This window comes from Uloborus diversus, chromosome 9 (genome assembly GCF_026930045.1).
Source record: "Uloborus diversus isolate 005 chromosome 9, Udiv.v.3.1, whole genome shotgun sequence".
Taxonomy (NCBI): Eukaryota; Metazoa; Arthropoda; class Arachnida; order Araneae; family Uloboridae; genus Uloborus; species Uloborus diversus.
In genome coordinates, this window is record NC_072739.1 from 74,772,577 (window position 1) to 74,895,521 (window position 122,945).

The 122,945-nt window shown below is 34.6% G+C and overlaps 3 protein-coding genes across 3 annotated transcripts; 2 read left to right on the forward strand and 1 right to left on the reverse strand.

The window, feature by feature from the left end:
• Positions 1 to 4,892: 4,892 nt before the first annotated feature.
• LOC129230704 (uncharacterized) lies at positions 4,893 to 63,469 on the forward strand. Its single transcript, XM_054865123.1, has 2 exons — positions 4,893 to 5,120; positions 61,782 to 63,469. The coding sequence occupies exons 1-2, from the start codon at positions 5,013 to 5,015 to the stop codon at positions 62,748 to 62,750; spliced, it is 1,077 nt and encodes a 358-aa protein (XP_054721098.1). The 5' UTR covers positions 4,893 to 5,012; the 3' UTR covers positions 62,751 to 63,469.
• Positions 63,470 to 70,227: 6,758 nt separating this feature from the next.
• On the reverse strand, positions 70,228 to 87,318 carry LOC129230322 (1-acyl-sn-glycerol-3-phosphate acyltransferase beta-like). The gene is made up of 7 exons (XM_054864721.1): positions 87,134 to 87,318; positions 84,769 to 84,905; positions 83,847 to 84,028; positions 79,597 to 79,692; positions 79,216 to 79,288; positions 76,292 to 76,420; positions 70,228 to 70,235 (listed from the first exon to the last, which is right to left on the reverse strand). The coding sequence occupies exons 1-7, from the start codon at positions 87,316 to 87,318 to the stop codon at positions 70,228 to 70,230; spliced, it is 810 nt and encodes a 269-aa protein (XP_054720696.1).
• A 361-nt stretch (positions 87,319 to 87,679) lies between these two features.
• LOC129230705 (dynein light chain roadblock-type 1-like) lies at positions 87,680 to 92,928 on the forward strand. Its single transcript, XM_054865124.1, has 4 exons — positions 87,680 to 87,786; positions 89,272 to 89,347; positions 91,623 to 91,790; positions 92,630 to 92,928. The coding sequence occupies exons 1-4, from the start codon at positions 87,781 to 87,783 to the stop codon at positions 92,671 to 92,673; spliced, it is 294 nt and encodes a 97-aa protein (XP_054721099.1). The 5' UTR covers positions 87,680 to 87,780; the 3' UTR covers positions 92,674 to 92,928.
• The last annotated feature ends 30,017 nt before the right edge of the window (positions 92,929 to 122,945 follow it).

The following is a 122,945-nucleotide window of genomic DNA, read 5'->3' on the forward strand; positions in this document are numbered from 1 at the left end:
TGCCAGAGCCCCCCCCCCCCCCGCCACCTATCTTAGGGTCCCAAACAGGAATTAACAAATAGACAAAGGGGCCCTTAAAAATGCATTTGGATAAGCCCCCAAACATGTAAATCAGCTACTGAATTCTGCCACAGAGTCTTCAGTGGGAGGGGCTCCAAATTATTGCGGGCTTTGGGCCTCACTTTCAGTTAGTCGGGCCTTGGTTTTAGGTGATGCGGTTGTAAACTTCTGTTCCTGAACTTCGTTGTTTTTAGAAGGCTCCTCGCTTCGACACAGGGGTTTTACTAGTAGATAAAAACCAGACACACCACTTAAGGGGGTGTGGGTATCTCAGGATAGTGGCCCTGATAACAACCCACCAGTTATCTCGCGTTAACCCACGATTGTGAATAGCAGTGTAAAAGTGCCTTCATCCCAGCAGCTGATTTGGGATTGTGCCCAATAAACCAAGAGCACGGTTTATTGGTCACAATCGGAATGGATCAACCGCAGCTTCCGATACTTTTCCTTCGCCCAAGATAAAGCGAATTAATGGCAAAGGGGTTGTCCACAAATGATGTCACGCTTTTGTAATTTTAAAACACAAAACATTAATTTAGACAATTTTCGTAAAAAAGCTACGTTTTTACTGAACTAATTGCATTCCATCAGTTATGGAAATTGGGAAGTTACAAGTAGATGTCATGGAATATCATGGGTGGTCATGGATATGACCTACATCAGATACCCTGAAAGCAAAACGGTCTGGTGTGGTAAAAATGTTGGGGGGGGGGGGGACGTGCCTTTTTATAAAACGGTTACTTTATATTACTTTAATTCAAAAAGAAAACTTTAATCTCAAAATAAGAAATGAGGATTTGAAATCAATTTACCTTGCATAATTTCTAGAATAATAAACGAAACATCTCGTGCAACGGTGTTTCCCTCCTTCCCTCGAACTACAGCACGGCCTATAGGAATTAATCAGGGGCGATTAGGTGCCGGAACGCCAATTCGGTATGTACTTCTTTTCTGGAAAAATAAATTTCCCTTCACATTAAATTGATCACGACTCAGGCTTCGATTGGCGAAATTTACGAATTCCCCTTTGGTTTTTATGTACATATTTGTGGGAGGGGAGCAGGCGCGCTCCGATGGGAAGTCGCGGGAGGTCACTGTGACCTCTCCAAAATGTACTTATTCGGCAATTTTTGTCTGCCGATTCAGCAAAATTTGGAGTTCCATTCGGCAAAATTACAATCATTCGGCGAAATATGGAGTTCCATTCAGGGCTTGATTACTGAATAGACCGACGTGGCCGTGGTTTTGGGCCCCCACGGCTTAAGGTCCACCAAATGGCAAAAATTGTTCTAAGTCTATGGCAGAAAGTGTTTTATCCATTGACTAAAATTGTCAAATTTGAATACATGGAGCCCAAAAAAACTATTTGACTTTGGGCCTCCTGATGTCTTAATCGGGGTCTGATTCAGGGGAGGGTTAAATGGTCAGATGACCCCCCTGTGACAGGAATTTTACCAAGATTATTATCAAACTTCAAATTTTCAGATCAGAAAAAAACAGTACATGGAATCAATGTTGATCTGTTTTTTTGCTTGCTTTTGTAAGGTATTTCTACTCAGCGCGTCATAATTCAAAGGATTAACTGGGTTTGTTTACTGGGCTATTGCTATTTTGATTTTTTGTTCATTTTCACTAAACCAAAATGAGCTCAACGTTTTTTCAGAGCACTGATATAGCGCTCGCCATTGAAACTTGACCCCCCTTACGAAAATTTCTGGATCCGCCCCTGGCCTGGTTCCATTCGGCAAAATTTTAATCATTCGCACAGACCCCGAAGAGTTCCTATTTTTACTACTTTTTCCTACCTTTTGGAGCTCTCTCCTTATTTTCCTACTTTTTCCTTTTTTTCCCTACTTTTTCTTTCTTTAGTATAGCACTTGTAATTGTGCATTGATTTTTATTTTTACAATGCCACATCGATAATTTTCTGCATGTTTCAATTTTGAAAAGCAAAAGAAACAAGCGGATCCTGAGCTTTTCATTGACCTACTACAGTAATTTCTGGAAGGAACGCCGCGTCGCGGCGTTTACGTGTTTAAAGTTAAATTTTCTTAAGTGACTTTTTTGCCGTTCCGGCGTTTATGATCGACTTCTCTTTTTATCTCCCCGACTTCAGTCCTACTGTTTTAACGAAACAATAAAGAAATAGATACTGGCACATTCTGATGCAACTATATATTATTCACCCGTCAATTAGAAGCTTTAATTAAGGTAAACGGCCGACTTCAAAAAGTGCGGGAAAAGCCGAAAATTTCCTATTCACCAATTTTTTGTATAGTTGATTACAAGTGAAATGGAGCTCTATTTACACAGAAAGGCAATGTAAAACCTTAAAAGGAACGTAAGGAAGCAAAAAATTAAAAACCTGTACACTGTACATATTTTATTGATGTTAGTAAAAAAAAAAACCTATAGATAACAGAAATCCGCAAAAACGGACTACTTCAAAAATAATCGAGGAAACTAACTTTTTTCACGCATAAACATGATTATAGTTCATTCTAAATCGCAAATATGATTATAAAATTTATAATATTTCATTTTTTCCCTTACAAAAGTCCTTTGCAAAAAAAAAAAAAAAGAGAGAGAGAGAGAGAGAGAGAGAAAGCTACTGCAAAACCTAGATGGGCAAAAGGTTCCCCATTTTTGGAGAAAAACTGGAAATCAATTTAAATGCGAGATTCCGTTTTTATTTTTTCACTTTTTTTTAAAAGTTGGGGGATAGAGGCGCAAGCAAATATTTACTGATTTTTTTTCTTTTTTGATTGGTATTTTCTACTCTGATATATCATCAATATCGACGTGTTGCTCATCATTTTTATGTGCTGATGGGTTTATGGCAATGCGGCATTCTGCACATTTTATTTAAAAAAAAAATTGACACTTTTATTCTTTTCTGGGTGCGGCAATTATACCGATGCGGCGTACCTACTGTAAGTTATTGTACTCAGGGCGCCTTATCAAAGGGAGGGGGGAGAAAGAGATATATGCAGGCATTTGATGCTAGGTGCTCCCCCTCACTCTCAATTTCGTAAACAATTTCCGATTGAATATTTTTGTTGTATGATGAGGATTGAGAGAAACTACATGCCTTCCCTTTTATATATGCACAGAGAAACATTAGTAACTGACCTTTGTCTTTGATAAAAATGTTATGTTTACCATCATGATTTTTTCCTTTTTTTTCCCGTGACAAAAATTTTGGAACAAGAAGGGGGTAAAAATCATCAAACCAATAAAACAATATTCGTTTTTATTGCTTGTTTAAAATTAAGACTGGCCAATCATTTTGATTTTTCCCCGTGGGTGGCTACCGAAGGATGTATACGGTGAAAGAAAATTTTATCTGAAAACAACAAAAACTGCACAAACTCGTGTATAGTTAAGCATTAATTTTCCAAAGCCAGGGTGGGGAAAAATTGACCCCACTGACCCCCATAAATGACGTGCCTGAAACAAAAATTTATGTTGAATGCTAAAAAATATATAACATAATACAAACCCTTCAGTTTACTTATTTCGTTATTTATTTAGTTTTATTATTTTGTTATAAACTTTATGTTTCATATTTAAGAACAAATTTATTTTAGTTCAACACTTTTAGTCTGTTTCCTTTTTTTTTTTTTTTTCCAAATTCAAGCATCTGCCCCTGCTTATGCAAAAATGCATGTCAGCTGCTGATTATTTTTAACTAAAACTAATTTAATGTTTGATTTGCTTTTTGTATCATAGTTTATGACAACAGGAGCTGAAAGTGTTAGTATTTTCAAATGATAAATGGATGCTCTCGAAGGAATGTTTTCGTTTTTGACAAAACAAATCTTTAACAAAAATGATTTTATTGCACCAAAATATAAATTTTATTATTATTATTTTGCGGTCGCTATATTGCATTTTATTCTTTAACTATTAAAAATTTTATTACTGTATTGTTGAAAGGTGTTTCTTTGTTTGGATTTTTTTTTTCAAATTTTTGTAATTAATATCTTTGTTTCCCCCAGTTTATTTTTCATACTAGTGATTGTCAGCTTGTTTCTTTGGTTTTGTTTTTGCGACTCGATCTTGTATTAAATTCCTTTGATACTTCAAAAGTACTGTTGGTTTATTTTTAGGACAGTTTTAAATCAAAAATACTATTTGTTTATTTTACATTAGAAATAAAATTTACGCTAAATTTGTTTTCTCTTGACGTGTGTGTAGTTCTATCTCTTCCTATTTTTTCCTACTTTTTTAAGTGATTTTTTTGCTACTTTTCCTACTTTTTAAATTTTTGATTCCTTATTTCCTACTTTTTTCCCCTCCAAAAAACCACTTCGGGATCTGTTTGCAGGTCTGACAAGAGGCCATGGTAGCCTTGTCGGAAACTAGGGTCCTGTCCCTTGAGGAGAGCATGGATTCAAAGTACTCTACATTTGGCAAGTTTCAGGGGCGGAGGAGGGGGGGGCTGTTAGCGACCAAACTGATATGGAGTCCGCTTTGGTTCTCGGCGACCCTGATCATTCGGCAAAATTTGGAGTTCCATTCGGCAAATTGAGAATTTCTACTCTCCCAAAATTTTATGTTCGGGGCTCTCTCATGGATGGGAAGGGATGTAACATATTTCGTTGTCGTAAAAAACGTTCTCAACTGAAAAGGGCTGGGACCGTGTTCGAAGCTCTTTTCAAAATAAAAATAAAAACAAGAACTTCATCCCATTCGTGATAAGACTCGCAAGCGAAGAAAACAAAAAATCCTTGGCAATCACTTGGCAACTTGGCGACAGCGGAGGAAGTGCAACAACCCTATCAGGAGGGTGCACCTGTTGATCGAGCCAAACATAAAACACGCCGAACTCGTCCGGTGCGGCTGAATGAACGTGTCCTTTCTTTTGTGCGCGTAAAGTGATGGTGGGATGAATGAGAAAGCCCTTGTGGATTTTAGAGCAGCGTTGACAACTTCTTGAGTTCGTGGGGATGCTGACGGAGAGCGTGTCCGATCCGCGTCGGGCCAACTGGCTGACCATCAGCATGGCCGAAGACCTCTACTGGCCGGAGGATGGGAACGCCAGGCCTGCTTGGGAGGTGAGTCTCTTCTGTTTCTTCACTCAATCAGTCCCTCGCACGATTTCTTGATTTTTTTTTTTTTTGGTTGAGTTTCTTGTTGCTAATCTTGTTATTTTCAGTCCCGGTTAAAATGCACGTTTACGCACGCAAGACACGAAAGGTACAGTAGGCCCGTCATTTGGATGATCATGGGGGGAGGGGGGAATCCGTTGACTCCCTGGGTTTTAGAAACAGAATGTAACTGTGCATTTTGATATGTATTTTGTTGTTTTTTCCCTGGAAAATGTTTTGCCCCCCCCTCCCCCCGGAATCTTTTGAAATGACGAACCTTGGTACAGGGATGCCCCGATCTTAAATTTTTGGAAGGGGGGGAATTCTCAATTTGCCGAAAGGAACTTCGAATTTTGCTAAGGTTTTAAAATAAAGGTTCGCCCACATACATACAGATAATGAAAAAGGACGTTCAGACCTTAAAATTTTGCAATTATGTCTCTAAATTTGTCGAATCGTCAGACAAAATTTGCCGAAGGGCGCCCATATGCAAAATTTTAAGACGGGGGCTCAAAAAATTTCCCCTGGGTTTAGCAGAATATTTCCCCCATGGAAACCGACTTCAGTACAGATTAGAGATATTAAAATTTGACATTTTTAATAACTTATTCATTAATGGGTGGAAAAGAAATTTTTATACATTTTTGCAAAGAAAAAAGCACTTAAAGCAAGGTGTTCTCATTTATAGGGGGGGGGGCTTGAGTCCCCACTTGACCCCCTATATGGGCGTTCTTGAATTTGCCGGATAATGAGTTTTTGGCATGATGGGAGGTCTCAGTGACCTCCGATCGTGGTGTCCCTAGAAAAGTAGGACACTATAGCGAAGCCAGAAAAAAAGTTCGGGGGGGGGGGGGGTTACGGTCAAATTTCGTGAAGAAGGGGGATTAGTTTTAATCATCCTTTCTACGATGGAAAAAACAACTGTTTTTTTATGGTGACGGGGAAGGGAGGGGGAGGAATAGCACCCAGAAAAATTTCTAACTACAAGTTTTAAAAACGTAGCCTTAATCAATCTTTAGTGGTGTAATCGAAAGAGGTTTGGGATCGGGATCATGTATAGTTGGGCAAACCTCACCTGGCAGCGTCGTAAAACAACCAAATCAAGTCGCTCGTCTGGATCTGCGTAGTCTTCACAATGCTACCAGTTTATGTTGCCCAGATTTTTTTTTTTTTTTAACTGACGTCAAAATAGTCGATATTTGTTGGCGTTCGCGGGAAAGGAGGAGTTTGGGTTTCCTCACGAATATTTTTTAAATTGAAGTTAATTTTGGGTTATCTTTGGTGATATGGGTTGGAGGTTTCACAAAGAAATTTTCCGAAAGTCAAATTGTAAAAACTCAATTTTTTGCTATCTTTGGTGACGTTAAGAGAATTAGAAGTTCTCCCCAGAAAATTTTTAACATCGAACTCAGAAAAGGCACTATTTGAAATAGGTTATCTTTGGTGATATATGTGGAAGAGGGGGTGCGGCGATCTCCTTTGGGTCATCATTAATTTCATTTCATATCAAATCAATTAAAAAAAAAAAAAACACCATCTCAGATTTTTATGAAACTTTCGGGAATTTTACTCGTCGTTTGTAATTCAGATATCATTTTTTTCAAGATCTATCATTCATAATTGATGAGTAATTAGTTGTTGAAATTTGTGAAAACCTTTTTTAAACTTGCCGGCTGTGCTTTAAAATGTTATAGCTTAAGTTCTATGGGAGCTAGTATTAGACCTCATTTTAAAGACACTTAAATGCACTTTTAATTTAATATATTTGTTTAAATAAGTTACGAGAAAACCTTTTTTTTTTCACAATTTAAAAATTCAAAAATTTTAAGGATAGTGTCTTCGAAAAATTTTGAAAGAAATGCATGACTTTTAATATATTTTAATGAATAGTACATCGAAAAAATACAGCAAGTAATGTGGGTGAATGTTTGCAGTTTTTGTTAAAATTTGCTTCAAAATACGGTAACTCTGCAGAGTCAAAATTTTTAAGGACATTAGCTTTATTATTTTTTTAATTTTTAAACTTTGAATTCTGGTAATTTATTTCCTTCAAAATTATTCAAGTGATGTATCAAATTAAAATACACTCAAACCTCTTTTTGTGGGGGTTTTTTTTCTTTCTGCGACTTTTTTATGCGATAATTTTTGTGCGAACTTTTTTTGTGCGGTGCATGAAAATTTCAATCAGATTGACTCAATTGACATAGTATTTATAAAACGGACGAAGTCATTTACAAAACAAACTTTTTTTTTTTTTTTTAATGCGATTTTTTTTTTTTTTTTTTTTTTTTTTTTAAATGCGGTTTCTACCCACCGCACTTAAAGAGATTTGGATGAACAAATAATTGAGGCCTTTACATGAGGAAAAGAGTAAGTTTAAAAAAAAAGAACTGTAGTCTACTTAATTGATCCATCTAAATATCAGTTGTATCCAAGTCTTCAAGTTCATAAAAATTGTATAGTGACAAAATTCATCCTTTTTTATGAAATAATTTATTAGAGTATTTTTGTTTTCAAAAACGTTACAGAAAGATAGCTTTGAATAGTTTTTACGTCTTCTGAAATATTCAGCGTTTCTGACCAGAGGCGGACTGGGTCCCGCAAGAGGGTGCCAACCTTGGCCTCCCAAGAGTGCAAAAAAAAAAAAAAAAAAAAGGAAGAAAAAACACCGATGGGTACACAGGTGGTTACGGGTTTAAAGGAAAGGAAAAAAAAAAGCGAAGTGAAATCGCACAGGTTTGTTAGCTCAAAAGAAAAAAAAAGGTATTGCACCAAAAAATAAAATGAATAAAAAAAAGATGTTCGGACTTGAAAGGCGCATAGGCGGGAGGGCGCATCGGCCCGCAGGCTAGTCCGCCCCTGTTTCTGACTTATTCCCTTTCCCATATCAACGGCTCAATTTAAATAAAACCTATTATCTTCATGCTCAATACGTTTATATTTCAACAAACCCCTTTTCTTTTCTTTTTTTAAAAATTTATTTATTTTTTTAACCGATAGGTAACGGGTAAATCTTGACCACGGAGAGATGGCAGATGACCTTGAAGCAGAAACATCATTTGTAATAGGTTGTCTGTTATATTTTGTACTAGACAGGATCAGCGAGAACGCATCTCTTGCAACAGCTAATTGCACCTATTACAAATGATACAAATGGTGTTTCCATTTCAAGGTCATCCGTCATCGCTCCGTGGTCATGCTTCAAATGTGTTTTAAATTTCAAAAAGGTTTTCACCTCAAACAAATTTTAAATCGGAAAAACTTGAAAGCAAAATATGGAATTTCTTTTCTCTTTAAATCTCAAAATTTTCAATAAGCTTGTTTCGCACTAAAATGTACGAAATAAAATAAGTATATGATTTCTTGATTACAACATTCAAAAATTGCAGTTAATCTTAGTACATATGAGGCAATGAGAAGCAAGGGATGTAAGTGGACATTTTCAAGTTTTGAGCAAAACGCGTTTAAAGATAACATCCTAGATAGGCTTTCATTGTATCTTTTTTCCAAGTCATGCTGTATAGCAGCAACTACCAGGGCTCTTACCCCAAGACGGAGGAGAGGTTCACCTACCATGAGTACAGGTTATCTCCAAATTTTTTAATTTTGTCACTTACATCCCTTTGCTTCTCACTGCCTGATATAAAAGTGAATTCTAAAGCAGACTTAGAGGGAATAAATAGGCAGAATACAGCTTTGTACGAATAGCTTTTACCTTTTACTGTACCGCCTATATTTCGAGCTCTCTTATTTTTAATATAAAATTTTATTGGCTACTTTAGAATTTACCTTTATATTCAGATATTTAGATGAATTGCAATTTTTGAGGATTGTAATCAAGAAAACATATTATTTTATTTCATTCTTTTTAGTGCGAACCATGTAGGAAAACCTTTTTATATTTTCTTTTTAGCTTAGTTATATTTTGCTTCGCTTCGATACACAATACAAAATTTTAAATTTTGAATAGGTATAACTAAGCTTGGTTATAACAACATTTATTTAGTTCTTCGCTTCACTGCACCTGCATTTACGTCGCCAATTTCGTATCATTGGGATAAATGTATGCGTATACCGACTTTTTCGTGACATCGGTGGGGAGGAGGGGGGGAATAAATGTATTCATGTGCCATGCTTTTAAGAAATATTTTCATGACAGCTGTTAATATCACGCATGTAAGTTCTCCGAAATATATTCTTGCCAATTAACAGAGTTCACGTATTTAATGCTATTAACCTGCACCTGCAACAGCTTCTTATCTATGCAAAAATTGATGGATAGAAAGTACCTGCAATGAATCCTACCATAAAACGTAACGTAACCATCCCGAACTAAGTTTTAGGTAGAAAAAAAAATTCTCAATTTACGGAATGAAATTCCAATTTTACCGAATGATAAAATACGACCATGCACACCTGTCATATATTATATGACATCTAATGAGAAGGAATACTACGCATCATTTAAAAACAATTTTAAAAAATGAAAAAAAAAAAAAAGAAAGCTGAATATTGTCTCCAAATTTGAAGAATCGTTAGCTCCTATTCGCCGAAAGAGGAATTTTCGGGCGGTCACAGACGACTTCCCGTGACCTCCCATCGGGGTGACTCTGAACTTAGATGAAACACCTCCGTCCCAAATTAGTTCCTACATTTGAATACTTTTGTGCTGATGACTTGATTTTGTTTCAGCATTTTTAAGAAATTTAAGGGCGCTATGCTATCAATAAAAGATTACACACATTTACCAAGCATTTCCTTCTTAAATCAGCACCAACCCTCCCTGCTTTGACCACTGATATAAGCTTACATCCCCCCCCCCCATGTGGTCTCGGAATTTGAAACTTAAGTTAATTAGGAAACCTGAAACTGGTTACTGAATTAAAATGCAGGTAATTTCGTGCACAAAATTTACCCTTGAACCTAGAATAATTTGAATTCATGTATGCTGAAGCTGAAATTCCAGAACAAAAGTTTTGTGGATGGAAACTGCACTGAAAACCTTAAAAAATGGCAGTAATGTCGAAAAAACATTACGTGTGAGTAAAACATTGAGTAATTTGTAGTTAAGAGTTGAGCAAATAGTATACCTTTGGCACTTGAAAAGTAAAACAAGGAATAACAACGTTTAATGGCACAGAATTGCAGACACGTGTTTCGACATTTCAAGGAACGCCTTTTTCAAGGCAAAAGAATTGAGCTCATGTATGAAAAGACATCACGCCGAAACACATGTCTGTTTTTTCCTATTTTACTTTTCAATTATAGTTAGTTTTACAGTTTTGTTTAGTTATTTTATACATTCACGCCTTCCTTGAAATCGTTCTAAGCCCTCTTAGGAGCCGACCCCCCCCCCCCCCGATTGAGAACCTCTGAGCTAGAAGATAGTTACATGCGAATACTATTGGAAGTGTCCAAACAAATGGGGTGTGTTTCAAAAGTGTGCGAACCATAGCTCAACGGTGCGAACCCTGGATTTTTGAAACGAGTTAGGCACTCAGTTAAGGAGGGAAAGGAAAGGGAGGATGCTTAGCAAAAAAAAAAAGATTTTAACCATGAAATCACTGTAAAATGCCTAAATAAAATCATCAGTTTCAATATTTAGTACAGTGATCGCCGCTTATTAAAATCACATTCGTTCTCAGGACATTTGATTTCATAAAGCGGCTGATTTTATTAACCGGCCTACATACATTTAAAAAAAATAAAAGATTTTAAAGTTTAAATACTTTAAAAAACGAAATGCATTACGTCATTTATTTTTGTTTTAAGTATTTCAAAATACAGAGTTGTCATTTTTACTGAACATTGGGGGTTTTTTTTTTCTTTAACACAAGGGTCTTAAAATATTGGCGTATTGCAGTTTGATTAACAGAATTGGAGAGCAAAGGTTCAATATCGTTTACGAGTTTACTAATCCTTTTGTAACGTTCAACATTATATTTTCTTCTTTGCCCTAAAGTGCATTGTATGTCATCAAGTGCTTTTTTGACATCCATTGAAGATGCAAATTTGGCACTGAGATTTCCTCATCTTCTGAGACCAATTCATTCACTTTTTGGTTCTTCTTTACAATTTTTTACGTACGATGTCCAAAATTTTGATTTTATAAAACGGCGATAGTGATTTTATTAAAGGATGGTTTTAACATGTTTTGGTGTTGCAATGATTCTGTTCTTCTAGATTTGATTTTAAAAAGCGGCTGATTTCATAATCCAGTGATTTATTAGTGGCGGATACTGTACAAAACTTTTCAAATGTAGCAACTAGTTTGGGACGCAAATTTCGACTTCAATCTAGCGAACAATTTGGGACGGATGGAGTGCTTAAACTGAAATTATTATAACAAAACACGGTGTGATGGGGAGGGGGGAGGGAGGCGGGGGCGCATTTTGAAACAGTAAATTCACTTAGTTGGGAAGAAAAATGACTTGACGTTACACGTTACTAAAAAGTTTAATGAAAGAGAGAGAGAAAAAAAAAAAAGATGACAAATGACTTCACAGAGAAAACACCTGCACTTCGCAATTTATGGTTAACGTGCATTAAAATTGGATTGGTTAAACCTGGGAAATAATGCACAATGATGTACGCCTACGCCTACTTAAATGCTAATATACTTTTTTTTGTATGTGTTTCATGCATGATATATCGCCTAGTAAGAATAATGACTGACACGGTTGTGGGGCAGAATTTTGGACTTCTCTGTTTTGTATTTTAACAATTCACTGTGCATTTTTTTTTTTTTTTTTTTGTTGCTCATTTTTAAAAAATACTTTTACTTTTATTTTTAACTAGTGTTACCCGCGCGGCTTTGCCCGTAGTTGAAAATTAAAAGGTCATTCGGTTCGCCTGTATATTTACAAATAATGGATGATGAATTTCTCGCCTATTGACAATGTTCATTCGCTCCCCCATTCCTCGTCATGATAATTTCGTAATTTACTCGTCCATCTTTTGATAATTTTGCTCCGGAAAATGTTCTTAAAATTGAAAAGAAAGAGAATAAAATCGAATTTTCGAAAAATCGCTTCGAGGTGCACACCCCCATGCTACAAACTAACTTTGTGTCAAATATGAAAATCGGCAGAACTGTCTAGGCGCTATGCGCGTCATAGACATCCAGACACAGATATTTTCCGCTTTATTATTAGTAAAGAAATACATTATATCACATCGCTTCATTCTTTTTATTTCAAAAACTTTTTCTAGGAAAGAGTGTCAGTGGAAATAAGAAATAATGAAAGGATTCGGTTTGAGAAACACTTTATTAGTGAAATACACCGCCAGCTCATTCATTTCCAGCCGAGGACTGCAGTTTCGTGCTTATTTAAAGTGTTTGTTTAATTGCGTCTATTATTCAAGTTGTCATAATGAGGGGGGGGGGATCGCCCGCTCATTATTTCTTTCGAGGTGACATTTGCATTTTAAAAATTCACCACTTCTCGGCAATAATTAGGCGTTTTCGGGTACATTACTTTCTACTAGTTCTCTAAATTAATTTACACGGGCGTGATTCGTGCTCGGGGCATGAGTAGAATCCGGTTTCATTATTATTTGTGCGTTCTATAGAAAGGGTTACAGAAACCACGCGTTTGTCATCCATTAGTAACAGTTTGCATTAAAAAATCTTTTACAATTGAAATCAGCTTAATTAATCTTGCAGACTAGTTTCCGTGTGCATTTATCAACTATGTTGTTACACCGGTTGTTATTCGATGCAAAAAATGTCAACGTAGGGGTGGATGACATATAATTCCGGCATTTATTACAGAATAATTGATTTTTCCCCCCTAACAATTGAACACCTCGCTTATCAACATCCGCGTTGATTGGCTGGCCGATACTGTCAATGCTGGTTGTCTCGCATTGTCTTTGAATCTAAAAACATCGCAACTAATAAGCCTTTGTGAGTGATGAATGCCTGTTTTGCGTGTTTCTCTGCAACTTGTTCTTGTTGTATCATTAGATTTGGAAAATTTATATTGTGTACAACGGATTTCTGTGATATAATCCGTACCGAGGATTTTGGAGCAGAAGGATTGATTGTAGAGTTCCAGATGACAGAATACGGTACTTTTTGTGGAAATGATTTTTCTGAAAATCAAAATAGGGGGCGCATGCACTTTTTCACGCGTGTAAGCAGTTGTATAGTTTGTCCACGAAAAGAAGGCAGATGACCTCAAAGCAAAAACATCATTTGTTTTGTGATATGTTTTTTTTTTAATTATTATTTTGGAATAGATCGGATTAGCGAGACCGTGCCTCTTACTACAGTAGGCGCTGCTTAATGTGATCACTTTGGGATAAATACAATTTGATAACAATAACCGACTGATAACAATAACCGAAAATAATCCAGGAGACACAAAATAATGATTTTTTTTCCCAATTAAGGTGCATTTATTTTGGCAACCTCAAATTAAAATCACAATGTCTCAACTGAACGCAGTTTTAAATTATAAATTATTAAATTAACAGAATGGAAATATCTGAATTATAAAAAGTTAAAGCTAAATTATGCAATTTTTTATCACATAGTAATAGGTGAAGTAAAATATGACCGTTTTCCCTGACATTCGTGAACCAGTTTTAAAGCACATTCTGCTTTTTTATCTTTTCCAGCATGGTTTTGCATGTTGTTGAAATTTTAATTTAACTTCGCTTTTTTTTTCAATCTCGACACAATTCTTTAATAGTTCACAAAGTAATGGCAACAATGGAGGTCCTACATCAATGCCTGCAACATGTCCAGCGACTGAATTTTTTTAGGTGCAAAAGAAAGTTTTCTTAGGGAGAGTCTGTGGTCACTGGGGGGTAAACTTTCTGTAGCTTAGTTCCTAGAAAAATTTTGAACTGCTATTGAAAACCACAAAATGCTACAAAAAAAGTTAGTCTCATCAAGGTTTGCCTACGTCTTTCTGTTAATTGAGAAACAAAAACGTGAAAAAAATTTAAAGTTTATGAAAAAGTGATAACAATAAACGAAGACTCCGATTACAATATCCGACTTTTTTAACGTGTGTTAACATACAAGTGTTCCGGGACTTCGTGATTCTGATAACATTAAGCGAATGATAACATTAACCGTTCGGTACTTTCTGGCAGTCTACCCATTACGAATGGTACACTGATGTTTCCCTTCAAGGTCATCCGCCATCTATCCGTGGTCAAGCTTTACCTTTAGCATTCTTCTTTCGTCTCTGAAGTTTTGATATTAGCTCTGTCCGATCATTTTTGAAACATGTTTATTTCATTTTCCTTCATTTAAAAGCTTTTATTCCGAAAAGTTGCAGTAAAACCTTATCGATTTTTCTTTGAACTTCTTTAATTTTTGCCTGCTGCTAAGAATGTTAATTTTCATTTATGAGAAAAGAGAAACTAGGACTTCTTTTAAAACATTTTTTCAAACCTAAAAATTGTAGTTTTTTAAAAATAAAACTTCAAAAAGTAAAAATAGTAATATCAATTTCCTAATTTCGGGTCTTATTCAGACTAAATTCAAGAAATTCTTACTTATATTAAAAAAAAAAAAAATCTTTCATCGTGAAACTTTTGTCGCTAAATTTATTTATAAAGTCTCCCTAATTTTCATCTTCCGATGTCGGCAGTTACGGTACATGATCATGTGCTATCAAGACTTAATTCCTAGCGTAAGAAGTGCGGGAGCTCTTTTGTCTTAGAAAGCGTTCCGTACGTAAAAATATCCTAAATTCCGTCTAATATGTAAAAATTCAAATCTCAATTTAAAAAAAAAAAAAAAAAAACTGATCTCCCCTGAGCTTCCATGCAATTTTAACCCTGACTACGAGAATAACGAACTTTCATTGCAAAACCACGGAAGAATACGAGAATGAAAATAATGACGCTGTGAATTATCATTCAAATGAAAGCTTAATTTCAATTTAACCAATTAACTATCTTTTGAATTGAGTAGAAATAAACTGTTTAAGAGTGAAAATTAATCTGCTCTGTGGGGCTGCTGCGAACCTCTGCAGGAAAGACAGTTTTACAGAGATTACCGATAGAGATTGCGAAACTCATATGGGATTCTAGGCCAAAAGGACTTCGTTTTTGTCGCCGTATCTGAGGACAACTTTACAATACATCGCGAACTTGTTGCCAATTAATAACGTTACTTCCGTTTCCATTCTGTTTCATTACTTTCGTTTAACAGGGTTGCCCACCAGGGGGGGGGGGATTACTTAGATTTTTTTGACATCATTTGGTTGACGCTCTCGTCCTGGGCGGTTACTCCACAGTATTTGATGGGGGGGGGGGCACCCCTGCGTTTAATTTGAGGTTTTACCGTCATCATATCGGAAGAAGTACTTTAATTAAAATAACAATAATGAAAATAAATAAATCTGTCGGGAGGGGGGTAGGAGGCACGAAATGCTGATACAAATGGTTCGATAGAATTCTCCCTTGTTGTATGATCCCTTGTTGTTGTATTATCCCAGATTTTCAAATTGCCCCCCTGTGGGGCGTGGGCCGTTGGGAAACACTGGTTTATGGTTTAATTTGCCCACTAGAAGGAAGGTTCTTGCTTTGCTGTGGTGATTCAACGGGCGCGGTCTGTATGCATACTCTGATATGTGTACCTTCCTTCAAGGTTATGTTTGATTTGAAAAGCCGTGACTTTTGTTGCCACGTGCTTTTCACGACGATAGCAATTCTCGTAGAAAGGGCGGACGGAGAGAAATGCTGATGTAAATGCAAAGGGAAAAAAATGCAGATACTGAATTTGCAAGAATTGCAGGCTTTGTGCAAATAAAGTGCCGTTTGAATTTTAGGAAAAAATCGAAAAATATTTTCGTCAGATTTTTTTTTCCTGCGAAGAAAAAAATCTTTGGTAAGAAAATAATTCGGACATGATAAATAATATTGAAATTAATATTCTCTCTTTGGTTTCAACGGCTCATGGTTTTATATTGAGATTTGATTTAGAAGGCAATTCGTTTGATTTATCGGCGAACTTTTGCTTTATTTTTTAACGGGTTAAAAAAAGTTTCTGCGGTTATTCATGGCCCATAAGATGGTTTTGCAATTTGATGAATGGCTTCCAGTTGTAGATTCCGTCGAGTACTTTTTCTTTTCACAGGAAAGAAGTGGGGAAGTGAAAAGAGAGAAAGAAAAGGCGTAAGTCGCATAAATCACTCATTTCATTCTTGTTTTAAATATTCTAAATCTCTCCATGTGGTTTGAAAGCGCCTGTACTTCCTTCCTGCAAATGCGAAGTTCATTGAATACTCTTTTTTTTTTTCAAATGTGGTTTGATGTAGATTTTTACGCAAGAATTGAGGCTCATGAGTATTTTTTTTTTTTCTCCTTAAATTTTAGCATAACAGTAAGTCATTGAGTCTCTCATACGTTTTGTATTGCTGGGGGGAAAAATTGTACGGTTTTTGATTTTGTTTCGTGTTGTTTTTCTATACTTGTTTTGTATAAGCTGTGAAATAATGGGAAAATGTCATTGTTATTGTCTCGAATTTGATGTCATTTTGGATGAATTTTGGAAAGGAAGTACTTGTACTGTTTTTCAATCCATTCTGACAGTGACAGATTTGAACATCGAATTGCGATGTGAGCGAACCAGAATTAAGACAAAAAGATATAAAATTCAATGGAACTGTGGGTGATTCCCCCGGAACGTGTGACATTTGAGTCAGTGAGAAACAAAGGGATGTAAGTGGAATTTTTCAAGGTTTGAGTAAAACGCGTTTAAAAATAACATCCTCGGTAGGCTTTCATTGAATTTTTTTTTCTAAATCATGATGTATAGCAGCAACTACCAAGGCTACTAGTACCATCTCTTGCCCCAAGACAGAGGAGAGGTTCACCTAATATATGTACTGGTTATCTCCAAATTTTTAGTTTTGCCATTTGTTTCTCACTGCATCATTTGTAAACTGTTTTATCTTCGCGAAGTTTTCTCTGTTTCTTTACAAAGTTTTTTTTTCATTAGCTCATCATCAAAACTGCATGTATTATAGTTTTATAAAAAGATTGTTAAAGTAGATAATATAAACCTAAGATTGATTTTTTGATGCTGAGCAATGAAAAAGAACTGTGAAAAGAAAAAGTTTTGTAAAAATGTCACGCACCTTACGGTGAAATCGCCCTAAGATTTAGGTAAAACCAGCAGTAGTTGATGCTGATACTTGCACTAGCAGTTGATACTGCACTATTGATTGACGCTTATGAAGAAAAAATAAATTTAACAAGAAATTAAAAAATTGACAAAAAATACAAAATTATAAGATGGTGTTAACATATTAACGATGCTTACTGTTCAGCTCTTTTTCTAGACTGATTTTTTTTTCCTTTTTTTTTTTTTTTTTTGAGCAATCAAGAATTGCTCATTGTTTTCTCTTGACCGTTGAATGACGTCCACGTCCTTTGATTTTTATTTATTTATTTATTTATTTATTTTTTTACGCTTATAATGCAGACGTTCATGTGCCTCGAAATCGAATTATATTTATAAACGACCTTCTCGACTTTACACAATCCTTTTCACGCGAAAACAGTGCCCTGTGCGAGACATTCAGCAGCTAGCTAGCGCATAACATCCAGCCCCTGGCATTCATTTGAATTTTGACGTCTTGAAATCAAATGATGGTTGCGATAAAAGCCATTAGTAGAAACATGAAACTCAACGAGTAGGTTCCTATCGCAATTTGATAATGCGAGTAATTTGAATTCAAAATTTCAAATTGAAACAAATTTTTCCTTTTTTGACCCTGTGTTTCTCCTTTATTAATTGATTTTTTCTTTATAAGTGTCAAGTGCTATGGAACAGTGTCGTTTGAATCTCATGTGACTGCTAATGGCTGTTGATGCTCCCCCCCCCCAGATGACACTACTTACCCCACCTCCGGCAAACCATCTTACGCCTTCTTATGCTTTTGTGAGAATTAATTCTCCGCATTACTAATAAGAGCAAAAGCAACAAATTGATCGAATTCATATAACGACGATGTAACGATGGTTCAGTGGCAGAAGCTTTCTCCCGTGAATTTGCGGTTGTCGTGGAAACATGCGGCAATAAATCACATGGAAAGAAGCCAATCGAGCACATGGTATCTTCGTAAGCTTATTTGTTGCTTTAGATTATTTAACTTTTGATACGGGCCCTAGGTCCCCTAACATGTTTAGGGAAATAATTTCCATTGAAAAATAATTCCAACACAAAAAGTTTGAAAATAGTACGACCAATATTCACCGACGTATGAAACGCAGCGTTTTTGTGACTTACACCACTTTTCACTCTCCGTCAATACACCTTTTGGGGGAAAATATAGTGGTTGACAAGTCTTTAAAATTACATGTGTGCATAGAGTGCGGTTTTTCAAATTATTCGAGGTTTTATAATGTGTTTTTGCGTATCACGGCATAACACTTGCATTTATTTTTGAACAGCAATGAAAAATATAAATACCTCGTTTTTCTTACTTTGACGACCTGTCACTCTTCTGAAAGAGCGATAAGTTCCAATCTCATCTTCTGTATGGTCCCATAAAACTCTAAACTGGAATATCTCCTTGAGTTTTGGTCTCACAAATGTCAAGTTTTTTGTGTTAGTAATAGTTTTCAATGAAGATTATTTCTCTAAATATTAGTTAGGAGACCTAGGGCCCGTATAAAAAGTTAAATTTCGTATTTTTTGACTCATTTTTATTTTTGCTTTAAACTTTCAATATCTTAACCCTGCACCTGGTTCTGAACATTTTTGCAATTGAAAGTATACATCTAGGACGTTACGGTTGCGAAAATAAAGATCTTGCAAGTTAAAACGGAACAATCTCACTCCGGCAAGGAATGACACAACTCAAAAAAGCAGTATTAGAGAAAATCAAAGTTTTATGCAATAGTAGTTTTAACTGATTTTGCCTCAAAAATACAAAACGCTCACAACCATTATGACGTGATGCTTAAGGGCCATTCATTAATTACGTAATGAGGATGGTTTTGGAAATTTTTGACCCCCCCCCCACCTCATGTAAAGGGTACGTAAAATTTTTCATACCCCTCCTCCTTATTCTTACGTAAGACTAACCTTTTTGTACAAAGAAATATTTACTTAAAAGTTGGAATCTAGACCAGGGGTTCTCAAACTTTTTCGACTCTCCGCACCCTTTGAAGATTTAGAATTTTCTCACGGCACTCTAGTCCACCTCTATTATGTAAACAACTAATAAGCCGAGTTTTTTTAGGTATTTTCCCCACACCTGCGCAAAGTTCTTACACATATGTGCAGCATATGCAGCACACAAGGGCGCCCTTATGCAAAATTTTAAAGGGGGCTCAAATATTTTCCCCATGGTTTAGCAGGATATTTTCCCCATATAAACCAATTTCAGTATAGATTAGAGATATTAAAGTTTGACATTTTTGATTAATTATTCATTAATGGCTGGGGAAGAAATGTTTTTACCTTTTTGCAAAGAAAAAAGTACGAAAAGCAAGGAAGTTCTAATTTCTAAGAGGGGCTTGAGCCCCCCTAGCCCCCCTATATGGGCGCCCTTGGCAGCACAGGATCACAAACTCCTCCCAAATACTCCGGTGTTATTTGTTATATTATAAGCGCATTCAGTGGGGCCATGCACTGAGATATCTATAACTGTTGCTCTGAGGCGAAGATATGGCTTTATATGTACTATTTACATTACTTACGGTGCTGTTCAAATTTTATTTATGAACTAGTGGTACCTGCACGGCTTTGCCCTTGGTTGAAAATTAAAAGGTCATTCGGTTCGCCTGTATATTTACAAATAATGGATGACGAATTTCTCGCCCATTGACTATGTTCATTCGCTCTCCCATTCCACGTCATGATCATTTCGTAATTTACTCGTCCATCTTATGATAATTTTGCTCCGGAAAATGTTCTTAAAATTAAAATAAAAACAGAATAAAATCGAATCGTCGAAAAATCGCTTCAAGGTGCACACCCCCATGCTACAAATTAACTTTGTGCCAAATTTCATGAAAATCGGCCGAACGGTCTAAGCGCTATGCGCGTCACAAACATCCTACAGACATCCAGACAGAGAGACTTTCCGCTTTATTAATAGTAAAGAAAGATAAATAAAACAAAAATCATTGGAAGTTTCCTACTTTAATTTGCTTAAGTTTGTAGACTGAACAAGAAATATGATGTTGGGGTTACATTCACCCCACCGCACCAGAGGGTTCAAGTGACTCATGTGTAAAGTAAAGAGTAAAAGTAATCCACGTCTTGGGAACCGATGTTCTAAAAATAATAGATAAAAATAGAACGTTTCATATTAAAAGTAAGAAAGCAAAAGTGTATTTTGAAGTAATATTTTTCCGGAGCTGGGGCAACGACACCTTTTGAAAATGTCCAAAGGATCATGTTGAGTGCTCTGTTGACCCTTTGCTGTCGGTGCACATGTGAAGAAATAAGAAAAGAACTTACATGAACGAAAAAACTAGCTCACTGCAACTAGTTTTGATGCGATGGTTTCTATGGTGACGACTGGTTGACAACTGTGCTTGTGTCCTGAAATGACGGCCTTGGAACAGACGGGGCAGTGACACTTGGCCACTGAGTGATCGCTTCGGGTCTGATTGTCGGCGGATGCTTTTTTTTATTTTTATTTCCCTTGGAAAAACCCAACATCATTCTGAAGACCTTGATTGCTGCCTTGGAGTACATCTTTAATCTTCAGCTTTTTCAAGAACGGTGGATTCTGGTATTTCTTCATTTGCAGGGGTGCCCACCAAAGGGGTTATAGTGCAGACTGCGCCTTTAAAATTTTTAGGGCAGAATCCAGCAAAAATAGACCAATAAAATGTTGCGAGAGAAAAAGAAAGCACTTTCGAAAGCCGATCATTGAGCAATCGTTCTGTCAGAGTGATTAGGGACATAATTCAGCGTAGGCAGTCAGTCAAAGACCACAAATTTTCTGCCAAAATTCTGAAGATAGCTTCGTATTAAAGAATTTGTGCATATTTCTTCAAATTAGAACTTTTGGCAACACCATATCGTCTCCTCAGAGCTTGGCTTAGAGCAACAGTAAGACATCTAAACCTAGAAACAGCAGTAAGATATCCTACTATTATTCTGAGGACGATATCCTTGAACTATTATTGATTTTGTGCAAGGCAACGAGAGGCCATGTCAGCCTAGTCAAAAACTAAAGGTCCGGACGTTTGGGGGGGGGGGGTCTCAGAATCAGAGCAGTATAAATCTTTTAAGTTTTATGGGGGAAGGAGAACCCAGCGATCAAACTAATAAAGGGCCCGCCCGCCTTGGCTCTCGGCTGACCTGATTTTGTATAACAATTACTTTTTCTTTTCCTTTTCGTGTGAAAATGGTGAGTTTTGAGCCCCGATTTCATTCAAATCTAAAGTAATCTTCAGAAGAAATTACCTCTTAAGTATGCAGATCTGCAGAATGTGTGACATTCCGACTGCTCACGTGAACCGATCACTCAGTCACATCAGCAATATGCATACCTGTACCTTGTTTCCTTGTACCTTATGACTAAGGTGGCCATACACCCCTTTATGAACAGACAGTCCCGTTTTCAAGTACAGTATACCCTGGTTAATTGAATCAATGGTTAATTGAATGAACCGCTTTAATGAATCAAATTGTCAAAAACAGAACAAAATCCAATTGTATTGAAGTAGCCGCTTTATGAAATCAAAGCTGTTTAGAACAAACGTGATTCGTATAAGCGGCGGCCACTACTGTATCCTGTCCATATGTCTCCGCACGTACTGAAATGTCCCGTTCGGAGCACTGGATGTTTCAATCAAAACACACTGGGTACAGTTGTTAATGCATTTTCATACCAATAATTTAAATCATGCATTATTATTTAATGTATTTTATGCTTTCGCTTGCCTAATACAGTTATAGAAAGGATATTTTCGCTTGTGACTAATTTGTCGGCAAGCAAAAAAGTTACAAATCGCAATTTTCAAAGCAAAGTCGATTTTAACACTGTCTGACCATGGATTGTATGGGAAATGGACGCATCTATTGGTTTTTCGGGATGTCAGCTTTTGCAGATGTAGTCTCATTCAAATGAGCAGAACAAGGGCATCAAATTTTTACTTTTCCCTCTTGTTCAGATAGACTCGTCTTAACTGGACATTGGCCAATTCCATACAATCCGTGGTTGGACTGTAGTTGATTGTATGAAAATTTCCCAAAAATTTTATCCTTATTTAAAATTGGCACCTAATGCTCAATTTGGACATTTAAAACAGACATCAATTCTTCTCTTTTTAATGTACATTTCTGTTTTTGTGAGTCATGAACTATATTTAAAAAAAAAACCTTCAAAAAGCTATATGTACTGTTCAGATGCCTAAAATTAGTAAATGTTCCGTTTTGGGGGAAAAAAATAATCACCTTGATCAAAATTTTTGTGTAGAGCTTCAACTCTTGGTCTGCACTTCTTTCTCAAGGTTCTGAAATTATGGTGAAGAATTTCGCTCGTGGTCTGATCTGATTGAGATCTCAATTCTCTGGAGTTTTAAAAATTCCAAATTGGTTGCTCTTCCTGAAAACGGTACATTCACAATAACGGAAAATTTTCCCAATGTCGAGTTGAGGAAATCCATCCGCATACTCTATCTGCCCATTGTGTGTGGTTGAGGGCGTGATCTTAGACTATATTTCGCGTGGGATTTCGAACGGAATTTCTTACAGGGTGAAGAGTTCCCGCCTTTTCCCAACGGCATTGTTGCTGGGAGATCAACAAACACATGGATGAATTGTGTTTTCGGGCACGAATATTCCATCTCTTTTCCCGCCTGATAACAATAGACGAAACTCGTTCATCATTAAAACAGGTCAATCAGAACTTTTCACGAAGGGCGTATTCCAGAATTGAATTTTTTCAATTTGATTTTTCATCAAGGGTGGGCCCAAGTGGCTCAATGTGACATTATTGCAAATTGAAAACAAAGTAAATGATACAGTAAAAGAATCCAGAGGGAAAATATTCGCCATTTTAAACTATTAACTGGTCAAAATATTTAGAACTTAAAAAATTTCATTAATAAGAATAAAAATGAACGATAGAGAATGAGTAGCGCTTGTACCTCAAGCTGTTCTGACTCTGATGTTATTTGTTAGGTTTGATCGGTTTGGACTCTTATTTGTGCGATCAAATTTCGTAGGCGGGAGAAAAAAAAAAAAAACTGACGGGACAAATTGTTTCTAGGATTGCAGCTGCACGTATTTTGGTGTAACAAACTTTGGTTTAAGTGCACATTAATACTTTGCCGTGGGAAGATGAAATGCAGTATCTGCAGAATTGAGGTTTTGAGATGTTTGAACTAACGCATTTTGGATTCCATACTAGTAACAGGGAAATGTTGAAATTTGCAGTTATTGCGCTTTATATTACCTTCTGCTTCTCACGGCAGTACTGCCCTTTCCCTCGCATTTGGCTAAACAGGCAAAGAACGAAGTGCCCTTTAGATCTCTGGCTACCATTTAGATCTACAGCTTAAAATGGGATCCGAACCACAAGGACATCATTGGAAGAAAGGCTATATAAATACATAACATCTATCCATCCATGTCTTTCCTCGATGCGACTGGGTGGCAAATTAGAGCCGCTTACGGGGATTAGAGATCAACTTAATACATTCTAAGTAAGATAGCAAAAACTTAACAAAGGGGCTCACGCTAAAAAAAAAAAAAAATCTTAACGAGTGACCTTTACCATTGCTTACATCTATGGGCGTAGCCAGAGGGGGATAGGGAGGGGCAACCGCCCCTCCCTAGAAGAGAACCTTTGACTCTCACGCTCTTTCTAAGTATATCACCAAAGATAATTTAAAATTGCAATTTTAGGACTTCAATTTAGAAAAGTTTCCTAGGGAGAGCCACATAACTGCTTTTTCTGCCCTCATCTGACCAAAATTAGCATAATGTTTTGTTTTTTTTTTAGGGGGAGAGGAGGACTATAATTTCCAGCAATTTCCGAGGTCCGCACTAGGGCAACTAACAACAGCTATCTTGTTGCGCCTCTATACTTGCCTCTCCCTAACGGGAATCCTGGCTACGTCCATGCTTGCATCTTTTACTCATTGACAAAATATGTACATATATAGTACCAAAACGCGCACCTGCAATATATTTTTGCAATTTATGCTTAATAGCGTTAATTTTTTTATTTGTGGTGTGGTTATCGCACAAATGTAAGCGTTTTAACTTGTAGTGGAGAATCAGACATAGTTTTCTAATAGTTTGGAAAGAAACAGGCGATATTCTTTGAAAGCATTTCACGAATATTTAAAGTTTTACCATGACATTAGTCAAAATCCGTGGTCGACAACCTTTGACCTGCGAATCACCTAGTGACCACTTGAAAGATTTTAGTGACTAACAATTCTTAATTACGACAGTCAAAATGTTTCGCCCAAGAATTAAAATGGAGGACTTTCTCCAACATCAAAAAACCAATAAAACGATGAAAGTACACCGGTATATTTGTTTTGGAATATCCTGTCTATTTAATATTTTCATTTTCTATGACCTACCAGCAAAACATTTTATGAAAAAATAGAGAACTAGCCCACTTGAAGAAAAATGTTGACGACTATGACCATCGATTACATGGAAAGACTAATATCCGGTTTATAGGCGGAAATGGACGTATGTATAGATTATAGGGCTGTTAGTTGGTTTGTTTCAGATGTGCACTTTTGCCTCTCTATTGTTTAGCCTTAGTTTTGTAAGAATGAAAATTTGCACACAGCAGCATTTTTTAAATCTAATGTATATTCCATCTATATTCGCACGGCAAAAATTAATTGATTTATTTATTCACAACAAAATTTTGAGCTTGCCATTTTGCTTTTAAGTTCCTGAACGAAATGAAAATACTATCTTATTTTCTTTTTGTTGTTTTCATGGTAACTATTTTTGTTTCCCCTTATTTTATTTTTGTGAATGCAATAAATGAATAAGGCACTAGTGACTTTATAAAACGCGTGCATCAAAACCCGTTCGTTATTTTCCCTTCTCCCCTGCTAGATTCATTCAGATGGAATCGTCTTTACTTGGCAGATTGCCAAATTACATACAATCCGTGGTCAAACAGTACTGGTCTATGAAATTTGCTTATACTACCAAAAAAAGAAAATTTTCATCTTTCTTCACGTGACGCGCAAAATAATCTTTTGCTCGTAAACGTGTATAAAACTTCCAATTTCTTTTCAGATTGTAAAAATATTGATAGCAAAATACGTGTGACATTAATAAAATACAATTACAATTGTTCTTAGAGAATTTTGCTTTAATTAAGAACTAGATTGTTTTGAGGAATTAAAACTAAATTCAATATGTCCTCATTTTTGTTTCTGTTCCATGGCAATGGCGCATTTCATTAGTGGCCAGGCTCTTAAAATTCTTCGTACGCTTGAAACGATTTCGAAATATTGTCCCTTTTCAATTTCAACATTTTATAATCGATTCTGCTCTGCATTCTTCCGTATGACCTTCCCCTGACCTTTCCTGCAATGCAAGTTCATAAACTGCTATCCCTAATTGTGTTCGAAGGCGCAACATTCATTACCTGCGATTACTCAAGAGCGCCATTTTGCACGGCAGCTAATCCGCCGTTAAAGACAATGTACACCGTGCTGCATTCGGAATTCAATCTGCGGGAAGAAAACCATTATTCTTTGAACCTTTGCTCTCAGAAGAGATAAGTCATCCGTTGAGAATTAATTCTGTAACTGTTCTTTTTCTTAAAAATCCTCTTTCACAAATTCGTTTGAAATTCGTTGTTTATGCGTTTTCCATGTTTTCTTTGTGGATATTACTCCGTCTGGATGATTTCTTTCATTGTTTAAGCTTTTAAAATTCTTTCAGAACGAATTCGTCGGAAACAGCAGCATTTAAATTTTTATTTTCATCTTATTCGAGTGATTGAACTATTTTTTCTTCGAAAGTAGCATTGTTTTGTTATGGAAGCTGCTTTCTCTGTCATTGTAAAAAATAAATAAACATTAAAATAAAATAAATAAATGCCATGTGTATAATAAAATGTTTACACTACGTCAGCATTCTTTCTCCATTACAGCATCGTTGCAGTCGCGCGGAACGAATGAAAATTGGGTTTGTTTTTCCTCTCGAGTACTACTGAAACAAAACCTCAAAATAATTGGTTTTCGTTTAAATTTCGATGTTTTTCAGAAATGTTATAAGAGTCATTGTTGATCATTGATGTTGTCGACCTTTGCACATTAAAAATTAAAAAAATCTAACATCCTTAAACTTTTTAAGGAAGGATGATATGAAAGGAATGTGTGAGTCTAGCTGCATAGAGAGCACAATTAATTCATTTGTATGGGATTAAAAAAAAAAAAAAGAGAGAGAGAGAAAAGAAAGAAGATTGTTAAGGGCTTAGACAAGAAGTGGAGTTTATGTCAGGATCATAAACTTTACAAAAAAAAAAAAAAAGATTTTTTGACTTAAAATTGTTAAAAAGCGACGTATATAACATGCCAAGTTTCGTGGAAAATATTTCGGTAGATTTTGCGCAAATTGTGGTTTTCGGTCCCTATATAGTCCACTGGTTGCTAAACGTGGCACCCTTTTAAGAAATGGAATTTTCTGACGGCCAACCCTAGTTAGTTATTGGGTGTATGTTTGTTTGATATAGAGATAGATAAATAAGTATCATACTTGCTTATATGGATAATTTTGTGGAAAAAAAACCAGTAAATATGTAGGTATCGAGTTTCCACATATTATTTACTAATTGAAAAAAGGCTTTTTAATGCTCCTAGTATAGAGAAATGGTGCCACTCTCATTTGTTATTATTTCTATTGAAGCAAAATATCTGAAATCGGGTAAGATTTTATAAGAATCATTGCATCTTTTTGTTTCATTAACGTCCAGGCGTGACAGGTAAGACAAAGGTGTCCATCCCCACTCAAGAGCAAGCGCCCACCTTCTAAATTGGGAGTCCCCTCCCAAGAAAATAAAAAATTACGCTTTAACCATCCCCCTAAAAATTTCAATGCCACAGTCTGCGCGATGACCCCCCCCCCCCTCCCCAGAAGGGCACTCCTGTCTAAGACACTTTCAAAGACTTCATGGAAACTTTGCGGCACCCCTCGCCTCTCCCTGCGGCACCCTCGTTAGAAACCCCTGATAATGTCCATAAGAGATGCAAAGCTGCAACTATTTTCCAAAATTTTATTAATTTACTAGCTGCGTCACCCGGCTTTGCATGGTCTACTTCAAAAATAAAAGTTTTGTCAAGTGACGCGTGTTCAACAATCAGGCTTGAAAAAAAAAAAAACAGTTAAATTTTGCAGCAGATTGCGGGAAAATTACCAAAACGGAAACATTTTAAATCCCCCGATTACAGGAAAAGGCTTTAAAACAAAAGCCAGAATTTTATTTGTTCATATTCGAGAAAAAAAATGGCAACACATCTTTCGTTTCAATGATTTCTTCACACTACAAATTGTAATAAAAGCATTGTTACGGAAAGTTGAGATGAAGCACTGAAAAATAATTTGAATGGAGGAAAGCCTTCGAAAAATAGGGATTTTATGTCGAAATCTAAGTATTATAGTTAATATTTTTTAATTCATCTCTGCTAATTATTATGGGAGGATTATGTTAAATAGCCAAACGTAAAGACGGGAAAATTACAAATCTATCGATACCTGGTTCGATGGTCAACTCACTGGCGTTCGGGGGAAGTAACTTGGACATAGGTACATACATACATAAATACATACTCTCAGTTTTTAATTATATAAGATTGTGGAATTAGGAAATATTTGGATATTAAATGGACATTACCTACATTTAGTTTTCAATTCAAAAGTAATGTTGAGTAAAAGTAGGCGTGTAACAGTATGAATAGAGACAAATATATTTTATTTGCGGTGCTTTCAAAATAAAATTGCAGTATAAGTTGTCGTTTATTTATTTTTAATGCTAATGATTCTGATATCTCAATAACATAAGATTTTTTTTTTAAAATTATTTGTATTCATTCATTGATAAAATATATTTTAAACTTAGGCGACACTTATGTCCGAAGATACTTAAAGGGTTAAGGGTAAAATTTAACGTTTGAGGCTAAGGTTTTGCGTTGTGGAAACCTTAAATCTTTTATTTTACCTAATAAGTTAATTTTTGACACAAAAACGGGTCTTAGGTTCACAAACCCTCTGCCTCGACCATATTTTTTAATTGTCTCTTTTCCCCAGACACATCTTTTGAACGTGGACTGCTTCTGTCTGCAGCATTCGGAACCATAAATGGGCGAAAAGAAATCGCTAGAGAATTTCAGATTTTTTTCTTTTTCTGAGCGTTTGGTATACGCGGAGGAACGAGTGGGCCATGTGGGCCAACTTTACGAGTTGGTGTTTTTTGGAATGAAATCGGCCATCCGTGGGTGGGTATTTTATGGAGTTGAATTTGTTGGTGTGGGAGGGGCTGGTAAGGAGCACGCCCACTCCATCAGCGTGTGATTGTAATTTATCTGACAGCCCTTCCAATGTGTAGTAGAAATTCGTTTGTTATTGTTTTTGCAGTAAATATGTTTTTGATAACAAATAAAATTATTAAATGATAAAAAATAAAATAAAAAGCAGCAGATATATTTCGACTAAAAAAATCCCAGTTCTGTTTTTTTTTTCTTCTGAGTTTCTAATTGTTTTTGTAAGAAGTAAAACTGAAACAAATTTTATGAAAAGAAGTCATTTGAAAAAAAATGACTTGTTATGAAGTCAAAAAGTGAAAAAAATAGTACCACACTACGCCCGGGTCTTAGGCTTTAGTTTGACAGTAATGGAAACCTTTAGATCTTTAAAACTTGGGTTTTTTCTACGCTAATGATAATTAATGGCAAATTTGAAACGAGCCTTTTTAACTTCTCCCACCCCCAGAAGAGTCGATTCTGACTGCGCTAGTGGACATTATTACCAAACTACAATCGACAATATGGCTTAAAAATCAAAGTTTATGGGGGGGGGATGCACAGGAGGGGAGAAGGGACACCTGTTGGCCCGAGCCTGAAGGGGGGCGCGATATTTTTTGGTGAAATATATGTTGAGACGTAAGGGTAAACGGGGTCCGCTGAAGTCATTTGTGACGTGCCCCAAAATTTCTGTGCACGGCCGTGGTCACCCCCAAACTCGCTCCTTCCATCCTCTGGAACAGTGATTTGAACCACTTCAGAGTGGACAGGGGAGAGAATGATCAGTTCTTTGATCTGGTTGCCTTTCTGACGGCCGACAATTTGAAATGGAGCTGACAGCTTCGGAGGAGAGTGATGAGGGGAACGATTTTCTGATTGACTTCGGAATCGAATTCATATTTTGGTCGAGGTCAGGAGGCGGCCAACCCTTTGGTGTCGCTCTCCAGAGCAGTCGCGGAAGTGCGGAGACGACCCCTCGGGCCAGAGTCTGTGAGTCACCAAACGAACGAGTTGGAAAACGATCCCGAAGATAAAGATCTTGTACATTTTTCCAAGATTGCTGATGCTGACCCGAAGGCTGTGGTCTCTAGCACCATCCATCAAAGATGGCGCCGTTGCTTTTGGTAGTGCATAGATGAAAGTTGTCGTGTGTTGGCTTTCCAGAAATTCACAAGCATTTAGTTCCAAGAGTGTATTTAAAGAAGGGGGGGGGGGGTTGTCGAAGTGGCGCGGGACCTTTCCCATAACCAGGGGTGCCCAGAAGGGGGGTGGGTCATGGCGCAGACTGCGCTAGTAAAACTTTTAGGGGGGTGTTTTGAGGGGCATTTTTTCTTTTTTATGGGGATCCTTGCTTTTAGGGGAGGGGTCTTCGCGATTTTTAGGAGAGGTGCGCCCTTGCTCGAAGGGGGATGGCACCCCTGCCAAAACAAATGTAAAACTACGTGTTACCGTCTCGTAACACATTTTTCAAGTTTGTGAGCAAACTGTCTAAACAGTTATATTAATATTGAAGTTGGTGATGCTCTTGAAAGAGAAAGCTCGTATCAAAGCGCATTTAGAGATACTATTTACGTTTATCTAAGAAAAATTCTTCCAAACGAGCTGATGTGTGCATCACATGACTTCCTTTTACTCCAATTTGATGTCATTTTCTCATTATGGGCAGTTTTAATGTGATTCAATAGTTTATTCTCTAAATATCACCAACAGTGGCCAAATCGAAACCAGATTTAAAAAAAAAAACCGCCAAATTTGTCTCCAAGTTGGCGACCAAAAGACTGGTGATATATCGCCAAGTGTCCGCCAAATTATAACACCACTTGAGTTTACATCAAAATTAGCAATGAATCCCCCCCCAAAAAGGGGGTAAAAGACCCCCTTTGGAGCATTTGAATGCAACCAAAAAGGGAGGTGCACAACTAGACCCCACTAGGAGTCTAAATACCAAATTTCAACTTTCTAGGGCATTCCGTTCTGAAGTTATGCGACATACGTACATACAGACGTCACGAGAAAACTTGTTGTAATTTACTCGAGGTTCGTCAAAATGGATATTTCGGGTGTCTGTACGTTCCTAGACATATATCCGCATGTGATCGGGTTAAAAAATAAACTCAACATTCATTCGGGGGTGAGCAAAATGGAAATTAAAGCCGATTTTTGACTGAAATTTTTTTCGCGAATACAATACTTCCTTTTTTGTAAAAGGAAGTAAAAAAATTACCAAACTTTTAACAGGTCGACTTCATCTTAATGTTCAAAAATCTGATTCTATTTTTACATTGTTGCCAAAAGTCAATTGTTGTTCCTCGAGAAAGGGTGATCATTCTTGTCTTCACGGCTCATCTTCATCACTACGCATCATGAATAAGGATTTTGGTCGTCAAATGGCGTACTTCTGTATTTACATCTATCTTTTCCTTGAACGCAGTATAGTTAGTTTTTTTTATAAATCTGATATGTAGAAGAAAGTATTGAATTCGTGAAAGTTTTCGAATTTCGACGGATTCACGCGTTTTTAAATCCATTCTCGAAAATGTCTTTCGCTGTGTCTGTCTGTGCGTGACCGATTATTTGTTGCCGCTCTAGGTTCACTACTGTTTATATTCTCTCTACAACTTCATGTGCGAAATAGATTTTCACTTACAAACACATGACAAAAGACACAGACAAAAACTGAGGAATCGTTGACAACAAAGTTAATGCTACGCTTGGACATTTTGACGCGCTCTATGCCCTCTGCGGTTACAGTTTGAAACGGCACGAAATGCTTTTGAAAAATTATTTTTTTTGTCAAGTGTGACGAGGGCGCTTCAATCTATATTTACCGGCTACTTCATCCAGAGACTGGTTTCTCGACGGGTCAAGGGAATGACCTCCCCTCTTTTCAAAAACCACTTTTCGCCCCAAGACTTCCGAGCCCGCATTTCGCTATTTCTGCTTGCGGCGTCGATTAAATAGTTACACCTCTTTTTAATGAAGTCACAAAAATTCGCAGAACGAGTACTATATTGAATGACGTTTTTACTCTTGTTCTTATGCGACGACCCTGAATGTCAACCTCAAAGTACAAAAATAGTCACGTGTTTAATTCCAGGTTTCGTAAATGAGTATAACATTTTCAAGATTCCTATGTGTAAAAATGCAGAAGAAACAGCCAGAAACAGGCTTTGGGTCTAACGAAACTGGTTCTGAAGACTTAGGGGAAGAGATTTAGGGGATCAGGAGGGGCATTTTACCCCTCCTGGCTATGAGAAATTGATGTATTATAAAGCATAAGAGTGGGTGTGGTTTTTGTTGTTTTACGGTAAAATTTGCATCGAGTAATGCCCTTTAACCCTCCCCCACCTCCCTGAAATATTCTAAATGACGGGCCTGCCTATAGATCGGGCAAACTTGCAGCTTAGTTCGCTGTTCCAGAGCTTAGACATGCTACCTTGATTTAATAATTTAGCCAAAAAGGTAAAACATTTCAATTCGACGCGGACAAGGCAGATGTCTGACGACTGGACAGATGTTATGTGTGTGTCTTTGTTTTACCTCTTTCAGCCGCTATTGACCAGAGATTGCAGGACCTTCAATGTAATTGCGAATGGTGTGCTCAGACTCTTGCAGCCTTCATAATACTGCCAATTGCAAAAAATGTAGTACTAATTATGCTTGTTTGCAAATTTTCTTGACTGACGCCACAACGTGTGGCAGACGAACCGAGCGAACATATAAAACGTCACACTCACTAGCTTCCTACTTCGCGAATCAGTGGAGATCGTTAACTGCCTGTGAGCCGTTATTGGCTGGCGCGTTCGATTCGAATGGGTGTACTACTCTGCGCTGCACCGCTCATAAGAATGAAAATATTTAACAACTTACAGAATTTATGGAAAAAAAAGACTACATATGCGTGAGTTTAACAAACTAATCCGGTTTGTAAAGCAAAGTATCCATTTTCAGCTAAAATTTGGAACATCGCGCAGAAGCATCTAGCATTGGGTCTCGTCCTATTTCCCCATTGCCAAGTAAGGTTGCAGCTGAGTATAGTCGATACCCCGGTTTAAGATCAAGAACTTTCTTAAAACTATACAATACTTACATGCAGTTTAGAAACTCAACGAGAAAGGGGTTTTAGTATTAAATCCGCCTCCCTCTCTAGAACTCTTGACCTCGAACCATGTAGCCCAGCGTTTCTTAATTTCTTTGATCAGTGTAACCCTTTTAAATGCTCACTTTTTTCGTGGAACCCTTAATTTTTTTGTCAGTACTTTGCAGTGTTGTACACTGTTAAAAAAATTTCCTGAAAATAACGGAGAAAGTACCAAAGTTGCCGTAAATATTACGTTTACGTTCAATGACTTTCCGTGACTTAACAGAAGTTCCATTTCTTATTTCTCCGTAGTTGTAGTTTTCCGTTTATAAATTTCCCGTGACTGAACGAAAATTCCATTTCTTATTTTTCCGTTCATTTACGATCTTTCTGTGTTTTAACAGAATTTACGTTCCTTATTTTTTCATTGCGATATTATTTCCATTTCTCACTTTCCCGTATTTAAGTAAAAAGATTTTATTTTCAAAAAATATTTAAAAAGTTATGTCAAGTATTGACTTTTCGTTTCATTAAAAATTTAGTTCTTTAAAATGATATATAATACAGATATAGCTAACTGTTCTAAAATTATTACTTTTTTTTTATTTGCATTTGTTACTCAAAGATTTTTTTAATTAACATCTGGAGAGAGAACTTACCTAACATAATCTCTACTCCGAGCATCCATGACTGACCAAAACTTTTTATATCAACTTCAGATGAATCAAATTAATCAAATAGTACCAGCAGAAAAATTGATGGATTTGAATATGACACCAATTATGCCTGCTGATACTGTTCGATATTCCCTTCCTCGTACAGTGTCTGGGGTGGCATGGAAAAACATACATGAAAAATGTGATATATTTATTTGCAGAATATGTCAAATAAAATACTATTAAAAACAGGTTGACGTTATCATTTAATACTATACCTGATAGAGAGTACCGCATATCTATTGTATTTAAAAACAGAATCATTGACGTGCACGTGAAGAATTTTTGATTCAGATGCAGCATGCCTCCCCCCCCCCCCCTCCAACGATATCCCAATTTTTCACTCATTGGAATCGCAACATAGATTTTTAGTACATAATGATCATACTAAAGCATATCAATATCAATCAGTTCGTTTTGCCCGAACTGTTTTTCCAAGAAACTTGCAATAATCTCAAACAAGTTGTTGGATAAGAGCCTAACAAATTAAATTGAGTACTTATTGTTGCCAAAACTTTCATTGTATTTTCAAAGATCATTAATACACCTTTATTTAGAGATTTAAAATAGTTATTTTCAGTATTCCAAACTGTGAAGCGAAAAAAACCCCCCAAAAAAAACTAAGTGATTTTTCCTATCTTGCTTGCACACCTCTCCGGTAGATACGAAATGTTGGCATTTAGCGTTAATGACTTTAGAGCAATAAAAAATAACTTTATAATAGTTTTATAAATTCTAAATAAACTAACATCAGAATTCTATCAAATGCATATTAATAAGGAAAATACATTTGTATATTAACACGGACAAAGGTATTCAACATACTTACATGTGACCAGCGGTGCTGAATGTATCTCCAATGCATCTGGATACAACTAATCCAATAGGCTTCATTTTAAATTGATAACACGAGATCCTAAAACAATTCTCACTGATAGAGCACACTATATGACTAACGAATAGAATTGTTCAAAGTATTGAGCAAAATATTAAAACCACAAGAATATTCTTATACTGACTCAGTAAAACCCACATCAAATCACCAGGGCGATCAAAACACATCTGCCAGTCTAAAAATGGTGCTAACATTTTTCCAAACCTACAAAGCTCAAAGGCACATAAACAATTTCGACATACGAGTACTATTACTCTCCAGACATGAAATAGCAAGCTATCTGTTTTGTCTACAGCATCTGAGTTGTTATTCTAAATATGCCTTTAATTAGCAAAATGTAACAGTGCGAATTATAAGCACTATCAAAAGTGATGTTTATCATGACTTGAAGGCTAATCAGAGCGAAGTACAGCTCAGCGGCAACCTTAGAAATAGAATAATTCTGTTTTCGTTATTTCCTTTCGTGATGTTTCTGTTATTGTAAGGAAAAAAAATACGTTTTGAAGCATTATGGAAATATTCTGTTTAAAATCAGTCGGAAAACCACCTGAATTTTCAGTTTTTTTTTTTAACAGTGTAGCCAAGGTTCTGTTCAAGAGCGTGTCCAGCTTCTTATTTCAAAGAGACTATCACATTAACTATTTACCGTTAAATTGATAATTCAATAGACTTTATTATTGGCCATGGTAATTATTGCTAACTGCTAATCATCTTTTATTATCATAAACCACCAATAACTCCTATTTACATAGGCGGTTGGTGCCCCCAAAAAAGGGGGGATCGAAGGAGGTGCGGGGAGGGGGGCAAGTTTGGTGAGAGACACACCCTTAAAGCTAAAATTTTTCTTCAAAAATTGGGCAGTTGAATTTTTCGTCATTATTAATGAATTGACCTTCTTCCGAAAATTCGAGAAACGTACTCAAAAAGCTGATGGCCACAGAAGATTCCCTCCTACAAAATCAAAGTTCCATTTTATTTTTTACGAAATAATAACATGAAAAAAGCATACATCAAGCACTTAATAAGTCAGTTGTTTCTTTAAACACGTAAACAGATCATCACTATAGAGTAGACCAGTTCACGTTTACGCAGCGCCCTTTTTTCCAAAACGAATTATAATTGGAGAGCCAACAGTCATAACAGATTGATGCTGCTCCCTAGCAAATATCCTCACAAGTTTTTGAGCATCAGTCGAGCTTCGGTCCAGCATGCAGAAAGAATAATCTGTTTCTTACCAAGTCGAGTAAATTTTGAGTTGAACGTTTCGAAGCTTATTGTGAATAAATAATACTTAGTTTAAAAAGAACAAATATATAAAAATTAACAGAATTTTATCCCTTTTTTTGGGAATTGCATTTGTATGAACGGAAATGTTGTTAAAAATTTTTGCACTTTATTTACGCAAGCGCTTTTTTCGCTCCGAACTGTCTCAAAAACTTTTAAGTATTTTCAAGCTATTTAGTTTTTAAAATTACCATTTGATTTTTAATTGAGTTACAAATTCGTATCTTATAGATTATTTTTTTGATGGTTAAAAACACAAACTGAGCAACAACTGTATATACCAATTTTGACTCAATTAACTGCTTCTTAAAACCGCAATTCTTAAAATTTCCGAAGTTAAAACATAAAATTTAGAACATTCATTGAAAAAAAATTCGCGTAAACGTGCCCCGTCTACCCTAATTTTGCGTTCGACCTTTGGTTTTGAACTTAGAAAAGTGAGAGGGTGAAGTCCCTTTACTGTTGAAAGTGGCAATTGCTCCCCTTGCCCCCTCGTGCAAGCCGCCTATGCCTATTTGTGAGTCTGAGTATTTTTAAAAGGGATAAATAACCTCAGAATTTAATGCACAAGTTGTATAATTAAAATATTTTTTAGGAAAAGAAATACTAAAGTTTTTACCTACAATAGTGTTAATAATTCACTAAAATTTACAGAGAAAAAGTTTTTAAAACTTAAAAACTAAAATGCCTCTTATTTTACAACAATTTTTAAAGTTATTTATAAATCAGAGACTTTGATGCCACTGTATGTTATATTGACTTAAATTGGTCCTTATTCGTTAAATGTTAAAATTGTGCTTTCAACTGCTGCCATAGATACTGGGAGAGTGGCTAGTATTAATAGTAGAATATTAGGAAATTTACGTCAGAAATTGTAATTTTGGGCAATATTTGGTAATGATGCAGGAAAAGGAATTTGGGGTGTCCTTCCATAACTTTTTCGACCATTGAAGTCACTTTTAAACAATCTTTGGTGATATTAGGAGGCAGTAGCTTCTTCCGGATTTTGTTTGAAATAGATGTGTTTAAAAGTGAAAAAGAGATGCTTTGAATTTAAAAAGGCACAATTTCAGGTGACAAATAAAATTATTCCTCTAGTGGCTAACCCTACGAAAGTAAAAGTAAATTTAATTTTAATTTTGGGAAAGCGTTTTTATCTATTTTTTAAGTGACAAATTTGAAAGAAGTGGAATGAAAAACATGCAAGTTTCACTGAACCCCTGAGAGAACTTCGTGGAACCCTGGGGTTCCGCGGAACACAATTTAAGAAACGCTGATGTAGCCAATCCTTGTATGTTAATGCACGTACGTACCGTACGAGGATTTGATTGCTACCAGGACTTCCCTCTGCATGGAATCTCATCTTCTGTACTCATTTTTCAACTTTATGAGAATTTTTACATTTTTGGTGGAATTCAGACTGTTTACATATGAAAATATGTTCTGAAGACAAAACGGCTGCCACACTTCTTTTAGAAACTAAGCCCTGCTTGCTGTAAAGTAAGTTATTAAACTTCGATATTTTTCTACAAGTATGGAAAGAAAAAATAGGAGGAAGGGACTTAGCCCCAAACGGTTTCATAGAATTTTTTAGTAGAATAGAGTTCTCAAGTTTAGTTCTACCATTTTGTTGTTAATGATGATTCAATTCATTGCTGTGATCTGCTAGATGAAATGTAGCATTATAATTAAAGTGAAAAACTAGCGTAAATAAAGCACAAATGCTCAGGAAATTTCCTGAGACTTTGTTTTATTTACGTTGGTTTTTCACTTTATTCATACTGTAGCACAAAGCTTATTGGATCATTTTTCTACTTTAAAAGGTAACAACTGATATTTTCCCGGTATTTAAGAATTCACAGTAACTGTTTTGACATCCTCCCCCCTCCCTTTTATATAGAAAGAATAAAACTAACCCACTTTGATTTTTTCTTCTTTCTTTTTTACAAAAACAATTTAAATGTTCTCGGGAAAGCATTCTGGCAAAGTAACGCAGTTTGCGTGTTCAAATCTCCGCCAGATATTTAAGCCTGCACTGACTGGATCGAAAAGGTTTCGGTCCATTCCGAAGAAACGTTATTACTTCGCATTTGATTGGCTCTGATCTGATACTTGAGCGTGATAATCGGAACGGGTGCGCACGCTCCATCGTCGCTGCGCGTGCTCCCATTGTTGCCAGATGCAAATGAGGCAATTTGACACAAAGGAATAATCATTTCTTCTCCATCTGCGGAGAATTTCCGGAAAGGAACGTGTCATTGGACCTCCGTTTCCAGCGAAATAGCAGATTTGATACAAATGGATTCGACAGAGATCCAGAAAAGTGTCCCTCTCAACCCTCACGAAAAGCGTTCGAATCGCTTCTCTGGAAGACATCCACATGCCACCAGAGTTTCTCCTGTTTTGATTTGAATCCCCCTGTATAGTTTAACACTCAAAAAACTCGGATCTTGATAGCAGCAATAAGTCAGGGAAATATACATAACTTTAAAGCTAGAATGTTCAGAAACTGCCAAAAATAATCTATTCCTGTAAAAGTTACTAAATTTGATATTTTTTATTGGGAGGAGGAACAACGGGAAAATTGTCAAGCGGCCATTTGTTAATCTCTCTACTTGTGTAAAATTCGGACTCAAGGTGAAAAAGTCACTTAAAATTCCATTTGTTTTGTATGGCAAAAGTTCTGTGTGTGACGCTTGCTGCCCCCCCCCCCCACCCGAGCGTATGTGCATAAGCCAATAATTAGGTAGTATTTTCAATTTTGGAGATTGCTCTTTATCCCCCCCCCCCCCACCACCCCGGTTGCTCCTCGTCATGAGACAAAAGAAAAGAAATAAATATCTCTGCTTAGAACACTTCTCTAAACAAGCTAACGAGCAAAATATCAGAGGATTAGTTGGTTAATTCTTTAAGGTTTTTTGGGGGCGCAAGAGCCTTAATGGGTTATACTGTGCCAAACGATTGTTAAAAAGTAGAAAAAGGTTCCAGAAAAAGTGAGTTTGATTTATTAAGGAGTGAAGGACATAAAACTTCTATAATTTTGACAAATTTGCCGAAATAAACACACAAACGAAGTTACAAATTTTGAATGACGAGCCAAAAGACTCAACTGAGAAACAATTTTGAGAAATATAAAAAATGTTAACAACAAAACAAAGACAAGACAAAAACAAGGACCTATGAACGAACACTAAATTAGAGACAAAAAGCCAATCTCCTAAAACAACTCTAATTATTTCTTTATGCGTAGTTTAATATCTTTCGCACTGGCGATGTGTGGAGACATACGGGTCACAAAATAAACTGCACATTTTTATATTTCTGAGTTTGCTTTTAAGTAAGTAAACTTGCGTTGTAGCTAGGAAAATTATGTAAGGTATTTTCCAAACTACGTTTCTTGATGAAATATATTTCATTCAATTTTTATAGTAAAATCCAACAAAAAATTTCGCACCCTTTAACACCCCCGTAAATCCGCCTATGAATGAGGAGTTCTATTCCGCAAAATGAGAAGTTCTGCCCTCTGCCCTCCCAAAAATTTATGATCGGGGTGCCGCTGATCACTCTGTCGACAATTGTGCACTCTAGCATTTGAATCTTGGTAGGGGAGATTGGGGATACTTGATCCCTGGGGATACATGATCCCACAGCCAAAAATGTACTAAAATCATTAAGTAGAGATTTGAAACCTGACAATTATGTTGAAATTATACTTGTACAGAAAACCTGATAACACTTTGTTTTTTCAGCCACTTTGTTTTAGTTCAAAAAATGATTGAATGTGTCAAGGGAAACTTTTTTTTTAAGAAAAGCATTCTGAAGTTTTCGTTATCGTTATATACAACTTAAAAAAATACTGAAGTGTAATGTTAAAGTATAGACTGACGAGACATATTTTTCATAAATTTCCACTGATTGATAACACTAGAACAAGTATGTTGGTAAAAATCGCATATCAGGGATACTTGATCCCTTCATTTAGAGGGATACATGATCCCGGGGTTCAAGTATCCATATGACAATGTAAACACAATGAAAACAATACAACTGTTTAATTAGTTGACATTAACTTTAAACATTCAAAACCATGATAACATGCTAAAATTTATCTTAGTATGAGTGATAGATTTAAACAATCACTGCAGTAAATATGCCAAACAATTAAAACATCAGTTCGCACTTGTAACCCACATGACGCCTCAAACATCTAAACATAAACTAACTCTACTGATAAATTATGTTCTGATCAGCCAAATGAGCTCGAACAAGTTGAAATAGATGTCAAATCTTTGTTTGAAAGGAAAAAAATGGATTTTGCTATAGTTAGATTTACAACAAAAAAGTGAGTTGCCCATTGTGTGGACCCATTAGCGGATAGAATGAAAAGTTTGATTTCTAAAGTTTGAAACAAGTTTTCTAAAGCGAAATGGTAATATGCTTAATCAATATATTTTTCTTGAAAAATTGACAAAATTTGTTAAGCTGCACACATTCAGTTGGGTTGAGCGGAACTTCAAGAACTACAACAAACAAATTGTTTGCATTTGACTTTTCAGGTTTTGAAAACATATGCTAGGCTTTCTCTTCTTTTTTTATAAGGACACTGATACTTACATTTTTCTCCCTCTTTTTAAAAATTAATTCAATTGATAAAACTCTTAATTTTATTATTGCAAGACAAGAAGCAAATAAGTTGATTTTTGTGCTTGTCATCCTATTTTTTTTATTTGTTGTAACTTTAGCTTCATTACGCTACTTTAAAAGAAAAATTGTTAATTTTATATATAAAATATACTGTTCACAACTGACTTGGAGAATAAGTAACTGATCAAAAGCATCATAAGTTCATTTGCGTTGTGTACTTTTTTTTTTTTACAAATGTCCTAGTGGAGTTTAAAACAATGTTATTTTGTCTTCACATTATTATCTATATATCGTCGCCTCAGAGCAACAGTAGGATATCTTAGTGTTATTTCTGGGATTAGATAAGAACCCGCCCCTAATAAAATCACTGGATTATAAAATCAGCCGCTTTTTAAAATTAAATCTGAAATAACAGAATCATTGCAGTATCAAAACATGTTAAAACCATCCGTTAATAAAATCACTATCGCCGTTTTATAAAATCAAACTTTTGGACATCATACGTAAAAAAAATGATCAAGAAGCACCAATTGAAGGAATCGGTCTCAGAAGATTAGGACAAATCTGCCTTCAGAGACAAATTTGCTTTCTTCAATAGATGTCAGAAAAATGCTTGATTTACACTTTAGAGTAGAGAAAAATACAATGTTGAGAGAAATTTAAAAAAAAAAAAAAAAAAATTTGCAAACTTTCAAACAATATTGAATCTTTAGTCCAATTCTGTTAAAATATTGGCTTATTGTAGCTTGATTAACACTATCGTGTATGAAAATGTACCTCATGTGTAAAATGTCAACTGTATTTTGAAGCACTCAAAAATAAATTAAGTAGTTTATTTCGTTTTTAGAGTATATTTAAACTTCAACCCCTTTTATTTTTATGTGAGTGCAGGTGCAGGCATGCCGGTTTATAAAATCAGCCGCTTTATAAAATCAAATGTCCTCAGAGCGAATGTGATTTTAATAAACGGCGGTCACTGTATCTTAATGTTGATCTGAGGCGACGATATATAGTAATCTAATAAAGAAAATTAGAAATAGTGTTATTTTTTAGAATCATTATGTAGAGAAATAAAATCCATAAATAAATTGCTGATCTAATGAAAAGTCTATGTATTTTCTCAGTGGGATCAAGTATCCCAAATGAAGGGACATGATCCCTTTATGAAATCATTGAGGAAAAAAATTGTTTAATTTAAACTTAAAAAAAATACTGCCAGATAGAGGAAAATATTACCTTTGTTCACGTACTTCATAAAAAAAAAAGTTTCTATATATATTGCTTTTTACTAGAGCCGTTTATAAGCCGCCTTACAGAGCTTTTATATCGCATGATAGAGGCAAGAAAACACTACGGAAAGACTCCGCTAACGTTACGAACTCTCGTGAAGACTGATATTCGGCTTGTTTGAAAAGTTAAAATATAGGTACGTTACCGACCCTTTGTGATCTTACGTTTTTTTTTTTCTAAATACCTAACAACAAGCTCTTGAGTGATGTCGATAATATTCATCTCGTTATCTGAGTTTCAGGAAAAAACTTTTTATCTGCCGCCTGCTTTTATCGTTCGCAAATAGACTCGTGCTTTGATATTTAAATTCTTTCCACTGCCAGAAAACATTTTGATAGTGGTATCGTCATTTTCTTTTAAGATTATTGTCTTCAGAGTTACGTGTAAGAAGTGGAGAACGTGTTTCAAATGTTCCCTTTTGCAAAATCCGCGATGTTAGTGCTCCATTTTTATTTTTCCGGATGCGGAAGAGAAGGATGTATTATTTTACAAAAACTTCGTTTTCTCAGATTAATGTTAGATTGAGTGCAAAATTTAAAAAATATATATTATGAAGAAAATAGCAAAGAAAAAAAAAAGAAAATTTCGAACAAATTTTCATTTGATTGCCGCATTATGGCAACTGCGAACCCAGCGAATGAAATGAAACTCAGATATATTGTCAAGTGAGGGGGGGGGGGGACAAAACAAAAAGCATTCTGTAGCAACTATCCAACCGTTATATTTTTCACAGCAAACATTACTCAGTCAAGTTTTAATTGCTGTAAAAATATTTATGTATTATTAACATTAATGCATTTATTATATCATGAAATTCGCTAAATGTTCCGATGTTCCTTCCCCCATTCCGTGTTAGCTGGAAAAAAACTTAATCATATTTAAATTTTACGCGTGTTTTGGCTAGCGGGATTCATCTTATATACAGGTGCGGCCCTCGGGGTTTAAAAAAAAAAGGGATTTCGCACCAATGGTGTGAAGTACATTTGATCATTCTTTCATGGAAGCAGCTTTCATTTAATTTGAAACAAACTTTTTAGGCCTTTACTTTTTTTAAATAAGAAAATAATGATAATAATTAAAAAAACACACAAACTTTTGGGCAAAAAATACGTTTGAATTTCATGAACGCAATTAATTCAAAGAATGTAAAGTTCGTTGTAACACTATCTATTCATATTTCATTACTGAAAGCTCCAAGTTGTCTATTTTGTATTAAATTGAGCATTATATTAGGATAACAGCAACAGTATTCAAAACACCAATGATAATCACCAATAGTTCTTCTCAACCAGGATAGACGGGATGGCTGGAGTCGCCCATCTCAGTTCATGTGATATTCAACTACAAATGGGGCAGTGAGAAGCAAATTGGTGCAAGTGCCAAAACTGAAAATTTCGAGATAACTAGTTCAAATGGTAGGTGAACTTCTACTCTGTCTTGAGGAAAGAGACTACTAGTCCTGGTAGGTGCTGTTGTACAGCATGATTTAGAAAAACTTTTCAATGAAAGCATACTTAAGGACCTTTCAAAACTTGAAAATGTCCACTTACATCCCTTTGCTTCTCACTGCCTCAAATAATCTTCTTTATAATCTCCCCAACAACTCCGTCTGTTGATGGAAGCAATTGCATGATTAATTAACTGAAGTTTTATTGCTTAAAATACCACTTGAAGATTTGAGATAATAAACTGCAAAAGGACTCGGGTGTCTTTCCTTCGCTTGAAGAAGTTGAAGTCCACTACTTTAAGTTAGTGTCATGTGAACTCTGATTATGCTCAATGCGATGCCTACGTCTCAACGTCACGTTCCAACAGTTTTGACACGGAAGGAGGGGGGGGGGAGTTGGATAAATCAAGAATCATTTAGCCTGGACGGTCTGTTGCATTTATCGTGCATATAATCTCTTTCGATTCAGATTGTTTTAGTGATGCGTAGCACGCGAGGAAATTCTTTTTAGGTAAGAACATTCCTTAAATGTTTGGAGAAAAATTGGTAATAAATCACGAAAGTTTCTAAGTTTGTTTCAGTTATTTTCGGTCGAATTCGTGCTGGTCCTGAAAGTTTTTAGAGGACTTTCTTTTCAGTTACGGAAATGGTTTTGAAGCGATGATGCAAAACTGCGTTAACGATGTGTTAGGTTACAACTCTGCAATTGAACCAACCACACGCCCGACGCGGAAGGTTACATTTTTGCCAATGACAGGTTTGTGTCTGAAGAATATTATCACAGCATTGGGCCTAAAATTAGTCACGTTTCACATTTGCTGCACTGCAAAAAAATTCCGAAACGTCACTGATTATTTCCGTGTAACGTTTCGTGATTTTACTGGTTTTCATCAATTTCCTGTGAAAATCAAGTACAGTAGGCGCCGCTTAATGTGATCACGGTTAATGTTATCATTCGCTTAATGTTGTCAGAATCACGAAGTCCCGGAACACTTGTATGTTAACACACGTTACAAAAGTCGGATATTGTAATCAGCGTCTTCGTTTATTGTTATCACTTTTTCATAAACTTTCATTTTTTCCCCCGTTTTTGTTCCCCAATCAACAGAAATACATAGGCAAACCCTGACGAGACTAACTTTCTGTGTACCATTTTGTGGTTTTCAATAGCAGTTCAAATTTTTTCTAGGAATGAAGCTACAGAAAGTTCGCCCCCCAGTGACCACAGGCTCCCCCTAAGAAAACTTTATTTTGCACCTAAAAAAATTCAGTCGCTGGACATGTTGAAGGCATTGATGTAGGACCTCCATTGTTGCTATTACTTTGTAAACTATAAAAGAATTGTGTCGAGATTGAAAACAAAGCGAAGTTAAATTAAAATTTAAACAACAAGCAAAACCATGCTGGAAAAGATAGAAAAGCTGAATGTGCATTAAAACTGGTTTACGGATGTCAGGGAAAACGGTCATATTTTACTTCACCTATTACTATGTGATTAAAAATTGCATAATTTACCTTTAACTTTTTATAATTCAGATATTTCCATTCTGTTAATTTAATAATTTATAATTTAAAACTGGGCTTAGTTGAGTCATAGTGATTTTAATTTGAGGTTGCCAAAATAAATTCACCTTAATTGGAAAAAATCATTATTTTGTTTCCCCTGGATTCTTTGCGGTTATTGTTATCAGTCGGTTATTGCTATCAAATTTATTTGTCCCGAAGTGATTACATTAAGCGGCGCCTATTGTATCTTTGTTAAAAAGGTTTCTGAAATGCTACGAGTTACACGAATGCAGAATTCTCACTGTTGAGAAAAATATGTTTAGCTATTAGTTTAAAGATTAACTGAGCGTATTTATTAAGTGTATCAGATTGACTAAGATCCCAATGATAACAAATAAGTCTCTGGGCTCCGTTGCTTTGCAAAAGTTGCAAGCAAGCGAGATGCTTGATAATTACTTGCAATTCCGTCTCGGTTTTGGCCATGGTTGTAATAATGCTTTCGGAGCTTCTTGGAACGTTAGAAAGGTGTCAAGCGAAAATATTAAACCTACTTAAGTTTTTTCTGCTGAATTCTCCAGAAAGATTCCAGGATAATTTCAGGAAGGCTACTTAATTTTAGCGGAAAACGTTCCTGTTTTTGGCAATATATGTTACTGGCACGAATTGGGTACATTAGCTGCCCATTATTTTCCAGGAACGTTTCTGAATTGTTTTTACAGTGTACTACATACAGCTGTTATGAATTCTGGATGTATTCATTCTACTGCATGAGGTGAAGATGAAACAAGTAAGAAACGGCAAAAATGAGGAGTGGAAGCAATTATTGTTTGGGAAGTAATTCCTGAAGTGAAATGTTTCATCTATATCGTCCCGAATATGGACACAAAAAGGGCGGCGGAGTCGAAGTCCTACTGATTTTCGGGTAAAGGAATTAGGGTCGAAAGTCGAAGTTTTAAAATTCCAAAACTCGGAGTTGGTCATTTTCCCGTAAAGTCCACAGCTTTGCCTGTTCTGTCAGAGTCGGACTGATTTTGGCATTTTGGTGTAAAGGAGTCAAAGGTTCTAAAATTTCTGGAGTCGGAGTCTGTCATTTTCCCTCCGACTCCGCAGCCCTAGATCTAATATCTTCCACCGAGCATGGCGAAGAATATGAATAAAATAAAGTAAAGCATTTTTTTTAAAGATTTAATATGGAGTAAGTAAAAGTCAACCAAAATCCAAAGAAAAGGAACGGGGACTTTCTGTCAAGCTCAGAATCAGGAATATGTTTATTATATGATAGGTAAATGATATTTAAGCTTCGTGACGTTGCATTTTGCGGTGACCAACGTGGTTTAACAAACCCTTTCTTCGCAAGACCAGTGCTGTACTTGGACAAAATGTATTTGAGGGAACTCCCGTAGGAATTTGAGGAGACTCACCAAAAGAAAAAGTGATTTGAAACCAATTTACATTTCATTTGCATTATTTTTACAGTTAAAAAAAATGTTTTGAGGGACGGTGTCCTCCCGCCGCAACTACAGCATTGCTGCTGTTGTTGCCTTTTTTGGCACTAAGTTGCGATTCTTTATACTGGCACAAACAAGGGCTTTTCGAGCTTTTTTTTTTGGGGGGGGGGGATTCTCGATTTTCCGAATGGAATTCCAGTTTTACCAGATGATGAAATACGAGCATGAACACATGTCATACACACAAAACATCTAATGAGAGGACACATGAGGCATCATTAAAAAATAATTTTAAAAATTCGTAATTTTGCAATATTGTCCCAAAATTTGCGGAATCGTCAGTGAAATATGCCGAATAAGGAATTTTTTGAGAGGTCACAGTGACATCCCGTGACCTCTCATCGTTTGCCCCTGGGTATAGTGTTCTTAATTGAGCCTACTTTTTCTACTTCCAAACGTATAACTATTGTACATTTTGGTGTTTATCTTTTAATTGATAAATTTGACTCAGTCCATTTTTAAGAGTTTTCTTTCCTGGAAAAATTTTGAGTTTGTAGTTAAATTGCAAAGACTTGCATGTTTCATAGTTTCATATATTCGTTTCGGGATTCTTTGTAACACTACTTGCGTGGAAAAAAAACGTCCACACCTTCAAGTGCGTTGCAGTGAAAGTTCTATTGTTAAATATGCTCGTGTGTGTGTATGGTCACAAAGTCCTCCAAGTGAATCGATGTCTCTGAGGATGCTGGACCAGGGATTCCTCGATTTCTGATCTGGATCAAAAAATCAGAGCTGTCTTCAGGGTCCCAATCCAGCTTGTAAAGCCATAAATAGTATCCTGGAGTGAAAAGTGAAAGTTCTGTTACAGCACGCAGGGTTGATGTCATATCGGAGCAGATTCACAGCTGGCCAGAATCTTTTCGCAACTCGGTGGTTTTGTTGGAAAATTCAGTTCCATTCCAGAAATTGGTAATCAAGTTTTATTTTAAGTAGATTAGAATCGGACGTTCTTTAATTCTCTCTGTAGATGATCTTTTCACCGTTACTCGCTCTTTCTTGTTCAAGGCAGGGAAAATAAGAGGCTTATTGTTCCTCATTTGTGTTAATGGTTGTTCGTAACATGACGGAGCAGATTTTATTTCTACGCCGTTATGAGCAGAGATGGAAAGATTAAGTCGGAGGACAGAAATGGGCTTACGAATGTTTTCACAGCCGCGAAAGAGAACGAGAAATTAAATCGCGAAAAAGGAATGGGAAAATGGAACTCGTTTTCCGAGCCACGGCCAACCTGTTTCGTAAACAGCGGAAGCCGTGGAAAGGTCAGGAGCGAAAGGTTCTGTTCTGCATCGTCTGTGGACTGAGAAAAAATAATAAAAAAGTAAAATAATGATTCGCCAAGATCATCAGATTCGAAGTGAATTAATGCGCTGGGCAGAGGGGGAGGGTCATCAGTCCACGCGTGGGGAGTTCGTTAGCGTGACTGTCGTCACGTGACCTCTCGCCTGTGAAGGTGAAGAAACTTTGAGAGAGCGATATGTGTACACAAGTGGTGTGTATGAACATTTTTAATTACTTCAATTTCACGCGGCAGAACCATACTCGAACTATTTACCGATCACTTGCGTGTTCTGTTAATCTAACTGTTTTAAATGTACCTGAGGAATTTTCGATGGGAGGATTTCGAATAGATTCTATTCTATAGGGTCATGTTTATTTATTTTTGAAGTGATAACTTCTTATGGGACTTTAACCGATTTGTGACATAACGCGCGTAACGACGCAATTTTCGTCTGGCATTCCTTTCGTTCGCGCATACGACAAAGCACGCATGGTCCGGGAAATTTTGTTTCTTTATTCTTCGGGTCAACTTTAAGCGTTAAGTGATAGTAGAAAAAGTAATAAAACTAATAGAAGATGGATGATCGTCGCAACGTAACGCAACCTCCTAACGAAAGGTGATTTTAATAATACAATATAATAATAATAACATTGTAAACAATATATATTCAAAGCAGCATTTAATCTTTAAATTTATTTTCAAAACGAAAACATTTTTGCGATTAGTTATACTAAAAATATCTCGCTTCATTTAGGGTTTTGAACTGTGATAAGGTGTACATATTTTAAACGAACTTCATCCCCGCAACGCCGGGGTTGAGGACGGCCGAGAAAACAAAAATAATAAATAAACATTTAATTTGTTCATCACAGGAGTAAAATCTAAAATGTTTCGTAAGTTTGAGTATTTTTTCTGATAAACGAAATATTTAGAAACGACGCGTCATTTAACCTATTGTTTTTGAACCGACATCAAAACTTATGCTTAAAAGTAGTCTGAATGGTGATCAAAGAATAAAATTATTTTTCATTTAGAGCAATTTTGGAGTCGTCGCAATGAAGCAAAGCAACAAATTATTATTGCCAACATATATATATATCTCCAAACAAAAGTATTTCAAGTATGATTCAATTTATTCATAAACAGCTTTTAAATTATACACAAGAAGGGTCTGCTTTAGTTAATGAAGATTATTATACAATTCTTTTAATTTTAACCGGAGATTTTAATGTTAATTTTGCTTCTGATCGAGCTAAAAATTTAGTATCGTTTCTAATCCAAATTACAATTACAAATGGTTAATAAGCCAGAAGAAGACACTTCAAGTCACGGAACTGTACTTGATGCAGTCTTTGCAAGATTTTTAGATAACATACAATGCAAAAATTTCGTTGCTTATTATAGCTACCATAAGCCAATCGTTACTTTCATAGGATTAAATAATGATAATAATTTAATCCTATGACAGTTATCACTTCTGCCGAGCGTCCCGTGACGCACATTTTTTTTTATTATTATTATAACGTGTATTTATATCTGACTTCACCTAACTTTAAATTTCTAATTTATATTTGGCCTCAGAAACTATCCCAGTTTCATGCAGTTGCAATATACCGACCACACAGTTATGATATCCAAAAACTGCAATTTCGTCCATGTATGCTGTATGGACTCATCAATTTGAACTACTAAACATAACAATTTATTCAAACTGTTTTTTGTCAATGGTTTTAATGAGAAATGCAAACACACTATGATAAAGAGTCGTCCACATAAGATGTTACGCTTCGCTTCGGGGGAGGTGTGAAATTGTGAGAGTTTGTGGCTAGGGGGAGGGAGAAGGTAACTAGAAATGTGACATCACTCATCTTTCCGTAACACTGTTTGTAAAAGGTAACGTGGCATGTGACAAAGGGGAGAGGGTTAAGTGAAGTGCGACAATATGGGGAGAGGGGTCAAATATGCCGAAAAAAAATTGTGCCTCCCTTTATAAGTAGAGCCCCAAGGACTTTCTGTTTGTTCTGTAGGCAAGGGTTTAAATTTTTTACTGCTTAAGTTTTCTGCATTTGGATCACAATTATCCTTGCTTGACTTAATTGTGCAGGATTTTTTTCTGTTACATTTAAGTTGTGATAACGATATAATAATTAAAAACCTTATCTTTAGTTGTTTGAATTACCCCCCCCACTTAGGCTTTTCACTTTATCATTCCGATTTTTTCCTCAATATTTGGGATTGTTCTTATAATCATTTGGATTTTTTCGTTTAAAGAATTTACCGTTTCTTCAACAGGATTTCCCCTAGGTCATTATTAACCCCCCCCCCCCCCTTCCCGTCATCTATTGATTTTTCATTCAGTCACTAAGATCCTTAATCATTGGGATCTTTTATTTAATCATTATAGGATTCTTCTCTCTCCTTTAGTCATTAAAATTTTTCATTTAGTCATTACTAGTTTCTCTTCGAGATTTAAGATTTCCCGCAGTCATTATTATTTTCCCTTTCTCAGTGATTGATCCTTTTTCACTTCATCATCAAGATTTTTCACTTAAATCAGCGGGATTTGTTCTTTAAAGATTTCTCCCTTAGCCCTTAAAAATGTTTACTTAGTAATTAAATTATTTTAGTTTTAAAATTGTAAGAAGTTTATGCTATTTGTAATTACATAACACATTGCCTTTATACACTAGTAGTCCATTTTAAAACCTGAATCAAAGATTTCTCCTCAAGTTCTGTAATCTTCGCATTCGAAAATCGAAACACTATCTCTAAGTTCTAATGTTAGTAACCATTTACATGCGCTCTGGAGTATTCGAAACTTTTCTGACAAGGACGGGATGAATATTCTCTTGACAGCTGCGTTCACCTTCTACCACAACAAGAACATTGTTCGATTTCGTAGACAGGTAAGGTGGTCAAACATTCCACGCATCCCCTGACGATCCTCTGCGCGCTTTTAGCAAGGACGTTACCTGGAAGAGTACCGGTACCTCGTTTATTTGTACTGGGGACAGGTGGTTTTAATGCGATCATGTAGAAAAAGCGTGGTTCTACGCGTGTACAACGATCTGTTTTTAGTCATGTTTGTTGAATATTATATTGTTGGTAGGAGTGGGAGGCACAAGGAGCGAATAGTGCAAGGCGCTTTAAGGCGTACTTCAGACTATCTAGCCGACCAAGGTGGCTATTATACACTATTATATTGCCATGCTTAGCGCAAAAGTCGTATCTGCAGCTGAGTTCAAAATGAAAAATTGCCGTCTTAAGTTGTGTGCCTCCATATATTTGATACGAGGTCAACTTTAATACAGATTTAAAAAAATATGTATTCACAAAGGACCATAATACGTTATATTTAAGTAAAATGTTACAAATAACTACCTGGTGACTAATTTAATTTTGATAAAAAGTGAAGATACAAGGATACGACTTTTGCGTGCTTAGCACGACAGTTTTCAGGGTATCTAAAAAGTCTTTGACACATTTTAAAACTTAATAGGAAAGCAACAAATTCTCTAATGAATATGCAGTTTGCTCCATAATACTTCATAGGTTCAAGAATTTTTTTATGATATCGTAAAAAGAAAAAAAAGAAAATGGAAAAGGAAAAAAAGATTAATTATAGGTAATCACTGTATTGTAACAGTAAGAAAAATAAACGTCATGTGAAGTGCATGGGCGTAGCTGAGATTCCCTTTAGGGAGGTGCAAGCGTAGACGCAACGGGATACTGGTTTTTAATTTCCCCCCCCCCCCCCCAGTGCAGACTTCGGAAACTGCTTAAAATTATAGTCCTCCACCTCCCCCCCTGAAAAACATATGCTACTTTTGGTCAGATGCAGAAAGAGCGGTTATGTGGCTCTCCCTCGAAATTTTTTTGAAATTGAAGTCGCAATGGTGACATTTGGAAAGAGCGTGAAAGTCAGAGGTTTTCTTTTCGGGAAGGGCCACTGCTACTCCGTGGCCCCCTATGGCTACTCCCAGGGTGAGGTGTTTAGTCATTTTATTAAACAGAAAGCCTGTTGGGAGCCCCGAACAGAATAATCAGGAATATCAGGACAAAAAGCTAAAAATCTGGGCAAAATATTTTTTATCAGGAAAATCAGGACAACAACGAAGTCGGATGTAGTTGTGATACGAAGAAACTCTGCTGTAATATAGTTGTGCAATAAATGTATACAAACTCCAGTCGTTCACGATCGATCTGTTGGACACTCTTGAGGATTTGAACCTTGTACCAGCTCAATTTTTTCCAACGAGTGTCGGAGAATGTCTCCAGATCAAAAACAAGACCATTTGAATGTGAAAAGGGAACATTCGCCACGATCTTATCGCAACTCAGGAGAAAGTGGAACCTATCCACATGACCCACGCATTGTTTCACGCGGCCATCTTTGACCACGCGACGTGCAAGAATATGGAAGCTTTTTGAATCATTAAAAAGAGCCACTTATTTGCAGATACTTCAAAGTCTTATTTGTTCATTTTTATAACAAGCCCCCTCAAGTCGGTACTAATTTTTACAAATCTTTCTTTATTTTTTCTTTTCATATCTGGAGGATCTTTACCATTTCGGCATTTACCCTACTCAGTGCTACGAATTGATGGTCCTTTTGTAAATGGATACCTCCCAGTAGGTGGGGTCAATTGTTGTCCCAAATTCGAAATACATAACTACGGTAAATGACAACTAATGAGAGATGGCGTTATCAGTCCTCTCCACTTTCACATTTTTGATTATGAGGCAGAAGGGAAATAATTTTTTTTATTCGAAAATTGATTGGTGTAGTACAAATGACACAACAGTTTAAGGGATTAAAAATATCCAATTTCATTAACTCCTGCGGGTTTTTTCCAAAGTGGGGTTAAACTTTTAAAAAGTAAAAAAGTGGTAGATGTTGGGGGGGGGGGGTGGCCATATTTGGGGATTTAGGGCAGTGGTGCAGCCACGGGAGGGGTTTTGGGGTTAAAACCCCTCCCAGAACACAAGCAAATTCATTACCTCTGTTAAAATCAAGGGAAAAAAGCAGAGTATTTGAGCTTTTCCAAGCGGAATAGGTTTCAACAAAATATCTTATTGCTTTTAATGATCGGGAAGCAATCAGAAATTACTTTTCAATTTTTAAATATAAAAGTTGTATTTCATTATGAGCAACTCACGTCCTCCCTGGTATAAGATAGCTAAAATGGTGTCAACAAAGCTCTACAGGGTAATAATAAATATTCTGTGCTTTTTTCCACTTTCTGCGTTTCATGGTGATATCAATACGAATTATTAATTGCTTTCAAGCGGTTACTTTGAATGAATAATTACTAATATGTAGAAATTCTTTGAATAATTTCGCATTATAAATGAATAGGAAAGAAAGCAACAATTTTCGATTTTGAAAACCCCTCCCAGTAAAATTTTCTGGCTGCGCTTCTGATTCAGGGGATCACACTACAGTGGGGTCACGCAATGTTCAAATTTGTGTGGGAGGGGTTCCACACTAATTTGAAACTGACGCTGCAAGGGACAGCTGAAGCTGGTTATTAAATGAAAGTTTCGATAAACAACACAAAATTTAGTATTACTACACAGCTTTATTTTTAACATATTATTAAAACTCATGAAATCAAAGAACGAAATTCAAATTATTTTGAGGTAATGAATTATAATGGATAAGTTAACAGTTAATACTAGTCATGGGAGAGCCGCCACTGTTTGTCATTGACAAGTTTTTGAATATTAGGTTGTAATTGTGACAAAGGGGCTGTCCTGAACGGGGTCAAAAGTTGAAAAAAAAGTGTGACAGCATTTATAGACAGCCCCTAAGTGACCTCTGGTTACTTTCAATGACTTTCTCTATGTTTTTACCTAATGTCTGCTTGTATATTGCAAGTTCAGATTCAGAGATATGTGGGATGAAAAATTGTACTAAAAAACCCTTAAAAAAATGCCGAAAATACTAGTTGCCAAACCACGAATTTGAGTAATTGTCGTTTTTCTCTTCCATTGTTTTTTCTCCCATAACACATCCACGCCTCCCTTGAAGTTCTTCTACCTCCCCCAGGTTGAGAACCAGATCAACGAAATGGCCTCCGTACAAGCCCGCCATTTGAAGCGAAAGCGGACGTACCTTCATAAACTTCCATTTTAATAGGTGGAGATAAGGCCTTGAATACGCGCTCGTCTTTTCTCCCCTACTTTTATTTATTTGCTTCGGGCTGGAAAGTGATCGCCCACGGAATTTGGAATTCGCCACCAGATCAAGATACGTGGACGTTTTTTTCTTTCTCTTTTCGTCTTTGTATAAAACAATGGAATGTCGCAATCTGGCATCGTAACACAGTGGCCCGGGGTTCGAGAAACTGAAGCAAGTGGAGTGGAACCCCGGAATGGTCCGTCATTTTCGGTCTCCGTCACATTAGTGTTCGAATGTATCCGGGGCAACTCGATTTCTCTTCCTTCCTCCCGATAATCACTTTCCTTTGATGAATACTTTGAGATAGAGCGACCAGATTTCAAAAAACGAAAATCCGGGACGTTCAGTGGACCATGGAAAGTGATATCTATTAATAAAATTGTTTTGTTTTCTTTCTTTTTAAATTGAATAATAAGTTATTTACTGCACCATCACCGTTATTAATATTATGCTTCTCCTGGATGATGATTTTCTAACCCTTTTTGTATCGTAGGTTTTAATTTTCAGTTGATTCCTGCAAAATTGCTTTTTCTAAGTAACTTGATTTTGGTATAATTTAGCAACTTTTGTTGAACATTTACCAAGATTAACTTCCTTTTCCTGCGGTTTTGCAAAATGTTGATTCCTTCACTTCTAGCAATCGTCTTTATTTTATTAGCATTCAGCACCAGTGGCGCAATCCGAATTATCTCCTGAGGGATTGTGGGTTGGGGGAGTGGGGGGAGGGGTACGCTGTTAAATATATAATTGGGCAATCGGTACCCACAGGTATATAATGCAGAAGTTGAAAGGGAGAAACGATGTAAGTAGGCAGGGAATGGACCCAGACTCAAAGTCTAGGTTAATAGTACCGTTGAATACAGTACATCTGGGGAAAACCATTCCGGACTGTCTCGCGCATTCAAATCTTAAGGAACCAGAGATATGAATTGATAAAAAGTCTGCAAGTCAAGTCATCCAGGATGTCTACAAGTCATCAAAGGAAAAAAACACTGAAATCGTTAATTGTCACCCTCCGCAGGCGGCATTGAGCCACCGCAACGAATCCCCCTTGATTTATTATAAATATTACTCTTTTTTTTTTTTTTTTGAGGTTACAAGTAAGTTCATCTTCAATACTCAGAAGTAGAGCTAGGCCAGCGGTTCCCAACCTTTTTCTCTTTGCGAACCCCTTGGAACAGGCAAAAAAGTTCGCGAACCCCCTGATGTTGAAATTAGTACAGTAAAAACTGTGTAGTTGACCACCCTTGTAAGTTGACCACCTGTCTAAGTTGACCGCTTTTTTCAAGGCACGGATTTAGCCCTTATCATATAAATCAACCTTTGTAAGTTGACCACCTGTTTAAGTTTACCACTAAAGTAATGCACCGCAAGTGGTCAACTTACACAGGTTTCACTGTAACATGTAAGAAACAATAAAAAAACAGCATGTTTGCTTTCCATTTTTTGCAGCATTTGATTGCAATAAGCAAAAATATAATTGTAAAATATCATTAAGTGCAAACATTAATAAAAAGTTAAAACTACCTCTACAAGAAAAATTATAAACAAGAAGTTTTATAAACCAACTATTTTTTTTAAGCATACTTGGGGGAAAAAATCCTTAATGCGATATTTGTGGCTGTTTGACGGAACAAAGAAACTGAAAGTTTGGTTCAATGTCTGACAGTTTGAGTCTTAAATCAGGCTCTGCATTCAATCTGCTTCGGTATTTATCTTTGAGATAAGTATAGGAGGAAAATCCTTTCTCGCACAGATATGTTGTACAAAATGGTAATAAAATTCGAATTGCTTTTTTGGACAAAACGGTATAGTCATTTCTTACACTGAGCCAGAAGTCAATTAACGAGAGCTCTTTAAAGGTAGTTTTCAATGAATTATCACAGGATAACTCGATGAGCATTTCCTTTTCAGGTAATGTCAGGGTGTTCTCTAAGCATGGATTTCCTTCAAAAGGATTGCGTATCCAGTTGTTTGAGAGAGGGACGTTACGCCTATTAGGAAAATACTCGTCAAAAGTTAGTTCAAGATATTGCAGATGTTCACATACATTTCTTTTAACGCTTTCATCAAGTTTCATTGAGTTTTCTGATAAAAAACTACTAAGAGAAGTGAAACAAGAAAACTCACCCATTTCCAGGCATTGGATCCAGAAATTCAATTTTTTTACCATAGCTTCAATTTTATCATATACAACGAAAATATTAACAACTGCACCTTGCAAGGATAGATTTAATTCATTTAATTTTGAAAAGATGTCAGCTAAATATGCAAGCCTTTGCATCCAAAGAGGATCGAATATGCAAGTGGACAAGTGAAATGGATGATCAACAAAAAATGCTTGGACTTCTGACTTCAATTCAAATAAGCGTGTCAAAATTTTGCCACGGGAAAGCCGTCTAACTTCTGTGTGAAGAAGTAAAGTAACATGAAGGCTTCCCAATTCCTCACAAAGCGCGTGAAATAGACGGCAGTTTGTGGCACGTGATTTTATGAAATTTACAATTTTTACCGCATCATTCAAAGTAGCGGATAATTCTGCCGGAATACGCTTACATGCTAATGCTTGTCTATGAATGCAGCAGTGAGTCCATTCAATTTTCTCGTTGATCTTCTTTACTCGCACCACAAAGCCAACAAATTTTCCTGTCATTGATTTTGCACCATCCGTGCACACACCCACACACAAAGACCAATCTATTAAATTTTCTTCAAAGTAATTGTTGACCAGTTCGAAAATTGCTTCTCCAGTTGTGTTGGTTTTCAAAGGTTTTGCAAATAGTACATCTTTTTTAATTGTATCGTTAAAAATATACCTAACATAGACAAGTAATATTGCAGCGTTTGCTACATCAGTCGACTCATCAAGCTGGATCGCAAAATTATTCTCTTTTATTCTATTCACAAGTTCTTTCTCCACATTACTTGCCAAATCACAAAATTCTGCGTGATACAGTGTTGTTTGATAGCGGAACCAGGTCAATTTTTTTTGCTGACTTTTCTCCCAGCATACACTTAGCAATATCTTTAGCACACGGTCCAATTAAATTTTCTGCAATTGTATGTGGCTGTCCAGATCTTGCAATTCTATAACTGACTCGATATGAAGCTTCAAGGGCCATTTTACTATCTTCGTTGGATTCTAACAGGAACGTAGAGACGCTACACTTTTTATTATATTCCAATTTTCTTTTAAAATATTCGATAAGTTTGTCCTTGTGTGTCGGATGCTTTGTTTCGAGGTGTCTTCTCAGAAGTGACGGTTTCAAACTGCTGTTCGCTAGAACTTCGTTGCAGAGAAGACAAAGCGGTCTAGGTTCAGACTCTTCTCCAGTAAAATAAAAGCCCATTTGTAAATAGTCACTGTCATATTTTCGCTTTTTTCCTTTTTTCTCCCCTAGTTCACTTTTATGTTTAGTCGGGGGAGGCGGCAGTTCATTACAGCTATCTATATCAATATCCTGTGTTGATTCGAAAGTTACTGCTGATGTTGAGGGTTGATCGATTGACTGCTTGTCCATTTGTCGCTCAACCAAACTACCAGTTTTCAACCATCGATCCATAACAGCAGAAAGTTATTAAATCATAAAAATTACCAACACGATTATAACTTCACAAACAGAGTAGCAAGTTCACGTAGCAAAACCAATTGCAAACAAAATCACTTGTTTTCAAGCATCTCTAAAGTATCTCTAAATACGTCTGTTAACAACTATTTCCCCAGAACTATGAGCATGCTGATGTTATATATTTTTGAAAACGAACAGATGGGTAAAATCCAGTAATAAATTTTAAGTTTGGAGCCTTTTGCTGTCATGTCTGCTATTCGATGACTGAATTCGACGGAAATTCCCGAGTTATATTTCAACCAGATTAGAAATAATACCCCTATGATGCATTGTTTGAGAATTCTTTATTTTTTTCGACATATGTATATTATGTATATTGTTTGATTGACTCCACGCGATGACGCCTTTTTAAGGTCATCGTGATCCCCGCCACAGCTTAATACACCGTTTCTGCATGGCGCCTCGCAATAAAGAAGGAAGGATATCTCTTTTTGTTTTCTATCGAAAAAAAAAATGAGAAAATTTCTTTTTAACCAAGATTATAAAACCGCTGAAAGATTTTTTTTTTTTTTTTTTTTTTTTTTTGAGCTTAATACAAGAGTCTGGCGCGTTTTCAAATTAAAAAAAAAAATTTAGTAACTATGTGTGCAAATTGAATATTTTATAATTTTTTACCAAACTAGGAAAAATCTGCCATTGCCCCGAAATTTTCGCGAACCCCCTTCCTGCACCTCGCGAACCCCTGGGGGTTCGCGAACCACCGGTTGGGAACCTCTGAGCTAGGCTATAACATTTCCAAGCAAAACATTTTCGACTAGTTATTTAATAAAATTTACTAAATTTCAGAATTATTAAGATTGATTTTAAATTATTTTTAAGCACTGAACTGAGGCTAAGAAATGTACAATGACGTTGCAAATGTACTCTCAACTGTTTAACAATGTTTCTTGCCTACTGTTTAAACACTTGTGTGAACTTCGAGCGCAAAAGAAGTGACTCGAAATTACCTAAGAGCACACAACCGCTTGTGTAATATGTGTTTAAATAATTTTGCATTGGGACTCGGCACACAAGATTTGGATGATACAAGATTTGTGTGTACATGCAATTTATTTTAATCGGTGATCGCGTTTTGTTGTTTTAAAACTAATAAAAATAGTGATAATATTAATGCTTTCCTAACTCCACTTACTTTCTCTAATATCAGAGAAAGACAGAAAGCAAGACTTTATTCGCAGAACTTGGAAAGTTGTTTTGCAATTTGGACACCATTTGTTTTTGAAGAGAATCTGTTGTCTAAAACTCTTTAGAATTCCACTTACTAACTCGCTTGCCCGAGTTAATAAAGGGTGTCCCAAAATTAACGCAAGATTTGAATTTGCCGCCATTTTTGCAATAAATGGTTGGCAACCCTGAACAAAGAACAATTTGACAGCTGAGAGTTTAGGGTAATCAAAAATGGAGCGTTATACAATACAATAACGCGCTTTCATTATTGAACAATTGTTTCAAAAATAATGAAAGTTGAGGCTGGTCAAGCAGTTACTGTTATTGGCGCTCGGTATCGCAACACGGTAATGCATGGGTGGTTGTGGGCTTGTTGACATAGACCTTTGAATTCAAATAACCTCATAAGAAGAAATTTAAAAATGTTGAATCAGACGATCTAGGGTGCCAATTCTGATGACCGAAATAAGAGAGTACGCGACTAGGAAATGCCTTATGCAGTAATTAGTGATGTGGATCGGGTAAATACCCAGCGGGTAGGTAAATATTTTTTGGGTATTTACCCAAGGCCTGGGTAAATACCCAAAAACTGGGTATTTAATAAAAAATGCAAAAAAGCGAATGAGAATTTATTTTTTTTAATCTAAATATGAAATAATTGGTAAAACTGATATATACATATGTATTACACAGTTTATAATATTTTTTATTGGAAGACTTGATGAAATCATGAAAGAAACATATCGTGAACCAAAGAACCTTTCTTTTCAATGTCATAATTGGAGAAGTATAAGCAATTCATTATGAACTTCAGGATTTCAAAATCACAATCTAGGTTAGTCATATCCAAAATGAAAAAAAAAAGGAAGCATGAGGGATGTTTGGAAGAATAAACTGAGAAGTTATTAAGAAACTATGGTGTTATTTATTTTATTGATATTAAAGTGATAGCATAGAAAATATAGAAACAGTTTTCACATTAATAAACAAAAAAAAAAAAAAAGCAAAATTTTCTTATCTGTTGCCTTGCTCATTTGCATTTGCTCCCCTGTAGGGTGGGAAGGTAAATATTTTTTTGGGTATTTATCCAAAGGCAGGGTAAATCCCCTAGTAATTGCGCATTTTGCAAAAAAATTTTAGGTAGTATTAAAAGGTGACTATTATCTTTTTTAAACGTAAACCCTAAAATAAAAGATTAAAAATTTTAAATGTTTATGTATATTATGTGTGTGTGATACAGAATACACCTGAACAATTGAACTAAGTTTGGAGGAAATTTCTGCATAAGATATAAGTAAATAAATTGTAATAATAAATTGAGCGACATTTCGTTACATTTTGATGTCATGCGGGGACATATTACTGAGTTATAAAAGACTAGGACCTCAAAAAATTGATGTTTGCTTTTTTTTGTAACCAGTTAAGCTTTTTTCTTTTTGTAGAATGGCTTTTTATATCTGAAATTTGGCTATCAACATTGATTAGGCATATCCAACACATTTAATGTGAATATCATATTAGATTGCTAAGCTGTTTCACACGATAATTCTTTAAATATGTGATCAAAATACAATTTTTGGGCAAAAATTTATTGTTTTGTATATGGTTGGTTGTATATATACATAATGGAATACATACAGAAAAGTATTTTAGATGAATATAAATTTTTGAAATGAATACCCGGGTATTTACCCATTTTGGGTATTTACCCGAGTATATACCCTGGGTATTTACCCCTAAAAATAAATACCTGGGTATTTTACATCACTAGCAGTAATTGAAATGTTTCACTCTCTCTAGCTGTATAGTACAATAACACCCCATTTTTACTAACCCTAAACTCTCAACTGTCAAATTGTTCTTTTTTCATGGCTGCCAACAATTTATGGAAAAAATGGTGGCAAATTCAAATCTTGCGTTAATTTTGGGACACCCTTTAATTCGAGTAAGTAAATTACCTAACTTGAAAGTGTGAGGTGTAAAAAAGAGATTGTGGGCGTTGAATCCAGAACGAAACATTTACTGTATCTGTCAATTACCGCGTGATGTAAAAGCAGTGACGTTGTTGCTTGCCAAAGACAGCTGGAACTGCTATTTGTGGATTTCCTGAACGTTGTCAAAATTCTTTATCCAAGTAATAAAGAGGTTTGAAGCGTACAAAGAATCGAAATAATTCTGAACATAACAGCTCAGTATCTTTCTTCTCCAGTCCTAATATCTTACAGATTGTTTCGGAGTTCTGAAAATCAAATTGCTTCTAAAATTATATGATTTAATTGTGTGTTTTTAATAAAACAACAAAGTAAATATTTTACAAATAGTAATTATAATGTTAATGCAAACTAAAAGGAAAATAAATTATTCTGAATTCGTTTGTAATTTTTGCCAATGGATACAAAAAGTACTATTGAAAAGGTTTGATTTATAGTTATAAAATATTTCTTCGTATGGGTGAAAAAAAAAAAAAAGTTTCTAATTTGTAAGGAAGTAGCATTTTTTCAAACCCAGAATCGAAAAACAGAGGGCTTATTCAGTAAAATAATCTGTGCAATTTGTGGTGATTACTTCGCTTGCTTTGATCTTATAAGTTCCCTTCATCTTTTTCCTCACTCGACCATCAACATAAGGGGCATATCACTGTCGATAAGCTATTTCAATAGCAGCTAACAATACTGCAGAATTCACTGCATCTATACACAATAAGTGTAACGATAAGCAGACAGTTTTACATATTGCAACTAATTGGCTATCCACTTTCTTATGTACAGAAATTGACGAAAACTTCGAATGGCACGACTTACTTAAACTAAGTCACAAGGCGAAAATCGTCCCCTTCCCCATTTTTTTAATGTATTTTTTATATAAGCGAATGAATTGAAATACAGTAGACCCTCGTTTTACGCGGGTTTTTACGCGGTTTCGATTATACACGGTTTAAGACTTGACACCTTTATTTTATTTTACGCGGATGAGTTTCGGTTTTTTCGCGGATGCGGCAATGCAAACAGATAACATTTTCCCCTCTTTCAAAATCCAAACTCCTAAAGATTGCAGATTACACTTTCACGCAAAAAACTGCATTTTGGGGCATTTCCGTGGAACGTAATCCCCGCATAAAACGAGGGTCTACTGTATATTAATCAAACTCAGTTCGCTTTTGGAAGACATATTATCGAATATAAGTTTGTTCCACGTTCCTTTCTTTCTTTAGTCTTTTTCTCTTTCATTTAGCGTATTTTTTAGTCTTCGAAAAACTCTGCGGTTATTTTTTTATTTTTGGAGACTATCACTAGTATTAATAAGTAGAACTAATAAAATAACAATTTTTTTCTTTTTCTTTTATTGGAGAGTTCTCTGAAAGTGGGAGCATGATAGAGTTGAATCTTCTCCGGGCTAGTTTTTCTCTTTTGTTTATACTAGCTTTTTGAAACTTTATCTGAGTGTTCTAATGAAGCTATATGCAGTCAAATTCCACTGCACATTTTCTAATGTCTTGTTAAATATAGTTTTAGAATACAGTATTCATTGTCTTTTCTTTTCTCTGTAGCTGGAAGCGGAGATTCTGCGCCTCACCACGAGATTGATGATGCGGGAGAGGGAGTTAGGTCAAGCAAAGAATCAACTGAAAATACAGACGACCAAGGCGCAGCAACAGGCTGCTATTTGGAGGAAAAGGATGGAGGATAAGGAGGAGCAAATGAGGGTGCTCCTGATTCAGAAGGATGCAGAGATGCAGAACATCGTTTCGCAGCTTCTTCTGTTCGAGGCAGAGCTTCGGCAAGAACAGCGTCGCATAGAAGACCTCCTGGCAGAAAAAGACGTGCAGATATTGTCTCAACAGAAGGAAATTCAGCGCCTGAAGAGAGGAACCAGTCCATCTACAGTTCGAAGAGACGATCAATTTCGTGAGAAAGAATCTTGGAGCACCGAACATTCCATTCCAGATTTGGTGAATGTGGATTGCCGTAGTGTAGATGATTCCATGATTTCTTCATGGAAAATGGATCACTCGAGTAATTCTTCTGAGAAGGATTCTCGTAAGACACAAGATTCGAACGCGAGTATTATGCACAGGCATCGTTCTTCCTGGAAAGCTGAAGATTCAGTTCTCGATTCCATCAATGTTGACTACGATGCCTTGGAAGATTCCACACGTTCTTCTTGGAAAATGGATCACTCGAATCATTCTTCTGAAAAAGAATCTGGCCAAGCACATGATTCGAGAAAGAACATTATAGACATTAATCGTTCTTCGTGGAAGATTGATAATCATATCAAAGTTGACTCTCAAGACGCCGTGAGAAAGCTGAAGAATGGACTCACAAAGATTCGCGCCATACAAGACGTGACTAACGTTAAATCCTTGAGTAACACCTGTGATATTCTTCCAGTAGAGAAAAAGAAAGTTCCTTCCAAAGCGCCTCAAAAAATGAAAGATTTGAAGGCGAAAAGGATCAACCACCATAAAGTTCATAGATCAGTTATGAGTGAGATTAGCGGACAAGCGGTTCTGTGATGTTTCCGAATAGAAAATGTTTTGTTACCGAAATTTCTTGATTAGCTCATAAATTATGACTCGTTTGCCCTTTTTTAAGACTTAGCTTCAAATAAAGACGATGGATACATGGAACCACGAATCATTCACGCATTGGAAAATATATAATAGTATCCGCATTTACTCATATTTGTGTTTTGATAAATGTTGGAACAGTTTCAAAAAACGATAACATTTTTCATTTTCCTTCGCCTAACTTTAATACTGGCGTGTGATATTATTTAACTATGCAATGTCGCAAATGCTTTTAAACTTTTTTTGCAAAGTGAAGGTTCAACAACTTGATGTTGACGAATTTCTGCGTTCCATATGAAATTAGTTCACTATACAGTTAGTATTTTGCTACTTGCAGTTCCGACGCCAAATGTTTTACTGCTTGCATAAAACCAGCTAATACGGAACTTGCATTCTACTTTGTGATAAACAAGCATTTTCTGCAAAAAGTGCAATTTTTATTCCATAAAAAAAAGTAACAGTACTGTCGAATCTTTGTTAGCTGTTATTAAGATCTTGTACATTAGTACTAAACACTCTAACATAACTATTACTGAGACCTACCAACAGGGTATTGTTAATATGATTTTTTAACTAAGGTCTCGAAACATTTCCTTTCTTCATTTGAACGAGTATCATCAATTCATTCTAAATGTATTTTTTATGCTGACATCAAATAAAAATATTTAAAATACACAATTGTTTTCAGTTGTCAATTTGTACCTCTGTTTAGAACTTCAAAAAAAAAAAAAAAAAAAGAAACTATTCAGCCTTACATGCTCATACTCTTTTGGAAAATTTCTCTTTCGAGCAACATAGAATGTTAAGGGGATTGGAAAATCTTTCATCCCTTTAATAGGCAATTTACATGAAATTTTAGCTTAAAGAATTGATTGCAAAAAAAAAAAAAAAAGCAAAATTAATTAAAAAAAAAAAAACAAGAGTTTGAAGTAATTTTGTACAAAATTTCAAGGCTGTAGGTGTTAGGCTGTCTGTGGCAGGCCTGCGTCTAGGAGAGACATATCACAATTTCTTTGACGTTACTTTTTTTTAATATATGAAGAAAAAAATGTTACATGAAAAATTCAAAATGAAACTGAAATTTTAAAGATAAACGGAACCAGATTAAAAAAAAAAAGACTTGAAACTAAAGAAGGGACTCTTAAGGGGGAAAAGGGGCCAGTTGGGAGACCTATATGACTATCTTAATTTCACTGTGATGGTAACTAAATTTAAAACTTAACATTTCTTGACCACAACTTTCTCCTTCACCTGGATAACTGGTTTCTCCCTTGGTTAAATCAAGGGCGGACTGGCCCGCGGGCCGATGCGCCCTCCCGTCTGTGCATTCTCGTTTTTTTTTCTTTCTCCCTTGTGGGCTTAATGTTATTCTTTTTTTCTTTTTGCACCCTTGAACCCGTGCAACTTTTTTTGCGCCTTTTGGGAATCAAGGGTCAAAGTTGGCGCCAGGGAGGTAGAAGGGAGGAGATAAATCTTTCCTATTTAGAAGTAGCAACGATAGTTCACTTTTTTAGAGGGCGCTGTCGGCGAATCGCTCCCGTCAATCGCAGCAGATCAATGTAAATGATGCTAAGTTTCTCATTTTTTTAGAGGCAGCTATTAAAGCAAAAAAAGAAAAATACTACTGGAAATCGGTTGTAATAAGGGGCTAATATAGTGGACGATGTACGGCTTTCGTCCACAGGAAATTTGCACAGTATTTTGATGGAAAAATTAATTTTATTTTTCATCACCAACTTGCCGAATTCGTCTGCTATTAATATTGCGTTGTGCGACGTTTCATTTATTACGAGTTGGAATTTTTCTATTCCTGTAAATAATTGACAAAATGAGAATGCAGTACAATTATTTACGTAAATACATTTTTTTTAATTAGTTGTAAATTTCGTGACATGTTTCGAGAACTAATTAAAGCAAAATGATTTTTTGCTTTCACCACCTTTAACAGATAAAAATAAATGTTAATGTTCTATTTACTTAACTTCAAGCTGATATTGATTATAAAAATTTTGTTCATGTATTTACTCACTGCTTAGACATAATTATTATCATTGCTTTTTATTATTGTTGCATTTATTTCGACAACCAAATGGAAAAAAAATCGAGAAAACTTATTCATTAAAAAAATTATACCTTGGAACGCTTTTTTGAGATATTTGTGGGATTTTCTGTTGAAATTAATCAGGTTTTCCAAAATTAAAATTTACTCTTATTGTACATGTATTTTTTAAATGAAAAAGGTTTTCCGATTTTTTTTTCGATTTGGTTGTAGAAAAAAATTCAATGATAATAAAAAGCAATGATAATAATTATGTCTGAGCAGTGAGTAAATACATGAATAAAATTTTTATAATCAATATCAGCTTGAAGTTAAGTAAATAGAACATTAACATTTATTTTTATCTGTTAAAGGTCGTGAAAGCAAAAAATTATTTCGCTTTAATTAGTTCTCGAAACATGTCACGAAATTTACAATTAATTAAAAAAAATGTATTTACGTAAATAATTGTACTACATTCTTGTCAATTATTTACAGGAATAGAAAAAGTCCACCTCGTAATAAATAAAACATCGCACAGCGCAATATTAATAGCAGACGAATTCGGCAAGTTGGTGATGAAAAATAAAATTAATATTTCCATCGAAATACTGTGCAAACTTCCTGTGGACGAAAGCCGTACATCGTCCACTATATTAGCCCCTTATTACAACCAATTTCCAGTAGTTTGTTTCTGTTTTTGCTTTAATAACTGCCTCTAAAAAAATGAGAAACGTAGCTTCATTTACATTGATCTGCTGCGATTGACGGGAGCGGTTCGCCGACAGCGTACTCTAGAAAAAGTGAACAATCGTTGCCACTTTTACACTAGCCTACCCGTAGGACATTTCTCCGTGGTTGGCGCCCTCTTGGGAGATCCAGTCTGCCCTTGGTTAAAATAGAATGCGCTGCCTACGTTTATTTTTGCTCCGTGGAGGAGACAGTGCTTTGTCAAAAAGTCTCAGTCCACTAGCTGGTCGGTTAGCTTTCAAAGTTGCTATAGCATTTGTTGAAATCAATGAATTTTGTATTGAAATTCAGTGGACATTGTACGTCATGCGCTTACACATGAAAACTTGAGCAGGAAATTAAAGAAATAAAATTTGGCTATGCCGAAAAGTGTTGAATTTTTTTCGCAAACATTATTAAGCATGAAATTCTTGCTGCATCCACAGATGAAAGCACACCAGTTGCTCGAAAAAGCTTTTATTCATCAAAAAATAATGAGTCCACATATATTCATACATATACAAATGTACAATGATTGAAGGTAACATACTATGACACATCTACATATGAAAAAGAGATAGAAAAACAACACAATCTGGAGAGCATAGAAAAAAATCTACGTTACACGACTGCTTTTTATGACACTAGTATACTTTGCATATATCCTTAATAATACTCGCTAACAGAGATTTGTACCGAGAGTGGTCCCAGTGGGAATAAATCATATGGAGTGGAGTCCAATATGTATTGCTTGATGTGTATGTGTAAAAATGTCGAACATCAAGTTAAGTTCTAATAACATCTAACTAGAGTGATGACTTTGCACTGAAACTTTTTAACCTTCTCAATCATTGCCCAACGCATAGTAGCAAGATTTACTTAAAATTATTTGAGAAAGATCATCATAAATTGAATCGCTGATTTTGAAAAGGGCGTAAGTCACCATTTTTGACAAATCGAGATAATAATGGGAAACGGTACTGTGAACGTAAACCTACTAAACGAGATTAAAAACGGCATAAGTTTGTATGAAAAGTGATTGAGAAAAATGGATGGGAAATTTGCGATGATTTTGAAAAGGGCGTTAGTCATTGAACTTACGCCCTTTTCAAACTCATTGGCAAATTCTAATAGATGTCGCTGGTTGTGCAAGGTGATATTTTTTGTTTCTCTTGTACTACAGTGTTTTATGAACTGTAGTGGGTCTTCCGTCACTATTTCGCGATATTGCATCATTATTTTACCAATATTACGTCATCATTATCTACGTTGTTTTGGTTTAGGTATCTTTTTTAAACATTAATGATGGACAAAGTTAATGAAAAAAAACGTAAAAAAGGAGTCAGAAACATGCTTTGATTCATTTTTTCAGAGAAACGTGACGGTGTCCTTGCTAATATGTGCTCTATGTAATCAAAGACAATACAAGACGTCTATTTTCAATCCCTCGTTGATCACCATGAAGTCGAAAAATATCGTCCCAGAAAAGAGAACCACGAGTGAGGCAGTCCACTTTCAGCTATCATGTCATGCAGGGCTCCCAAAAAGTATCTGTTTGACAAAAGGTTTTTCTCAGTCTTCACAGCGTCTCTAAAAAGAAGCTAAGGAGTTTACAGGGATTGTTAAGAGGAGGAGACACTCCAAAAGAACTGCACGCTCAAGCTCCTCGACCAAATTTTTAAGATTTTCGCAATTGAAATCCACCGAATAATGGAGTATATTTAACCATTTCCCACAAAAACGTACCACTATTCCAGCAGAGAAAACATCTACGTCCCTGACGAATATCATGCATTGATTCTGGCTACCAGAAAGGATCCCTTCACTGTCAAAGTGCTATGCCCCAAAGAAGTCAAAGATTTCAGTCAATGGTGGCCAGAGTTTTATAAGAAATCCTGCGTCCCTTTGAAAAAGACCCGCCCGGGCCAGAAGAGAGATTATCACGATTTATTCTCCGGGGTCAGTTCCAACAAGATGTACGTGTTTGATTCTTCAACACCTAGGATCCTTATTGCTTCTGACCGGATTGACGGTCTTAACTACAACAGTTACAAACTCCTGAAAGTCAAGAACATGCCCGATCTACCAACTACGCCAGCATACACTCACTGATCAGGTGCCCATCAATGAAAAGAAGTTGACTAACATTAGAAAGCTCCTCTTTCACATTCCCGAATAACACCATGGATTCTACAAAATGATCCTCTCTTGGGAAAAATACCGCTTCTAACAAGGCCAACCAATTTGTAACATTTATACAATTAATAATATCTTTAAAATAAGTGCAAATAAAATATTTTTTTACTGCCAAAAACTGATTGATTTTGAAAAGGGCGTAAGTCATCTAATTTGTAAATTCGATATTTGATCCAAATTAAATCGGAAATTAACCAACACTTCACTGAACATATGTAAAAGCAATGCCTTTGGAACGACTGCTATAGATTTATAATAACTAATTTGTAACTTGAGATAAACGGTTTTATTAAGTTTTCTCAAAATCAATTACTGGTGACTTACGTCCTTTTCAAAATCAGCGATTCAATTTAAATAAATACGAAGATAATGTTCTGCAATTACAGGCATTGAACTCTTAAAACTTTAGTTTTTCTGTGTCTGGGTTTTAAAAACAATACAAAACTACTTGCTGCCTAAGGATATAGTGATAAATAACATACCCAGAGTCTGGCAGACGATAAATAAAAAAAAGTAGCAACTGACTAATTCATTAGTTTAAAGCAAAATTCCTCTTAACTTGTAGCCCATTTTTTCACTATATGGGTTAGGACCTCAAATACAGCGAGCATGTATCAATTCATTATGTGAAACATTTTCAAAAGTAGATAAAAAAACGTCTATGACAATGTATCAGCAAAATGACAGGCATCTAGTTAAATTTCATCACAATCAATGCTTTTTCACAGTACCATTTTCAGTTTTTAATTAAAATTGAAATATTTTTGTGATACTCATTTCAGTCATGAGAGAAAAAAACTCAATTGGACTCCACTCTATAAAAACAGTCGGGAAGTTGAAAGTAATATCAAAATGGAATTTGATTCAGAAATAAAGTACTCAAAAATAGGAAATATGCAACAAGTAAACTTATGAAAAAAAAAACTTTTGAACATTTATATATTTATAAAATGACATTTCAATGACACCATTAAAAAACTGGTTTATTGTGTATATTAAATATTGATAACAATAACAAATAACAATAAAATAAAAAAATAAATAAAATCAGTTACTTTAGGACTATATCAGAGAAAGTAGAGCAAATAAAAAACATGACTAAATATATATATATATATATATATTTTTTTTTTTGGCTTGTAACAAAACTTTTTCTAATAAAATCCGACTAAAAATAAATAAATAAATAAATAAAATCAGTTACTTTAGGATTATATCAGAGAAAGTAGAGCAAATAAAAAAACATGACTAAATATTTTTTTTTTTCTTTTTTGGCTTGGCTTGTAACATAACTTTTTCTAACAAAATCCGACTAAAAATAAATAAAAAATAAAATAAAATAAAACACAACAAGACTTTTACAAATAATAGATATTCTTTGAAGTTTTAACAATTAATGAGAAATTGAAATGATTAGATAATTTTTTGCTGCATTAATGCAAGCACATGCATCTGCTGTTATGTTCAGGCATGGCAGAAAGTCCCATTGCACCTGGACTAGATGTGTATAACAAAGTAAAATGGTAAGATATATAAACCTTAAACCTCTGATTTGTATTACTGATACAACAATGATGCTGCTTCTCACAGCTCAGCATAACTGCTCTGGCACCCACCTACTTCCCCTTTGAGAACGTCTGAATGTGCTCATATCTTTCTGGTGGATAGGATGTGGGTCCCTAAAACTACAACACCTTAGTCTTGGCTGCATCATTTTAGTCTTTTTTCCAAAAACTCTCTACATTTATCATGAAGCCTTAGGACTACCAGGGGTGTCCCTGGTCGAGTGGGCCCGGGTCAGTTTGGGGGAAAACAGCGACTAACCACTAGATTAGATCACATGGGACACACCATGAAGACCAGACCTTGGCAGATCAAACCTGGTATTTGATTTGGTATGCCCTGTGTGAATCGGGATCACCACATCATATATTAGAAAGAAGCTGTCTATAGACAATGATGCTTTGCAGCAGGGCCGGATTTGGAAATGTGGAGGCCCCGGGGCAACAAAGGAGTGGGGGCCCCTAATCAGGGTTCGAAAAGATCATATTTTCGAAAATATCCGATATTTTGATATATATGTATGTATCCTATATTTTCGACCCATGAAAGTTAGGATATTTTGTAAAAGTTTTATTGTGGGGGCTCTTTTGCTGTGGAGACCCCGGGGCAGTAGCCCCGCCTGCCCTCCCCTAAATCCGACCCTGCTTTGCAGGCAAGTGTGCAGGGAAACTTCTATCATGTGACACAGTAGCAGCTAAGGATATGAAAGTCTCAGTGGTAATCCTGATGCACATACTGATCTTCTGAACAAAAAACTCATTATAAAATTACAAAACAATAATTGCACAATAAATGGGACTTCCTGCCCTACCTGTAGAGTGAAACATTACCAGATTTTGTAAAATCGATATTCATGAGAACGGACAAAAACATTAAGTAACAAAGTTGAAATAACTTTCATGTACCTGAATAACACGAGAAATATACATATTCTGTATAATAAAATAAAGCATAACTGACTAGCTTTTTGACAGGTAGCAAAAAAATGATTGCTTTGTTCATCGCAGCATAATTTCAACACAAATGGTACACCAAATTGACTGTCTCTCACTCAAATACAAACTACTACACAAAATGGGAAAAAAGTTAAGAAAAGTGGCACAATAATAAAAGCTATATCCTTTAAAAAAAAAATCTAGCCAAACCCAATCTCAAATTACCTGTAATCAGACACTTAAAGTGAATGTGACCTACAGGACCAAAAGAAAGCAGCATAAATTTGCTATTCCATTATTTTCTTTAACAAACACAAAAAAATTAACAAAATTAAACAAAAAAATCTCAAGCAACAGGAAGTCTTCTCTGAATTGCTACTTTTCAGTCCTACTGGTGTACCAAAAACTATTTACAAATGAAAGAATAAATGCATACTTAAATGCTTAGGCAGCAAACACTTTCACACCATTTAGTACAGTACTATTTTTTCAACAATATAAATGGCTTTTTAAAACAACAAAAAATGGCAAAAAACTTCCTCAAGAAGCAAACACACAAAACACGTACAAAACATTTTAAAACTAAACAACAGTAAGTAAATTTTTGGCATGTATAAAAACAGCTACATTATGCATGTAAATCCATAAATCTTTGGTACAAATAATTGAGCATTCATTCATGAAAACATAAATTTCAGCTTAAACTCTCATTCATTTTAAAACCTCCAATGTACAACCACATCAATCTACAAGCTGCTGCTTTTAACACCCATGGAATCCCCCAGAATTAAATAATCTATTTTTAAAAAGTTTGTTAGTATGAAAAATATTCAAAAGTAATCACTTATCTCTTTACTCAAACTTTTTCTTTGATTTAAAAAAAAAAAAAAAAAACTTTCAACAAAATTTAAGACGCCAATCACAAAGATAATATAAATTTTTGAACATATACAAAGACACATACCTGTACCTGGGAGGTAAAGGCACTAAGTCACAAAAACAAAATTAGCCAGGGCATGGGTTAAAAGTTGTTCTTTCATGATAGTTTGTATTACAGTCGGATACCGAGTTACGAGAGGGATGCGTTCCAAGACTCCTCACGCAAGTCGAAATTTCGCATTGTAGAACAACGTATGTTTAGAAATTTTTTATAAGCATACCCAATTATTTAAGACATGTGTTAACACCCCTCAAATTGTTTCAAACCATTTCTTAACTATTATTGTATCTTTTATAAAGAAATGACTTTTTACTGTATTTTAGAAAAAGCGTTATTATTTAACACAAATTACTGTTTTGAAGCACAAAATCAATGAGATACATTAATTAAAACAGTAAGGTACATTACTTACTTACATTAAATACATTACTGCATTATAATAGCACTGAACAGTAGATATCGTAAAATTAATTGGGCAATTCCACAGGTAACTGACTGACATATTATCTTGAGCAAAACAGTAGGTATTTTGTAACGTTCAACTCAAAATTTACCTTGTGCAAACAATCTGTTTTCCTGGATTCTTGTATTTTTTAAGCTAAATTTAATGGTTTAGTTGAATTCTCGAAAAATATTTTGGTTGATTTTTAAATTTTTTTTATAAAGTCGACAACCGACTGACATTTGAAAAGTACCATGTCAGTCAGTTACTGTGCTTTTGATAATTTTTTTAAAAGATTCAAAAAGTATTTCAAGAATTCAATTGTGCCATTGAATTCAGCTTAAAAAATGTCATGATCTAGGAGAAAATATCGTTTGCAAAATGTATATTTTGAGTTGAATGTAGCAAAATACGCACTGTTTTTGCCCTAAAAATATCAGTCAGTTACCCCCGTGGAGTTGCCCAATATAATTTTTAAAGTGATGAAGCTGATAGTTTATGCAGTGTGGGAACACCCCTATTTCTGGTCTGTTTAAGCCATAATGAAAGTGCAGCTTCCATTTTCATGATGTTTGTATTTTTCTCAGATACTACTCTATGGGCTTCAGTATTAAAACTTAAGTTCTGAAGTTTTACGGGTGAACTTTTCTTGAATTTTAATTTTATGTATCGAAGATTAACTCATACCTAATTGTCGTGCTACCTTTGAAGCACTTTATAATTGTTCAAGCACATCGAGAATCTTTACCTTTTCTTGCATTGTCAGAAACTTTCTCTTTTTCTTTCCACTTTTGCTAAGTTTAGATGAAAGAGAGCTCGTTTGAGAGCTATTCTATTTTATTGACAATCATATGTGGAATGAAAAAAAAAAGTTAAGAATCAATCAGAGCGGCTATTTGTATAATCAAAAGCAAAGCGTTGTTTAGAATGTGTGAACTCCTCTTTCAGTGATGCTAAATGGTCCATGCACAAAACCAATATTTAGTGTCAACAAAGCCCATTCCAAAGATCCACCGCTTCTTTCCAAATAAACTCATGTTGCAGGCGAGCAATTTGTCTCAGCAATAAAAAAAATCATTACTCATGAAAAACTCGCAGTATAGCCATTTCGCTTAAGTCGGATTGCGTTGTTGCAGGATCCGACTGTAGTGGATTGTCAAATCTATAAAATGACAATTTGTTTGTCAAAACCATAGTGGTTTGTACTTCTGAATGGAGCGTAAAAAGTTGAGTAACAATGCGTTTAAATCTCGATCTTGAAAAAGAAAAAGGACAAAGTGGCCTTTTACCCCCAGGTTCATATATATATATATATATATGGCTCATTTTAATTTACGATTTTTCAAAGCTGTTGAAATGCATAGAACACAAGTCTTCATACACTTAGACAAAAATAAATAAATAAATTTAAAAAGAATATTATGAACAAAAATTGGTATTTTTTCTTCAAAATATGAGCATGAATTATTTCTAAGAGTATTAAAACATATGTACCGCTTCATTATATGATTTTTTTACTAATATTCTTTGGTTATATTGCTTATTAAATTATAAAAACTTAAAAACTAGTTTCCATGAAAATTCTTCTTTAACAAGTATTTTTCCCTACATGAAATTGATTTTGTCAGAAATCCATTGCATAAGTTAAATTGCAGTCATTAATTACAATACAAACACATAACAATTTTAAGCACGAAAAACGCATTTTCTCTTAGCAAATAAAAAAGTATATTTTGAATCTTCAGTTTATGATAAATATGACACAAAATATCACAACTAAAACAAACACTGAATACAGCTTTACTTGCAAAATAATACTTCCAAACTTACACAAACTAAAGCTATCTTTGATCTTTTGTTATCCTAAAATTTGATTGTAAAAATCAAAATTTAGTTACAATTAAAGTCAAAAAAAAAAAAAAAAAAAGAATTGCTCTCCGTGAGCAAGTTTTATAATAAAATGAAATTCTTTGGTATCAGAGTTGATAAATGGAATACAGCATCAATGCTTATCTTTTGATGCTGTTGCTTCTTTATGCTATATGAAACTAAAAACTGTTTTGTAATTGAATACTGATGATAATAATTTATATAAGTGAGAAATTACAATGTATATATTTGTATGTTTCAGATTCAGGTGCAAAAAAATCTTTGCATTTACTAAAAATCAAAGGTGACATGCTTTGCTTCTTTAAGCATAAAATTCTAAACGCTGGAATATGATCACAGGAAATAAATAATCACAACTTACATCAAAATTGTGATGCATTTTGAAATTTTATACAAAGTAGAAGAAAGTAACACATTTTGCTACTGTAATAATACATGTAAAAAATAAATAATTTCTCGATATCTATCATCATTAAAAAAAGAAAGTTCCTGCTTCAAAAAGGAATATTTTCAGATTTAATTAATTTCATTAAATAAATTCAATAAAAGTCCAATTTTAAATGTTTTAAAACATTTTTCTGTACAAGAATCTTTCATTACCAGAAAAATATTTCCTGCATGAAATGAAATATTTCAGTCATTTTGATTTTTCTAGTAGAGGGGGGGGGGGCGGAGTAGTAAAAGATATACAAGCTATACAAATTTAACGGAAAACAAAAAACATACCCCTTTTATGTAATAACATTAACTTTTCAAAGCCCCAGGGGGAGGAGAGAGGAGGAAGCAAATTAATCCACCTCGCCCTAAATGACGGGCTTAGGTTCCTTGATTCAAATAGACTTTTAAATTTAAAAAAAAAAAATCTGTTAATCATTGATTGAACATTGCATATAAGTTTTAAAAATTCAGAACCTAATGTATTCAATCGAAAACAAATAATATAAATAATGCTCTTAATACTCGAGATTAAGTGTAAACTAATCTGGGCTAAAAATAATACTGTGGAAATGAACACTGAATAAAGATCACAATTTCAAAACAGTGCACAAGTATACACCTGGTTCAGCTGCATACTTAGGAAATGCTTTCAAACTGAAGAAAACACTAGTTCATAGTCATAAAACAGCAGAAGTACCTAAGTATTCGCAATAAGTTTATTTTGCATAGTTGTGGGTTATGACTGATTTCATTTAATGTTTAGCTTTTGACGAATAGGCCAATGTACTGCTTTCATTGGCTAAATAGCACTACATAAAAAAAGTAGTACAATGTTAATACAAAAATAAGGATAAAAGAATAAATTAAGACGGGGGGGGGGGGGGGGAGATTTTCTGTCCAAATTAAGTATTCACATAATTATTGTGTGATTTGCTTTTAACAAGTATGGGGGTAGTATATTAACTTTATATACTGTGCAAAATAACTCAATGGAATAGGATCTTGTCTGTTACCCTGTGCAGGGAAAAAAACTATGTTGAAAAGTGAAATACAAGGCTGTAAAAATTTCCAGCTATCCTTTATCTGTCAAAGTTTTAACAGCATTGACACTTGATCGGCTACTGTACGCAAACTTGCCAAAAAACACTTCAAAACATATTGACAACCTTTGTCTTTACTTAATGCAAAGTTTAACAGGCAAGCAAAAGTAGTGACTGTGTAGTGAAATGTATTAGAAGAAAGAAATTTCGGTAAAGTTCTCACAGGCAAATGATTTAAAACTTTTCTCAGCAGTAACTGCATTCAATAATTGATTATGCAGCACAACTTTGTTAATTCTGACTTATAATTGAGACAGATTTGGATAAATAAAAGCACATTTCAATATTATGAAGTTCCAATTATTTGGGTGGAAACTCTTGCTTTTTAACAGTCAAGTCTAGTAGTTATTAAAATATTTTACTTATTATGGATAAAAAAGGGAAACTTACATTAAAATATTTATTTTTATATGAAATTATGCTAGTTTTTAAAATTTGGATTCCTTTAACCATGCTTTGCATGATTTAAATAGATTATCTAATACAAATATATATACCACATTTAAAATTGTTGCTGTTGTATGTACCTCACTTTGCAATAAAATAAGTACAATTTTTGCAGATTACATGCATAAAAAAGGGTTAATTCTTAAGGTTTTCCCCAAATATGTTCATATCAAGGAAATCCACGATTCTGGGTGCATGAGGCTGCGATTATCGGGAGATTAAGATTTCAAACTTCTGGGCATTCTTAAAATTCAGATCCAAGATTCACAGTATTCAAAATACAGATCGCTTATTTGAATAAAAGAGATCCAAATAAAGTGAGGTTTCATATTGGAGATTCTGAAGATTTAACCTTACAAAAGTTGAGATGTCGGTTGAGTACGAACTCTGTGATCTTGATCACTGATTTTCATGTTATATACTCAATCACATCCTCAAAACTGTGGATAAACAACATTCAGCCAGTTAACAAAGCATGTTTTTAAAAACAAGTTGTTTATCTAATGTGAAGTTTAGCTTAAAGGGGTCTTTTTTATGTTAAAAAATACATACATGCCAATAGCACAACAATAAATGAAACCAGCATTCATAAATAAACATTTCTATGGGTTATCTATAACTCGGAAGCCGAGCTTGTTCCGAGGCACGGAATAAATGAAAAATTTCCTACACACGTTCACAATAGAAAGCTGTCAAAAGAGAACTATTTACAGAATTTTCAAAGCAGATCACTGTCGCTGCATTTCTGAAGGCGGTACTCCATTCAAACCTTCATTTTTCATTGATTCCTTCAGGCAAGACGTCATGACAGACCTCACTTCTTCCGTGAGCGATGGCACATTTTCCGGTGTCATATGTTCTGTATTAATCCAAGGTAAGACAGTCACAGTTATGGTACCTAAGAACAGGGAAATAAAAATTTAAATCAGGGCACAATAAGCCAAAAAAAATCAGTAATTTTAGTTTCACACAATTTTTTTCCAACATTCTCATATTTTTTAGGAAAATTTTCTTAACATAAATTTTTAACTAAACTTCATGCATCTTTTACGCATAAAAATCATGACTTGATTCTCAACAAACAGTCAGAATCAATCTCACGAGTTGGCTGCAAAGACCTTTTTTTCCCCCCTCATTTAATAGTTATTTGTATGGTTATTTGTATTTTTATTTGTATAGAAAACAACAATCAATCACTTATATATTATCATTTTGATCAGCCTCATAATTCAAATGCTCATACAACTGCCATGAATAAGAAATTATTATAGAACTAAAAAACAGCTGAAGTCCAATCTTTGAGTCAAATGAAAACGTCAGTTCACATACTAATAAAATGACTATTTCAAAGAGAAATATTTTTTAAAATAATTGATAAAATATTTTTAATTTAAATATTAGATTCGTGAAAATTGACATTTATGATACAAAATAAATGAAACACAAAGCAAAGTTTTCATCAAAAAAGTAGACTAAGGTGTAATTCCAGTATATTATTCGTCTCTTACACTCAATTGATTCAATCCAGCTAAAACATAAACTTTAACTTCCAACTTTTGCCTTTTGACAACAAAGTATAAAGATTTACAGGTTAAAATTAAGGCGGTTTATAACTACCGGAAGATCCAAGATTAGCCTTAAAAATATTGTGATAGAACTTTAAAAGACTGCCACTTCAGTATTTTCATGGCTATCTGTGCCACAAAAATCTGAATGTTTCAACTGTGATAGGTATTTCAATTCAATTTTCTTTGTGAAATTTGTTAACTTTAAAATGCAATGTACTGCACTAATTGTACTTAGAGTAATAAGATGAAGCAAAATTATTAATATGTATTACAACATATACAGTAGAGCTCCATTATACTGCAGCTGGTTAGGGACAAATGGTGAACCGGTATCCGTGTTATCGAAAAAATGCGATATGATGAAACAATTTTTAACCAAATGCAAATTAATGAATGTAATACAACACAACACAATACTAATATACCTTGAACAAAGTATCCAGTCAAACTTTACTGAAATCATGTCACATCAGAGCCAGATTTGGAAGTGTGGAGGCCCCAGGGCAACGAAGGAGGGGAGGTTCTAATCAGGGTTCGAAAAGATAATTATATTATTATGCATCATCAAAATATCCGATACTTGAATATATATCCGAATATTTTGATATAAATGTAAAAAATCCGATATTTTCGACCCGTGAAAGTAAGGATATTTTCAGGGTTTGTACTCAATTTCAGAAATTAAATGAAGGAGTTTTGGAGGAGTTTTGAAGGAGTAAAATGAGATTTTGAAGGAGTAATTTTGAGCTATCCTTATAAATTTTGTCACTTTTTTTTCAACAGATTTGAACCCCTTTCCCCTTTGTCACACTTTACCTTTCTCCTTCCCTTGTTACATGTCTTATTTTTCATAAACATATTTTTATAATAACTGTGTGATGTCACTTTTTGGCATCCTCTCTTTCCCTTGTCACAATTTCATGAGCCCGTCTCCCCTCAAGGCACGACATCCCTTGTGGATGACTCTTTTTACAATGTCAAAACTGCAATTTACTAAACTATTGTTTTTTTAACAAAATCACTTAATATAGTACATCTACTAATGTATTTTTGAATACTTAAGTATTGAACAAACTGACTTTTGCTACTGAGAGTGTGGCAGAGTTAAAAGCAATAATCATAATATTTGACAAAATAGCCAAGCACCATTTAAGCATGATTTAATTCGCTTATGAAATGTCTTAGTCATCTAATAATATTTTCACATTCAACTTTTATGACTTCTATAACCAATTTGTAAATCACATCTTTATGGAAAAAATATATCAAATTACTACATTAAAATCGCTTTTATACTTTCGCCCCTGTGACAAAGTTAAATTGTCGATCGAAGTAGTTTAAATTACTCTCATAAATGACGATTATGTAGTCTTGATCCAAAAAAGAAGGAGTTTTGAAGGCGTTAAAACCGAAATGAAGGAGTTTGAAGGGCCCTTCAAAAAAATTTCCTACATGAAGGAGTATTGGAGGAGTTTTGAAGGAGCATACGAACCTTGTATTTTGTAAAAAAATTATTGTGGGGGCCCCTTTGTTGTGGAGGCCCCGGGGCAGTAGCCCCGCCTGCCCTCCCTTAAATCCGGCCCTGTGTCACATATTATGGAACACAAATTGTTTTTAATAAACTGCATATAAATAAAAATGTAGACACAAAATTAAAGTAAATGTATTTAAACTATGATAGAAACTTATACTGGAGGTCATCTAATGTATTTTTTTAGAATATAAAGAGCTTAACCTGTAATGCAGAAGTAACTACATACATTTAAAAAAAAAGATTTGCAAGACTAACGTGACTTTTCGAATGAAAGAAAACAGAACTTATCGATTTTTTAAAATAGGAAGCATGATATATGAAATACACTGCCAGCTCAGTCATTCCAGTCAAGGACTGTAGTTTCATGCTTATTAGCACTCATCAGCCTGACATAGGAAATGACTGAGCTGGAGGTGGAAAACTCTCTTAAAGAAGTCAAGACAGCCAAAATAGGGCGGTAACTTAATGAAAAAAGGAAGCATGATTTTGCACTTGGTACGGCAGATTCCAGTGTATTGAGGCATAGTATAACAGGGCTCTACTGTATGTCTTTACTTGAATCTCTTATTTCATTAAAATAGGATAACTCACCTCGGTCAAAAATCTTCTTGCCAATGCTGTAGAAATCAGTGTATTGGGAGAACACAATGGGAACAATGGGTATCTACAACAGCAAATAAGGGACACATGAATGATGCCATTGCTCTTCACAGGAACATGTCACATAGATATGAACTTAACTAGAGTATGCAAAATACGTTGAATTGTTAGAAACCATTCTTGCTTTTGTAACCACAATGCTTGTTGGACATTTTTGTTTAGCAAATTTAATTTTTATGACAATTGTTATTTTTAAATTTTTATCTGGGATAACAAAGATTTATGCAACTCACAAAGAAGACTTTTGTCGTATTTTGAAATAGGAAGATATATTTTTTTTTAATTTAAAAAAAAAAAAAGGAAAAGGCTAACCTTTGCTTGTGTAGCTATATGAAATGCACCTTTCTTGAAAGGAAGAAGTGTTCCTTTGTCATTTCTTGTACCTTCTGGGAAAATCCATATTTTCACCTAAAAGTGAAAAACACATTGATTGAAGCTATTTCAAATATGGATGTTATCAATGTTTAATATGTTAAAACAGAGTTCTTACATTTATTATGCACAAATTGTAAGTACAGTGAAACCTGTGTAAGTTGACCACTTGTGGTGCACTACTTTAGTGGTCAACTTAAACAAGTGGTCAACTTACAAAGGTTGATTTATATGATTAACGTCAATTCCGTGCCTGAAAAAAGCGGTCAACTTAGACAGGTGGTCAACTTCACAGGTTTTACTGTACATAAGAAAATCATTTTTAAAAATAATTATCATCAAAACCAAACACATATGGATATTCAGTATGTTACCGTCCCATAGCCAGGGCTAAGGCAGAATTACATTAAATATACCGCCAGCTCAGTCAATTCCAGCCGAGGACTGCAGTTTCGTGCTTATTAGCACTCATCAGCCCGGCATAGGAAAGTGACTGAGCTGGAGGTGGAAAACCTCTTAAGGAAGCCAAGAGCGCCAAACAAACTGGTAGCTAAATAAGAATTAGCACTGACCAGACGAGTGACCGAAGCAATGGTTCGGTTTCAAATCGAAGATTGACGGCAAGGCAGGTAAAGCTGGCAGTGTATTTAATGTAATTAAAGCTGGCAGTGTGTTTAATGTAATTCTATACCTGCCTTCCCTTCAATCTTCGAGGTGAACCAAACCATTGCTTCGGTCACTCGACTGGTCAGTGCTAATTCTGTTTTAGCTACCAGTTTGTTTGGCGCTCTTGGCTTCCTTAGTTTTCCACCTCCAGCTCAGTCACTTTCCTATGCCGGGCTGATGAGTGCTAATAAGCACGAAACTGCAGTCCCTCGGCTGGAATTGACTGAGCTGGCGGTGTATTTAACATATGGATAGTTCTCAAAAGGTGCGAACAAAAAAGTTAATTCTGAGCAATTTTAAAAAATTTGACATACATTGTTATTATTGCATAGTATGTACACCAAGAACATCATATAAAAACATAAAAAGACAGCAAGTATTTATAAAAATTAATAAATAGCAAATTTAAAGATTGGTCTGTAGGTAACAGATTTTGGACATACTTGTCCAGTAGGTAACAGATATTGGACATCATCATAATGTAAATTTCAAAGTTTTTGAACTTTTCCAATGAAAATTTAATCTATTTTTAAATTCTGTAATGAAAAATAGAGGATTTGAAGTACTTGAATGACTTTATATACTGGTCTTTAATTAATAAAATTTTGTTATGGTTTCATAGAATCCGAAAAAAAACCCCCCATCCATTTTGCCAGCGTAGGTGATAAAGTCGACAAAACTGATGCTGTTGGTGAAAACCGGAATTCCCCGCTGGTAACTCTTTGCTTATTGTACGCTCTGAGTTGTCGCCAATTGGGGTTTGCTTGGTGATTTTTGTGCAAAGAGAGAAATATCTGAATATTAGAACATTGAAGAATTATTTATTAAATAATTGCTGTTTAGATATTGATTTGTTGTCGTAATTTGAAAACATTTTATCCAAAATATCACAAAATAACAGATAATCACGTTCGAAACGTTGCAGAGTTATGAGTTGCCGCCATTGTGTTTACTAAAATGCGTTCGTTACGATCGAAACTTGTGTTTCTACTGTTATTTATGTAATGTTCAATGCATAACATATTAATTGTGCAAAATACCAATGGATTAAAGAAATTAACATTATAGTAGCCTTTTTTATTAAGGTTACAAGACAGAAGATCATTTATAATAATGAACAAATGGACAAAATTATCGGCGTCTAGATTGTAACGCAATTTAGACATCTCGCATATATGTTTAAGAAAAATGATTTTGCTTCAACGATACTGCATAAAAACATATGAAAACACTTTAAAATAATTAAAAATTGATTTTGAGACTTGAAAAATACCTTTAAAACATATTAATCATATATTTAGTTCTCAAATGCAGTAAAATCTGTAAAGTTGATCACCCTTGTAAATTGACCACCTGTCTAAGTTGACCACTATTTTCAGGCACAGAATTAGACCTATGTCATGAAATTCAAACTCTATAAGTTGACCACTAAAGTAGTGCACCGCAAAAGGTCAACGTACACAGGTTTCACTGTAATAGCATTGTCCAGATCGTAACTTTTGGACATACATCAACTTCAAACTTCCATTTTTCCTAAAATCGTTTACGAAATAAATAATGTGTCTTTACTTTTTTAATTTGTGGAAAATATTATCAAAACATTCTTCAGTATGAGATTCATACCCTTAATTTTTTTTTTTTTTTTTTGAAACATATGGAAATAATTAAAAAAAAAATTTTTGATGGTACATTTGCTCGGTTAACGTTTTGAATGTTCAAAAAATCGTGCCTTTTAGCAAAGAAAATATTTTTTAAGGGTATTTGAAGAGCATTTTTTGATAATTTTGGTCAATTCTTGTCTCTATACAGTATTATAATTTAACTCAAAATTTTTTGAATTAATTAAAATGAAAGTTATTTGGTGTTGAAGCTTCACAGTTGTTTGCTCCCACCTTTTGAGAACTGCCCATATATATCTCTAAGTCTCAACAAGGATTGGCTAAATTTTCGAGACATTGGTTGTTTGAGTTAACGGAAGTTTCCACTGCCTTCTCTAGAGTTTGAAACCAAATGAAAAAGTATTCAAGATATAAGGCTTTGATTTACCGAGAGTTGACTATATATACAGTAGCATAACTAATGATGGGAGGGAGGGGGGGGGGGGGCAGAATGCTCTTCCTTATGAAATTAGAGAAAGTATGTCCAAGTCCTTCTGTCCGTCTATCTGTACTTATGTATGAAAGATTGTGAATATCTGAAAGTTTCTAATCACAAATTGCCAAAAATATTGATATGCAGATCTTTTCAGGAACAAAATTAGGCTGGCAATCTATGCTTGTCTAAAACTTATAAGATTGAATTTAGCAAAATCTATACCATTTCTACAGAAACTCCAATCCCAAATGATGATTGGATGAAGATTTCTCACAACCGCTCAAGAGATAGGAAGTGTAGAACACAACAAGATCATTTCAATCTTGAAGCAATCAGATCAATGCACGTATATTTTTACTTCACTGGAAAATTTTCACTCAAAAATCAACCTTAATTTTCATTTTACTCACCCTCGAATTAATGTAGAGGTTTTTTTCGACTTGACCACTTGTGGATAAGTGCCTAAGAACGTATAGACACGCGAAATATCCATTTTGACGATTCCCAAGTTAATTAGAATGAGTTTTCTCGTGACGTCTGTATGTGCGTATGTATGTCGCATAATTCAAGAACGGTATGTCCTAGAAAGTTGAAATTTGGTACCCGACTCCTAGTGGGATCTAGTTGTGCACCTCCCCTTTTGGTTGCATTCAGGTGTTTCTAAAGGTGTCTTTTGCCCCTTTTTAGGGGGAAATCATTGTTAATTTTGATCTAAACTTAAGTGGTGTTATAATTTGGCGGACACTTGATGGTATATTGCCAGTATTTTGGTCGCCAACTTGGCGACAAAGTTGGCTATTTTTTTGAGCAATCACGATTGCTTATTGTTCTCACTTGACAGTCCTTGATGTTCCGGTTCCTTTTTCAGCTTGGACCAGGGCTGCAGCACCACCGTCCACCGGCGGCGGCGCGGCTGGTCCTGAGCACTGTCCCCCAGAATCCACTTTTGCTGGGCGGTGGCGTCCATGTCCTACACATGCATGCTCATACACAGTCGCCTACGCGCGCACGCCTTTACACACATCTACGTGCACACACGTAAGCCTACACACACACGCACACAACTATATACACGTAAGCACCCAGGAGGAGGGACATGCTTTGGCGGGGGAGCCATTTCTAGAAACAATAACTCTAACCAGTAGAGTCTTGTCGCAACTTGTGATTGCGAAAAACATAATTTGAATTCAAAGTTTCGGAATTCAAATTAGAGTTTTTTTAAAACCTGGTTTCAATTTGGCTATTGTTGGTGATATTTAGAGTCAACTATTGAATCATATTAAAAATGCCAATGATGGGGAAGTTACATTAAATTGGAGTAAAAGGAAGTCATGTAATGCACACATCAGCTCGTTTAAAAAAAAGTCACATGCTTCATATTTATCAAGGAAAAGTTGGAGTATGGGGTTAACAGCTGGTCAGAGCAATACCTTCCTCTCTTTCATCTCTTTGATCTTCATGTTCAAAGTGTCCCTCGCACTCTCCGAGTTGAAGCGGTCAACAAAGATGCAGCCAGCAAGCCAGCAGAAGATGCCAAAGGGTCCGGTGAACAGGAGCTCTCTCTTCAGAACGGGCACACAGGGGTGGAACAGGGGCCAGATATACATCATGCCTGCAAACAGAAATTATTTTACTTTTTAATGGCTAAATTTATTTAATTATTGGACAATTTTTTATTTTAATGGAATTTTAGTCTCTGTATTGAAAAATCCAGTAACTATCCATTACAAAAGACAAAGTAATGTATGGTATCACAAAACAAGTATGTAACTTTGGTCAAAAAGGGTGCCAATAAATACAATAAAAAATTAAAGCCAAGGTAGAAAATCTGCCAAGTAACCTACAACGGAAAACTTGCTGACACGAATGAAAGTCTTCATTCCGTCCATTTTATCTCTTCTCCATGCATTTTATTCTAAATTCAGATTAACCAAGACTTAGTTCTTCACAACATAAGTCTGTAAATAACAATAGCAAAACCAAGTCTTTTTTTAATTTTGAAAGATTACTTTATCAACTACTAAGAAAAGGCAATTACTTTCTTTAGAGTGGAGGAATCTATATTGCAAAACCATGCAAACAGAATGTTTTATCCATGTTATCTCACTACAGTAAAATTTCATTACAGTGAATACAATGGACTACCAGCTTCTATGGAAAAAATGTTCTGTTTCGATTTAATTGCCATTACATTGCTTGAATTCCATTCAAAATTTCTGTTACAGTGAACGAAATTTGTTTGCTGAAACAGGATTCAACTATATATCCCACGTAAATGATATTTTATTGTGTAATAAGAATAGGACTGAAGAGGTATTGTCCAATTCTATGTGTATATGAACATGAACTCACCACTGATGTCTAATGCACTTTGATGATTACAGACCAGAACACAGGGTTCTTTTGACTTCAGCAGTTCTTTGTTCTTGACGTCCCACTTCAATCCAAATACACGGGAGATGATATAGTGAACCATCCATGATGCATACCTAATAAAGGGCAAAACATAAATTACTTTAAACGTCAGAACCTGGCATCAAACAGGGGCGGCACAATGTGTGGTCATCAGTACTTGAAGATATCCAAAAAAAATTGATAGAACATAATAATAATTACTACCCTATTATCAGGGCCAGATTTGGAAGTGTGGAGGCCCCGGGGCAATGAAGGAGGGGAGGCCTCTAATCTGGGCTCAAAAAGATTATCATATTTTCGAAAATACCCGATTCTTTGATATATATCTGAATATTTTTATATATATATGTATATATCCGATATTTTCGATCAGTGAAAGTTAGGATATTTTGTAAAAATTTTATTGTAGGGGCCCCTTTGTTGTGGAGGCCCCAGGGCAGTAGCCCCGCCTGCCCTCCCCTAAATCCGGCCCTGCCAATTATTGTTTTATTTTTTTTAGTCAATATGTTTTTCTTAGCACATGATACTAATCACGGTTATGACTTACACTTTCCCATTGCTCATGTAGTTACTGCAATCAGGGCCGTCCCTAGGCCAAAAAACTGGGGGAAGGGGGATACGCATTTGGCAGCTCCTTAATTGTTTCAAACGCATGTTCCAATATGCAAAGACAGAGAAAGAAGATTTAGCTTCTGGTTTAGCAGAGATAGTCATATTACTGGACCTTAGGACTAGTAATAATATTGATTTAATCGTAAGGACAATATTCCGTCAAAACTAGGGGGTGTCGGTGGACTACCTCCTGGCATATATTCGAAATTGAAGGTATAAAAATGTAGTTAAAGTGGAGACTAATTTTAAGTTTTGGAGGAAGGGGAGAGGAAGTCCAAGATAACCTCTCCAGATACCCCCCCACCCCCTTTCAAGTTCCCAAAACACAATCGTACATTATATTTGATTATATTCAGGAGAAAGAAGAGGTCCGAGGGCTCACCCAGATTTATTTTTTAAGATTGTTATTTGAAAAATGCAGTTTTAGACGATTTATGTTGATGTTCAGGGAGGAAGAGACTGTGGGTCTTTTCCCAATAATTTTTCAAAATTCAAACTCCAAGCAGGCAATTGTGAATTATTTCTGATTGTAACAAGTAAAGGAGGGGGGGTCAGTGTAAAAATTTGAAAATTAGTTCAAAAAATAGTTTTAGACGATCAATGGTCTTACCTTCCATTATGCTAATTTTACTCTATGCACAATACTTTTATTTGAGCCGGGTCCATCGTTTCCGATAGGCAGACACACCCACTCTGCGGCCTAGTGAATAGTGTACTGATTTTTTTTTTTTTTTTTTTGAGTTAAAACTTTTTTGAAGTGTGCATTTCCGCGGCCCTTACTTAGATAATCTTAATAAAAGAGAATCATAGATGTTTCTAAATTATATTTTAAGATTACATTTTCTATTCAATTTTTACCGAATTTTTTTTTTCACAATTATTTTGCAACTCTTCATTTGGAATTATGTACTATTTTAATTTTTAAAACAATAAAGAGTTTCCTCTTTTTTTTGTTGCTAAATGAAATTGGTGGCCGCACTTCTGAAAAACTGTGTGTGTGTGTGGTGGTGGTGGGGGGGAGCAACCACCACACATCCTTTAGCGAGGGCCCTGACTGCACTGTCATTAATTAGGAGATAAAAACAGCATACATATTTTAAGGTCATAAAAAAACCCATTCTTGAACAGAAAAAATGTTGCAAATTATTTTGGTACAAAGAAACAAGATTCTTCACACAGTCATACTTTACCTCAAAAGTTGTTTTGATAGATTTTCAAAAAAAATTCAATCGTATGAAAAATTATCATGTATACAATTTAGAGATTCAAGTTATGAAACATAAAGGAACTTTTGTATGAAATATGAAAAGAACCAAATGCTTTCTTAGCCAAGTGTGATCAAAAGTTGCGAAAATTGGAACCTTCGAGATGCAAAACTTAAGATTGTGCACCACTTAAAATCCCAATGATTCATCAACATCACCAGACCAATAAGTAGCTGGTTCTGAAAATTACTTCTTCATCCTAGAGCAGTTGTTATCCGAAGGTTCCTTAATTTCCCAGACTGGTCAAAAAAAAAAACATAAGCACATAAGGGCCCCTTCCCACAACCCAAGAAAAAAAATGAAAGAAAAACTTACTGCATTTTTATATGCAATGATTATTTTATGATTTTACTAGCTAACGGTAAGCAATCATATTGCACGTTTGCAAAACCTATTCACAATTTAACTTGGAATAAGAAACTTACAAAAGATTTCCAGGATCACCGGGATGAATAAGCGAAAATGGAATTGCGACTGCAGTCACAGAAAATATGGCAATATAATAACAAATAAGTTTGACATAAAATTTGATAGGCCGGCTAACTGAACACAACAACAAGAGTGATAAATATAAAAAAATGATAACGCAAACAACATTGCCTAAAGACATGACTAGATTGAACTTTGGTATCAACAAATAATGTTATTCAACAACAATTAATACTGTTTACGGTTTAGGGAAGTCAGGTTTAATGAACAACCCACACCCCCTTTTAATTTTGCGTAATTGGCTAACCAGCCATGTTGGGGTATCAGCTGTTGCCAAAGAAACTAAGACATAAAATCTGAAGAAATGTCAAACGGAATTGTCTTGTTAATTACATTCTTGGAAGCGTTTAAAAAGTTAAAACACATAAATAGTTCAATATATTTGTCACTACAACTAATTTTCTCACAGATTGTTCATAATTCGCCTTCTTTTTTCCTTTATTAATTTTTTTCCGCACGGTCAAACTATTTAACGGCTGCATCAACTGTATAACAGACGAAACCTGGAAACGGTTGTCAAGTTCTTCTATTTGTGTTTCAATTATTAAAAGGGAAATATTTTATTTAAAATTTCTGTATAAACATGGCTGTAAGTATTTTGAAATTTTATTTTCAATATTTTTCACTGCATGTAACATTTTGAATTTTCCAATGGTCTGAAGTTGATGCTTTTAAATAGTGAAATTTTGGATTTATCTTTTCTGTGTTATTTAACCTGTACGTAATAATGCAAAAATATCGTTGTATTAAGTTTTGGAAAATGTTAAACACAGAATTCCACTAATTAAACACAAAGTAATTAAGTGTGATCAAAATTGTGATGAATCCTGAATTTTTTAAACTTTTACATCCTGGATAATTAAGACATTTTCATTGAGCTGCTACCAGTAAAAAAATAAAACAGCGTTGTATTATACGAAATCCTAAAATGAATTTAAACATTTCTAGCAGATAAATATTTTTTTCAATTTCAGATTGGAGCAAAACTATACAAAGATTCAAGATTTGTAATGTTTATTTCCTGACAAATCTAGAAATTAGCAAATGCTGTTTGTGTATGAATTTTGTTGTTTATATTAGAAAATTATCATAACGTGGAACACAACAAATTGTTGCATTCTTTGCTTCTCTTGCTTTAATTTTAGATTTTAATGAAATGTTTATTGCTTTTTAATGACCTGAATATAAATTTAGCGGATTATTTTACTTTGAATTGTTGATTCAGTTATTTGGTGGATTATTTATCAATTTAATGGAACTTTTAATCTTTCTTTAATGTTTTTTTCTGTCCCCCCCCCTTTATATATATATATATATAAACATTAAATGATAAATTTTAGCAACATTGTTTATGGCAACGTCTTTGTTTTGACTAGTTTGGCAAAAATGTTTAAAACCACCTCAAGTGTTCATTGTTACAAGAATTACCCTTTTATAATTTAAATGTTTGCCTTGTTGCTTTTCTGTAACTAGTGTAATTTTGTATCATTTTTTCTCCAGCAACATAATTATTTTGCAATTGAGTACAAGTGTGGATCATTAAATCCTCCTACAGGCAGGGACCCGATCAGGACAATCATTTCAAAGTTTTCCTGGGGAGGGGGGGGGGCAATGGGTATGAATTCAATGTATTTTGAAGAATAAAAGCATCAAGATACTAGGAAAAATGCACAATTACATTATGTTTTAAAAATCCAGGGGGTCAATGGAATCTCCATGATTGCAGAAAGTGATGAGCCTGTATCCAATTCACACAGCCCTAGCACCTGCATCTCGCCTGCATTAGCGCTGATCAGGATCGGGAGGAAATTTTAATAATGTGGAACACTTGCCTCGTTTTCAAAACTAGTCAAAATGAAGCGCTCTACTTGCCAAATGTTGCAAAAAACAATGTTGCTGAAAATATAAACTAATTGATTTATTTTGAATTAAAACTAACCATTAAAAGTACTGAGCTCCATTGAAGTGAAAAAATAAGTACCAAATAACTACACCATTAAACAATACGAAAAAGAGAATAAAAAATCTGATGCATTGTTAGAAGGCAATTGAAAGAAAACACTCCTTTTTTCAGACCGAAGTGGATGAGACTATCAAGAGAATCCAGTCTCATAAAGGAGTGATTGGAATAATCATACTCAACTCAGATGGTAAGCAATATTTTTTGAATTTTTAAAGCTTATTGCAGAAAAATACAGTTTACACTGCTTATTTAAATTGGACTAATTATTTCAATTTTTCAATCCTGTAAATGTATTGAAGGACATCAGTTACCTTTTGATATAGTTTCTGTAAAATGTAGGGTTGCCGTTTTTGTAACTTATGTAATATGCTTTTGAAAATGACATGTGTATTGTTTTTTTTTTCTTTTTTTTTTTGTTAGAAAGATGACATATTCTAGGGTGTTCATAGCCAGTTCTTATCTTTATGGGACTTTAACTACTGGAGAAAAAAAATAAAAAACTGAAATAGCACTCTTTGAAAATGTTGATAATGAAAACATGCTCACACACTTAAAATATCAAGTTTCAAACAAAGATCTAAGCCTTTCATGCGATTGGTAGTAGATCATTCTTAACAGAGATTGGAGACATTTCAATCCCTTAAAATGTTTTTCTTTTGCTAATTTGTTTACAAATAAAAATCTTTGTAATTGATTTTACAGCTAGGCTTTTAAAATGGTTTTGAATTCTTCTTCATTCTCTTTTTGCTACTGGTAAAACTTTGTTGTACTTATCTTTCTTTTTCCGTGTTTTCTCATGCGTTATTTAGAAAACATTGTATTGCTTTTAAATTTTATGTGTGTATGTACTGTCTCACAAGATTCATTTTAATATAAAGTGGACTTTCTTTTTTTTAAAATCATATAGTATTAGTTCTTGTTAGTTTTCTTGTTACCTCTTCAAGAATAGTGCTATGCAAATATTTCATGATTATTTTTTCAGCTAATGTGCTTTTATCCTCTTACTGTAAGTAATTAAGTAATGTTTCATTGTGTACCAGTGCACATGGGTGTCCATTTCCTTCAAATGTTACAAAGCACTCTCCTCTCCCCTAGAAAAAAACCATAAAGCCTCCCAGAACATCCCAATTATAAATTATTACAGTTACAAATTACTACTGTCGACCCTGCTTAATCGAATGTTGTTGGTTTCTAAAAATATTATTCGATAATGGGGCTGGGGGAGGGGGGAGAGAGAGATTTTTTCCTTTCTGAAGTGACAACATTTGTCTTAAAAGGAATAAATAAATCACTTGATATATTAAGGAAATAATTAATGTTATTGTTAAAAAGTTTTTGAAATACGCTAGGTCAAAAACAAAGTAGTTTAATAAATTAGTATATATTAAAAGTACATAAGAAAATCATAAAAAGTAACTTACAACTAAAGTTATGGTATCTTTGTTTTGGCAAATTTTTTCAGTAAATTATTTTTTTCAAAAATTCTCCAATAGTTGATAGTTTGCTCAAGGTTTTTTTTGGGAACATTTTTTTAGTTACTTTTTTTCCCACCTCATCTCCAGTGTTTTGTATGTCATATTTTTGTGTTATTTAATTTAGTTATCGACTGCGCTATTGTTTTTTTTTTTTTTTTAATTGCAATGACAAAAGAAATTAGATAGAATAGAGGAAATGTTTTACTGAATGTAAATGTTTTTCTCTCCCATTGATGGCAAAAAGTATTGTTTTGCATTTTTATGTATATAACTGTTTGTACTAAATTTATTCCTAATTTATTCAAAAATTTTCTCAACAAAAATATTTACAAAATCTGATCAATATTACAGAGCTGCACCATTAAAATTTTTAGGGGGGGGGGGGAATTGAGGGGAATATTTCTCATTTTTTGAGGGGAGCTCCTGATTTTGGGGGGTTGCACCCTTGTCTTTCGGGGGGGACACCCCTGAATATTATTAGATTTTGAGGGAAAATTATACAGTTATACTGCAATCTTTAACATTGTGTCTAAGGGGAAATACTCGATTTTGGGAGGTTTTATTCGTATAACCAGATTAAGCTGATCCCCTTTTTTTATTCAAGTGAAAAAAAGGCCTTTTTTTTTTTAAATGAAAAGTGTGTGATGTCTGCCATAATTGATGCTAGTTTATCAAAAGTCTACAATATTTTTTATTATGGATCCAAAAAATCTATCACATAGTATGAAGTTCCGTTTCTAAACTTTTACCTTGAGTCTCATTACAAGACATATTTTAAGCCTGAACATTGAATTCTTTTTTTTTTTTAAGGAATACATTTTTTGGATTTAATTTTTTTGGAAGTCTAGTTATAGCTCCTAATACTCGGTCTTTTTTTTTTTTTGACTTGCCATTTTGCTGTCATTTACCCTAAATTAATGTAAATTAAGACATGTTTATCATTAAGGGGTTTTTTTTCCTATTTCATAAGCTGTAAAACTATTTTAGGAATTCCAATTAAAACAACAATGGACAACAATACCACCATTGAGTATGCTGGGTTGATGACCAATTTCGTTGAAAAAGCTCGCAGGACAGTGAAGGACTTGGACAGCTCCAATGAACTGACTTTTCTTCGCGTTCGCTCCAAAAAGAATGAAATCCTAATAGCTCCAGGTTTGTAGTTTGTTTAGCCAATTTCTGTCTCTCTTGACATTTTAATCATTCATGACAATAATTTCTAGACACTCATTCAATCTCTTAAGAATGCATCAAGAACTAGAGAGCTAGTTTTCAATACTTTGATCGTGTGATTTGTTTTTAAATCCTCATGAGTTTTAGAATATGGAAAACCAAATTTTGAAATCTATCCAGTTTTCCCAAGTTTTTGCTATTTACAAAATTTTTGCCTTAAAACTAGGGTTGGGTTTTTGATGTGACATGTCAAATGCACTTAAACCTGTTTTTGTGCAGCCTTTTTTTTTTTTTTTGCGATAAAGGAAAATTTTAATCAGCTTGGGACTCAATTGACAAAACTATTTATAAAATGAGTGCGAGGTAGCATCTTCAATTGACGACAGGGGCACCTTATGGGAGGCTATTGTGTCCTCTCAAAAATTTCCTTATTAGGCAAATTTTGTTCCACTAGGCGGCAAAATTATCATCAGTTGGTTCATTTTTATTTTATTCAAAGAAACAACTCCTTGTTATTTCGTTAGTTTTTGGATTATTTTCTATGTGAGACTTTTTTCTGTGGTCCCTATCCACCGCATGAAAAAAATATTTTATATGTGTAATTATTGAAACTTTGAATGAAGCATAAAATGTTGATGGAGGATTATGAGGAATTATGTTGAAAAGTAGAAAAATTCTTATTTTGAAGAAATAAACTTTTTTTTTCTCAATTCAGTTTGTCTCTTTAATTATTGAATGGCCCTCAAAGCAATAAAAAATGAATAGTTGAAACAAAATGGTAATGTCATATATAATATTTTGCTTTCTTTCTTATTTCACAGATAAAGAATATTTTCTGATAGTTGTGCAAAATCCTAACGAGTGAAAAGTGAGTCTCTGTATTTCTTTGTGTAAGATGCGAAGATGTTTTCAAGCAGATGCATCTGGATGTGTTATCTGCATTTTACACCAAGAACTTAAAAAAAGAAAAAAAAAAGAAACTTTTCTTCTTAACATTATTTTTATGATTTGAATTTATTTATTTTGACATAATAAGTTATATTATCTTACTAACTCTTTGTTTTTGAGAAGAGTAGAATATGTGTTCTTTGTTAAATTTTATAAGAAATAAAGTATTGCATTATTACGTGTGTGTGTCATATGAATTTTCAAAAATTTTACTCAGAATAATTAGGTCTTCTCGAGAAAAAAAAGAGGAGAAAAGCTTATTATATATATATATATAGGAGATAAAATATTAGTGGGAAAAAAAACACGTATATACCTTATCCGGAATCAAAGCTAATTGTTTGGAAAGCTGAAGTTATGAAAAAAATGTTCATCACATGTGGATTAACAAATTAAATTGTAATATTTTCATGCTTGTCAGTTTGTCAAACTTTTAAAAATCCATTTTAAGAACTCGTTATGGAAATTTTCTGTACAAAGCTACCAGGCAGCAGATTGTATTTTAGCAGTCTCTGACGCAAATTGAAAATAGTCTGCAAGATAAACAGACATTGGATGAATTTTAAAATCTAAATGAGCACTGAGAAATGCTTAAAATTAGGTGCTAAACTTTAAAAAATACAAGTATGTGTTACTTGTTGATTATATCCTAGAAAATATTGTACAAATCTTCGCTCAATGAGATTTTAGATTATTTATAGTTTAAAAATATTAGGTTTTTTCCACTTTCAACTGGGAAATAGTCTGCTGACTTTCTTAAGAATCCTCACTGCGACAAACGTCACGCTGGGGGTTTCTGCTATCTTGCAAAGCTCTATTGCAAATCAAGGTAAACTAAGCATGGTGGCGACAGATCAGGGAAAAGTCAGGGAACTTTATCACTCAGGGAATTTTGAAAAAATAACAATGCAGGGAAAATTGAACAAATGAAGGGAAAAAAAGTTTTTTTTCCCTTGCAAAATGAAGTACTTTGATTCCTTACGAATTTTACACCTGTTGTTTGTTTTTTAAAAGTAAAATTAATGAGGTGCAATTATGCAGTGCGGCATATTTGTGCATCTTTTTTCCTCAAGGTGAACTTCCTAAGATTGCTTCTGTGTCTGTAAAGTTGTTTATTTTGCCTAACTTGAATTTTTCTTCCACGCATTCCATGGTACGTAAATTAAACAACCCTACAGGCAAAGAGGAAGCCGTTATTAATGACTTTGTTCCGTTGCCTTTACTCATTGTCTTGAAGTAAATAGCATACTGTTATCACAATTTCAAGAAAAAATGTTTGTTTTTTAAATTAATGCTGCACAAATCTTAAAAGTTATCACTTGGTGTTTTTTAATTTAATTGCTAAAATTGAATTTTGATTGAAAATCAAATTTGTTTTTCGCCCATGGTATTACTCGCTGTCACTTCAGGGGTTTTTTTTTCAGACTTTAAAACTCGTTTATTTTAAAACCATTTTCATGTACATTTCGAAATTAATAATTGTTTTTGCATATCAATGTTGCTTGTTACTAAAGTAATCTAAGATTTTTTTCGACAACTAATGAAATCATTTGAAATTGAGTTGTGTACATAAGTAAATATTTTTATTTTTTAATAGTTAAAATGCTGTATTCGTTCATTAAAATCTAAGTTCTTGATTAGAGAATAGCTCAATATGATTGGTTGTTGAAAGATTTTCAATTTGTTTCCATAAATATGTCTATTCTGCCGTGTGTAGGTGAGGGGCAGTAACTACACATTTTTGATTTTTTTTGCATTTTGTCATCTATTGTACGTTATCTTTATTGTACATACTTGCTTATTTGGTTTCTCCTGAAAAAGAGGCGCAAAAAAAAACGTCTAATTCCAACATTTTCCTATTGTTAGTACTGAATCCACCACACATTTCTTCAAATATCTCGAAAACTAATTTCTGCAGATACTGCCGTTTGCCTGCACATGGCAGTATTTACGTAAGTAAAACTACATTACTTCTATACTTTAACTATCACTTGTTATTCTTGCAGCAACAATTATACTGCTTGAAAATTCAGTTCAAGATTATCTCCATTTAAATTTTTTAGTTTTATCACGATTAGATATGTCTTTAAGAGTGATTTTAATAATTTCTTACAATTCTTATGTTAACTGGTTCCTGGAAGTAGAGTATTTGTTTTAGATTTCCTGCAACATTTCTCTGTCGATAATTTAATACACTATTTTTATCAAAAAAAAAAGAGCTTTTTTTTCAAAATATATTTTTAATTAACAGCTTAAACCCTTTTAAACTCTGCATTTTATTTAATATGCAATGCTTTTCAGGTAGGGCAAAGAAAGGAAACTATTATCATTGGTAACGTAAATCAGGGAAATTTGGTAAACTTAATCAAGGAACTTTTTTTCCCAGTTTCTGTAGCCACCCTGACTAAGGCATGAATCTATATTATTAAAGTCTGTGTGTGTCTGTCTGTGTGTGTAACCCTATCTCCTTTGGACTGAATGTCTACCAGGTCATTACTAGTACTATTGGATACAGGACATTCAAAGGAAGCCATTCTGCCCTGTCTCACCCTTCTAAAACTTCAGGGTCTAGACATCCAGTGTTCCAGGGATAGAAATATCAATTGCAACTGTCCATAGGCGGCATTGAGCCACCGCAGATGACGAACGGAGGTTGGCGAGCGAAATGAACAGGGGGCAAAGCCTCCAAATATAGTCTTGTTTTCTGTAAGGATGATTATTGTGCCATCGATATTGACTTTTTTTTTTTTTGAAACATCTACGTAAATATGTATCATCTACTTAGGCTAGGGCTAAATCAAATCACTAGATTCTTTCTGATAAGAACATATACCCATAGCAAATCTGTCCTGAAAAGCAGCTTTTACTGAGGCACATCTTCGACTGCCTATTTTCCACCACAAGCATTTTAAGACTTGGTATGCTGCCACTTATAAAAATCCTTGGCAGAGTTGGCTTACCAGAACCGCCAACTGCAGATATAAAGACCTTTGATAATATTCTTCATTTTTCTCTCTGCTTGATTTTCCAGCAGACATTGAACTAATAATAGAGATAAACCCCGCATAATGAACCCGGGATGTTGTGAACGTTTTTATTGATCCCGCCTAAACTCCCATTTCCCTGGGGCTATTTTATACGCTTATAGTAGACAAAGAAATTCGAGTTCGTTTGAAATGTACTCAAATTTCACTTCAGCGGATTTTTTTTTTTTTTTTCCAGTCGCCCAACATTGAATGTCACTGTTAGAGGACGAAAATTATTAACGAAGGAAACGTATAAATTCCTCTGTGGTTGGATAAGCATGATGTGATCATTTTCCCATGTTACATTACTTTAAGTTTTTCGAGTCTTGGGAATAATGAACTGAAATATACAGCATCATCTTCTGGTGCTTTCTTATATGATGATGTTGTATATGTCAAGCAAAAGAACGATGCTCAGATAAAAGACTTAGGAGATAATATTGAAGAACATATCCTGAATTATTTATTTATTTATTTTTTGCTATAGAAAATGCGGACCAGAAAATATTGAATTCTTTAAAACTGTTTATTAGAAAAAGAATGACCTCTACTTAAAACCAAATTACATTCTGTCGAAAACCGCTCATTTTTTCATACAATGTAGAAAGTAAATCAAATTTTAGTTTTTCCTTTTTAATATTTAGTCGAATTTCTGTTTAAATAGTTAAAAATTTATTAGCAATTTATTTACTATCGCAATGACTATGGTGACTCTACAGGGGCGGCATTTCAGCATTTCATTTGGGGGGTCGAGGTTCTTAAATATGAATTACCTCAGTATGGAACAAAACACATATTGGCTAACAGCAAGTAATCATGATATGGGTTTAGAATTAATAAAAAATTGTGTTCAAAAGCAATTTAAATTTTTGAGACAAAATTTGTAATTTATTTTATAATATCTTGTCATACAAAGTATCTTGATATTACAGTTTTCATCTTTTAATAAAGTTTTGATGCTTTTTTTTTGTCCCTATTGTACCTCGAAAATAATTCTCTATTTTCCTCAGACACGAAAATGATTTTTTTCTACTAGCTGAACTGATTGGAATAGTTGAAAAATAATTGAAGTAACAAAGTTACGTATGAAAACATACGTTTCACATCTTGTACATTAAAATCACCCTGGTAACTTTAAAAATTGTTATGGTCTCATTTTTCATCATTGAACAGTATAGTCTAGTCTCTAAACAATTCTTCTTGCCTCATGCTGTTAATTTTACTCATAATTGAAACATTTTATTTTTTGTTTTCAATATCCAATCCAGATAATAGAGAGCTAACAATACAGGAAAATGTTTAACATCGAATCTTGTGCTAATTTTATTAGAAACTGATTCTATTATTTTATACAATATGTTAAATCAATATGCATTTTGGTCACCTCTTCTAAAGTCATTTGAATATTATTTGCAGTTTTTTAAAATTATCTTGAAGTAAGAATTTTTTTTGAAATGATCCACGTTTGGTTGAAATTTACATCTGCGTTAAATTTATAAATAGTTTCAATTGTAGCTTGAACTGAAGCTTAAACATTCCAAAAATTAGGTTTAACTGATTGAAGATCTTTTGATAGAGTAAGGCATTGTTTAAAAACTCTCCACAATACAAACAAAGCGAATAAGCATTCAAACGAAGACGTGTTAAAGGACAGTAGCTTTTTCATTATTGAAAGAGTCGTTTTCCAAAATCACTGCTTTGAAATTATCGAGGAGGGTCTTTATTGTTTCAAAGACCATCTAATGTTGTCTCTTGAAGACCCTCTTGTGTCACTTCGAGATTGAATAGTTAAAGGGCCCCCAGGAAAGATATTTGTTGATGTGATACATCACCTATTATATGTGTATATATATATATATATATATATATATATATATATATATATATATATATATATATATATATATATTCAAAAATAGTATATACAGTGAAACCTCCCTTAACGGACACTCCCGAATAACGGACACCTCTAATTAACGGACATTTTTGCAAGTCCCAGTCCCTCAATATAGGCCATTCCATGTAATTCACTCTGAATAACGGACACTCCGAATAACGGACAGTTATTTCACAAAAAATTTCCCTTGCAATCGCAGCACTTCCGTTTTTTTTTTCTTTTCACAGAATATCTTAGTAACTGCTTGCCTTACAAAGATTTTCATCCTCCACAACTGATATTCCCCCCCCCCCTCCCCCATCATTTCCTTATCACTGTTTCTTGGAATTGAAAGGGTAACTATTCAAAAGTTAAAATAAAAAAGAGGAAACTGGGCGCTTTTTCTAACTGGGGCTCTCAGGAGATGCAATTGAGCAGACCGGCGCCGGTAGTAGTCGGCTTTATGGCGCCGTGGTTTCGTTGGATTGTTTAATTTTTAGATATGAAAATGATTCGCCCATATTCAAGGTCATATTGCCAACTGTCAATCATGCAATAGTGATACTCGAGATAAAATAAATAAATTAACCATAAAAAAGTGTGTGTGGGGGAGGGGGTTGCTCCGCCGAATCGCCGCCGTTGGTAATGCTAAAAAGAGATGCCAAACTGTTTTAAGTAATTACTTTAATTGATTAAATGCTTTTTAAGACAAGTGTGTGCTGTCAGTATACCTTTATTAAGAAAAAACAGATTAATTACACTTGACGTAAAATGTAGTAAACCTTTCGCAATTGTTTCGATTGTGTTCTACAAAGGGAACAACAGCCCATTTTGAAAAAAGGTAAATTAAGTAGTTCCTCCTAATAGCGGACACCTCCCAATAACGGACAAAACTTCTAGTCCCTTGACTGTCCGCTATTCGGAGGTTTCACTGTATTTTTGAGAAGTATAATATTTAATTATACTATGCATTTAGTAGCTGAAATGTGTTTCTGGAAAAGAAAATGGTGGTGAACACTGATTAAATAGACACACTTAAAATATGAGCGTAACAATGAATGTAAAATACCAACGCATTGATTGTGAAAATCACGCAGCCACACCATTGCACGGGCCTCATAACCATAATTACACAGAGCGCACAAGAATGAAATATTTAGCCAATATAAGGAAATTACGTCTTTAGTTAAAATTAACCATGATTCTTCATCAGTTTTTTCTGTTATGAAAAGGCCGGTAAAGGATTGGTGAGTTTCTAATAAATCATTCAAAAACAAACGGAAAACACTCGCTCATGTTTAGAAATGTGTCAAGTTTCATCAATAATTACGGAGAACCAGCAAGATTCTTTTTTCATGAACATTGTTTTGCGATTTACATAAATTGAAGTTGCTCATTTTTTATCACTCCTCTCAAAAAATTTGGGGGTGCGTCCGCCCCCTCTTGACCCCTCTATTTGCCGCCCCTGTGACTCTATGATCTCATGTATTAGACCAAGAGCTGACCCCCCAAAACACGATTTATCTCTTTTATGGCTTGTGGCCGGTTAAAATAATAAAAAAATGCAATTTAAAACTTTGGCTCGAATCCCCCCCACTAATTTTGGGTCACACGGCTGCGTGGGTGGATGAAAGGTCAAAAAAATGAAAAATATCAAAGTGATGAGTTAAATGGCTAAAAACTATATAATAGCATTAAATTAATAAGAAAAAACCCGTAGCTAATTTCCCCCCCAGCTATGTTGGGGCGAACGTGGTGCCCCCCAGGGGTAAAGTATCGATTATTAAACTTAAAAAAAAAAGATCACTTTCGTGGGGGGGAATTTTACAGGGTATTAGTTTCATTATTTTGATTGCCAAAAAAAAAAATCCCCCCCCAGTAACTATGGGTCAATTTGTCAAAAAAATTTTTTTTGTTCCTCTTTATTTGGTTCAAGTCGAGTATTATTCGAACTTACGCATGACTGTTTAAGTTGCAAAAAAACCCCCCAAAGTTTGAACGTTTTTTCATTAAAAAAAACTCGTAGCAATCCCCCCCCCACACCTATGGAGGGGGTTGCTACGCGGTGCGCAGTTTTACAACGTGGTGCCCCCCCCCCCCAGGGGTGAATTGTCGATTGATTAAATTAAAAATAAATGATCACTTTCGTGGAGGGAATTTTACAGAGTATACATTTAATTGCAAAACAAAATATCTCCTCCCCAGCAATTATAAGTCTACTAGCTGCATTGTCAGGCGTTGCACGGTCTACCTCAAAAATGTACGTGTTTTCGGCGTTCGAAGCATTTTATACAATTATATAAATTTTCTCGCTTTCATTACATTTCTTATTGCTGCTCCACTCTTATTAGTCAAAGCGCAATGTTATATAGCCTATAGCCTTCTCAATAAATGGACTATTCAACACAAAATGAATTTTTCAGTTCGAACCCGTCGTCCCTGTAGACCAAGAGCTGAGCCCCCAAAACACGGTTTATCTGTTTTATGGCGGGTGGCCGGTTAAAATAATAAAAAAATGTGATTAAAAATTTTGGCTCTAATCCCCCCCCCCCCCCTCCGCCCACTATTTTCGGGTCACACGCTGCATGGGTGAATGAAAGGTCAAAATAAAAGAAAAATATTAACATAAGTGAAATGGCTAAAAATTATATAATAACATTAAATTAATTAAAAAAAACCACGTAGCAAATCTCCCCTCCAGCTATGTTGGGGCGAATGTGGGAGCCCCCCCCCCCCCCCAGAAGTGAATATCGATTGTTAAAATTATAAAAAAAAAAAAAAAATCACTTTCGTGGGGTTGGGGATGGGGAACTTTACAGGGTATTTGTTTCGTTATTTTGATTTCCAAAAAATCTCCCATCCCCAGTAAGTATGGGTAAATTTGTCAAAAAAAAAAAGTTTTTTGTTTCTCTTTATTTGGTCCGAGTCCAGTACTATTTGAACTTTCCCATGACCTCTTAAATTGTAAAAAACAATTTCAATTATTTATTCGGTAAAAAAAAACACGTAGAAAATCCCCCCCCCCAGCTATGTTAGGGCGAACTTGTTGCCCCCCAGGAGTGAATTATCGATTGATTAAATAAAAAAAAAAGATTACTTTCGTAGAGAGGAGAGATTTTCTCAGAGTTTACATTTGATTGTAGCAGGAAAAAATATCCCCCCCCCCCAAAAAAATGTTTTTAATTTAAATTAGAAATTTTGAAATATTTTTCAAAATGAAATGAAGCAATTCAGCGTCCGTACATCTGCTTCTACCACTGTGTGCTCAGCATGAAAAGAATGAAGGGGAAAGTATACGCCTGTGATGATTTCTTCTTGCTGTTTCGAGGGCAGTTTCGTCAGTGATCAACTGTAGCCAACACAGTGAAGTCGTTATAGCTGTTGGTTTTTCTTTTCGGAGCACGCTGTACCGCATCCTTAAACTGAAAACGTAAAAAAAATCCTTTTTTCAAAAATATATTTTGATGTTTTTATATTATGAGTGTTTTAAAGGGTAATTTTAAGTGTAGCCAGCCACCAGATAAAAGATAATGTTTTGACAAAAACTTTATTTGAAGGATTAAAAGTTTCAAAGATTCGAAAACACTGAAAACTGAAATTCCGTGATTTAGATTTTTCCGAGTTCTTAACAGAAGCAGATTTATATCATCGAGATTGCAAGAACATTTTTATCAAACTAAATAGACACTATCACAACCAATATGCTGAAGGTAAATAAATCTATATGAATTTCCAAATTATTATTTTAAAAATTCATTTAACGCATCGGATTAACGCATTAACATTTACAAGTAAAAACGTCGTTATTGCAATTTTAACATAAAATCACTTTTGTTTGTGAAATAAACTCATAATTACTGGGGTAGGGGGAGATTTTTTTTTTTTTTTTTTTGCAATTAAAACAATTAAATGTATACTCTGGAGATAATATACTAAATTATCTTTTATCTGGTGGCTGGCTACACTTAAAATTACCCTTTTAAAACACTCATAATATAAAAACATCAAAATATATTTTTGAAAAAAGGATTTTTTTACGTTTTCAGTTTAAGGATTCGGTACAGCGTGCTCCGAAAAGAAAAACCAACAGCTATAACGACTTCACTGTGTTGGCTACAGTTGATCACTGACGAAACTGCCCTCGAAACAGCAAGAAGAAATCATCACAGGCGTATACTTTCCCCTTCATTCTTTTCATGCTAAGCACACAATGGTAGAAGCAGATGTACGGACGCTGTATTGCTTCCTTTCATTTTGAAAAATATTTCAAAATTTCTAATTTAAATTAAAAACATTTTTTTTGGGGGGGGGGGGATTTTTTTTCCTGCTACAATCAAATGTAAACTCTGAGAAAATCCCTCCTCTCTACGAAAGTAATCTTTTTTTTTTTATTTAATCAATCGATAATTCACTCCTGGGGGGCAACAAGTTCGCCCTAACATAGCTGGGGGGGGGGATTTTTCTACGTGTTTTTTTTTACCGAATAAATAATTGCAATTGTTTTTTACAATTTTAGAGGTCATGGGAAAATTCGAATAGTACTGGACTCGAACCAAATAAAGAGAAACAAAAAACTTTTTTTTTGACAAATTTACCCATAGTTACTGGGGGGGGGGGGAGATTTTTTGGAAATCAAAATAATGAAACAAATACCCTGTAAAGTTCCCCATCCCCAACCCCACGAAAGTGATTTTTTTTTTAAATTTTAACAATCGATATTCACTTCTGGGGGGGGGGGGGCTCCCACATTCGCCCCAACATAGCTGGAGGGGAGATTTGCTACGTGGTTTTTTTTAATTAATTTAATGTTATTATATAATTTTCAGCCATTTCACTTATGTTAATATTTTTCTTTTATTTTGACCTTTCATCCACCCATGCAGCGTGTGACCCGAAAATAGTGGGCGGAGGGGGGGGGGGATTAGAGCCAAAATTTTTAATCACATTTTTTTATTATTTTAACCGACCACCCGCCATAAAACAGATAAACCGTGTTTTGGGGGCTCAGCTCTTGGTCTACAGGGACGACGGGTTCGAACTGAAAAATTCATTTTGTGTTGAATAGTCCATTTATTGAGAAGGCTATAGGCTATATAACATTGCGCTTTGACTAATAAGAGTGGAGCAGCAATAAGAAATGTAATGAAAGCGAGAAAATTCATATAATTGTATAAAATGCTTCGAACGCCGAAAACACGTACATTTTTGAGGTAGACCGTGCAACGCCTGACAATGCAGCTAGTAGACTTATAATTGCTGGGGAGGAGATATTTTGTTTTGCAATTAAATGTATACTCTGTAAAATTTCCTCCACGAAAGTGATCATTTATTTTTAATTTAATCAATCGACAATTCACCCCTGGGGGGGGGGGGGCTCCACGTTGTAAAACTGCGCACCGCGTAGCAACCCCCTCCATAGGTGTGGGGGGGGGATTGCTACAAGTTTTTTTTAATGAAAAAACATTCAAACTTTGGGGGGTTTTTTTGCAACTTAAACAGTCATGCGTAAGTTCGAATAATACTCGACTTGAACCAAATAAAGAGGAACAAAAAAAATTTTTTTTGACAAATTGACCCATAGTTACTGGGGGGGGAATTTTTTTTGGCAATCAAAATAATGAAACTAATACCCTGTAAAATTCCCCCCCACGAAAGTGATCATTTTTTTTTAAGTTTAATAATCGATACTTTACCCCTGGGGGGCACCACGTTCGCCCCAACATAGCTGGGGGGGAAATTAGCTACGGGTTTTTTCTTATTAATTTAATGCTATTATATAGTTTTTAGCCATTTAACTCATCACTTTGATATTTTTCATTTTTTTTGACCTTTCATCCACCCACGCAGCCGTGTGACCCAAAATTAGTGGGGGGGATTCGAGCCAAAGTTTTAAATTGCATTTTTTTATTATTTTAACCGGCCACAAGCCATAAAAGAGATAAATCGTGTTTTGGGGGGTCAGCTCTTGGTCTATATGGAGAAAATATTTTAAGATTAGGATATAGTGAACTATCGGTTATAGTAAACTTATTGCTGAGTTCCCAGACTGTTCACCACAGCAGGGCTTGACTTTTAATAAATAAACTTGAAATCAAAATGACAACATGAATTAAACTAGTCTCTGCCGTTTATAGTGATATTGAAGTGACCAATTAAAAATGTTATATCGTTATAAAAAGTTAAATAACGCTAAGTAAAATATGAAGGGAAGTTTACGCAGTTATGTTACTGCTATAAATTTACTATAAGCAGGCGCGACTGTACATACATATTAAGAAGAGAATATCAGTGGCAGTGCTAATTAAAACTTGAAAAATGGCCAATCTCAATTGATGAAAATTTTAAAGTTTATCATATTTCGCAAAATGGTTAGTTTAATAACTTAATTTTTAGTGTATCCTCTTTTTTTACATTCATTTAGTTTTTTATGATATTCTATATTTTGGAACTTTAAAATTGAATCATGGCATGTCCTCTTCTGATTATTGATGAGATTGTAGTACGCTCAACCCTCACAGGTTTGACATTTTTACGTATATGGGTCATTCTCCAGAAAACGTAACTTTTAAACGCAAATATTTTTCAACTTCGAAACCTTTAGTTTTCTTTTTACTTCCTTTTCCGAAAAAGGAAGTATTGTATTCGCGAAAAAATTTTCACTCAAAATTCAGCCTTAAATTCCATTTTACTCACCCCCAAATAAATGTTGAGTTTTTTTTTCAACCCGACCACACGCTGATAAGTGCCTAAGAACGCATAAACACCCAAAATATCCATTTTGACATTCCCCGAGTTAAGTACAACGACTTTTCTCGTGACGTCCGTATGTGCGTATGTATGTCGCATAACTCTAGAACGGTAAGTCCTAGAAAGTTGAAATTTGGTACGTAGACTCCTAGTGGGATCTAGTTGTGCACCTCCCCTTTTGGTTGCATTCGGGTGTTTCTAAAGGGGTCTTTTGCCCCTTTTTGGGGAGAAATCATTGTTAATTTCAATGTAAACTCAAGTGGTGTTACAATTTGGCGGACACTTGGCGATATGTCGCCAGTCTTTTGGTCGTCAAGTTTTGTCGCCAACTTGGCGACAAATTTGACGATTTTATTCTTTTTTTTTTAAATTTGGTTAAATTTGGCCACTGTTGGTGATATTTAGAGAGTAAACAATTGAATCACATTAAAATTGCCAAAAATGGGGAAATGACATTAAATTGAGTAAAAGGAAATCATGTGATGCACGCATCAGCTCGTTTTTTTTCATTCTTACATAAAAGTATTACCTATAATGGCCCAGCTAAGTTCCAATTGTTTTACTCATAAATAAAGAAAATTAAAAAATGCCTTGTTCACGGAACTAACAAAAAAGGAAAAAAAGTGTTGATATTTAGAAATCAAGGCCAATTTAATATCAAAGTAGTAGTTTTATTAATTGTGCAAAGAATCAGCTATTTTAATGATTAGTGGGAATATAATATTAAGCTCTCTTAATTAAAGTACGGCTTAATTAGTAGTTTCACATGTACGTTAAAAAGTAGTATTTAGTAAATTAGGATATACTGGCAATTTAAAATTTTGTTAGAATGCCTATTATTGATGTATTTCCCCCTCCATCATTTATTTTCACCTCAGAAATAATGAAATTGATAAGGACACTGATAATGACATTGATAAGTCACGGAAGTGAGGAATTTTTCATTAATATAAGCCTAATAGATACATTTTTCAGAGAATACTTTTTTTCTTCGTTGCTACAATCTGCACAAGCTAAGCATATGAAAACATGTTCACTCCTTTTTAACATTAATTATATCCCTGAAAGTCAAGTTCGCGGAGGTGAGAAGTCAGAATAACCGCACATGGTTTTTATTAAAGCAAAATCTTTCTTCTTGTTTTTCGACAAAAATCTCACAACTTCAACTATGGCTGAAAATAAACAAGGGGGCTCCCTTGTATCATGGAAAATAAAATTTGACGTCATCACTGCCACGTGTTAAATAGGAATGGCATTTTGTGTTTAGGTAACGGAGGTGAGAATTTATTGTGTTACATGACTTCTTGTCCTACTAAAACGAACTAAAACACAATATTAAAAAAGTAAATATACTTAAACAATTAGTATTTGAGACACTTGTGAAAGGAATAATAAATAAATAAGTATATACTTTTAATTAAACAAGTTATTAAGCAACATAAACAGTCACACAAGGCGTGTGACATACCACGGAGTTGAGAATTCACATGCTGTGAACCCAAAATATACTAAAATAAAAATTATGATTAAAAAATTGTTGGCAGGTTTGATTAGATATATTTTTGAGGAAATTAAAAATCATTGTTTAAATGAATTTTTCCTTAAAGTTTTTACTGCAAAAGGCGAATGACAGAAAAGTTAAGGCAATTTTTTGAAGAATGAACCATATATTTGAACTTCATTTCCAGAATTTTAAACTTTACTTTAAATTGTGATAAATTCGAACAAAAATAACTATTAGGTATTATAATATGAAGTATCAACTTGCTAAAAAAGCTTATATTTCAAAAATAATTGATGTGTGCGGGTTGCAGGCTTGAGCGTACGGAGACAGAACGGATCTACTAATTGACCGCATATAGTTGTTTTCACTGCATTGATACTACATCGGCAAAGAAACGACTTTTACAGAATTCTTTTTCCCGGAGATTCAGCGACAGAACTGATCTCCAAATTAGCAACTAAGTTATTTTCCCTGCATCGGCACTACACTTGAAAAAAAAACGACTTTTACAGTTTTTTTTTTTTTGGAGAAATAATAAAGGAAGTTCGACGGCAAAATTGATCTCCAAATTGACAAAGTTGTTTTTTCCGGCATCGATGCTACAATGACAAAAAAAAACGACTTTTACAGAACTCTTTTTGGGAGAAATTATAAGAGGTTCGGCTGCAGATTGCAGAATTTTATTTATTTATTTATTTATTTATTTATTTATTTATTTATTTTTAGAAATTATGTTAAAAAAATGGTTCGGCGACAACAAATTGATAGCAAACTTATTTTCCCTGCATTATTCTGCAAAAAGACAACTTTTACAGTTTTTTTTTTTGTGTGTGTGTGTGTGTGTGTGCGTATGTTTTGAGAAATTGTGTAAAAGAAGTTCGACGACAGAATGGATCTCCAAATTTGCCACAAAACTCACAGTGTTTTCTGTTGTATCTTTGAACACTTCAACACATTTAAAGTACACAAATCATGCACTTTGTTTTCATACTTTTAAAAGATAAGATAATTGTGTAACTTAACACACACACATTCAGCTCTAAATCATTTTCTTCACATGAAGGAAAAACATTTCCTTAATCTATCAAGATTACTTTTTGATTTCACTTTGTAGCGCCTTCTTTTAGCCTACTTTCCCAGTAAAAGTCAGAAGAAAAAAGCATGAAAGAAGGTTTAATGCATCTTGAAAATATCACGAAAAACAAAAAAAGGTCAAAAATAATAATTAAATAAATATCGAAAAATTAAAAATTGGAAAGTAGGGTATTGAGATGAGGAATAATGTCTGTCGGTCTGTCTATCTATCCCCCCCCCACCCCCACCCTAATAACTTTTGCGTGAATAGTCCGATTTGAACAATATTTTTTTGTTCGAAAGATCTCGACAAGGACACCTCATTCCTATATTTCACTTTTTAATTTGAACAATTTTTCGTTCAATTTTGAACAGTTCAAAAAACTTAGAGGCGAATTTGCATCAAACAAACTTGTAGGAAAAAGCTTTTGATGAAAAACATGTATATAAAGTAGCGCCTATGGGGAAACCGAAAGTCAATGTAGATTCCGCACTTGAATGCGGATTTACTTCAAAATAATTTGTTGGAAATAGCTTTTGACGACAAACTCCCGGCTCCGAGAATTTTGGGGCACCTGACTCCGACTCCAAATCCTGTGCCCGACAATTAGTCGGACTCCGACTCCCCAACTTCGACTCTGACTTCGTAGTTTTAGCAAAAATTCATACACGGAGGAAAAATGACTGACTCCGATTCTTGGATATTCGACTCCACTCCGACTCCTTTATCCCAAAATAAGTCCGACTCCGCAAACATTGGCAGAGTTGCGTACTCTAAGGGAAATGAAGGATTCAAACTCAGAGTCTTTGAATTAAATACCTGACTCTTTTATCCCAAAATGCGATTGACTCCGACTCCGACTCCGCAGCCATGGTTTTAACTGTGAAATAATTATTGTTAGTATGACTTGTTTTTATTTTCACTCTAAAGTTCTAAAATTTTTATTTATGTATTCAGTTTTCTTTTATGTTTCCACATTAAGATATGCGCAGACGTTTTTTTTTTTTTTTTTTTTTGACAATGAAAATTATTTCTCGGTCATTCCATGTCAAGTGATCCAAAGTTTTTTCATCACATTTTTGTATTTCTTTAAAATTTGGCTCATCGATTGTACCCTTCAAGGTAATCAAAAGTCCAAATTTTTAGATTTTTATCTTTTATATTTTTTTTTATGAGACTGATTTTTGGAAAATCCGTCCTTTTTCGTGGATGCATGAACATAAAATAGACGATAACTCAGCACCAAATATATATATAGAAAGATTTGGTAAAAAGCATTTTAAATTACATTAGTTGCTGTTTAATATGATATGCAACATGACTAATTTTTTAAAAATTTCCATTTTAAGAAATTTAAATTTAAAATTTAAATTTCTCAGAAAAAATGTGATGAATTTTTTTTTAAAAATTCCCAAATATTTTTGTGTATTTTATCTTTATTCATGCAAAATTTCAAGTTGGGATCTCAATGGGATCATATCTCATGAATTTTTGAATAAAATTTGATTAAAGAAATGATATTTTCCCCAGATTCTATTTAGTTAAATATGGGGCTCTCTTATTGGTAATGGTCTAGTGAGTAGTAAGTAAACATGACTATGCTTGACAAGAGCTGGAATGAACTTGTAGATTAGTAAGCCCCCCCCCCACCCCCCTTCGCCGCCGCACCACCACTTTTTATCTTTCTTTTTTTTTTAAATTGTTTTCAAAATTTAAAAGAAAAAAAAACGAAAAAAAATCTAGTACGTAAGAGTAACAATCAAAACAAACGCTGCCAAACATCAGAAGTGACTAAGGCTCATAAATGTGGTGGGGGGGGGGGGGTCACAAACACTAAAAGTTGGGAAAACTTTAACAGACAAAAAGAACCTCTAGATACGTGGTATGCTCTCAAACATTTTTTAGACATATTATGTATAAGATGCATACACATATTGTGCATAATGGATTACTGGGAGTATACCCTCAGAAAAATTGATGGGAACATCACTGAATGGAGCCCTACTCATTTGCAGCTTTTTTTCTTTTCGGAAAGTGAAATGGTAGAGTGAGGGGGGGGGGACACTCTGGAATGAAGCTTAACAACATGGAAGGTTATGCTCAAAAGAGCAAAGTTTGTTTGATCAAAACTGCGTTTAACATTTGTATAGATAGATTTCGTTACATTACTCTCCTTCACAACAGAAATTAAAAAGAAAACAAGCAATAAAGAAAAGAAAAAACAGCTGCACTCCAAATGCTGTAGAAAGTTATGTGTGGACAGACATGTGATCTGATACTATGATTTAATTGTAGTTTTGTGTGGAAAGAATGGGAAAGCATTAATACAACATGGGGGAAACACTATTTTGCTATGATCTTGGGGAAAACTATTTCTTTCCTCCTTCTGAAATTGAGGGTTGGTGCTGGGGGTAAGGAATGAAATGAATCATAACTTTCCTTATCAGATATTGAATTAATCAAGTACACTTTGTAAAGTTGTGATCTAAAAAGAAACACTTGGTCTGAAAAAAAAAGAAAACATATGGGGTAAAAATAATTCTCAATTCAATCCCCAGGTAAGGCGTGGTACTAGTATAAAATCAATCGTATGTATGGGTAGGGGGGAGGGGGATATACTTCGTCTTGTTTTGAAGAAGAACATTTACCACATTTAAATTAGGGTTACCAGACGTCCCGGTTTGATCCAAAATCTCGGTGTCCCGGTCAGTTTACTTGGCGTCCCGGAAAAAATCTTATTTGATTATAGACGATCAAAAATGTTTTGAAATAATAACTAAGAAGTGTTATTTAGAACAATTACTTTCTCTTTTTTTCACCGCACTGTGTGAGAAATGAAAACTATAGACGAGCGATATTCTACTAATAAATTGTAATACTTTTTTTCCGTATTGTCTTGTCTCCCCGATCGTTATCATACGGTCGAGTTCAATATTAGGCACGAAAGGGTGCAGCATTAGTACCAGAAGAAATTTCGCTGCACATTACACCCATTTGCGTGAAATAATATTGAAGTCACTTGTCTCGGCGACAGCCGTTTATGATACAGATAAAATAAGTCTGCACTAGTTGAGAGAGTATTTTCTTTGATGAACAACGCATGGTCTGATGATAGGGATTTGTTGCAGGAATCTATGATTAAAGGCTAAATGACATGCAAATATAATATCGGATTGGATTTTACCGATTTTTACAATAAGATTAAATCAAAAAAAAAAAAAAAAAAAACTTTATGTATAAAGTCCTATCCTGGGAAAAATACTAGTAAATATTGTTAATTTGTTTTCCCTCATTTTAACTGCTTCATCTTATTTACGTAAATATTGTCCTGTAAAAATAATGTTTTAATGTTAATGCTTAAATTTATATGCTTGTGTCATTCATGAATACCCCTAATTTAAGTGCATAATTAGGACCATTTCTTCATAGAATTGAGAAAAAACTACACTCTAAAAACCAACCAACGATGACTTGACCAACGATGACGATTACTCTTGAATACTTGAAACATTGTTACGAGGAGGTCGGGGGCGTGGCTTTTCGGCGTCCGGGTGTAGCATTTCAGAAATCTGGCAAACCTAATTTAAATAAGTTTACTATTCATTTTGTTTTATTTTATTTTTTTACATTTTGAAGATTAAATTGGTGGTGCTGGGGGGGGGGGGGAGGGTGCTTACCAATATACAAGCCAGTCCATTTCAAGCATTGTCATGTTTACTTACTGCTCATTTGACCATCATCAGTAAGAAAATCCCATATTTAACTAAATAGAATCTGAAAAATATCATTAGTTCTTAAGTCAAATTTTATTCAAAAATTTATAAAAATATGATCCCATTGAGATCCCAACTTGAAATTTTGTACAAATAAAGATAAAATACACAAAAAATTTTGGGATTTTTTTTTAAAAATTCATGATATGTTTTCTGAGAAATTTAAATTTTAAATTTAAATTTAAATTTTTGAAAATGAAAATTTTTAACAAATTAGTCATGTTGTATATCATATTAAACAGCAAATATTGTACTTTAAAATGCTTTTCACCAAATCTTTCTATCTATATTTGGTGCTGAGTTATCGTCCATTTTATGTTCAAGCATCCATGAAAAAAAGAGGGTTTTTCCAAAAATCAAAGTCTCATAAATAAATAAAAATAAAAGAGATAAAAATCTAAAAATTAGGACTTTTGATTACCTTGAAGGGTAAAATTGATGAGTCAAATTTCAAAGTAATACAAAAATGTGAGTGAAAACATTTCTCGAATTTTGGATCACTTATTGACATGGAATGACCCTTCTTTAAGTTGACATTTTATTGTCTTTATTTATTTTTGAAAGTACATTAATTCATTTAAAAAATTATTTTTTGGCTCCAGGGACAAAACACACTTTTTTTTCAATATGATGTATTTATTTTAATAAGCTTATTAATTTTAATTATATTTAATTATTATTTTTGTTCTTTTTGAAAGCGCTTAAAGAACTTTTTTCTTTTAATTGAAAAAAAATGTTTTAGTTGCTTTGTTTAAAAGGTGCTGCTATTTTATTTGTTCGTTTATTTATTTATTTTTTTTACGCATCTAATTCTTTAGATGAGTAAGGCATATTTTATTCCTAGAAATCGGCTTAAAATATTAAAAAATTATATTTGAAACAATTTGAGATTTTAGCTATTTTTGAGAATATTGATCAGACACGAAAGTAGATATGGGTATACGGGAAAGTAGACTCGTTTAGTTCTAGACAGAACTTCTTGGTGTTTTTTTTTTTTTTTTTTTTGAGCAATCACATTACTTATTGTTCTCATTTGACTGATTTGAATTCCTATGATTTTATTTTTCCCTCGCCTCCCTCTGCAGCACCACCGTCGACCGGCCTCACGATGCTCCTCCTCTAGCGAAAACCGTCTCCAGGTTGAGTCCATATCTTACACACACACGCATACATATAAACACACCTACACACATACGCGCACATACACACACAAATACACCCACGCACGCACACATACACACACGCACACACACATACACACACGCACACACACACATACACACACGCACACACACATACACAAAGCGCACAGACACACACATACACAAAGCGCACAGACACACACACACACACTCATGCCTGCACACAGACACAAACACACACGCCTATACACACACACGCCTACACACACACTCGTGATTGCGAAAAACACAATTTGAATACAAGATGTCAACATTTAAATCATTTTATTTTATTTTATTTATTTATTTTTTTTTTCGCTTAGTGATTGATAGATATCGAGTCACACGATCCGGGATCTCGACATAAGGTCCGAACCCGAAAGTTCCATGGACAGAAGATTCAGTTCCGGCGGACCTAAGATCCAGCAGACATATGACCCATAATTAAAGAAGAAATGTCGAGGGACAGGACAGACGTTCCTGTTTTCTGAGAAGGCAGGACATAATTAAATGAATGCATTATTTTAATTAACCATTTTTTTAAATAAAAAATGCATTTATTTGAACATTTTTCGTTTTCATGTTTTGTGCATCAAAATAAAGAGAATTCTTTTTGGAATACCTTTTATTTTTACTTCCTTTTACAAACGAGCTGATGTGTGCATCACATGACTTCCTTCTACTCCAATTCAATGTCATTTTCTCATTATTGGCAGTTTTAGTATGATTCAATAGTTTACTCTCTAAATATCACCAACAGTGGCCAAATTGAAACCAGATTTAAAAAAAAAAAAAATTAAAAAAAATTAAAAAAAAATCGCCAAATTTGTCGTTAAGTTTTGTCGAAAACTTGGCGACAAATTTGGCGATTTTTTTTTTTAAATTTAGACCAAAAGACTGGCGATACATCGCCAAGTGTCCGCCAAATTATAACACCACATGAGTTTACATCGAAATTAACAATGATTTCCCCCCTAAAAGGAGCAAAAGACCCCCTTTGGAGCATACGAATGCAACCAAAAAAGAAGGTGTACAACTAGACCCCACTAGGATTCTACGTACCAAATTTCAACTTTATAGGACATTCTGTTCTTGAGTTATGCGACATACATACACACATACACACATACGCACATACGCACATACATACGTACATAGACAGGGGCGGCAAATAGGGGGGTCAAGAGGGGGCGTTCGCACCCCCAAATTTTTTGATAAGAATGATAGAAAATGGGTGAATTCAATTTATGTAAGTCGGAAATCTCGCTGGTTCTCAGCAACTATTTGATGAAACTCGACACATTCTCAGACTATAAAAAGTGTTTTTCGTTATTTGGATGATGACTTAGAAATTCATGAAGTATTTTCAGCTTTTCCAGAACATAGAAAACTGATAGAGAACCATGGTTAATTTTAAGTAAAGAAGACATTGCCTCATATAGGCTAAATATTTCACTTGTGTGCCCAGTGTAACGATGGTATGTCCAATATGAGAGGCTCGTGAAAAGTGGTGCGGCTGCATGGTTTTCACAAGAAAATTCCTTGATATTTTACATTCACTTTTACGCTCATTTTTTAAGTGTATATTTATTTAATGAGTGTTCATCGCTTTCCTTCTGCTAGAAACACGTTTCAGTTGCTCAATACATTATAATGCTTTCATAGAAACTTCTTAGAAGTGCATGAGATTATTGAATAAAAAAAGACATATCAACCAAATACCTTTTATGGGGCTCTATAATTATGCAATCGCGGAGTGACACAATATAATCTTCAAGAGTTAAAACGATAAAAACATTTAGAACTTCAAAGCAGTGATTTGACGACTGGAAAATATATTGCAAAACGATTCTTTCAATGGTGAAAAAGCTTATGCCCTTTAGCATAGCACAAGCAGTATACCGACAGAATGGTTTTCACATCTAGAGACTGCAGTTTCGTCCTTGTTATGGACTCATCAGTCTGGAATAGTGAATAACAGAGCTTGAGGCAGATGAAATCTCATTGAAGCTGAGAGCGCCGACATGACTAGATTATTCAATGATGAAAAGTTTAAGCACCTCACAGTTTTTGAAGTAGCCTGGGTGATTTTGAAGAGCAAGATACAAAAAGTGTTTTCATACATAACTTTGTGTTACTTCAATTACTTTTTAACCATTACAATCAGCTTAGCTAGTAGAGAAAGATTTTTTTATATGTCTCAGGAAATTAGAGAAATATTTTCGAAGCACAAAGGGGGGGGGGAATAAAAAAAAATAAAACCTTTTCCATTTAACTGAACTGGCAAAACAGCAAGACATTGGGCACTGATAGATTAGTAACTTAACACGATTTCCTGCTCTTCCAAATTCCAAAAATAATGCAGTATAACTTTTCCAAAAGGTATAAAAACTTTAGTGCGACATGTTTTGTATAATAACTTTTTAGTCAATGAATCAAAATTTTAATTGTTTCTAAACACTACTTTTATTTATATTAAACCGATTTTATGACAACTTCTTGTTAGCTGATGTGTGTTTGGTTTCGCTTTGGGGTTATACATATTTATGAAATTCGACCCCCCCAAATGAAATGGTGAAATGCCGCCCCTGTAGATACAGACGTCACGAGAAAACTCGTTGTAATTAACTCGGGGATCGTCAAAATTGATATTTCGAGTGTCTGTACGTTCCTAGGCACATATCCACGTGTGGTCGGATTGAAAAAAAAAACTCAACATTCATTTGGGAGTGAGCAAATTAGAAATTAAGGCCGATTTTTGGGTGAAATTTTTTTCGCGAATACAATACTTCCTTTTTTGTAAAAGGAAGTAAAAAAGGAAGTATTGTATTCGCGAAAAAAATTTCACCCAAAAATCGGCCTTAATTTCCATTTTGCTCACTCCCAAATGAATGTTGAGTTTTTTTTTTCAATCCGACCACACGTGGATATGTGCCTAGGAACGTACAGACACCCGAAATATCAATTTTGACGACCCCCGAGTTAATTACAACGAGTTTTCTCGTGACGTCTGTATGTACGTATGTATGTGCGTATGTGCGTATGTGTGTATGTATGTCGGATAACTCAAGAACGGAATGTCCTAGAAAGTTGAGATTTGGTACGTAGACTCCTAGTAGGATCTAGTTGTGCACCTTCTTTTTTGGTTGCATTCGTATGCTCCAAAGGGGGTCTTTTGCCCCTTTTGGGGGGGGGAAATCATTGTTAATGTCGATGTAAACTCAAGTGCTGTTATAATTTGGTGGACACTTGGCGATATATCGCCAGTCTTTTGGTCGCCAAGTTTTGTCGCCAACTTGACGACAAATTTGGCGGGTTTTTTTTTTTTTTTTTTTTTAAAGATTTTTTTTTAAAATCTGGTTTCAATTTGGCCACTGTTGGTGATATTTAGAGAGTAAACTATTGAATCATATTAAAACTGCCAATAATGAGAAAATGACATTAAATTGGAGTAAAAGGAAGTCATGTGATGCACACATCAGCTCGTTTCAATATTACAACTGTACACATTTCTACTTATTTTTTAGGGATTGTTTAAGGTATTTTAGTAAAAATTTTAAAGCATTACATTTTATTTATGTTCTTTTTTTTATGATATTTAGTATGTATAAAAAATATGAAGAGATTGAAATTTAAGCAAACTTATAGCTTTTAGAAACCTGGAGTAATCAATTATAGCATAGAAATTCGGCAAAGAGGAATGTTTCAAAAACATAAAAAAAATAAAACATTTTTTCAAAACCTAGCTACAATCAGTGATTGTAAAAACATGAATTTTCCAGAAACATTTTTTCTCTCTCTCTCTTTCTCTTTCGATTTTACTCCACCCTGGCTTGGCATGAATCTTTTATTAGCTTTGTCATTGGCAGATAGAGAGTCACGAGACTTATTCGCGTTATATGGTGAGAGGACCGTTGATAAGATGATGTCGTGTAACAGCGGCAAAATTTGATTGCTTTTATTAAACTTTAAACACTTAGGTACGGTAATTATGAATCATTATTTTTTAAATCGTGTCTAATTTATGAATTTTAGATTCCTTCGATGCTTGAACTAATTCGTTTGGAATATGTTTTAAATTTTCATTTTGTCTGCTTTAAATATGTTTTTGTTTTTTCTTTATAATTAGTAAAGCATATTTTTAACAGTATCTTTTATTTAATTTTACAAGTGCTCAGATTTCTTACTTCATGCACTTTCTTTTTAAATTTTTAAAGGAAAAGCAAGACTGGTGGGTCAGATATCGCTCGTTCGGAAAAAGAGTGCCGCAAAACGAAATTTTTTGATTTTCTTTTTTTTTTTTTTTTGCTTAAAGGCCTTCAAAGGATGTTATCTTCTTTGGAAAATAATAACAGATATTTTGTTCTAATATTAACCACTGGAGAGCACAGAAAACTTACTTTTCTTAATGCAAATTGCCAGAAGAGTTCAACTTCAAACGCTTCTGCTGCTTTCATCGTATTGTGGCACTCTTTTTCCAAACGAGCGAAATGTTTGTCAGTGAGCTTGAACACAGTATAAATTTCAAGGGAAACTAAACGTTCGCGTGAGAAGTGATGGCTGGTTACTATACGATTTGTTAAATCCGTTGGCAGTAATGAGCGATTATTTTTTAGTTTTTGCATTCATTTTTTACATGCACTATTATCGTTTTTCGCAAGAGTTTATATATATGTGTGAATGTTTTTGATTATTATATTATATTTATTATTATTATTATTATTTTGTAGATACTGTATACACCAGTGTATCGTTTTTTGTGGATTATCGTGGTTACCGTGTCACCCTATTCCGCGAATAATCAATAGTTTGTTGAACTTTTGCGCTTATCCATCAAATGATTTAATTCATTAAAAAACACAATCGCAGCCGTATTAATTTGAATTTCTTCGATAGCATCCGAGCAGTTGCGCAACTAGAAAATATTTTTAGGTGAGGGCACGTTGGGGAAAAAAAAAAACTCTCATCTGACATGGGGAAGGCTCTCCTTCGAAAAAAAAAAAAAAAAATAGCTGACCAATAAGCTGTAACTGTTAAACATTTTAAAATGAAAGATTTCGTTTTTAGAGAAATTAAGATTTTCCCTTATGATGTTTCTTATTAAAATCATTTTTTTTTTTTCCAAGACAGATTCTTTTCTTCTTTTCAAAAATAAAGAACAGTTTTGAAAAATATTCAACTCAGCATTCTGGGGAGGGGGATGCACTGGCTCTATGTCCGTCCCCCTGGTTGCACTACGAGAAGTTAGTTAAGTTCATCAAGAAACAAAAACGAAATTGAAATCTGTTAACCGCAGTGACCCGTTACCCGAATGTTGACGGGATCAAATGTCTTCGCATTAATTACGACCCCCTTCGCCAACTTTGACCCAATTCCCCTTTTTTTCGGTCAGTCACGCTGTCGGAAGTGAAAGCGGTCGTTTTGCGGTTGTCGAATTTGTGATTGAGAGTGGCGGAAACTCAGAAATGGAAAGAAAAAGGGTAAAATTCTTTTGTTTGAACACTTGATGTACCATAAAACAGCTCATCTACCAACAGTTTCACTTCTGCCTCAATAAAATATCATTGAAATCTACATTTTTTGCAGATCAAATAACATTCACCAAGGCTGTTCCAAAGGGGAGAGTTTTTGGGGTAAAACAATTCCCATTGAAATAATGAATGAATAAATAAATTAATTTTTAAGAATGAACTTTGTTTAATTTCAAAGTTATTGCGTGAATTGTGTTCTCCCCTCTAACTTTTTTCGACACTTTTAATATTTTTCAAAATTGCAGCATTCTCACACCCCCTTCGCAGTTTAGTGAAGTTCGGTTTAAAAAAATCACCCATGAAAGAATTGTCGAATAATCTGGCAATTGTAAAAATCCAAGATAAAATTATGTTACTATTTGTCGTGAAGGAGTAACAGATGAATTTGTCGATAGAATAAAAATTAGTATTAGGATCTGTAAAAAAACGTGTGCTCGTTTTTCTACATTTTACAAAATACTGAATTGTACATGAATTTTACTAAAGGCTGAAAAATAGTGTGACGTTAAAAAAAAATGGCTCTTATTGTCAAACTGAAATAAATTACATAACACGTTTAGTTATTTTTTCTTTGACAATGTTAGTTAAAAAGAAAAAAAAGTTTGAACTCCTTCCTTTATGAAATCTTGGGCTCGGGCTCAGGTCTGGCATTTAGGTAGAATAATTCTAGTTTTCCTAACACTTAGACAGAGTTGGGCAGCAGCTTTCGGACCCGCAGAGAAAAGCTCAGAATGTACTCGCAATATCATAAAACCAATAATTAAAACTAAGCTAAGGGCTAAGCTTAAGCCCATCAGCGATATTATTATTATTATTATTATTATTATTATTTTTGAACTTTTTGAACCCCCCTCCCTCTCTTTGTCACAAAGTGTCTCACTTCCCCTTACCCACCTCCCTTTTGTCACATGTCACGTTGTTTTTCACAAACATATTCTTGTATAAAACGCGTGATGTCACACTTCTTTTTACCCCCTCCCTGCCTCTTGTCACACGTGACATCATCTGTGTACAGCTCTTAATCACACGGAAATTTATTGTTACAAGTTTATTGTTGGGGGTCTTGGATTGATATATGAATTCTATAACGTAATTCTTGATAAACGAGCTGAATTTCTTATTTTGACTGTTGGCATCAGGTTTAACGATAAGTATGCTTCACCTTGCTGGGTCTATCCAGAGGGCCAAATTTAGACTTGATGAGACACTAAGCTCTTTCAGGAATGGGGCCCTTTGTAAGTCCGGGCAGCCTGTGTCGGTGGCAAATATAATCAACAAATGGTTGAATTTATACCTCTACTGGTCACAGTGACTATGAAATGACATCAAATTTTATCGTTACTAGTCGCCTGTGGTGCCAGCCTCGGCCTCGCCGCGCCGCCTACGGCGGCTCTCACAATCTGCCTCCGTTGGGTTGGTGTGCCACTCTGTTCTTCAGAAGTACTTAAGTAGAGCGCCATCGGCGCTCTACTTTAAACATACGAAGCCAAAGACATTCGCTGATGTCTTTGGCTTCGATTAGCGAATGGAATTAAATAGACGTTTTCCATACGTAAATTACATTCCTTCAAAGGAAAAGATGAAAAAAATATTGCTTCAAGAAACACATTGCATGCGTTGGCACATTAATTAATAAACAGTGTGTTAATTTTTTTCACGGAACAGCTCTACAATCATTCGGTTTTGAACTATTCAATAACTTCCGCTTTAAGTAGAAAAAAAGGGAGAAATTACGAACGCAGGATAACGTTGCCTTGAGAAAAAGAAAAACCTTCGCTCTGTGAGTCACTTCCGCTTAGCTGCTTGCAAAATGATGGGAAATATTATAGGGAAAATTATGGGGAAAAGTATTCCAAAAGAAGGGAAAAAATCTTCTGAACGAAGAACCGATAGGAGAGGATGTTAGGTTTTTAATTGCTTTTAATTAATTTCTCAGCTAATTAAAGTCGCAGAGCTATGCCACATAGCTAAACATGTAGAAAGAAAAATTACGAATCTATCGATACCTGTTTCAATGCTCTGTTTTCGGTCGTTCACCAGGAATAACGATGACATTAGATAGTCACATACAACAACATTTATTAGTTTTAGATATTTCCCAATCGGAGCGTTATTCTGTTGTCGACTAGTGTGACTTGAGTAGTGAATGTCGCTGCCTTGTATTTAGGTTATTGGTATACAGATACAAATTAATATTTCAATCGCAGTATCAGTCTTATGAAAATATATGCTATTTTAAAAATAGAAATCCGTCTTAAAGGTGTTAAATGCATTATTCATTAACATTATGTGCATACAAATACTTTTTTCTAGGGAAAATAATAATTTGGACAGTGGAAGGTTAAAAACAGACGTAGTATGTTGATAATGAAATAAGAGCGAAACACTTTTATTCAGAAAATTAATCCATACTCAAGTAGAAAGTCGTTGCAAAGGTTTCTAAATAAATTTTAAAGAATTATGGTGCACTATTTCTTTTTTTAATCGTCTTTACCAGAGACAGAAAAGTCATTGATAATACCATAATGACAAACTGCTTAGTTTTCATCTTGATACACGTGAGAGTAAAGGAACACAATTTAACTTGTGTCACAGCTGTTTTAAATACATTTTAAGTCATTTTTTGAATGAAAAATTTACATTGTTTTATTTATGTATGTTTTCAAAAAAAAAAAAAAAAAACTCATGGTTGTACTATTACCAATATTAAGAAATAAACTTACTCTGGTCTGCTCGAAATAAAATATTTTCCCCTCTCTTTTAAGCAGGCTTTAGTGACTTAGCACAATATAAAGCATTTTTTAAACATGGTACATAATTAACATGTCTGTAGCATATATTTTCGGTTTGAAATTAGTACTGGAAAGCTGTATTATTTATTCCAGAATTTAATATTTTAATTCATCAAATCTTTATTTGAAAGCTATTTTCCATGATTTGACAACTCTTTAAAGAATATATGTTTGCTATGTTGTTACTCTGCAATAAAAGTTCTGCATTCCCTCCCTGCACAGAAGAAATATAAATAGTAGATGTTACAATCAAATGATACTCAATCTACTGTCCTGTGGGCCACATCCGATCCTCGAAGCTGGTCCTAGTGCCCGTTGTTTTGTTTTAATGCTAAAACTCGAAAAGCACGATTGATAACAATGTTAAAAATTTGGAGCCAAATATTCAAAAATTGGTTTCTGAAAAACAAATGTAAACAAATATTAATTTTTAATTTTCTTTCCTTTTTACATATTTTTCAATGTTATTTAGAAAATTTTTAAATATTTATAAGTGTTCTGGCCCACGAGAACCATTTTAATATGAGGTGCGGTACTCAGACAGAAAATGGTTGGGCACCACGGCTGTATTCGAAATACGTATTTTCAAAATCACATAACTATTTTTGTAATAAATCAATAGCACATGACGTACGACGATATAATAAAAACTACCAATGCCATATCGCTGCGTCATCTTGTCACGATATGTGCGATGTGTAATCCAACAGATCGTGTGATATCGTATCGTTTTTTTTTTCTTCAAAAATCGCTATTGTAAAAAGTTTTTACTTGGCAGTTAAATGGTATCCTATATCCTTTTTGAGTTCCCCCGGCATCCACGCACGGGGGTTCCCTCTTGGTTGTGGCGTCCATATCATCCGGAATCGACTTCATTTATATTATTATATCGTTGTTTTTATTCCGACTCTCTCGGTTTTACAAACTCCTTTTTAAACATCCAGAATCCAGCACAAAGCATCCATCTTCCACCACATAACATCTCTCATTCAGCTAATGGCATTCATTTGAATTTTGACTTCTTGAATTCAAATTATGTTTTTCACAATTATGATTACGATTGGAGCCATTTGTAGAAACATGAAACCCAACGAGTATGATCCTATCGTTACTTGTGACTTCGAAAAGCATAATTTGAATTAAAGATACTAAAACTCATATAAATGCCAAAGGGGGGGGGGGGTAGATGTTTTTCTTTTCTTTTCTTTTAACATGGACATTTTATTTATTTATTTATTTTTTAACATGAACAAACAAAAACCTCTGAGGACCAGTCAAATATTTCTGTTGAACAGGTACCAGTCGCCTGGACCATCGGTTGAGAATCGCTGATTTACATAATAAAATGAGCACTTTCTTATTTCTTTACTCCGGCACTTGACAACAGCCATATTTTTTCACAACTTTTCCCTTTGTTATTACTGTATAGCAACTTGCAAGAACATTAAAATGACAAAGTAAGATTTTGCCTACAAAAATGACCCAACTAGTGTCGAAATTTAATTTTCAAAACTGCTGAAAACATAGTACACTTTTATCATTTTAAAGAAATTTGACTAGCATAAAATTCATATTGTCGCATTCAAAGTAGTGCCATACTGAGTACTTGGAAAATACTGGGTCCGCTTGGCCAATTTATCGAACATTCGGCTGTATTTTGACTATAGCGAATCCGTGTATTAGTAATTTCTCACCTCAGAGGCAGACTAGCGCAATTCCATCATTTGCAATTTTCAGGTTATTAGTGCATTATATGTAGATTCCTATTCTGCATCGAGCCATACGTAAGTAATTCTAAAAGAAAAAAAAATCTTTGTAGTTACCAGTGTTGAAAGGGCTCAAGTCCCATTCTTTGTGTGCACCATCAGGCAAACGTTTTCCCTCTCTCCTGTAAAATAGCGATTATGCAACAAATTATGTTAGTCTGGCTCTAAAGTACAGAATTAAACATTGATAGATAAGTATGTCTTATTGAGTAGCACTTTGCCCGAGTACCAAATATCCGTCGAGTTGACAAAGAAAAATGTCAAAATATTTTGCTGAAAGCATTCATTGCTTTACGATTCCAAACCAATTGATGTTTGACTATCTCTCCTCCCAATCCAACAAAGACCACACTCGAGTTAGATACATGTATTGTATATGATCAATAGTAAAAGGTTATAATAAAAAATAAAAAATTAAAAAAAATTTAAAAAAAAACAGTGGTGCTTAATTTTTTTTACCCGATGACCGTATCTCATATTGATAAATCGTGCTGTCCATAACACTTACAAAAGTTAAATACATTCAAAACATTTCCGGGAAATGTCAAAATATGGAAAAAGAAGTTTTTCACAAACAATGTGAGGTTTTGACGGGGAGAAATGTTCATGACATTGTGACAGTTTGTGACAAGGCAAGAAACGGGTAGGGAACGGAAGGGGTAACAAGACGTGCGACATTACACTCTTTTTTTTAATAACAATGTGCTTATATAATGTAACATGACGTGACAAGTGGAGAGGAGGGATTAACCTCCCGCCCCCCCCCCAATCCAAAGTGAAGCGTGACTTATTGGGACGGGGGATAAATTTATTTTAAAAAAAAAAGTGACGTAATTATGGATAGATCCAAAGGAAGAAAATTTCAAAACCAGACTCCTTTTTTTTTTAATATTAAAATAATGCTTACTTTACTAATCT

Excerpts from the sequence above, each read along its gene's own strand:
- LOC129230704 (XM_054865123.1), top strand. The coding sequence starts at position 5,013 with ATGCTGACGGAGAGCGTGTCCGATCCGCGTCGGGCCAACTGGCTGACC. Across the intron at positions 5,121-61,781 it reads ACGCCAGGCCTGCTTGGGAG|CTGGAAGCGGAGATTCTGCG; the intron begins GTGAGTCTCTTC and ends TTTTCTCTGTAG.
- LOC129230322 (XM_054864721.1), bottom strand. The coding sequence starts at position 87,318 with ATGTCTTTAGGCAATGTTGTTTGCGTTATCATTTTTTTATATTTATCA. Across the intron at positions 79,693-83,846 it reads AAGAGATGAAAGAGAGGAAG|GTGAAAATATGGATTTTCCC; the intron begins GTATTGCTCTGA and ends TTTCACTTTTAG. Across the intron at positions 79,289-79,596 it reads ATATAGCTACACAAGCAAAG|ATACCCATTGTTCCCATTGT; the intron begins GTTAGCCTTTTC and ends TTGCTGTTGTAG.
- LOC129230705 (XM_054865124.1), top strand. Across the intron at positions 89,348-91,622 it reads AATCATACTCAACTCAGATG|GAATTCCAATTAAAACAACA; the intron begins GTAAGCAATATT and ends AAACTATTTTAG. Across the intron at positions 91,791-92,629 it reads TGAAATCCTAATAGCTCCAG|ATAAAGAATATTTTCTGATA; the intron begins GTTTGTAGTTTG and ends CTTATTTCACAG.